This window comes from Sparus aurata, chromosome 24, assembly GCF_900880675.1.
Source record: "Sparus aurata chromosome 24, fSpaAur1.1, whole genome shotgun sequence".
NCBI lineage: Eukaryota > Metazoa > Chordata > Actinopteri > Spariformes > Sparidae > Sparus > Sparus aurata.
Genome location: NC_044210.1, coordinates 4548490 through 4670385, shown reverse-complemented (window position 1 = coordinate 4670385; position 121896 = coordinate 4548490). Strand labels below are relative to the sequence as shown.

At 41.2% G+C, this 121896-nt stretch overlaps 2 protein-coding genes and 1 long non-coding RNA gene across 11 annotated transcripts; 1 reads left to right on the top strand and 2 right to left on the bottom strand.

The window, feature by feature from the left end:
• Positions 1-1364: 1364 nt before the first annotated feature.
• tubgcp3 (tubulin gamma complex component 3) lies at positions 1365-19524 on the bottom strand. 2 transcript variants are annotated; one of them, XM_030410258.1, is made up of 23 exons: positions 19330-19524; positions 18113-18220; positions 17378-17445; positions 17161-17238; positions 16819-17027; positions 15098-15258; positions 14826-14938; positions 13371-13496; positions 13207-13275; positions 12625-12757; positions 11575-11741; positions 9305-9415; positions 8987-9095; positions 7740-7929; positions 7501-7636; positions 7328-7396; positions 7072-7207; positions 5893-5981; positions 5268-5399; positions 5016-5156; positions 4657-4773; positions 4475-4569; positions 1365-3651 (listed from the first exon to the last, which is right to left on the bottom strand). In XM_030410258.1, the coding sequence occupies exons 1-23, from the start codon at positions 19403-19405 to the stop codon at positions 3585-3587; spliced, it is 2700 nt and encodes an 899-aa protein (XP_030266118.1). In that variant the 5' UTR covers positions 19406-19524; the 3' UTR covers positions 1365-3584. The 2 variants fall into 2 exon arrangements, with proteins under 2 accessions (XP_030266118.1, XP_030266119.1); XM_030410259.1 differs by having other exon boundaries at positions 12625-12751.
• A 1562-nt stretch (positions 19525-21086) lies between these two features.
• atp11a (ATPase phospholipid transporting 11A) lies at positions 21087-78397 on the top strand. Of its 8 annotated transcripts, XM_030410041.1 has the most exons (33): positions 21087-21567; positions 50688-50810; positions 51480-51569; positions 51798-51878; positions 52037-52144; positions 52746-52874; positions 53679-53782; positions 53873-53920; positions 54182-54246; positions 54595-54676; positions 55968-56118; positions 56247-56444; positions 56612-56725; positions 57158-57217; positions 57306-57472; positions 57657-57728; positions 58171-58244; positions 58357-58460; positions 60045-60226; positions 60789-61040; positions 61208-61385; positions 61500-61602; positions 62564-62709; positions 63138-63197; positions 63291-63418; positions 64070-64205; positions 65320-65343; positions 68156-68221; positions 68396-68499; positions 68647-68812; positions 72701-72828; positions 73665-73744; positions 75914-78397. In XM_030410041.1, exons 1-32 carry the CDS (start codon positions 21523-21525, stop codon positions 73714-73716), a joined length of 3540 nt encoding a protein of 1179 aa, XP_030265901.1. In that variant the 5' UTR covers positions 21087-21522; the 3' UTR covers positions 73717-73744; positions 75914-78397. The 8 variants fall into 8 exon arrangements, with proteins under 8 accessions (XP_030265901.1, XP_030265900.1, XP_030265904.1 ...); XM_030410040.1 differs by having other exon boundaries at positions 73665-78397; XM_030410044.1 differs by lacking the exons at positions 73665-73744; positions 75914-78397 and adding an exon at positions 70426-70519 and having other exon boundaries at positions 72701-72829.
• On the bottom strand, positions 22108-45819 carry LOC115577165 (uncharacterized). Its single transcript, XR_003983037.1, has 3 exons — positions 45705-45819; positions 26252-26338; positions 22108-22449 (listed from the first exon to the last, which is right to left on the bottom strand). It is a non-coding gene; the product is annotated as an uncharacterized LOC115577165 (long non-coding RNA).
• Positions 78398-121896: the final 43499 nt, after the last annotated feature.

Sequence of the window (121896 nt, the reverse complement as noted above, 5' to 3'; positions counted from 1 at the left end):
CTATTAGTATTATTACTACTATAACTGTTATTTGTATCATTATTGTTATTATCAACATTATTATTGTTATTATTATTGCTACTGTTATTATTAGTATTATTGTTTTATTATTACTGTCATTATTATTGTTGTTATTATTACTATGACTTATTTGTATCATTGTTGTTATTATCGTTAGCATCATTATTGTCATAATTATTGCTATTATTGTTATTAATATTGTTGTTATTATCATTATCTTTGTTGTTATCATTGTAATTGTTACTATTGGTATTACTGTTTATTGTTAAGTTGCTGTTATTTTTGTTATTCGTGTTGTTATTGTCATTACTGTTGTTGTTGTTATTGTTTTATTATCATTACTATTGCTGTCGTAGTAGAGGTATTTTATTCATTATTTCTTGAATGCATACTTTTGCACAAATATGTTTTGTGAAGTATATTTACATAAAATAAGATTGACAGAATTAAAACCCAAACTCACTGACTTTCTTGATGATATTCAGCCATAACAACCCTAGATTACATTGTAAAATAAGAAATTAGCAAAGAAACAAACTACCTTCAAAAAAAAGAAAAAAAAAATCCTATACGATTACTGACCGAAGTCACTTGAGGTCATGCTTGTGCCAGGTCACATGATGACAAATAAGTAAGCCCCATTTGCTTTGGAATGATGCCAGATGCGTCTGAAAGCATCGTATTGTGTGAAACATGCTGTTACCTAAAGTCAAGAATAAAAAAATGACATGCCAGGCTTCATGGAAGCGTAACACAAAATCTCTGGAATGCATACTTTTGCACAAATATGTTTTGTGAAGTATATTTACATAAAATAAGATTGACAGAATTAAAACCCAAACTCACTGACTTTCTTGATGATATTCAGCCATAACAACCCTAGATTACATTGTAAAATAAGAAATTAGCAAAGAAACAAACTACCTTCAAAAAAAGAAAAAAAAAATCCTATACGATCACTGACTGAAATCACTTGAGGTCATGCTTGTGCCAGGTCACATGATGACAAATAAGTAAGCCCCATTTGCTTTGGAATGATGCCAGATGCGTTTGAAAGCATCGTATTGTGTGAAACATGCTGTTACCTAAAGTCAAGAATAAAAAAATGACATGCCAGGCTTCATGGAAGCGTAACACAAAATCTCTGGCGCAGCCCTTTAAGCAATCACATTGACTTTTGAATTCAGTAAATGTTCAGATTATACTTGCTTTTGGAACGTTTACTCTGAAATGATCAAACACCATCTCTGATGTCTCTGGCCTGTAGGTGGCAGTGAGTCCAAACATTTAACCCAGAGGCTGAGCTGATGGTAGAAAAGTTCACACAGGCACAAACACGCACAGTCGTTTATAAAAAAAACTTTATTATTAAAGAAGACGCGGGATGGATCGCTTTCCCTATATTCTATACATCATGTGTTATCCAATGTGGAGGACAAACAGAAACAGATGGTGTAGAACCAGGTTTAGTTTTGGTGTTTCATTTCAGTCCAATTCTTTTTTTTTCACATATGAACAAAGTAGTTGTCAGAGAGCGCTTCACCGGTCCAGCTTCCATACGAAGCAAAAAAAATAAACATATCACTGCAAGCATGTTTATGTGGACTTCACTTACTTATGCGCTCTTATACAATTAAACGCGACTTTGGGGAAGCCTGACAAACAGGTCGGAACGCAGGTTTAATTTTCAGCCGTGTGATATCTGTTCATTGTTTTGCCTTTTAGGGAACGTGCGCTCTCTGAGCCAGGATCAGCGCTCCTACAGGTCGAGGTCAATGCTCACAGCGGTTTATATATGAGAATTATTGTATAACCTGATGATTAAAAATCTACTTGACTTTTTCCATCTCAACAAAAAAACAACAACCTCTGACTGCGCACTACCAGGGCAATCCAGTAAAAGGTTACCTCCCACTGCAGCGGTGATGATTATCTTTTGAGCTCACTATTCAGGCGTGGGTTATAAAAAGGACTGATTCTAAGCGGATGTATCTAACCATACTGGAGCGGTGATTGTAAACGTACAGCTGAAAACACATGTAATGACACTTTACCAATACCACAATCTGAGTGATCCAGTAGCTGAGAAGTGAATAATCATTTAGGGAGCCGATCAACAGCAGCGGCGCTACAACACTGAACCAATTCCACGCCGACACCGCCAGCATCTTCATCTCATACGCGCGTGACACAAACCTCACTTTACGCCACGTCCGCTTTTCTTCTTTATATTGTCTCGTTTCAGAAAATACACTGCCCACATTCAAAAGGTAGAACCATTCAATTCTTCAAACACGGATTTTCATCCAGAAATATTTACATTTTTTTTTCTTCTTCCAAGAGACCGAAACGCCCTGGACATTTACAGACGCCGTTGTTGATGCGAGGTCGAGAAGTGAGGTCGCCGTGGTTGTCGAGAGGATCGTTTGTTGCCGCTCGCGCTGACGTGAAAAGCACGGGTTGTAAACTGAGCAAGGAAAACACACTTAAATAAAAACTCAAATTCTAATGACATTCAGTCGGTTGTCAGTCAAGGTGGAGAAAGATGCTTCCCCACCGATGTAATGAAGAACAGCCATAAAATAATAATAATAAAAAATGTCAGATTTCAAGAGGCGATAATGAAGCAGATTAGTTTTTTCCCCCCTTATGAGTCTTCCGGCCTTCACGTCACTGGAAGCAGAATTGTCTACGAGTGTATATGCGCGTCACTGAAAATCCTATGAATGATTGTGATTGGACAGCTGGTCTGTTACACTAAAAAAACCCCTGCATAAATATCAATTTTCCACACCTCGACGTGGAAATGCTTTTATACTGCACCTTAATGATAACACATGTCCAGCAGAAACACCGTCTCCTATGGAATAAGGGCACTAAAATGATCGGATAGAACCATTTTAATAACTGCCACCAATACAAAAAATTTGAACGATATCAATATCGGCCTCCCAGATCAGTTCAGCCCCCGTGAGGAGATGCGAAGCCACAGGTGCCGACGTGAAAAGATGAGTATATACACATACATACATTTTTGCATAAACTCTATGTACATACATTATGTGTGTGTTGGGACTAGATTTGGCAACCAGGCTGAGAAACAAGGTTTTGTTTTCTCTCAATAATAAGGCATGCCATGTAAGGTGGCCCTGTGTGACTCTCTCTGACAGTCAGCAGCTTTGATCATCGACCTCCTCGCACTCGGCTCCACTTTGATTTCCCAGATTGACCTCGAGTTTCGCTGAATTCTTGCGGAATTTTAAAGCAGTCTATTTAGGGTGATGCTCTGCATGTCACAAGTAGCTCCGAAAGTTTGATTTTACTGAACTGCGTTCCTTTGTGATCCCACGCGGCCGACTTCGCTGGAGCCATCCTGCTGTGATGTCATCACTTGGCAGCCGCCGCGTCTTCCACGCCGGAGCGCGTTTTTTTCGAAACAGCGCTGGATCGCTCCTCCAAGGCATGACATCATCTGGACATGGAGTGCGCCGGCTGGCTCCGTCTCGGTGATGTCATACCCCGTGCTCCAATGACCGGAAGCCGTCGATGCGGTCGTCGTCGTGTCAGATATTCGACAGTCGTCGCCCGCGGTTTGCGCCCAGCGAGGCGCGCAGCCTCGGCTCTCTTGCTCTGAGAAAAGAATGAATGAGAAAACATTCAATTACAAAATACAGAAGAAGAAACTGGTTGAATTAAACACAACCTACATTTATATAAAATAAATGTTATTACATTGTGCTAAAATATCTGTTATAGGCTATTCTAAGTCTATTGTTCACACTGGCTCACTCCTGCCAGTGTGTGCATGTTGCAAGTAGAGACATTACCGGTGACACTTTTCATTATTCGATTATTTAGACATATAATAATAAAAAAATATATAATATTAAATAAATCAGATACATAATAAGAATGTAACCCGTGTCTGTAGCCCTTTAGCTGGCTCTCCTCATCTCAACATCCTAACAAACACGTTTTACACACGCTTTACTGAAATTGCCTGATGCCGTTTCTGTTACCGCATCTTCTCTGTCCAACACTTGTTGAAATTCACACCTGTGACTGTTGCTGGATATCAAAATGCGTCATGCGCAGCCCACAGGAGGCACATCAAGCCACTCACAGGAACACGAGGTGCTTCGAAATGACTGAAAGCAAGCCGCACGATCTGGTCTGCGATACGTTTGTGCAAGATCTGTCATTTAATCGAGTATTAAACTGAAAGTAAAAAGCCTGTGTTTTTGAGCAAATAAGACATTTACACTGTAGGAGCTTAGATCATGTCGCTTAAGATTTCGAACCCAGGAGAGCCATGGAGAACATTCTTATAAATAGCCTTGTTTGGGATAAGACACAGAGGAGTATAATGAGATTATTTCTGAGTGACTGTTCAGGAAGGTGTTCTATTTGGTTGTTCTAGTTCCTGTGCTGACCTGCGCTCTGAAAGACAAACCTGTAGTGTTCATTGAAGTCCAGTCTGAAGCTGAGGAAGCGCAGGCTCTCGTCTGAACTGGTCATCAGCAAAACCAAGAACTGCTGGACGATGCTCTGAAAGAAGCAAAGGGAGTCGTGAGAAGGCCGAGTGGCTGTGAAACCCCTCGCGTGCCCAGTCTGGGAGGTGAACCGGGCTGCTACCTGGTAGAAGTGTGTGAGGATGCGGAGCTGGGAGCACATCTTTGGTATGGTGTCCTGGAACTCCTGAATCCTCCTCTTCTCCTCTGCTTCCTGTTCCTCTGTCACTGCCCACTGACCCTGAATCAAACAGGATATTATCACCGTGTGGCACGGCACATCACTCACTCATCACTCATTATCCAGTAGCCTTTTATAGCCCCTTAAAAAACACGTTTTTGCTCAAAGTTCCACGAACAAATCCATTTTTTTTTCCACGTGACTCCATGAGCAAAACCGCTGAAGCAACAAATAAACTGTTGGGCAACATATACGCCCCCCGTATCCCAAAGCGGTTCATCCGCAGGTCACTCTGGTCCTACCTCCTCATCTCTTTGTCGCTTCTTCTCTTCGTACTGCAGTCGGAGAGTGAGCTCCTCCAGTGCCGAGCGATACAGGGAGTCCTGGGCGCTCTGGAACTCGATGATCTGGTCGAAGATGGCCCTCAGCTGGTTCAAAAGAGACTGGACGGAACATACGGGAAAAGAGTTCAAGGAAGCGTGTGCAGAAATCTCACTTTTCCTAGAAGATTATCACTGTGTGTGTGTGTGTGTGTGTGTGTGTGTGTGTGTTACCCTGCTGTTGCTGTCTAGCAGACATCGGGAGATGATGGTGTCCAGGAAGACGTCGTGCGCAGCGATGATGTGGTCGAGGTCCTGGGCCTGCTGCACTTTGTTCCACAGCTCGTCCCAGGAGCACTCCAGCACCTGCGCGCACACACAGAACGCAGACGCACACTTTAGCAAAGCTCTGTGGGAATTACATTGTCCTTTTATGAAAAATCAGATAGTCACTGCGGCCCACGTCCGATAGAATGTCGGCGCCTCCCGGCCCACAGTCGATATGTTTCTCTTGTAATTCTTATCATTATTTCATCAGCTGTCTGAGCAGAGGAATCTGTTATTCACAGACTCTACTCAACACGCACACCTGCGGCTGAGAACTGCTGTCTCATCCAAAAACAACTCCATTAGTTTTGACTTTCCCTGGTTTGGACTTGAACCAGCAACCTTCTAAAATGGAGTTAACCTCACAAACTTTCGGGGGCTCCTGTTGATCCTGTAAATCAGAGTAATGCGGTGTTGCATTTCACCGACGCAGCAGAACGCCCCCCCCCCCCCCCCCCCCCGCAGTAATTACAACTGTTTTAAACTGTTGTTTTACAGCCTGTAAACGTAGCAGCGCCGCTAATGGACTGACCTCGAAGGTGATGTAGTACTGCATCTGGTGGATGAAATGGACCATCTCGGAGGCCAGGATGTGACACTGATGCAGAACGCCGGACAACTCTGAAGGGTAAAAAGCACAACGTCAGGTAAAAAAACTACATCAGGATAGATGTTACATCTTAGAAAAACACAGAGAAAGGCAATTTTGTCCTTAAATGAGGCACGGCTCGTACAGCTTTTTAAGAGAAAAACCCAAACACTTTGAAGCTTCTTCAGCTGAAGAACTGAACTGAACTGAAGAAGCCTCTTGGATGAGAGGTAAACATCTTCAAGAAAGGTCCAGTAGCCTGCGATACGGCACTTTGTAAAACATAAAGATATATACTGTTTATGAGCTTCCCTCTTCCAGCATGCAATGTCCCCACCAAGTGGTGGCTGTATTTCTATTTCCACTGGGAATTTTGAGTTTGAGTTATCATAGCTACATCCCATTTTAACTTTATAATCAAAGTTATAGACAACATAGTTTCGGCCTGCAGGTGGAAATTAGACTTTGACTGTGATTTTATTCAAGGGCTGATCTCTGAGAGAGGATTCAGGAATTGTAAAAAGAAGAATTATGATACCCGGGTGATAAATTATCACCCCCCCCCACCCGTCGTTAGTGGTGTTTTAATCACGTCATAAATAAACGCAACATTGTACTGTGAAAACTTTGAAAAATAATGTTCGAAAAAAACAAAAAAAAAAAAACCCCATATATTTCCAAGGTTAACTTTTTTTTTTTATTTGCCTAAAGCTATTTATGGCTTCACAGGGAGTGTCATTAATTGCCTTAATGTCCACTGAATCAGTGTTAGTTGGAGCTTAAGACTACAAATATGAAAATGAAAGGAATCTGGGGTCGTGGCATTAGAAATAAGTGACTTGACGTTTGTATCCCACTTATCTCAACTTCAGGCTAGCGGCTCGAGGCTACCTCAACTACTACTAGCATCACACACTCAAAATTAATAAAACTGTCAATGGTCAAGTTGTATTGTGGATAATGTAGTTTAAAAACTGTCCGTCACTGTCAAATAAATGCAATGCTTAAAAAAAATAAAATAAAAAAATAAATAAACGCAACAATAAACAAACACATCAGAACATTAATGAGAATAAAAGTGTGTGTGTGTGTGTGTGTGTGTGTGTGTGTGTGTGTATGTACCAGGCATGGTTTTGAGCAGTTTGGCATTACACATCTGTCCCTTCCAGATGTCAGTCAGTGTGTACTCCATCCTCTTGGCCCGCCACAGGAAATTAAACACCCGCAGGTAGTGGCCCATACACTCCCTTGTAAACACCTGAAGCACACACACACACACACACACACACACACAAGGGTATATTCATATATGAAAACAAAAGCAACTGTTAGAACATCCACACTGAAAATATACTAGACCCTAAATAGCGTGTGTTACCGTCGCAATGGGTCCATCAACGTGGTAGTCCAGACTGAAAACATCCCAGCCTGTGTCCCCAGGAGACACCTGGAGGCAAACAGAAGGTTTGGACAGGCTGAAGTCAGACCTGCAGCAAAGCAATCCCTCACTTACACACACACACACACACACACACACGTGCACATCACTACCTCTAGCAGGCGCACATCCAGCCTCTTGAGGATCTCTGCGTTGTCAAACTGGGCGTTTGTGGCTCTGACCGCCGTCTCTAAGATACCGGTCAGGTTGTGTTGGTACAAAGTGGTGGCGGGACGAGCCAACTCCGGTCTGGGACAAAATCATTGAGATAACATCAGTATTGTACTGCTATGATCCTGCTATAGAGATGTGTCATAAAAGAGAGAATGCATTCAAAGGGTGTGTTGCTAACTTCAGCAGGTCCATGAGGTGTCTGATGAAGTCTCCTTGGCCCAGCAGCAGGTATCTCCTCATGGCCTGCAGGTGCTCCAGCAGCAGGTAGTTGCGGTTGAGGACGTCCAACAGGTATTTGCTGGTGTCGAAGTAGGCGGCGTCGATCTTCTCCTGGAACGCCCCCTCCAGGTCGGACAGCAGCTCCGCAGCTAAGGGACGCAACAGTTATTAGTTTTCTGTTATAGCTCTTCAATAGATTCAACAATTATGATCCTTTTTTATAATCAGCTTTATTATTTTAAAATTTAACATGATAAAATCCATGTTTGCTTCATGGTTTTATGTAACTGAGCTTGCTTGTGTTGCCTGCTTTTGGTGGTGGAAGAGGAGGAGGAGGGAGATCAGTGACAGAATAGGTGTGTGTGTGTGTGTGTGTGTGTGTGTATTTGAATGTAATGCCTGGATGCCAAGTTCGTGGGATTTGGAGGTGAAGAGTATTTTGCACAATTGTATATATTTTTCCTTATGGAATATTTGGAACCTTTCAGCGCGTGCTTTTCCCACTTTTTTTCTTTTACATGTCACTTTGTCGCCTTGTGTCTTCAAAAATAAAAGTTCTCTAAAAACTTAGTCGCAGCTCTATTATAACACAACATTCTGTCATTTTTTTTATTAAAGATCAAGTCCTGCAAAATCTTTTTTAACTGCCGATTGATTAAAAAAAGAAGAGCAAGAAAGTGCCAAAAAAAAAAAAAAAAGAAAAGGAAATTGCCATCGAGCGCAACCACGCCATTCTCCCCTCCTGACCCAACCAGACCTCTTGCTGCTGGACGATAAGTGAAGAAGAGAGCGCGGTGCCCTTCGGCAGATACAGTAACAGCTACAGATCAAACTGGTCAGATGAAGTCCTGCAGACCGGATCGATAGAGCGCGGCTAAGTATACCTCTTTCCTCTTCACCGTCAAACGGAGAGGACGAGGCCAGTGAGCGGTAAGAGCATTGATCACTGCCAGCCCGCTAGCCTGCGTCAATATACCAATATCAATATGCTGAGGACGGAAACAAAAAGGAGGCGTCTTATTGGACAGTGATGTCATGAGTATGCCTGATTTAAAAACACTAAAAAAGAAAGGAGGACAAAACCGTTGACTTCTATTGCCTCTTCTGAAAATGATGTACACTTTTGACTGACCCAGAAACTAAGAAGACATATACGAGCTGTGAAATAGTTAGAGTGCACGAGAAGAACGAGAGAGAGAAACTCACCGTCTTTGGGCGTGTCCGCAGACTTGGACGCTGCCGTGATTTTGCCTGGCGGCGTTCTGTCATGACAGACCTGATGCAGGAAGTTGATGGACTTACCAATCAGCAGAACCTAAAACGGAGAAAAAAAAGAGAAAAAAAACAAAGCTAAACAGCAGCCTGGAGATAACAGCTGGACGTAATGACTGCGCTAAAAGACGTCTCTGTGTTCTACTGTTGTTAATGTGTGTGTCAACAGGCTGATAGCTGGCAAAAAGCCATTTGTATTGTAACAGATAAAGAGGTGTGTGTGTGTGTGTGTGTGTGTGGGTGTATCTTTACCTTGCGGGCCTGGTCCATGGTGATGAACGTGGGGATCATTGACTTCCTGAGGGAGTACTTGTCATGCCACAGGCGATCCGTCTTCACATTGGGGTCTGATGCTACGAAGAACTGCGCGCACAAACACACACAGACACACACAGACACACACTTTAATACCCTTTTGAACCTAAAGACCCAATGGACAGTCTGAATAAAACAAACAAACGAAACGTATCGCTAAAATTACACTATCACAGCCAGAAACTGTAAAAAAAAAAAAAAACGAAATTATTGGCAGATTTTCAAATTTCCAACAGACGTTGAACTCATCAACAAATCATACAAACGCTTCCGTCAAGAAAAAGAAGGAAATCGGTGCTTAATTATTAAGCTGGTCATTCCTCAAATTGTCTTTATCACCTCTGCCAAGGAGGTCGTGCTTTCATCCGAGTTGGTTTGTGGGTTTGTCAGCATGATTACACAAAAAAACCACTGAACCGATTTCCACAACACTTCAAATAGATGGAGGACGGGTCCAAAGCCCATTCAACGGAATCCAGAGAGTTCTCTGAAGTCTTTCAAATGTTACCGAGTTAAATACAACAAATGGGTTCACATACTTTTACGGCACTTTGTAATCACTCCTTCCCAAAACAATGACCCCCTGAGGTTTGAGTTGATCATGCCTTTCCTAGGACAGTGACCCACTCGTGTTTTATTAGGACAGTAAATGTCATCCTATCTACCTTCCTGTAAACACCTCAGGCAGAGAGAACTGCCCCTCATGTGACTTTCTGACCCCCTCCTCTCACATCCTGATATGGTCTTTACAGCACATTGATTCTGAATGGGGGGAAAACTATGTCATTTCTCACAGTGACACTTGTGGGCAGTCCTCAAATGCTGAGTATTGGAGAGAAACGCTGTGAGAGAGCAGGGACCATGTCCAATACTGGCCCCCAAAAAAATACCAATTAAAAGGAGCAGACTAAGGCAAAGCAACAGTTTGCTTCCATCAACCCAGCCTCGCCTACCAATTTCTGCCTTTCCACAACAGTTATGGCCGCCTCTATGACAACTAGATGGCTTGCGCCGACTGCGCCAATGATGTGTGGCTGGAACAGTCGGAGGCTAATAGAAAAGAAAAGAAGAAAAAAGCTGAGCCGGGATTTTTAAAGTTCCTAGAAAGATGAGTCAGCATCGATTAAACGTCTCTGGTCCCTTATTCATGCAGGGCAATGATGAGACGTACAGTGGGTTGACATCAATGAACCGCTGGCTGGCGCGACACTGTAGGGAGCGGGGGATACAGCTCTGCACATGGCCTGCTGAGAGCGGGACGGCATTCATCCTACGCCCGAGACGCTATTACATCTAGAAGGAAAGACAGGTTTGAACACCAGGGATGAAACCCTCAGCAGGTCGCAGCTGATTAGAGAGCCTGCTAGACTTACAGTTAATGCCGGTAACACAGGAAATAAGGCATGATATCCGGCTGATAGCTTTGTTTACAACACTGACGACCGTTTCCTTCCCTTGCCACTCTTTTTTTTTTATTATCAAATCATCCTCCCTTAATCATATAAATCACAATAAGTGAATTATCGACTCCAGCTTTGACGATGGGGAAACGTCTCAGCAAGCACCTTTATGGAGTCTTACAAAAACAAAACACCCAAGATGATTACTACTGCATCCCAAGGTCGACTAATGCACGGCAGAAGTTCAGACTACTACTAACTTTAGTTACTGCTGTATCTCGGTACAAGCCACACAACTACAGGTGTTGTTTACTGTGTATGTGTTTATGTGCGATCTCTCCGGGGGGTGATTCTCCTGCCGAAAGGTGCAATAACTTTGTCCCCACCGCTCTCAAACGCAGCACTTAAGACTGGAGTGCGGTGATGACGAATGGTTAATGCCGGACACATAAACAGCGTGTGTGTGTGTGTGTGTGTGTGTGTGAAAGGAAACGCAAAGAGAGAAAAAAAGGGGCAGGGAGAAGTAAAGGAGAAACATCCATCACCGGGCTCTCCATTACACTCCCCTCATCGGTCCTCGTTTAAAAAGCTGTCCCGCCTCTCTCTTTCTTTCTTTATTTCTCTCCTCTCTCAGTAACGTTCCCCTCTCATTGGGGTCAAACGTCAGAGCAGTGGGACGGAACAGTGTTCCAGAAATGTCCGGCGAGTTCCTGCTGGACCTCTGGGAGGCAGGGTGAAACTCTTTAATCCAACATCATTAAACGCGTTACACCATTATTAAAGGGCCGATCACAGATGTGTGTGTACCTCGTGGTAGGTATCCTCTAGCTCTCCGTCGTAGATCCACCTGTACAGGAAGTTGAGGATGGGGTGTGACACCAGGCTGAGGATGTGATGAACGAGCGCCCTCATCTGCGGGTCCCCAGTTTTCCCGTAAGAATGGACCGCTGAAGCCAACTCGCCTCCTTTGCGACCTGATAGCAAACAAACCAGAGTGAAACTGACGACCAGGGGACGTTCTTCTCAATGAAGACTACATAAAACGCAGCGTGTCGACTAGGGCGGAAGCGATACACTAATCTCACGATACGATACGATACACGATATTCAGCTCACGATATGATATATATCACGATATTCAGCCAACGATACGATTCGATACACTTACATCATTTTCTGAAAGATTTTAAAAGGGACAGTGTGATTTTGGTGACATCTTGTGAGTGAATACGACAATACAACCATTGAATTAATTGTCGGGCTGGGTATCACCAGGTACCTCGCGATACAATACCATCACAATATTTTGCCCTCGATAACGATAATATCACGATACAGCGATTCTGCGATAATCGACATATTGCAAGAAATTTCATCCACGATACATCACGATATCTGTGTCACTGAAGAAATTCAGAATATATTGACTGCACTGAATCCATTTCACAGGAATTTCAAAACATTGTCAATCAATTTCACATGAATGACAGCCAAGTAAACAAAGAGTATATTGCACAGTGTCTCTTCTTAACACACACACTAACTACAACTATCATTAAATATCTATATGTGTGGGTTTCAGAGCTATTTAAACCATTTTTTAAATTTTATTTGGTTGTATACCTATGTTTGAATAAAGATAAAGCTGTCCTCCAAAGAGGGGTGGTGGTGGTGGGCCAAAAAAAAAAAATAATTTATTTATTTTTTTCCTTTTTAAATAGTGATATTTGGCCCCAGTGTATCGATAACGTACCTCGAGACGAAATATCGCGATATATCGTAGTATCGATATTTTGGCACACCCCTAGTGTCGACCCACCTCTCCGAAAAACAGCACACGCATAACCTCCAACCCACCTTGGCAGAAGTCGACGAGAGCCGCCAGCGTTTTGAGTCGGACTTTGGGGTCGTACATCCAGACCAGAAGCCTCCTGAGGGTCAGGCTACCCTCTGTGCACACGTTCATACCCTGATCATCCTCCACCTGCAACTGTGACACACACGTGTATTAGTTCACCTGCAATGAGCCTATCACAATAATCACTTTTGTTCGAGAATATATTGCTCTAGAAATAAATAAGATAAACCATATTACTGTCATTTTAACACCATTGAACGCCATTGACATGACCATTATATTACATTTAAATTACGCAAGAGCACCTTTTCAGAGACTTAATCTTAATAAAATTAGAACACACAACCAAACAATAAATCAGATGAACTCTTGAAAACTTGTACATATATCAGTTAGCAGTGATGGAGTGTAACTTTTGGAGCCAATAATCTGCCTGCCTGATGATCCTACACGACTTCTCCTCAGGTCCTGCTTGTATGATGAGCGTTTTAATTATCCAGCTGCTTTTCTATTCTTTGAACATCTGAATGCTATTCATCTCTGTACCCATTCATCTTCCTGGCACCGTTTGCTCTGCCTACCTGGGAGTGGAGGACCGACAGTAGCCTGTAATACTCCTTCAGCTCCTGGTGGAGCGAGGCACAGAAGCTCTGATGGAGGACACAGAGGGGACAGTGTTGGGAGGGATTCAAGGCAGAACAAAACTTTGCAAGATAATGATTGCACATGGCGAACTCAGACACACCTGTCCGACCAGTCCGAAGGCTCGGTCGAGGCTCCTGGCGTCGGTGTACTTCCTGACTTTGTTGTGGAGCCAGCCGAGCTCGGCCAGTCTGCTGCTGGTGTCTCTCAGGGACTTGCACAGCACCACCTGGTGAGGCACGGCACGGCACACATTACATACAACACACACACATGACACATCACACATCAATCGGCCACAACGTTGAAACCACTGACAAGTGACGCGAGTTGACAGTGAGCTCCTCGTTACAATGCAACGTTCTGTTGGGGAACTCTTGGGTCCTGGCATTCATGTGGACGTCACTTGACGCGCAACACCTATCGCAGACCAAGAACTTGTACTGCCACACCACAAAAACTGCTCAGGAGTGGCTTGAGGAACACAACAAAGTGCTCAAGTCATTAACCTCTTCTCCAGAGTCCCCAGATCCTAATTTGATTGAGCATCTGTGGGACATGCCGGAACAAGTCTGGTCCAGTCACCCGCTAGGTCTTTGGGTTGCACAACAGGAAACCACACGATAATAAGCAGGTGGTTTTACTGTTGTGGCTGACCGGTGTACATCCACGCGGCTCTACTTCCTGCCTTTGTTTATTCATCTCAAGTTAATCTGGAAACGTATAAACTGTAATGACACGTAGCGGAAATGATGTTCATGATATTGAGTGTCCCGATCCAAGCGCATTAATATAATGTGTAATGTGTAATCCAACCGTTCTGAAAGCTCTGGAGGAGTTACTACATGCAGCCTCGCAGGAACAGATTTGATAGTTCACGTTTAATGATGCATTAAATTTATATCTGTTTAACGAAAACCTCTTATCCAGGGAGCTCTACACAGAGGAGCGAAGTGGCCGGAGACAAATTCAAAATGTCTCCATCCTTGACTCGTTTTTATCTCCGGCCTCGCCGGCTCCTTCTCCATCAAGACGGGGACAGCGGATTGACCACGAGGCTATGTTTAGCGCCACCGCGAGAATAAAAAAGGGACAGGTTAAATCTGAGGCCTTCCCGTCGATATTATGTGAGAGGGGGGAGGGGGAGGAGGACGAGCACGAAGGAGTAAAAAGGAATTCACAGAAAAGAGAAAAGAGAGAGGGAGGTCGATGTGGCTCGGAGCCAAAGAGCTTCGTATTGATCTGTTGAATCGTTCTTTTTAAGGCCAATCAACAACAATAGTCTCGATATCATATCATCCTCTCCGAAAATGTGGCGGCCATTACTTCAGCTGGGCCTAAAAGGGAAAATCGGTCGAACGCTGAACAGGCCCTTTCGAAAGAAGATGGTGAATGTCAGAAAAAGTGTGGTTCACACTCGAACCTGTGTGTTCACGTTTTAGCGGTTGTTCTGGCATGACGATGACGATGAGGATGACGATTCTTTGTAATGTGCGTGACCCGCTGAACCGATTAGTCTCTTAAAAAGCTTTAGAGGCGCAGAGGCAGGTTCAGGTACCTTGCTGTCTATTTTGTAACAGTTATCCGGGCCGCTCATCTTGATGAACTTGCCGTCGATTCCCTGAAAGACGTAGAGGATGTCCCGCACCAGCGCCGTCTCGCTCACCTCCCCTGCACCGACAGAGGACAAGAGACTTTACCGTGCATTCAAACAGTCAATACTCTCAGTTAGAAACATTGGATTTCAGATTAAAAAACCTTTTTGGAACTCAACTACCACTTAGACGAACAACGCAAAGTCATTCTGGGTCTATACGACGCGTCTCTCACCGTCTTTTCGAGGATGGACCACTCTGGTGGAGGGAGCCGGGGGTCCGAGCGGCCGAGCGTTGGGCAGGGCCAGAGTGGAGGGGGAGCAGCTGACCGGAAGAGTCCAAGCCAGCCGAGAGCCCAGAGACTGCCCGCCTCCTGCTGCGGACTGAGGGGGCTGACTAAAACACAGATAAAGTGTTGCTCTAAACCATACGAAAAAAAAAATAAATACATATAGCAAGTAGCAATTCAATATACTCGCCTAAAAACCAGCAATGCAACAACAAAGGGTGTGGGTGTGTGCGTGTGAAAGACTGGTCCCAAGGGTGAATCTACTTGGTGAACAGCCCGCTTTGTTTCCCCCACAACCCCCTGCAAGGTTTAGTTCCAATCCAGTCAACAACCACGAAAATACGAAAACTCAAAAAGGCCGCTCTGGTTTTTTACCGCGGATCCTCCAAAATGCTTCGGCTAAACTCCTCGGTAAAGCCAAAATTGGAAAAACACACATCGAGTGCTTTAAGCGGCACAACTTGAAAATGTAATTTGCACTTTTCTCGCACTTCTCACAAGCCGCTGACCTCTTTTCTGCCCTCTCCGTATCAGGTTCTCTGGGAGATTTAATAAACTGCGCTGCCTGGGGATGTGACGTGATGCTTCCATTTCTGTTCTCGCCTGGCTGCTCTTCTCTGTTTCTCCCCTCAGTCTGTCGCTTCGCTTGTGTGACACGCTTAAAAGCACGCCGGCGGGGGTTGGACTGGCCGTTGGACAGTCCGACAGCCCGGGGCCTGGCTGCTCTGTGGACTATTTACGTCGCTGGGAGCAACCGCTGCCCCGGCATGCAAACATGTGAATAAAGAGAGTGACAGCACTTTGTTTTTCCCAGCGTCTGCTCAAATGCCCCAAATGCAAATGTAAATGTCAGCGATACTGGTGAGGTGTCTGCAAAGCCCAAAAGACACTAAAACGTAACATCCATGTGTAGCTTCAGGATTTGCAACAGAAATGCGCTTAAACCTTAAAATCACCCGGCACAGAAAATAAACCCATTCGAAAACAAGTCGAACGAACGTCTCTGCTTAATCAGAGTGCCACTGCTGTAAGGTTTCTAGAGGGTACATTTGAACGCAGCCGTGAGATCTTTTGTTACGTTTGGACCGGAGTGAAGGATTCGCACCTTTCACAACTAAAAGGAGAGCCCAGACGGCTCGGTGGTCACTCGTATCTGAAGGACTCTTGCATTATTAATGCGGATAAATGGAATTAAATGGCCTTCTGATGCCTCATAAAACTGATTTAGAAGAGGTCAGACTGAGAGCTGGTTTTCTGGTGCTAATTGATGCTCCCTTTATCGGCCTCCGAGTGTTCTTACAGGACGGGCGTCAGATAAATAACCCCGCTCTCCCCGGAGCCTGGCGCTGCTTAAACACAGCCGACAGCTGGGACTCGCTCATGAAAATGGACGCAGGTTCTCGTCTCATGTATGGTGTAAACTGATGACTTCATTTTGACTACACTGGCATCAATCGCGTCATGTCGGCTTGTAGTGGACGGTGGAGTCAAAACATTTGTAGCTGAAGGAATTTATCCATTAAGACGCATTAAAAAATGCATTAAGATAGTGATGCACATTATCCACCTTACGTCGGCCGCACCGACAGACGACCGTACAAACATAAAAAATAAATGAGGTCAAAACTGTTTCTTCGGCTGGTTCGTTTTTTTGGCGTCATGCTCACCCGGCCAGCAGCGACTGCGGCGTGGGCGTGGGTCCGTTCAGGGTGTAGACTCCCAGGCTGGAGATGCCGCTGGTCCCCACGCTGGCTGACAGAGCTGCACCCCTCTCGCTGTAGCCCAGGGCCAGGCTCTGGGGCCGGGTGCAGTAGAACGGGGTGGAGTGGGCGTCCCTGGGGAGCGCCTGGGCAAAAAGTGCCCCATAGTTTCCAACCTGGTAAGGACATGGACACGGTGAAGACGGGAGGGGATGGAGTCGGTATTCAACACATACTTACACCTTTTATGAATGAGTCGACTAAAGTGTAGAGAGGGAGTGTGTGTGCGTGCGTGCGTGTGCCCCTCACTCTGCTGGACGGTTTGCGGGGGTCTTCAGAGAGGCTGAGCAGCAAGTAGAGAACGGACCAGCGATGCTTCAGCACGCTCTGTCAAGACAGGAAACACGACATCAGCCGAACACAGTCGCAGCAGATTACTTTGAAATTAATAATGAATTTAATGAAGAATTAAAAATGTGATCAGTCCGGGTGTTTTCTGCTCTGGTGAGAAAACCCAAACACCAACCTGCGTCTGAAGTTTTCTGTGAAGCTCCGAGAACAGAGCGGCGTCTGCTTCTCTCCTCTGCTTCAGCACTGCAAGAAACAGCAAGACAAAATCAATGGCAAAAGCACGCCAGTCTCCTACGATATTCATAACTAATTTAACAGACGAACACACACGCCGAGGCTGATAACGCCCGTCAGTCACTGCAGACAGATTCCTTTCCACAAACAAAACTTAGGCTGCAAAGGAAGAGGAGGATAAATGAACTACTGAACATCGCGAGGTCCGTCTATGCATAGTAAAGCAGACAGGTTGCGCGCTGCTCTGCTCGTTCTGTTCCGCAGCACAAAGAAACCTGTCACTGCGCCACGAATAAGAAAGAAGGAAAAAAAAAGCGACTACAGAAATCTGCATTTCAAAAGGGGGAAGGTGAGAGATGAGAAGAGGAGAAGAGAGACAGCAGTTCTGGTGAGACGTGCCACAGTTGGTAGCAAAAGGCTGCAACAAATGGTATCACTGTAGCTTGTAGTGTCGTTTACTTTATATGAGTGAACTTGTGTGATTCACGTTGTGATCATCTGAATATCTGAAAGGTGGAAGCTCGTATACAAAACCACCTGACAGCGACGGAGATGGGTGGATTTTGGCTGATGGGCTGGGGACAGTGCCACAGAGATAGACGACAGAGCAGTTCTGATTGGATGTCACAGTAGCCCAGCATCCCGCAGTATGAACGTGTTGTCGGATAGCACTTACATTCCTTCTTGATCTTCTCTGACACCAGGAACTCGTCGCGTTCGATGGTGGGAGCGTAGTTACTGCCAATGACTCGCACTGCATACTGAAACTGGTGGGCAACTTCAGCTGGAGGGTGAAAAAAAAACAAAACAAGCGATCACTGAAGCTCAGTGCATGTAAGAAGTACTTTAAAGTCATGTCACAAGCAGGAGAGTTTTTCCTGCGCTTTTGCATCTTTTACCCTACATTTCCCCCCATTTATTTTGCTTTAAACTTTTAACTTAGACACTTTGGAAAGGGATGCAGTGATGGAACAGAATGGATGTGGCTTTGGATGGGAAAAAAAAATGAGAGAACTTTCACAACTGGAAAGCTTTGGTGTCTCTGATTACAGGGTTTAAGTATCAATCACGTCGAAAAGAACTGCATCGCAGTGATTGTTCCCTCCTGTTTCTGATCAAACCGTGCTAACCTTACTGAGAGATGTCTGCAGCCAACAGGGGCCTGCAGCAGCTAGCAAGACACGAGCGCATCCTGTAACCATGCAAACATTTTACCGGTCAGTTAGAGAGCTAACTGGCTAACAAGCTCATGGATAGATACCTGGAGTGAACCGCCAGCCAGCTGCTTTAATCAGAATTAACAGTGTATCACGGTGACAGCTGTAAATGCCACGACGCTGTTAAGAGGGATATGCAGTATATAACTTAGCCGAACCCACTGGCTGACAGCTAACGTTAACTACGTTGAACGGACAGAGCCCCGCTACGTCCCGTTCTCAAACGTTGCTTAAGTAATACAAAACCCATTTTGTCTCTCTATTCTTTCTCGGTCAGATATTTATGTGTGCGCTTGCAGCAATGCGGTAGAGAGAATTCGGCATATGTCCAAAAGACCAGCAGTTTCATTTTAGCCTAAAAATCCATATTTTCTTCAACCTTCCGTTACAAAAACATACCGGGGTTAGCCGGCGAATGGAATGTAAAAACGTGTGTTATTATCAAAATGTGTCCTTCTTGTTATGACAATGATAGGCCGAACTGGCCAGTAGACGATAAAGATTCGGCCAATGACTTTATGTCATGTGTAAAATTATATACGATAAGGAATAGGAAAAGCCACGACAAAGTGCCGCTTTTTTTGAATTGGGTTAGCTTTGACGTTTCCTGAATAACTAGAGCATTGCACGTATCTACACAAGCGCGGACCATGCTAGCGCTGAATGATGTAGCTACCTTCGCTTTTCCCCGTGATCCTGCAGCATAAACTCTGGAGAAGCACATTGGGTGATTTCTGGTCCAGGGTCGCCATACTGCAGTGGCTAACTCTGTGTGTTTTGTCCGGTATGTGAATAAAAACCGATGTATAATATGAACTAACTCCAGTCTCCTCTTACGAGCAACGCCATTTTGACAAATTGAGTCAAGCGAGCACGGCGCAGAGGGGAATATGACCGCAGCCTGCGCCATAAGCCTTTCAAAGTAAGAGCATAGAATGAGTGAACGACATCTACAATGAATGAGAGAATGCTATAAAAAAAGTGGCAGATAAGACTACACTGTAACATAAAGAGGAATTGAATGGAGGATGGGCCACTGTAAAAGAATACGATTTTATAATATAGCCTATTTAGGCACATAAATGCAGTTATAAATTGAATTTTAAAAATAAAATGAACCTGCCTACTGAGGGATTGTACAGCCTTTAGATTTATGTCTGATCTAGGCCTATAAAATCAGTTTTTTCTTTCTTTCTTTCTTTCTTTCTTTCTTTCTTTCTATTCTAAATACTGCTACTGATCTAATAATTTGTATGTATATATAGATGTTGTTGGGAAGGCAGAAAATGTATAACTGTACTAAGTTACAGTATGACCAACTTAAATAGTTAAGAAATTATTCCAAAAATTACAATAATGCCAATATGCCAATAAGAATAGTATCAATGTTTTGAAAAAACAAAAGGCAAAATGACTGAAAGGCAATCCATTCTCCATTACCTTAAACTGCACGTGTTGGGATCTAGACGAGACCAATTTTAGCAGTGTTATTATTGTGAAGGCTACAACCGGATACGGTGGCTGTTATTGCAGTATATTTGACACTGGTGCTCCAACAGAACCCGCCGAAAACCGAACAGCGTATCCAGGAAACAGAGGACGGACGAATGAATGAAAACACTTCCCTCCGGAAACAACGCACACTGAACTGTAGTTCTCACCCCGCTGACCTCGCCTAAACAGTCAACACTTAGAAACTGATGGCTTCATGATACATTCATTTCACTTTCATTTAAAGGGACATTATGCAGTTTGGGAGGAGAAATCGAAACTCAGAATATTAATATTTACACTTTGAATGAGGTAATAAAAGGCTACAAACTCAGAAATTCGTTTTTTTCTCCATTAGTAAATAATCATGCTGCTCTCAGGGTAAAATAAGGTCCCCAAAGGTGGCAGGATCCACCAAAAACAAAGTAAAAAAGTAAAAAATCGTGTCATCCTTTGTCAGTTTGTTTATTCAGGACTACCCCACTACTACATAGTGCAGCTTTAATGTATACAGCAACAATTAATGAAGTATGTCAAGAATGAAGAACATAATTTAGTTGTCAGTTGCATGTAAGGTGAATCCTGTGATTTTTATTCTTTGTTTTTGTTGTTTATGTTCTTAAATGAAGAGTAGGACGATGCGAAGTATTTATGGAACTTTTTTAAAAAAAAAAATCGTATTAAATTTTAGACTTTTATTATTATTAAATATTTTAAAGATTTCAGGACCGAGTGGGTGGACAGCGCCACTTAGGTGTCCCAAACTGACCCCCCACCACCACCACCACAACCATAACACACACACACACACACACGCACGCACGCACTGGCACGCACCACCAGACAAATCAATCTCCTAATTAACTGCAGCGTCTAATCAATCACAAGCCAAAGGGAAAAAAAATACCAGAGTGCGCATGCGCCACCACCTGGCTCCTCGTGACGTAGATGAAACGAAAGCTCCTTTAGCCGCGGCGCGAGACAAGAAGATTACTATTACACGCTCAGAGGGGGGGAGAGAGAGAGCGCGCGAGGGAGCCGCAGGGACTTGACGCTGGGCTCGCAGGAGGGGCGCCGCACTTGTCTGTGCCTGTACGAACTGTAGAGAGGGCGGCACGGACACACAGCCGCTCCTCCTGCCTCTACAGCCTGTTACACACTCCCGTAGGTGAGTTCAGGTTGTCGGACCGAGGCATTTTTCTCCTTTTTTTTTTTTTTTTAAACTCAGGAAGAAGAAGAACTGGAGTGAAAGTCATGGACCGAGGAGGAGATATCAAAAGAAGAACATAACCTGTGGAACGACGGCTCGGAAAGAAGAGGAAGGAGAGGAAGACGAAGAAGAAAACGAAGGAGAAGTGCCCGGGGAAGGAGGAACAGGATGGGGATGGATTTCAGCACTCTTCGGACCCTCATCAGCAGATATGTAAGTTTTAAAGCTCTTCGTGTATATTCTACTTTATGAAGTCCCGGTCGCTGCAGACCGAGGCACTCTCTGTTTTCTTTTCACACATTTCACGAAGAAAAGCCGAAAACGCGTGTGCGCTTTTCGTCACTATTGCTATCGAATTCCGCCGAAGCGGCTCATCCGGGATTAAGTTTCGCTTGAGAAAGGGAGAGGAACGAGGGGCTCTTCGGGAGAACTGCCTGACGCTAAACAGCCCATCAGCTATGATTCATTCCGCAGTTCCCGTCACAGTTTACTCTTTCAATCCTAAAACAATGGCAGTGTGAGGTTAACAGTTCGGCTCACATGACAATAGTTGATGAGTGATGAATTTAGCCCACCTACCTGTCACCATAATACTAGATCTAAACACGCACCGAAGTGGGTTGCAAAAACTACTTGTTTTTATCCAAGAACATTAAATACAGACCAACAAGTTCACATTAACAGACACAACACAGCACACAGTGTAGAGGTATGCTAACAAAAAGGAGTCTAAGTATGAGTGTTTTGGCCAATTTATTTCTTTACATTTTCAATGGAAGTCATACGATTTCAATTGTGTAACTTTAAAAGTATGACAGGAGGGCAATCTTTAAGAAGCCATTTCCTTTTTTTAATGAATGTATTATTATGCTGATATAGTAACAAAGTTAATTCTGTGCATTTCATCTGGGGAGGAATCGGACTCAAAGGTTGTAAAACCACCAGCTGTTGTTTTTGCATTTGCATTGCAAGCACATGTTGTTCAAGCGTGTTCACCCTCCACCTGCAAATCAGGCTGGGACTTCATTAAGTCAAAGGTGGAGTCCCGTTTCATCATCAGTTGTAATGCAGACTTCTGGAGGGCAGGCTACATATCTGGTCGTGACGGGACATGCCAGGAGAGACAGACAACAGCTGTTATTCACTTTGACAATACTGACACACTTGTCTTGCATATGGGAAAAGGTCAAATCAGTGCTCCACAGTCAGCTAACATGACTTTGGTGGATGTTTTCTCTGTGTGCGGGTTACTGTTGAACTAATGTTTGCGCTTTTCACTCACTAATTTGTAATGCTCCTTCTCCCAGTTGAACAAGACTACAAATGGACTAGTCAGTCATGAATTATGTAATCCACTTGTTTTCTCCCTGGTAGTCAAATCGATGGGCAGCGTCGGAGCAGCCGACCTGTATGGCTGCGAGCTGCATTAGGCTCCACGGTAATGTGTTTGACAAGAATCCAGACGGAGCAAGCCCTGCTCACATGAGAGCCAGCGAGGTTTATACCCTGTCTCCATGCTCAGCTGAGGCTTAGACAGCGGCCTCCCGAATGGCTGATTAAATACAATCCCCACTCTGTGGAGGGCGAAATGGAAATAAGAAACACGCGGAGACAAGCCGGTGACTGGTAGGATGTGGGATGCTGACGAGGTCTGCTGCTGTAATTGATCTGAATAACTGCTTTAGACAAATGGGTTAGGGTTAAATTGATAGCACAAAAACCTGGATGCAGAGAGACGGCGAAATGCTTAAGATTAGGGCAAGAAACACAATCATCAGGTTGTCAACATAAGGCCTTTATGAAATATCAGTCAGTACACGGAGCCAACTGTAAAGGAGGATCCTCTCTCTGACCACATCTGTAAACTGAAACCAATTATAAATTCAGTCTTTAATGTGTGAAATCTGTCCATTTGCAAGGCTCTAAAGCATGCTCAGGCACATTTGAAATGAGTAAAAAAATGCATGTGTCGCAAGAATATATTTCATGCCAATTTTCCATGTGCCTTTGGTTGCTTTAGTTTTACATCTTTCCCCCTCAATGCGGTATTTGTTGCCTTTATAACTATGTAAGAAAGAATTGTGCAGAATATCAAAAGGAATGTATTCTTGTTAAAGAGCCATTTTTCATTGTTTTCATTCATGTAATAGGCTTTTTGTTATAGATTTGTAATGTAAAACGTATCCAAAACTAAAGTGTTGCAGTATCTTTATATGGACCAGAACATCACCTGGTATTTATGATGATGTTCTTGTTTTCCGTGAAAACTCCGATACTATAATCAAACAGCCGGCTTCACAGCACAGAGGTTCCACAGAGCCCCTTTGAAATTAAATGAATGCTTTTTGGCAAACACATAGTCATAGTTACTGGTAATGACTTATTCAGCTTAGTAATAAGTAAACAGTATAAGTAAAAGAGAAGTAGTGCACAGTGGTGTCACTGTCCAAGATGCGATGAAAGGATACAAAAGGGCTGAACATTCCCTTGTCAAACTTCTCACACGAGAAGTTTTGGTGCATTTCTCTTTCTTTTGTGATAGTAAACTCAATATCTTTGTGGATTGTTTCGATTGTCATCAACATGGATTTTTGATGGGTGGATATCATATATTTTCAGACACTCTGTAGACCAAACAATTAATATCTGTAGATCAATCAGTGATAAAAGATAATTTGTTAGTCGCGTCCCCAGACCCCTACCTTTAACATACACACAATACTATGATTTAAGATATCTTTTAGCAGTCAAGAAAACATGCTGTCACTATTCCCCTAATGGGATTATGTCAGTACTCTGACGAAAATGTGGGTGAAATAAACAAATTAGTCTAATTGAGTTTAGCTGAGGACACATCACCACTTGGATACCAGTTGTACTGTTGCAGGGTCATTTGGTCAATCTCTTTAGTTGCTGCTATCTCTGATGGGGTAAAGTGGCAGAGGATGTTATGCAAGCCTATTGCTATCTTTTAGTTTAACATGTCGAGTTGTAATCTTAGTGGCTGTCACTCCTGTCCAGGCCGAATGAGAACAAAATGTAATCACAGTGACATGTAGGAGCGCTGCGGTCCAGTGTACTTGTACTGTATTCACTTCGCTGCCTTCTTTTGTTCTCTTCTCGGGGTAATTTAAGGCTAAAGATCTAAAAGCACCATTTATTGATTTAAATGACAGACTCCCCGCTGTCTTCAGTGCAGTACTGCATTGGCAAAATTAGAATTTTTTTTCACAATTTGTTTCATGTTCATCTCTGCGTCCTGTTTTATAAACTAAACACTGTTTGACATCAAAGTCCTTTAACAGTTAAGTTGCTTTTTGTTTTTGAAATAGCTCTTTTGTGTCTTCTTTGTTTTATTTTTTGAAAATAATTTTTTTTGTTTTAGAAAATTTGATTTAAATTTTCCAATTCTTTGTTACCCGGTTTCTTTATTTTAATGTGTCCTCTCTTCTGACTGATCCTCTCATTTTCTTGTTGTTTTTTCCTTTTACCAGTTCAGTATTATAGACCTATAAGATCTTAAAACTTATGGACTTGCTACCTTCGTTCCCAATTTTTTGTTGACAGATTCATAACACTTACACACATACTGGTTGTTACTTATTGTAGAAGTGCAGCAGAGATGAGCTGTTTCTGGTTTCCTGATGTGTGTCATGAGTAAAACCAGCCCTTGGTTATAACTCATGTGTTGATATGGCATTTAAGTCATAGCGTAAAGCATGTGTAACACTGTTCTAAAGGTATCACCAGAATCCCCATAGACTCATCAAACCGTCAACATGTAAAATATCATGTTTGCTGCGGCTGCTGGCTGCTGTGATTCTTTCTTCCTTGCTCGTTTTGTTTTGTAGTACAAAATAAAAATAAAAAAAGGTTAATTTTTCTGGGAAAATATAAAAGAGATTTGGATATCGTTATATTGTGATGTAAATGCTGTCTTTTCCTTTCCCTTTCCTACATTACAGTAAAGTGATTTCAAGTCATTTTCTGAACTTGGAGACTGTTATACTTGTTTTGATACTTTACCCATGTAGTCTTAATATCCACATCACTGATGATCATTGACCAGCAGGCATCCCTGCAATATTGTTGCAGTATCTATGTTGAGCTATTTGGTCAAAAATAATGATATTTGATTTTATCGCTCAATCCTAGCATTTATGATGTATATTGTGTATCGCGATAGAGCCTAAAAATATCGGCATATTATTTTAAGCCCTGCCCAGATGGTTAGACTCTTAAGGATTCTGGAAATACCTGTAAGTATTGTTTAACTACCTTTTGTTTGTTTTTTAAGACAGTCTTACTTACTTTTTTCTATACCTACCTTCCATGAGTAGATGCACACTTCCTTCTGTGTGGTGATACGTGTGTGTGTGTGTGTGTGTGTGTATGTGTGTGCGCGCGGAGTTGTCTTAAAAGCAGCTGGGCAGCATTCCTGTACTGCTGGCTAATCTGGATTCCAGGACAGGAAGTGCCTCCCTTCTCGCTCTGTCTGGCTTCCTGCCTTCACGTAGTGGATTAAGGGGTTACTGGTGTTCACTATACCTTCACCCACCTAATCCATTTTACAGCTATACTTTAGATCTAAGCCAATCACTGATCTCCAACTGCGTATTTCCCACCTGCTGACTGGGACATATGTTACTCCTTCAGTAGCAGGCTGTAATGTGATGCATGTTAACTGATCTTTGCATATGAGGCAAGAATAATTGTTTGATGAAGTGAATAGTGGCTGGTGATCATATTGTTGCGTCTGCAGTGTTACGGTCATTGAGTGGGGAGGTGGAATACTGTAGTAGCCATGTGACGCAGAGGTCAGCGGATCACATGAACATCTTGGCTTTGTCTAGTTGTCAATAATTCATAAGCAGACCGGCTGACAGTGTGGACTGACGTTTGTGTAGCTTGCTATGGAGTCTTCCACTGCAGGGCTGCTCAATGTGGGGTCCAGGGACACCAAGGGATGCTAGAGAGGACTTCCCTGCAAAATGAGTAAAAGATAAACGTCATTAACATATACTTACGTTGAAATGATGATTTTGTTTAACTCCTAACCAGTCAAAGACAGTGTAAGTGTAGACTATTCTTACAAAAATTGACAATGAAAGTGATAACATCATATCGTGATATATATAGCATCAGTACCGTCTTTTCCCAGTTTTAAGGCTGTATTACAGTAAAGTGATGTAAATGTTTTAAGCTACCCGGCTTTACTACTTGTTCTTATTTTTGCCATTACCCACTTTAATTATTAGTAATGTAGATATGATGACGGTCATCAAAAATCTCACTGTGTTCGTATTCTGTGAAACAAAAAACAAAACTAATCATCACAGACACTAAAATGACTACTACTGTGTCAGAATAACTTTTCACAACAAAATGTGTCTTTCTCCTACTAATACTCTAACTGTAAATTGCAACAGTGATGGTAAATGTTGATATATACCATAGCATGTATTGGGAGAGGTCTTGGCTCAAGAGATTAAAATGGTCCTCCACTACACAAATGGGCAGTAGTTCGATATCCCTGTCAAAGTGTCAACGGGATAGTCACCCCAATTCACTCCTGATGGCTGTTCAGCTGGTGTGTGAGTGTGTGTTAATGGTTAACCATTGAAATATCATGGGGCACTTTGGATAGGAAGCACATGACAGCCTCTGCCATCACTGAAAGAATGTGTGTGTTTGAATGGTTAAACGCATTTAACACATTTAATCAGAAGATTAGACAAGCGCTACATAAATGCATGTAGTTTACAATCTACCATATGCATGACTTGATGTGTGTATACCAAAAGTTGGTAAATTGAGGACCTAGGAAAGGTAGTCTTTTATTATGACATACAGCTGCAGGGCCCCCTAACAGTTCATCTTGTAGAGCGGGTGGGCCATTTATAGAGGAGGTACAACTAATATCTGTTTTACTTGTCCTTTTTTTCCTCCCCTGATTAGACGTTTGGTCTATAAAATGTCAGAAAATGGTGTAAAATGATGACTAGTTTTTCGCAAAGCTCAAGGTGACGCCCTGAGAAGTTTTTGTTTTGTCCACAACCCAAGATATTCAGTGTACTGTCATAGACAAGTCAAGACACAAGAAAATACTCACATTTAAGAAGGTGGAATCAGAGATTTATGACCTTTTTTCCCTTAACAATTTACCCAAATCTATTAATTGGCTGTTAATTTAATAGCTGACACCTAATTAATTGATTGTTTTAGCTCTAGAGGACAGCCATGTTGTTGTGAAACTGTACCGTGGCTTCAGAAGCATGCTAATGTACATGCCAACAGCAGCAGGTTTCTTCTTAGCCTCATGCTAATCATTTAACACCCGCTCGTCCATACTGTCCACAATCCACAAAGTGCACCAGGGTTAACCTCTTTACCTGAAGGATTTACGGCCTCTTACTAAGCCACTCGTCTCTGGATTGTTTTGTAGCTTCACTGGCTACTGCTTCTGATGAAAACACAGTCTTGCCAACAGAGTAAAATCAAAGACTGATACTGAATGAAGTAAAAAGTAAGAAATGAAGTAAATCTAAATATAAAAACCGGGGGGTCGATGTCGATAATCCTTGACAGTGAGCCAGCTGTATATCTAGAGGGTCCGTCTGAATGCTGTTTCTAATTTAGGGGTGAAAATGATAGTATTCATAATTCTTAATAGTTTTGTTTTTGGTCTTGATTAAGTTATTTATAAAAGTCTGCAATATTTTGTAGAACTTACCCCCTTGTCCTTTTTAATGAGAATTTGCTGCTTCCCCTTTTAATCCCATTCCGCAGCACCCTGTATTTGTTTACATGATGATGCAATATGATTTGAATAACATTTAACCAAATCAAAGAAATAATACAGTGCATAAAAAAAGCAGTATTAACACTGACAACGTTGAATAAGCATCTATGTGGGTGCCACTGAACATACACCACCTATCCAAACACAGTTGCGGGCAGTGCAGACGGTGTATCTTCTCACGGCAACGGCGCCCCGATGACAGTGGCCCCCTCAGCAGGACAGTGCACCCTGCCACACCACAAAAGCTGCTCAGGAAGGGCTTGAGGACATGAGAGCTCAAGGTGTTGGCCCGGCCTCCAAATTCCCCAGATCCCAATTTGCGTCAGCATCTGTGGATGTTCCGGAGCACGTTTGATCCACGGAGGCCCCACCCCCCCCACATAAATTACCTAAAGGATCCACCACAAACTTCTTAGTGCCAGGACGTGCCTAGTAGTTTTAAGACCATGCAGGTGGTTCGGAGCTGTTTTGCTTGTGGGCGCCAGCAGAATATTAAGCAGGTGGTTTTAATCTTTTGACTGATTGGTGTACATGCATACTTGCACAGAGACAATTTCTTTGCAATTTGCAGTGTTCTGGTGTCTCAATGGATAGAGAACCATTATTATACGAGTTCATATGCACATCTTATACTCCTTTTCAAATTTCCGCTGATACACAAAACACAAAAACATCATTGCTTTATAAAAGTTTATCTCCTCACATTCCCCATACAGTACCTGCTGAGTGTGAGCTCCATTAAGGGGTTGTATCAGTGTCGTTGCCGTAACATTAACAGTGTTTTACAGCCCAATGCATAAGGAGACAGATGATGGATGGCTCGGGGTTAATGGTGCGTTGAGGCCTCTATCCAAAGAGAGACTGATACAGAGAGAGGGAATGAGAGATGTTGTTTGAAGTTCATCATTGTAACATTGCTCCGAGGTGCCAGTGAAAATGCTGAGGGGGGCAGGTACACCTTAATGTTCTCCCTATCTGAGGCAGTGGAAGCTGAACACACCATTCCCCACGGCCCTCGTGTCAGACAGAAAAGTGAAGGAAGAGTGCACACCCCCTCTTCCTACATGGAGATGCTGACACTGCGCTCGCCAGACATCACTCCCTTCTCCTCTGCCCCCCCCCAGCCCCCCTCTTCCTCTCCGCCTAAAGGTCTCCTCCTTTTTCTTCCTCTTTGCTTTGTTTGCCTTAGACATTAGCAGGACATCATTATGGAACAACTGATTATTAAGAAATCCACTATAAGCTGACTTCAGTTTTAATATTAAGACAAGATAGCTATTGGTGCCATCTCTGTTTTTATTTCAGAATAATGCAGACATTTAAGCGTTTTGTTTTACAGACACACACATTACAGAAGTTGGAGCCCCTGCAGTTTCTCCTTAGACAGATTTAAAAGCATTTCAGTGAAATCCAACGGGAGCACATGTGAAGCCACTGTTGCAACCCAAAGCTCTCTTACAAGGTGTAGTACAACATCTTTAAAAAGTGCCCTTTGCCTATTCCTGAAGGTGCATTTGTTGCCAAGCCAAGCAACAAATGCAAACCGTTATTATTGTACATATATACATACTATATATATTTATGCATTCCTACATATATATAGTAGGAAGCTGAAATTGCTGAGCGCTCAAGTGAGTTCCTAAACCGACCAACTTGTGCACATGGAACAGCATTGATTATTCTACAACAATATCGATGCACTTTCGCAGTAGATGACTGTGATCCTCTCTAACCACTCTGACTGTCAGGCTGCCAGTCTGCTAAAGCGGAGCAACACCAAGTGATATAATACTGAGCATACACATTACTGCACTCAAAAATGTCTCTGATAGAATTGAGATAACATGTTGTGACATTAGAGCCACAATTATGTTAAAGATATATTTTTGGTTTCCACATGACTAGACTACGACACGCTACATTAATTCAGTTTCAACTTTGCTGAGGAAGTTTGCTCATATGAGTCGTTATTTTTTTTTTAGAATATCTAAGAACATGTAGTATTGAACACTAAATCTGAGAAAAGAGGCTCCTCTGATTTAAGACAGACAATAATTTGAAGCTACAAATGCAATAAAAGGTGCAGCACATGACTATACTCACACTGGGAGAAGTGTAACGCAGAAGAACAATATAAATAATGGCATTACGGTCACATAAATATATTCCTCTTGGTGCATCATTCATCAGGGTAAACCTGGATGACAACATCAAATCCTTTTTAAATGTGCACGTAGCATTTTAACATTAATAAATAATCAGCACATTAATATTTGAGTGTAATTGCCACAAACAAAAGAGGCCACCACTAAATTTGCAACCCAGCTGTATTTTTTACATCATGTGCTATCAGGTTGGATTAGGTACTAAATCTGCAGGATTGATTTATTGCACAAAGTATGGCTGCAGCTGTTGATCATTGATAGTCAGCTTTTCTTTTACTGGTTATTCCAACAATTTATTGAGTGATTGGGTAGAAATACTTTTGCTTTATTGAAGAGTGTCTCTCGAAAATAAACAAATAATTGTTCAAGAGTTCACCTAACTCCATTAGTAAATGCACATTTATTTACTATGTTGACTATATTGTTCCCCTACACCTGCCGACTCTACTCACTGCAATCAGACTAAACTGAATATACATGCTGTATTGGATCGGTGAATTTTATACTCCTTTACTATACACCTAAGGAAGCTCAGGCTTTCACAACCTGCCCGCAGCGTTTTCATTTTTTCGTTTTTTTGGCAAAACGTAAGGGCTTTTCACATTCCATAGTATCAGGCTAGGGCTAAGGCCTAGGCAAGGTGTTAGTCCTGAGATAATTTAGCCCCTTTTCACAAACAGGTCTAGATAGCCCTAGGGTAGTGTCTGGGTTTGGCCACTTTGAAATGTGAGCATTGTGTCATCATCTTTCTTATCCAAATGGCTCCCTTAGCTTGTACTATGCAAAATATTTAAGCTAACTGAGTCACATGATAACTAGCAGCCATAATGATTTGCGATTGTTTTGTTCTCAAGAGTGTCTCTAGGCTCTTTTAGGTGGAGCAAGCAAGCCTGCTGTCTGCCAGGCTGTCCTGTCACCAGGCTGTCCTGTCACCAGGCTGTCCTGTCACTGCTCTGCCACCTGTTGTGTGCACTGCAGTTTTTACAAAGCTACAGCAAGAAAAACTCAACTTTATTAACATCCAACAGCTACTGAACATATAGTTAGGAAAACATTACTTATGAGTTAGGCTGACAGATCTTTTGTGGCCCTGGTCATCTACTGGACAACAATGGGTATGGAGATTGGAGGGACCCACTGCACTGGTAGTCCCGCTGTACAACCAGATAGATGGAGGGATTGCTATTGGCTGCTGGTGACTAATACACATCACGTCTATTAATAAAGGACATTGTTAGAGTCATTCATTTCAGTAGTAATAGTAGTTAAAAGATTCACATCAAGTAATTGCATGTTTCAAAGTAATTAAGGCTAGTGCTGGTGGTAGGAGTGGAGTAGATGGAGGGTTCACTTGGACTGGCTTTCCCAGTTGTGGTGTGCGTGTGTATATTTTAAGTGCATTCAGTTCAGTGAGTAATTTCACTTTGTTTTGTGATGAATTATTTTGTCTTGCAGCTGCAGCCACATAAAAGCACTGAGTGCATTTTAATAGATAGAATTACTTTAATGATCCCAGACTGGGAAATTATTTAATATTAATATTATAAAAATATATATATATATATATATATATATATATATATATATATATATATATATATATATATATATATATATATATATATATATATATATATATATATATATATATATATATATATATAAAATATAATAATATTTAATGGAAGAGTAAATAAAATCCTTAAGTTGTTGAAGATACCACTTCTCAGAGCTGTAGCTCAGGAGGTGGAGTGGATCCTCCAGTAATCAGAAAGTTGCTGGTTTGATTCCTGGGTTCTCCTGGCTGCACACTGAAATATCCTTGAGCAATATGCTAAACCCCAAATTGCTCCTGTTGAGCAGGCCAGCACCTTGCTTGGCAGTTTCTGCCATCAGTGTGTGCATGTGTGTGTGAATGTGAAAAGTGTTGAAAAGCCCTTTGAGCTGCCAACAGAGTGGAAAAGAGCCGTAGAAGTCCAGTCCATTCAGCAACTGTAATTGTGACTATGCATGACAGCACTGCCACACTTTACTTATTTTATATTTAACTGCTGACAGTGTAGCGATGTTACTAAGATCACAGATTCTAGGAATCCATTTCCAACATGGTATTCAGCCCCGGTCATGTGACTGGTCTCATGAGTGCCATGTGATGCTGTTAGCCACCCCTCAACCCTCCGATTTGTCCTGTGATTTTTACTGAGATGTGATAATCACACTTGTGGGGAATTTCAGGAATGCGGGATTAAAAAAAAAAATGTTTTTGTTGCATAAAATAGCAATCACAATGGCAATCTCAATGTGCCTCATACACTCTGACAGTATCACACTGTAACATATATCAGTCAGATAAAAAGAAAACGTTTGGATGATGGATGAGAGACAAACGTTAACGAAGTGACAGAAGATTCAGACAGTCAGATAATGGTCAGTGGTAGAAGTGAGCACAGAGAAAGAGGACGTTTTGTCTGGCTTTTCAAATATATAATGAAGATAAAACTGACCATATAGTCTTTTTCTCCCTTCTTTCCCATCTCACACTCACATTGAGTGTGTGTCTTTGTCTTCCTGGGTGACATGAAAGGGCAGCAGGATTCATGGGGCCATGTAATAATGAATCACCATGGATAGGACACAACAGAACTGGGAGCAGTGATGCTCAACTGAAGAGAAATGACAAAACGGTATCAAGCAGAAAACAAATTGGTGTAATAATCTAATAAACAATTACACAATTAGGATTTGTCTGCAGTTCTTCATCAGTTGATCAACATAACAGACTCACCTAACACAGCAGATCTCAGGGGGCTCTCAGCGCCTTATTCATCTTATATCCCATTGGCTGGCGGGAGCTACTTGTCTCACCAATCCTCACGCCTGCATTCAAGGATTACATCCAGTCATGTATGCACATAGATCGTGTTATTGTAGGTAAGTTTTGTCTGGTTTTCCCTGCAAGTGCAGATTTGGTAGAGGCATCAACTCATGAAAAAGAATGTGTTTATGTAAGAATATAGCATATACGTAGCTTGAGTGGTATACTGTGAAGTGATTTTCACATCGCTACAACACTACAGGAGAATGTGAGGGAAAAGAGGGATTTTAATCCAACATTTTAGATTATATATCACTAAACTGCTGGAATATTCTCACAAACATTTAGACTTGTAGCCTTCAGAACCAATTCCTCCTGGCTCACAGTATGCACCATAACGAGGCAAGGACTTCTCAGCTAGTCTACTTTACAGTGATAGTCTGTGCAGCGGCTGGATTTGTGTTTCTGAAGTAAATGGACAATTCGTTTTCTATACCGCTCAGGCTTTATGATGTATATTTACATGAACAGAGTTTCTTTATGAGTTGGAGCCTCGGGCATTTAGAGGGAAACAGACTTCCCTACTGATAGCAGGATCTGTGTGCAGACATGACCTGATGCAATCCGGGAAATGCAGCTGTGACGATGCAGCCTACCCCTCTCAGGTAACCCAAAAGAAGGATGGAAATCAAAACAATTCTCTATTTTTTAAATTTATACATTTATCCGTTAAACATTCTACAAATAGAGAATTATAAAAATGACTGCAACATGTTTAATTTTACACCAAATATTAAATCACATTTTTCAATTTTCTATTCTTCATCTGGTATATGGAAAAGTTAACTGATTAACATTACATGGACCCAGGAGAGTTGGATTAGGTTTTATTTCCAATGAATTCTTCATGTTTTAGAACAAGTCCACAGCTACCTGCAATGCTATTGGCTGTGAAGCTCCAGAAATGTGTTGTGGACTTCAACTACATTTTCATTTCAGGCGAATTTTTCTTTTAAGGAAAAGGTATCAGTCATGATGAAATTGATTAAATGTTTAGATTATTGAGGGGAAATTGATTGGTGACCGTTCTAAAATTTTACAAATTCTTTCCTTCACTTTTTAAGCAAAAATAACATTGTCTAGTTTAAGCTTCTTAATTGTGCAGATCAGATGCTTTCCCTTTTCATATATGATGATAAAACTTGAATTGAGGATTGTTGGTTGAATAAAAATAAACATGTAATCTAAAGCTGCAATTATAATTGGTTAATCAATAAGGCGTCAATTATTAAGTGTCATCGACTATGATTTTATAGTTTTGAGTGATTTGGCACCTTACATGTGAATATTTTGTGTTCTTGTGTGCGTGTGTGCACATGTGTAGCCTGACAATGGTTACCGGCAGCACAAACAGTCTAATGAACACCATTAAGCAGTAGTGTCCCTACAGGACCAACATTAGGGAAGAACGAAAAGTGCTGCCATTAACGAGTAGAGGAGACAAAGAGAGAACGAGAAGTTGGGAAATAAACCCATTGAATGTAGATAAAAAGTATTAAAAGCATTTTAGTACTTTTCTCTGAGCTCTTGGGAGACACGTAGACAGCATTAGTTTACAGCAGGAAGCGAAAGCACTAACAGTGTGGGGTAAAACACAAACGCACAAGACCAACAGTTAATGGCACTGTGACCCTCAGGAAAATAAAAATGGCTGACGAACAGAACTGACTCATAACGAAACACCACAGGAATGTGGGTTGGTACATATAATATAAATAGATCATGGCTCCACCGCTCCACAAAAGATATTTATTAAAGCTGCAAGGAGTGTTGAGCAGGCCCTCGCACCCCATGCGTTTCATGGTGTGCAGCATCCCCTGCCTTGAAGGCCATAAATGTCAATTCCTGTGTCCACTAACAGTAACTTTAATGAAACAATTTAATGTTTACATACAGCAAGTGGCCTAGTAAAGTGACAATAGCTTCTTATCAAGCCACAAGAACAGCAACAAACACTGAATACATGTCAAATGTACAGTAAAGGTACAGAAAACAAATTGTTTATTGTTTATAGCTTTTATATGCTACATTTTTGTGCAAATAATTCAGTGAAAAATGGAGACGTTTCTTTGAGACAACAAATGTAGATAAGATTTACATTTACAGCCTGATCATTCCAAATATTAAGTGTTATCATCCTCAGCCATATGTATGCCTAGGTATTTAATGGTTGATTTATTTAACAGGGATGATGTGAAGAGGGGAGTTGTTAAGTGGTAGTAACTCACAGTTCTGTACAAACATTAGCTTGTGTTCAATTGTATCAAAAGCTTTGAAGGAATCTAGACTTTCAATTAAGCCTTCATATTCAATAAAATAATTGTAATCAAGTAAGTCAAGCACAAGGCATATATTGTTATTAATTGATCATCCTGCTTCTGTGCCTAAAACAATTTGTGTGATACTGTTTTATGATTTGTTGGCATAAATATGGGTTAAAGTTGTATCTGTCTGTACTTCATGGTGCATTTAGGTGCATGTCTTAAACTCTGAAACCAACATTGCTTTATGGTAAAGGACATGTGCATCATGGTGCGTTCAAATACAACTCATGAAAAATCTCAATGGCAATAGAAGTATTTTATGCTCACAAAAAAATTATCGTATTTAGCTGATATAGTATTATATATACATACATACATATACATATATATAATGATTAATAATCATACATTTGATGTCTATTTAACATGTAAAACCTCTGGGCTCGCTGCCTTTCAGAGGCATTGTTGGAGTTATTTAAAGCGAGCTGTGTGTCGACAGATCAATGCAGGCACTTAGTGTGACCAGGGTACTTACACATGCTCACACAAACACCGACATGTCTAACCGAAGAGTTTGCTGAGGGAAGTAGAACAGTCACTTTGGCTACGTTTAGACTGCAAGCAAATCTTTCTCCTCCAATTATTCAATTATCCTTGAATTTGTGTGTGTGTCTGTGTGAGTGTTCCTTTTTATTTTGTTTTTTCTTGTAGTCCGTTTACCGGATGTGCCAGTCTACCAGCTCTAGATAGAGAAAGAAATTGTCAAGCTTAAATTACTTTTAAATCAATGCAACAAAGTTGACTGCTACTCCAGCAGACTTCTGTCTGGTCATTTTTGGACAGTTGGAGTGAGTTGTCCCAGACGCAGGAACATATTTTTGACAGCCTGACACTGAGTCATACTGGTCATGTTTTCTATGTGAAGTTTATGAGCTGAGGTGTAGCCGTGGATCATTACCATTTTGTAATCTACTAACTGCTGAATAGTGAGAGTTAGTGACAAAGGTGAATTTTTTTGTTTTTTTTGTGTTTATTAACAATCTAAGGTTAGCTGATAATTAACGTTTAATTAACTTTGGATTTACCAATTTCTAAGGATGGCTATTATATAGTGCTACCAAGTAAAATTTTGACAGAAATTTAAAAGAAGCTTTATAACAGGTGCTACAGCAGAACTTACTGACAACAGTAGCCTCAGTGCTGAAAGCTTCCAAGTTGTTACTCAACCATCAGGCCTTTGTAACACTTATTTCCATGTGACCTGTATGCGGCATTAGGTCAAGTCATGGGGGATCATGTGCCCATCAGCAGCACTCCCTTCCAGTTCCACTAGCTGGTCAGTGAAGCAAGGAGGAGTTTGTGTAAATGTATTCCTCTTGACATCCAAAGAATGACTGTGCATATCCACAGTAAATCTACAGCAATAGTCTTCTATCCACCTCTGGGTAGAGTCACAGTGGCTTATTAATCTACCTCCTGCCTTGCATATATCATAGGCCTGGGAAATATGGCTGAAAAGTCTATCACTGGTATGAAGTTTCATATTGGTCATTATCACCCACTTTTTTGATCATTCTTAATGACCTGTTCTATTTTTATCATTTTAAAAGACCAGGTGAAAAATGTCAGGGTTTCCACACATCCCAGAAAACCTGGAACCTGGAACCCATTTTCCAGTCATGGTAAATACATGAAAAAGCAAATGTGTCTAGATTTTAAATTAAGTCTTTTGTTGTCCTGGAATATTACATAAACATTTTCCTATCAGAGCATCTGTCAATTGAAACGGCTTAGGGATGTTGTTGACAATGTTAGTGTTCCAATGGTAATGTAATGTTATGGTTATGGCTGTGAACATACCCCAAGTCACATCATACAGTAGCATCTGCAGGAAGGTTTGAGCTTCTTGTTAGAGACAAATGGAAAGATATTAACAAGCCAACGGCCGTAAGGCCTTGAAGGCCAATAGCAATACCGTCTTTTAGTAATCAAGGAGACCAATGATTGATAAATTGTACCACATTTGTAGTACAAATAAAAATATTTGTGTAAAAGTTGAAAATAACCAGTGATGGAATCTAACTAAAATTTACTGTACTTGAGTACAATTTTGAGGTGCTAGTATTTCCATTTTCTGCTACTTTATACTTACACTAGAGTCAAAGAAATGCAATTTTAAATCAATCTATTTTATCAGTAAAATGCTGAATATCTGCCCTGATATTGGCCTGGCCGATATTCGGTGTACCCCTCATAATTTACCTGTGACTACCGCAGGGTCAGTTGACCCGGGAGTATATCCTGATTGAATACATTCACACTGCACAAAAAACCTAGATGTTAGTGAAACTACAGATGGGAAACTATTGATGACATGTATATTGTAATGTGGCCAGTGAAGGGGAAGGATATGGTCCGCTTTCAGTGGCGGTAGCTCCGGTTAGCTCAAACGACACGGCAGGCAACATGTGGGATTTCCGCACATACTTTTATTCCACTGTAACTTACAGACCATACCAGGCCAGGTCGCTACGGCACTAGTTATCACATGCATACATGCCTTGACACACATAGGCCGAGGATCCTACACCTATACATCACAATATAAAATAAAATAAAAGGGTGGTCTTCACTCCGCTGGCGGCATTGCTACGCATGGTGGAGCGGAAGCACATCAACTCTTCTTCTAGTTACAGGTTACACTATCCACTTAACAAAAGGAGGCGCCACCTAGTGACGCTACATTCAATAACTCCGACTGTTACAATATCCTCTATACATATTGCCGTCTTTTTATCTCACCGAGGGCAATAACTGCTTCCAGCAGTTTATAAGAAGCAATGCCCTTAGAATAGCTTTCAGAAAAGTGCTGCTTCAGAGGTTCCTCAAATCTGACATAAATTAAATACCGTGGGAAAACACTGAATATTTGTAATTTTGGGTCATTAATGTTATATTTTTTTGAAAATCTAGAACCAGAAGAACATTGTGGTAAAGCAGGTATATTATCCCAGTTCTCTACTGAGATCTGCTCTGTGAAATCCAGGTTAATGAATTTCTCTGTATAGCATACAGAAGCACTGAGGTTCATATCATCTCTCCTGTCCCATTTCTTTCCCACTCCTAGTCATTTATCATACAGGGGAGCAGTGATTCAGCAGGACGGGTTGGTCTTGTGGGAGTGGTGTGTGTTAGTGTGCTAAGATAAACTACCTCTGTGACATGATATGTAATTATGTAAAATTAATATAAAATTAAACTGTATTCATTCTTTAAAAAAAATACTATCATCGCACCAGCTAATTATAAACATAAACACTGCGGTAACCTTGTGTTATGTATTTAAACTCAATTAGAGCTCAACTACATTAAAAGTACTCGCTGTCATAAATAATAGTTTTATAAGGCCTTTAAAAAACAGGTCGCACAGCGCTTCTGATCTTCAAACCACAAAACAAACCATCACACACACTCGCACACTCAGCCGTACAGTGGTCTGCTGACCCACATTGGTAAAGGAAGTTGATTAATGTCAATTTCAGCTCATTTCGACTCAGTGACAGACGATCTCAGCTCCACAGACCTGCTGTTTGACATTTTCAAAATAAGGTTTCAAATCTTTGCAGTATTATAATGAATAACTGTTGTACAGCTGCAGAGATGTCATGGCCCTCAAATCCTGTTCTCCAGATAGGAGAAAATGTGTTCAGTACAGACCCCAGCAAGCGTCAACGTTGTGACATGTGAAAGTGTAAATTGTGATGCAAAATAATGATTCCCTCTAATTACGAATACTATTGGAATTGTAATATCTGTCAAGAGATATGATTTTTAGGAATCATACTGTGCAGCACTATTTGTACGTTTGATATAAAAAGTAAGCATGTATATTCTGAGTGCATTTTGATGAAGACCAAGATTTGGTCATAGCTCAGTCAAAGATCTATCATGTGCAAAAATTTCACTCATACTTTTCCTCCATCTTGGCTGATCAGGTGGCTGTCAGTGATTTTTCTAGATTTGTGGAAGACTTTCATGCACGTATTTCACAGGAAATCTTACCTCTGAAAAATATGTAGTTTGGGTAGTACTATAGCAAGTTGTAACCGTAGCCTAAAACCAAATCTAGCAGTTGTACTACTGAATGATAAGCTAATGAGCTGAATTTGAATCTTACAATTCATTATGCTTGAATGTCTGGTCATAGAGCACTGACTAACGACTTTATGGAAATCTGTCATCAAACTTGCTCTTTGTATCTTCCTGTGTTTTTCCTCCTCTGACTCTTTTTGTGAGGATGTGCAGGTGTAGAGATTTGACAATATCACTTGGTGTTTCGCACACACAGGTACAGTCAGACCAGTATAGATGCTGAGTCTTAAAGTTCACTGACTCTGATTAATACCAGCAGTGCTGGCATTAATGTGGTATGTGTTTGTGTGTGTGTGTGTGTGTGTGTGTGTGTGTGTGTGTTTGTGTTTATGTGTCTGTGGTTACAAAGCAGGATGGACTGCAGGGGTAAGGGCACTAAATCCCCAGGAGACGAACACACACACACACACACACACACACACACACACACACACACACACACACACACACACACACACACACAGACAGTTTGCTTTATAGACTGGCATGGTTTTGGCTATTCTTTCCTCCTATCTCTGGTAATGCCAGAGTGACTTGCTGTTTAACCTCCACACACACAACAGGAGCACAATTACAGAATTTATATTAAACAACAACTTTGTAATTTCTCTGGACTTCTAAAGCTCAAACCAGACTGTGTTGCCTATAAAAAAAAAGACAACACTGTCTAGAAGTGCTCTGACTCACTGTAAATCATTTAAATTTGTGATTAAACATGGCTATGTTTGCTTGAAAACACAGGGTCAGATAAGGGTCACTGCATACCAACTCTTCAAGGTCCTCCTAAATCATGTATTTAATAGGGATGTCCCGATCAGGTTTTTTTTCCCCGATCCCGATCCGAGTCCTTTAATATTTAGTATATGCCGATACCGAGTCCCGATCCGATACTTAGCCTGAACTAATATTTTCCTGGATGATACAGCTGCATTAAGAAGAAAAGTACCTGCATCCAAGCTGTTCCTTAATAGGTTTTTTTTATTTTGTTAAAACAAAGTATATACTTTCATATGGCTGCATATGCTATTGCAACATTGGTCTCCACCTTCCTTGTGTTAGCAGGTGAGTGTGTGACGCTGCACTGTGACAGCAGACCCTTGTGTACAGCCAGCTGAAGTGTGTGAGACGCAGCCCACTCTTGGTACCTCCATATCATCCACAGTTTTTTTCATATTCCTTACGTTGTCACGTAAAATGACGTGGACGCGTTGCTCGTCTATTTCACACGTGTTCAACATCTCCTCCATCGTCTGTTTTACATGCTTCTCTGTATGAGACCCACGAAACTAGTGCGCATTCCGGCACGTCGTAACTCTAAAGTGGAGTCAATATAATGTAAGACCAGGTTACGAAGAAAACCCTGATCCTCTACCATGGAGATGAGCTGGTTATCCAGAGCGATTAATTTGATCACCTTCTCTGTAATATTTGTTGCTGTTTCGAGGATATTTCTCTGTCCTTTTGAAAGTATCCGCGAGTGTTTGTTGCTTCGGTGTCTTTGCCTGTATTGTTTTAGTGAACTCGTTGTATTCTTTGAGTGTCTGTTTTTATATGCCGTATCAAATGAATAGCATTAAATGCAGCTCCGCGAAACAATGGTATTGCAGATGTTCCATGTCGCCGTTGGACTGCTTTCGCGTTCTAATTTAAGTTATTTCCACACTGCAGACATTTTATCCACAGATTTGCCAGAGTAACGTTAAGTGCGCGTCTGCGTTCTGCCACAAATTGTGCTCTGACATAAAGAAAAAAAAAAAAAAAAAAAAAAGGGCTTGGGTCCACGTTCAAAACTGCCGATTCCGATCAGTGGAAAAATGCCCAGATCGGCCCCGATCCCGATCCTACAGATCGGTTCGGGACATCCCTAGTATTTAATTAATTGGAAATTGTAAAACAACAGCAAATCTTTTACCCAAATGAAGAATCATTCGTTTTCAAAAATGTATATATCAATCTTTCCACTTGGAACCAAATTTTGATTTTGTGTAGTAAAAAAATTCCGTTCTGTCAGATCTAGATGCTTTTTTGGTCCTGCAAAAAAAATTTAGTTTTTAAAATCTTTAAGATGATTTGACTTTATGTTTTTCCAAGAAGGATTAGTTTAATTTCCTTTAAACGTTATTACAGACGTACACAAAATTAAAGATGATATATTATTATTTTTTTAAAAGAGTACATTTTCATAGTTATATCACTGACTGTAATTTCATATTCAGCTGTTGTATTTCATAGGTACATATTTGTACTGTGTTGACCTCAAGGTTTTCTTTCATGTTTTTCACTGGGTTCAAAATATTTGCAGTACAGCTTGTAATGGCGTGGTTTGTTGCATAATGGATGATTTGAAGTAATATCCAAAGGTCCTACTAGATTTTTCAGGCATATCCCATGGTCTTCATCGGCATATGGAGCTCAGCTGACATTTCTGTCATAAAAGTTGGAACCCCCGACCCCCAGAAGAAATGCTGTTCAAGACAGATCTACATCCAGAACTGTTGTGACTGATTTCTAAGAAAATCATGAGTTTGTGGAAGCAAGGAAAATGTAAATCAGACACTTCAGCATTGATTTTTTTGTACAAGCTAAGTTAAAAATATAAATTACTTGGACTCACAGAGCTGTGATTGGCTGCTGACAGCTATAAAAAGCTGCTTTGTGGGCAACTTTTTTCAGCCTGACAGCTTTTTGAGCCCAATTTCTCTTTTGACGTTACTCACCACTCATTTTTCAACACGTACTCTGTGGACTGTTTCCTTCAGTGTGAACTCCGTCATGGTTAAAGGTGAAAGGGTTGTGTTTGAAGCTGGAGGAGGATTTATCATTATCTTATTTGGGCCGGCTTGTTGGCCGCGGTGAGGTTGACAGGTGACAGATGGAGAGCACAGCTGGTATTTAATCTGCAACTCAGGTACAGTTACACACACCCAGACAGCTACACACAGATATCAGGACATTCATCAGGCTATCACATATACACATATAAAGATAACAATATATCTCTCACAGCGCAGGCAGGTTGAATCTTTTATCCACCGCATCACTTGTGTTCTTTTTTTTTTTCTCTTTGCAGCATGCATGAAGTACATGAAGTACTGCATTAGTTAGCCACTGTATTGCCCCACAAACTTAACAGCTAACATACAGAACAAGATCTTACAGGTGCATACAAAAGACTGTATGTGTTCGCTGCTATATTTAACCTGCTCCAGTGCCTTTTTAAAAATGTTGAGTCCATCGGGAGCAGATATGAAAAAAAAATGGTGACTCTGCTAAAGCACTCTGTACTCTGAGAATCTTCACCAATCTCTACATCACTGCATTTATAAAGCTTAATCAGCCTCTGAGCCACCACATTTTCAACATAATCTCAAGTGGAGTAGTCAACACACTGTATGTCTGTATTTAATGCCTAGTGAAGGGGACAGGATTTTTCTTATCAGAAGAAAGAGCTCAGTTGCTGCCGAGTGATAACACACTCGCGCAGGATGTGTGGTCAATCATGTTTGCACATGCAAACCTAGTTTATAACACAGAATTCAGATGTGTGTAAAGTAGATGTGCTGTGACGGTATCGCAGTGAGCAGGTCGTCCCAGCTTTTGATGAGACCTGTTTTCACTGCTGCCTGTTGCAGTGGGAGATAAGATGCTTTTGGTATTGGTCATCAGTGGAACAACAGCTCAGCCTCTAAAGCTGCAGACAATCGTTTTTTTGTGTGTGGCAGTGATTTTTGCAGTGTCCTGTAACTGTTATCTTGACTTGCCAGGCATCATACAGCACTACGTACAGTGTTACTGCGAAGAGGGAATACCATTCGGATTCTGTCATCTGAAATTCATACAGCAAGCTTCGTACAGTGTGTTAGTGAATACCCCTGAGTACACACTAAGCCAAATTTGAAAATACATTTATTCCTCACTGTTTTCCTCTGCTAGGTTGTGTCAGTTTCATGATACAGCTTTTAATCACACATTTACAATGTAAATTCCTTCTGAATTTGTTAGCATTTAAATTGCATGAAACATTTAAAGTGCATTTCCATACAGTGAAAAGTGTGTGTCCTGGCTCAAAGCACTGTATACAGTCACTATTACACAGTTACACAGTGTTTAAGTATAAATAATAGAAGAAATAATCTGAAAAAATAACAATGTTGGCTGTGTAGTAGACATTTGTTCTTGCGATCTGATGAAGACAGAGAGATTTTTCCATTTTCCATGTTGGTGTTTAGGCAGAGATCTTCATTAAAATGACCTGAAAACACAAGTGTGGATGCACATTTTTGAATGCTTACAGCGTTTAACGTTGGAACTGACTTACTCACTGTAACTTGATTAAGTTACTGTTACATTAAACCTTCTATTTGAATAGCCAATTCAGGAAAAAAAGCAAAAAGAACGACTGAAACTTTGCCAAAAAGAAAGTACTCAAGTAGTATGGTAGATGTATTATTAATAATCATTAATATTCATTCAAAAGTCATTATTTTTGTTATGTCTCTCATTATCAGTCCACACCAATGAGCTTTACTCATGTTAGTCAGTAAATGCATGTTAGCACAACACGAGCTTTACATTTCCATCACTGCAGAAAGCAGGAGGAGCGCGCGTTTTAAAGCTCATACTTCTTACACACACACTTTCTGCTATCCGTCATTTCAGTGTCAGCATGATTCCCTGATATAGTGTCAGTAAATATGAGCTGCTAGTGCTATCCCTCCTGTGGCTTCAGCAATTATGCTGCTTGGAAAAGCTCATGTGGAGGCGTGGCTGTGGTAGGGTGAGAATGCCAGCAGACCTGAGACCAGCTGGACATTTACAGACTGGCACATTGGCAAGATGTCACGAATATAAGATGGAGCAAGAGTATGACTGGCTTTAGAAGTTATCAATAAAAGTCAGTGGAGTGCAGGTGCATTTTGTACTAGCTGTCAATGGTGTAGACCAGTGATTCCCAACCAGGAGGACTTGTAACCCAAGGGGTACTACTGCTTTTTCCACTGGGATTGGGAAATATTGTATACTAACTCATTTGAAAAAATCTTTTATTTGATTTAACATGTATCCACATATCAGCTACAACAATTAATTTAGGTGTTTAAGGTGTATTAATTGCAATTAAAAGCATGTGAAATCTATTTGGCAAGTGAGCAGGAGAGATGGAACAACTAATTAAAAGTAATGAATAAATAATTGCAAAGGTTAGCTAAAATTCACGGATTAATAATTTAAAAGGTTGGCTAAGAGGAAGGCCCAGCGCATACTTAAAGACAACACCTAGCCCAGCCACAGTCTGTTCATCCTGCTGCCATCTGGCAAAAGATACAGAAGTATCCACATGTTCTGTATTGGTGTTTTGTTCATGTGTGTGTAAGTCATGTTAGAGTCATGTGCTGTGTAATCATGGATGTTTTATGGATTCATCTGCGCCTGGCTGTGGAAATTAATTCCCTCTCTAAGGAAAAACATTGAAGTCTGTCTGATCTAATTGAAATGGGAATTTTAGATGAGAGGACGTCTTCTAAGTTTTCTTTGATCACAATCACCTCTGTTCCCTCTGCTGCTGGTAGTACTGTAAGGCACATACTGTAACATAACTGAAATTATATAATTGCTGTTTTTCTTTCATGGTTGCCTAACCCACACAACACACCTTGAATGCTCCGCATCAAATATTGTTCTCTTTTCCTTTCTGAATATTTCCTCTGTGTCTCTGGTGGTCTGGGGTGGGGGAGGGTGGTCGCTTGTTTCAGGAAGTGTGTGTCAAATGTGCGAGTGGGTGGGTCCGGCTCTTCCTGTTTACAATATGGTCCTCTGTTCCTGATCACAGTGGGACTTCAGTTTGTGGCTCTGTAATGCTATGTCCCGATCCTGTGGGAATGATCTGTGCGATTTTCAAAGCACTAACATGTTGGCACAGTTAAGTAATGATTTGAGTCACTGAGATGTGGCGGTTGAAGGTAGAACCTGTGTGATGTGTTTCATTGGATGTGCAGCTTTAATTTCTGTTATTTTAAGTTGAACGGAGAAACTGAAATGCAAAACAGGAACAAACACCGGCACAGTTTATCACACCAGGATTTAAGTGTTGTTACCTGATATTGAAGACAAAAAGAAACGTTTCTCCCCCCCTGGAGTGGTCTGATTGGTCAGGCTGGATGGTCAGAAGGTGCCGTGGGTAGTTTTTTTTTTTTTTTTTTTGGTTTAGTGCGTTTATTTCGGTCTTGTAAGAAAAAAGACAAATACAATAGACAAATATAAAAGTATAAATACAAAACAAAACAAAACATAACAAAACAAAAACAAAATAAATCAATAACAAAAACAAATCAAAACAAAAAACACAACAAGCAATACAATACACTTAGTAGTGATCATCTCAAAATTCCACTTCTCTTTATCAAGAACCTTTCTTCTCCAAATTTAATTGATGTGTTTCTATCATAGGTAATACGTGTTTCAGCAATTACGCTGAAAGATTGCTTAAAAAGACAGAAATATAGCTACATTTGAAGGAGCTACTGTCCACTGCATCTCTATACAAAAAATGAAAAAAAAAAAAAAAAAAGAAAAAAAAAGATTATCGATGTGAGTTTTGACAGAGAAAACCAGCTGTTGTTGGCTCACCAAAAAGTAAAAGCTATTTTAAAATAGGGTTTACAGTCTTAGTTTCACTTCTTGAAAACACAAAGCTGCTCTTTTCATATTGGGTTTGGTTCAGGCTCTAACCTTTAAATCCTTTAAGCATAATCCAACATGATCACAGTTGTATTCTCCTCAATTTGAATGAGTTACCTCATCTTTCTGTCTAAGTGAAGACATAAACACACACACACACACACACATTCGCTCCACAACTGACAGGAAGAAAAGGAGAGCTGAGGTTTGTCATTCATCTATACCGTATCCTGTTGACCAGTGAAAACACAGATCACATTATGTATCATGGTTAGTGTATGCCTGCTCTCATACATGCTTGATGTCACAGGGATGTGTTTGCCTGTGTTTGTGTGTGTGTGTGTGTGTGTGTGTGCTCCCTGTGCTTTCTACCAACACAGCTATAAGGAAAGTGGATGTGGGTGCTGAGTGAGACAGACAGAAACAAAGCTCGTGAGCTCTCTCCATCTCTCTCTCCCGACCACAAATGTTTCCCTTCCAACTATAAATAAACCCCCGAAACCTGCCGCATCCTGTAACATGAAACGCAGCTAAAAGTAATTATCAAGGTCCAGAATAGCCCAAAGTCTCCGATTACATCCAAAGGCTAAAGGCCCAAGCTAATATAGGGGAGATTTATTTTATAAGGCCAGCTTTTATTTTGTGAAGATGCTATTTTATTTGATTAAACACAGACAGGCTTTCATGTAAAAAGCTTGAATCCGGATGAAAGCTAAACATAATCGATAGGAGAGAGATCGTCTGCTTAGAGGCCACCCAGGTTGTGATGAGGGATGGAGAGGGAAGAGGTGAGAAAACCGATAAAGCTGCATTACGGACAAAGTGGAAAAGATGACAGGAAGAGAGGAGGCCAGTCAGTGCCATCTGTCTCAGTTCAGTGTCTGATCAACACTGATTAATCATAGTTACTTAACTGCTATTGATGTGACACAGTAGTGATTCCTATTCCTATTCCAGTTTGATTATCATTATAATGCAAATGGCTTATGTGACAAAGGGTAAGGTGTATGCACTGTTCAGATCATGGTCAAATGACCATAAAAAGAACAGGTCAACTGTTTCTATAAGACTCTCAAAATACATGGTCAAAATTCAAATGGTATTTTCTTTTCTGTTTTAGTGTAGACGTGTCAATTCATTAAGAATCAGTTCTATGATTGATAGCTGTCATCTAAACACTTAGAGGACACCAAGCCCACAGCATTTAAAAGTCAGATGGCAATGATAGTCAAGATTTCAGTCCTGTATTTCACATGTATTTACTGGTTTACCAGCCGATGGGATTTAGAACTACAGGTCCCATAATTCTGGGGGTAGAAAAACAAACATGTCGTTTAAATAACTTCCATCATTCTGTGAGCAACCATGATTTGATTTTAATGTTGCACATAGAATGCAAACAGCTGGGCACAGGAAAAATAAGATGCTGACCTCGCAGTGAAGTTGGAGATGTGCAGGCTGTGGCCTGCTGCCTGTCATCTCACTGCTTAGTGCAGCTGCACTGCTTGTTCCATTGCTCTGTGCAATATTTCAAACTGACCCAATGTCAACAAAAGCAGAAAATGACAGTTGTAGATGCGTTTTTGAGGAATGATTGTGGTAAAAGCTCATTTGACTGAGAGATGCGTTGCATTTCACATGTTTACTCGTGATTCACCAGTTAAATGCTTTAAAGTTTCAGGTGCAACTGTCACAAATGCAGTCGCAGTAAATGAATGCAGTTTTTTTATTGGAATGTCACCATAGACACCCAATTCTATTACTGCAAATATTCAACATGTTGCATTACTTTCATGAGTGGGCTGTAGGCGCACTAACCATTGTGATAACTCATTCGATGATAGATGGCTTCATATCCCAAAGATAAAACATTTACAGAGACATAAAAAAGAAAAAGGCAGCAAATTAATTGAAGAGAGGGTGGAAACACCAAATATCAAGCAAATGGGATGAATTGCTCAACTTCATGTATTCTATCAATTTACAGTACAGCAGCTACTGTGCCCGTGTGTTCATTTGTATGTATGGCTCATTTCCTTATGAAGGGTGTTAGAAATGTGTTAGGTGAAGCCAGCAGAGTTGGCAGGTGGGAGAGATGAAGAGGAACAGAGACAGTGTGTGGGCGACAGTTCGCAAGCTGTCGATGCTGTCTGCTTTTTATCTCCTGCTTCACTGCAAATCAGATGTCACTTATTATGGTCAAGTGTCAATACTGTCATTCAAAAAGGTAAAGAACAGGTTGTTGAAGACAGGGAGGTGGGGATAATATACTGAATGTGTGTCGTAAAGATATTCAGTCTTATGTCCCTTGCTTTCAATGTTTCATTCCTCGCTCTCCCATTGAGAGTTGGAGGTCACAGGATATAAATAGCCCTCCATCTTAAACGGGTAATCTTAGAGGAGTGAGTTAACTGGTTACCATTTGTGAGTGAGAGAGAGAGTATAGAGAATCTGGGCCATGCAGCGCCTTGAAACTCTATCTCATTCACTGGCCACAGATTACTGTCGCCTCTTGTTAGCCTTTTTGTGAGTGTTTGTGTGTGCGCATAGGCAGACCATTTAGTGATAAATTGAACGGCTAATGTCAGGTTTCTATGTTGTGAGTGACAGCTGTCATTGGACTTTTTGTTCAAATAGCTGTGAGAATATTTTCTCTGTTGAGATTGATAGTTGTGAAAAGGTAATGGAACATTTTTGGGACTTGTGGAGCTACTTAAACGGCAGAAGAAGATGTAAAAAGTAGGGCCGGGACTTTAACGCGTTAATTACGATTAATTAATTACACAAAAATGAACGCGTTAAAAAAATTAACGCATTTTAATCGCACTTATTTTTGCACCGCGGAACGTTTCTCACTGGAAGAGTTTCAGGGGTACCGATTATACTGGAGCACCAACTAACGTTCATGACTTCAGACAACAACAATGAACGAAGAAGCAGATGAGACTGCTTTGGTTGGCCCCGTGGATGGGAAATTTTGTTTTCAAAAGCGGACGGATGGCAGCGTAGATAAGAGCACGGTATTGCTGCACTTTATGTCAAAAATTGCACTGGTCGGGGCAGCGTTTAGCTCAGTGGGTAGAGCGCGCGTCCCATGTGCCGAGGCTCTGCAGCGGACCCAGGTTCGACTCCCGGCCTGGGTCCGTTTGCTGCATGTCACTCCCCCTCTCTCTCTCCCTGTTTCCTGTCATATCTTCAGCTGTTCTGTCAATAAAGCCATAAAAGGCCAAAAAAAATATTCAAAAAATGCACTGGTCTGTTGGTCTTGAAAAAACAAAAACAATGTTTTGTTGCTTAAGCTTCTGTATTCAGTCATTATTCAATGGTATACTAAAAGCCATGTGAAAAAAATTGCTCCTCACTGTTCTCAGGTCAGATATTTATATGCGATTAAAATGCGATTAATTTCGATTAATTAATTACAAAGCCTGTGATTAATTCGATTAATTTTTTTAATCGGGTCCCGGCCCTAGTAAAAAGTAAAACTTACATGTCTGTTCACTGCAGAGTTTAGAGCTTGGTCATGGCAACTGAAGTGCTGAAGGGCTTTGAAAATGACTTGACCTCTCCAAGTCATGACTAATTCATACAAAGTCATCTTTAGAGCACTTTTTGTACCTGAAATATTATTTATTTTCTTAAATAAATAGCATGGGCGGCTGTAGCTCAAAAGGTAGGGCAGGTTTGTCTAGTCTAGTGCATGTTGAAGTGTCCTTGAGCAAGATACTATATACAAATATAGTATATATAAATACAATTGTACATATACAAATGAAAAAAAACCCTTTTTTAATTGAATTTGATATGGAAGTCAAACATTTCTCCGAATTAAAAATGTCACGTTTGTATTAAAAAACAATGATGAGGAAAAACAAAAGATGTCAGAAGAGCAAAAGCCCTCAGGTGTCTTATAAGTCTTTGTGTGCATGGGAGTGTGTGGGAGTGTGTGCAAGTGTGCGCATGTGTGTGTATTCTGCATTCCAGTCTAAGTCACATGCAGGTCTGTGTGTCTGTGGTAACAAAAGCTCTCATTCATGGAGGAGAAATTACCCATGCATTCTAACTCTCTGTAAACGTCTGCAAGTCTGTTTCTGTGTGTCGCACAGTATTCTGTTATTAGTGTGTAGGAGTGTTTTGATTGGGTATGTGTAAACGTATGAGATCAGCGTACGTACATTTTCTCATCACCAGCGATAACCTGGATAGTCGAGGTGCATTTGGCTTTCCAGATGTTTCATTCAGAATATAAATTCAGAGCTGGCGGTGTCGATACAAAACTTCACACTCTGAACCACTCGCACACCACCCACTAAATACCACTCAAAATGGAAACTGACATCATATGAAACACACAAACATGTGTATGTTACTCAAAATTGTTTGTGTGTTTGTCTGTGCAGTGTGTTGGTGAGGAGAACTGGGTGGACAGCAGGACGGTTTACATAGGGCAGAAGGAGCCTCCTCCAGGAACAGAGGCTTTTATACAGCAACGATTCCCTGACAACAGAATAACCTCCTCCAAGGTCAGTGAAAACACCCACACATAAACACAAACATCAAAACACACTTTATTAAGAACAGTTTTTAATAAAGCACGTTTTACGTCTGTTCTTTCGTGAGTGAGTTGTTCTTTAGAGCCAGTGTTGAAAAGGCCACACAGTGGAATCATTTGTAAAGCTTGCATACTCACAAAAAAAGTGTTTGAAATGTGCTTACACCACTTTCTAAGCATACATGTGGTTTATAAAAAATTGCGGAAATGTATGTACATTTACAGAAACTTCAACAATGCGTACACACATTTTGGAAAGGTAAATTGGTGACGCGGATGATGAGGTGGTGATTAGAAGACTTAAGATGTTATAGATCTATGTTATAAAAAAACAGTTGTTGGTAATTGCTTTTGAAGTTAAGTATGCGTATTCCATAAACACCTTTCAGTTGTAACAGATAAAGCCAACTCAAATCAAATCTCAGAGGAGAGAGCTGGACTGTTTGGTGACCAACTGTTGAAATGATCACGTCCTGCCCCGTCATCCTCACTTCATGTAATATTAATAAAAAGCCTCTGTGTCATCTACTTCTGCTTTCATCTTCATGTTAAGTCTGTTTGGAAATTCGTGTTGCCACTTGATACATCTACCATTTAAACACTGACATTCCATAAAATGTTAACTGTCTCATGTTTACAGTACACGTTTTGGAACTTCATCCCCAAGAATATGTTTGAGCAGTTCAGGAGAGTGGCTAACTTCTACTTCCTCATCATATTTCTGGTTCAGGTAAAAAGCTTTTTCCATTTACTTTTACGCGATTTACAGAATTTTTAGATAATATTTTTTTCTGCTATTGTTTCTGTAAAAGAGCCATTACTTGTTTGTAAAGAGGAGATTTACTCCATCAGTATCTTTGTACTTGATATTAGCTCCATGTAGAGACCTGTAAAGGTTAGATTATTTAGTGCTCTGTCTGTCTGTCATTTAATTCTCTGTTTCTTTGATGTACTTCAGTTGATTATTGACACTCCCACCAGTCCGATTACCAGTGGACTGCCGCTCTTCTTTGTCATCACAGTCACTGCCATTAAACAGGTGAGACCTGCACGTTTTCATGACCAGTTTACTTTCACTTCACTTAGCTGTATTGGCAGTGACATTAAACACTATACCTCTGGCAAAACCTACACACACACACACACGCACACACACTCATACACATTCACATCTCTGCTTCTTTTTCTCTTTGTCAGGGTTATGAGGACTGGCTGAGACACAAAGCAGACAACTCTGTCAACCAGTGTCCTGTCCACGTGGTGCAACATGGGAAGGTGGTCCGCAAACAAAGTCGCAAGCTCAGGGTATGTGATGGTGTGAGTTTGTGTCTATGTGTGTGTGTAAATGGGAAAACTCATTCTCACCCCATATAACATGAACAGAACACTGGTGCATTTGTTTTATGGGCTCATGCCAAGGGATTTTCCAGAGACCAAACTGTGTCTGTAAGTGTGTGTTTATTTGTGTGTGTATTGAATGCAGTTTAGCTTTTAGCGGTAACAATAATATATGTTATGTAATATACTGAGAGAGTGAAATAGCAGCTAGAATATCTGACAGAGGATCTGTTACAGCATCAGCAGTCCTGTGAGAGAGCAAATATTTGTGACTGTTAGCTGATCTTGAGTGGTTCTTTAAAGGCGAGAAGGTTAGCTTGGCGAACAGCATCGCTAAGTTGTTTTCTACTAATGCAAACATGATGAGTGACATGATACCCTAAAAGACTGTACATCTACAGTAGGGTTGTTGTTTTTCGTCCAGGCCCCATTGGACACTGAGTAGCTGTGATGCATTAATGTATCCAATCTTTTATCCCTCGTTAAATCATTTAGTAATCTCAACTAAAGAAATGCGAAGGGTGCACACACATTTGACGCTATGCTGCCTCCTCTCTCTGTGTCTCAGGTTGGAGATGTTGTCCTGGTGAAAGAAGATGAGAGTTTCCCGTGCGACCTCATTCTTCTGTCCTCGTCTCGAGACGATGGGACCTGCTTCGTCACTACAGCCAGTCTGGACGGAGAGAGCAGCCACAAGGTGCGTATGTGTTTAATAACGTACAGGATAGTTGGTTCACTTTATCCAACCTGGCAGTTTTTTACTTTTTATGGCTGTCAGATTTCATTACAAAGGTCTTAATTCTTCATGGTACATTTAACGTTTCTCAGATTTGATATGGGTAAAAGCGGCAAACATAACGGTATATGTCTGTTCCCATTTTGAGCTGTAACTGTAATGTTTAAGAGTGACACCACTGGATACCATGGGACAATTTCCAGACATTTTTTTTGGCCAAAACTTCCTAATTCCAACCAAGTGCTTTTTGTGTCTAAACCTAGCTGGAGCACAGCGTTGTGGTAACAGAACTTAAACAAACTCTTAGTTTAAACTTGTTTGTAGTTTTGCGGAAAGATACTTTGCCAACATTATGTCTGATGATTCGGTGGTGAATGAGATTGTACACAAAAGCCACATGACACAGGGGTTTTGTTCACGGAAGTTATTGTAAACAAACACTGATTGGTTATATATGAATATGCATTGTATTTAAACTAGATTATATACTCTCTGTGTCTGTGATTCTCTCGCCCACCTCTGTTTCTCCATCCACTCCTTTTTCACGCTCCTATTCCCATTCACACTCCCTACATCCCTCCCTCAATCAACACCACACCACCATTCCTTCCTCCCATCTCCCCAAATCCTCTTTCATTTTCTCCTTTTTTTGCTTTTGCCTTTTTGCTTTTGTGTCTTGTCTGCCCTTCCCTCCCTCTTCCTCTCCTTTATTTACTCATCCATTTTCTGCTTCCTCTCCATTCATCTTCCCTCCTCCCCTCCTAGACATACTACGCAGTTCAGGACACCAAAGCTTACAATACAGAACAGGAAATTGACTCCATCCACGCTACAATAGAATGTGAACAACCACAGCCGGACCTGTACAAGTCAGTACAACACACATACACATGCACAAAACTAGAAAACACACTCAGATACATGTCTCACTTCTTTCCTGTTACCTCCCTCTTACACAGGTTTGTTGGCCGCATCAACTTTTACATGGACAGCGAGCCAGTCGCCAGGTAACCTGAAGCCCTAACATATCACAGGAATATGATCACCTTTGAGGATCAGGGAATCAACTAATCAATCAACTAAATCTGAGTTACAGAGTTTACTCAGAATCAGTCCAGAAATTGGTTTCCATCATGTATACTAAAATAGGAATGGTTGTTCAGTTCAATGACTGTTCATAGCCAGGACTTGAAAAAGAATACGGCAAGAACACCTACACAATCAGAGTGATGACACAGTCTGAATAATGACTTGATGCATGTTTGCAGGCCTTTAGGATCAGAGAACTTGCTGCTCCGAGGAGCCACACTCAAGAACACAGAGTTCATTTATGGTAACGTCACGTCAAATATGCTAATATAATTGAAGTCTAAAAAAAAAAAAAGGTCTGTTTACAGGGATTTCCTGGAGCTTTCAGCTGCCTCTCACTATCTTCCTCAGTGAATGAGTTGCTCAGTTGTCATCAGTTGATCCAAGTATGAAAGTTTGGGTTATGTGATAACAAGTGCTTGTACATAGTTACATACTGTAGATCTCCATGAAAACTAAAAAAAAAATACCATTCGGTGACAAAGACTGAGAGATGTGATTGAACGCTCTGGAAAAGCTAGTAAATGGACCGTGAGCTAAGTTTGTTTTGTGAAACTACTGGTCAAGTATTAACGCTCTCCCCTCCCTTTAGCGGTTGCCATCTACACTGGCATGGAAACCAAGATGGCTCTCAACTACCAGTCGAAGTCTCAGAAACGATCTGCAGTGGAAAAGTAAGTTCATCTCTCTCGTTCATTTTAATTTAGAAATTATAAACCAGCCAGTAGGAGAACACGCATTAACTGACATCCCTGTGCATGTTACACAGTCTTTGGCAGCATCCCTTTTTTCACTGACAGCCAGCTTAAATAATTAGTATTTTTTCATCCATCCCTTCATTCATCTCTGCATTTCTTCATTATTTACTGACTGAGAGTCCTTGTGTCTTTGGCTTACTGTGCTTACTGGATCACTTTCTTTCCATCTGGCGTTGACATGTGTCTTATATCCAGATGGCCTGTAGATCTGACTGACTGTAGGTGGATTACATTTACACTTGGTACATTTTTTTTTTAGTGTTAATCAGAATCAAAATCAGAAATACTTCATTGATCCTCAAGGGGAGATTGGTATGTTTCAGAAGCCATTTCCAGAATTGGAAAAATAAAACATTTTGTTCTGGTTTGCCTCAATGATGTGTGAATTTTCCTGATGAGGTATGAAGTGTGGCTGTACTGGGCTTCAATGAACACACCATCGTCAGAACCGGAGACAAACTATGAGACTAACTGCGGCCAGTTTGTAAACCACCTCAGAAGTGAATTCTTTGCTCTCAGACTTTATGAGCTGGTAGGCAGTTACCGCTTGCTCATTTAGTCATGTAGCTAGCATTAGCAGTCCTATGAGATAACCAATAACAGGGTTGCTGGAAGCCATACATGGAAAGAAAACCACCTCGGTACTGTATTCCGTTCTTCAAGCCCTCTAATCACTCAATCGACCCTGTCCACTGGGAACTCATGGTCGGGCAGGTTGGCTACTGTCAATATCCCTGACAAGTGCATCCCTACCTGACTCTTTTTACAGGAAACGACACAATGGGTTTGCAGTAGTACTTACGAGCAGAGACTGACTCACAGTTTGTACAGCTACGGAAAGCCCCAAGGTGAAAATTATTCTCAGGCACAAGCCACGTTTCTTAAATCTCCAAGTGAATTTGTACCGGTCTTGAAGGGCATAATGCTTTCATCTCAATCATTGACAATTTGGGATCTTAGGTATCCAGGGGCTTGGAAAACTCTCTATGAAACTATTTTCAAATGTATATATGTTTGCGGTTATCAACTTTCAATGGTTATGTGGACGAGTAGATAATGATTGAATTTTTATTTTTGAGCGAACTGTTTCTTTAAATAATAATAGATTGTCACACATTGATATTTTTTGTTCACAGTTCTGCTGTCTAATGTAGTAGTCCACATTGACACCAGTATTTAGTATATTTCTTGCTGTCTCCCCTTGTAGGTCAATGAATGCCTATCTGGTGGTCTACCTGTGCATCCTCATCAGTAAGGCCATCGTCAACACGGTGATGAAGTATGTGTGGCAGGCCGACCCTAACAGAGATGAGCCCTGGTACAACGAAAGGACTGAAACAGAGAGACAGAGACATATCGTGAGTCTACTCATTACAGTCCCTCACTCTGGAAAGAGGTCATCTTCATCCATGCTTTGCCTTCTCATACATTCTCATTTTGCCTTTCTCCTCCTCCTCCTCCTCCTCCTCCTCCTCCTCTTCCCCAGGTGATCAGGGCGTTCACAGACTTCCTGGCCTTCATGGTTCTTTTCAACTACATCATTCCCGTCTCCATGTATGTCACGGTGGAGATGCAAAAGTTCCTGGGCTCCTATTTTATCATGTGGGATGATGAGATGTTTGACGAGGAGTTGGGAGAGAGAGCTATGGTCAACACGTCAGACCTGAACGAGGAACTGGGACAGGTAGCAACGAGCACTATTTACATTACTGTGCTGTACAGTGAAGTCAGTTAGAAATGAAAAATAAGAACTGCTATGAATGGACTCGGAAAACATTCAATTAGATGTAAATTGTGAGATAAACACACACACATTATCCTGCGGCAAAGCTAATCATACTCTATTTCCAGGTGGAGTATGTGTTTACAGACAAGACAGGCACTCTGACAGAGAACAACATGGAGTTCATAGAGTGCTGCGTGGATGGACACGTTTATGTACCTCATGTCATCTGTAACGGACAGGTAACTGAAGAATGAATGGATTTATATACAGTGGATTTTGCTGACGTTAAGCAGAACAGACCACGAATGTTGTATAAATATATATATTTCCAATTCAATTCTCCATAGAATTATTTTTAAATTCCATTCCATTTTTTTTTTTTTTTTCTCCAAAGTGTACTTTTTGTTCAGCAGGATTTTTTAAATAATCAAATACTAAAGTCATACCAAAGATATATACATTCACAATCTTTCCATCTGAGCCACACTGGCCGTTGAGTCCTAAAGTTAATATCGGACACTGTTCCATTCATTTTTGTTTGTTCCCACCCAGTAAATATACTGTATATTTTATGCTCTTTTTTTTTTGTATATTCTATATGTTGGAATTGTGAATGAATCATGTTTTATATCTCTATCGTATTTAATGTACTTAAATTGTGTTGTTGCTAGGTGATGCCTGGTGCAGCCAGTATGGACATGATCGACACATCACCAGGTCCTGATGCCAGGGTGAGTTTAGCCTCTTTGTGTGTGTGTGTGTGTGTGTGTGTGTGCGCGCGCATGTATTATAGTAACAGTATTTTGCCGTCCACCACAGGAGCACGAGGAGCTGTTTTTCCGGGCGCTGTGTTTGTGCCACACGGTGCAGGTGAAGGAGGAGGAGACGGTCGATGGCATCAAGCATGGCATCCACCAGGGAAAGTCCACTTCCTTTTACATCTCCTCATCTCCAGACGAGGTGGCACTGGTGGAGGGCATGAAGAGGTGGAGCATGCACACACAGACATACACTGACAATCCGACTGTTGAATTTGTGAATGAAGCTACCTGCACTCACACACCGTTTAAAAAGATTTAGGTTGTGTCTCTTTTTTCACTCATACAACAGACGCAGTCAGTCAGGTCATTCACTTCATATCCAATAATGGCACTTTGTCCTGTGCCGTAGGCTCGGTTTTACCTATCTGAGGCTCAAGGACAGTCACATGGAGATCTTAAATAGAGAGGATGAGATTGAGAGGTGAGTGTGTCCCTTTTAAACAATATTGCTTTTCTTTCTACCCCCCCTGCAGCATTTTTCCTATCAACTTTTTATTCATTTAAGAAGTTATTTCTAGCAGATATAATACTGTGTTTATAAGTTAATACTTATTTTTGTGCTTTTTTTTATTTAACACACACCTCTAATGACATTATGTATCTTTGTGGCCAGTCTATGAATTTAGAGCAGTGTTTGGGGTTGATCTGCGCTGCATGTGTACGTGTATTACTATTATATTAGGTCACTGCTGCAGCAAGTAGGAGTAGCCTAGTTACTGGCTGTAAGTTTAAATACAGAACAGTGATGAACAGAGATGAGAGTTGTTGTGATCATCACTGACCATCTATATTTTGATTAGAGAGTCGGATCCTTTGTTTACTGAACTCTGCTGTGTTGGGTCTGTGTTTTGTTAATATATCAGGTTCGAGCTGCTGGAGGTTTTGACATTCGACTCAGTCAGACGGAGGATGAGTGTCATTGTCAGATCCAGCAGTGGTAATACACGCCAAATTGTTACAATGCATTCATATGATTACGTTTGTATGTATGGTTTTCCTCTTATACACTTTCCCCATCTTCTTTTTTTGCTGTGTGTGTGTGTGAGAAGGAAGGCTCTATCTGTTCTGTAAAGGTGCAGACTCCGCCATCTTCCCCAGGGTTATATCAGGCAAAGTGGATCAAATTAAAGCACGGGTGGAGCACAATGCAGTGGTGAGCGCAAGCACGCGCGCACACACGGACGCACACGCACGATTCTCATGAATAGAAAACACAGAAAGTATGTCACCCGCGGAACATTTGTCCCATGATTCAGAGTTTCAGATCGTGTGATTTCATTGGTTTCCAAAGATACACCACATTGTCACCGCGGTGTCCATGGTTACCACATGGCCCTTTTCCATCAAACTGTTGTTCTGTGCTTTTCCATAAAGGGTCCAGTGTGGCTCCTAACAAACCAAATGGCCCCGTCTGTTTTCCCTGTTATATGAGAGACACTGTAGTTGATTAGCATGCAGTCATTATTCTCATCCCTTCAGTCCTGCTGTCTGTTGGGACAACATCTGTGAAAGAACAATCCACACCAAAGAAAGAATCCACCGTAAAACACTTAAGTGGTTTAGGAGTGGTAAGCAGTTTTGACCATGGTGATTGGACTAAGAAGCGTTTGTCTCCCACGTGACCGCCCACAGATTTTCTCTGCCGTTCAGTCACCCAGGTTCACTGTGTTGAACTTCTGGGTGTAGCCGCCTGGCATTGGCTAATCAAAAACAACATGGAAATAGCCAACATCAGCTGCTGCTTTTTAGAATGCTTTGCTTTGCAGGTAGATGGTTGTCAGGGAGGTGTGAAAAACCCCTTTAGATTTTTCAGTAGCGTGGGAATTTAAATGTGTTTGAAATGTAGGAAATAACCAACTGACGTAGAAGTAGGCAGGCTGAGAGGAAATAGACATAATAACCGCATAACAAAAGTGAATATGCAAAACTGCAGAACTGAATATCACAGGCTGATAAAGCTGTTAAAGGATAAAGCTTCTACTGCAGTTTACCCATAAAGAAAATACTCAATGAAGTGGGTTGAACTGGCAGTGGAAACCAGCTCAGTAAAACCTCACCCGTTGTGGTTGCAGCTGTTGATAAATCGTAGCTTTCAGTGTACACAGAGATCTGTGGTGGGTGTTGTACTGTGAGAATCTAAAAGACAGAGCAGTTGCTGCCCTCACACAACACTTACATTCAAGCCCCAGGGTCTAAATAAATATCTCTATTTTGCTGTTTATTCAGAAAAGTATAATTCTTTCATGTGATATTTAGTTGAGAATCCAAAATTGGAAAAGGACATTATTTGTTATTTCTTTAATGTTTATGAATGTCATACAAAAACCAAATAACGCTTTGTTTTTTTGACTTTTGAGTTTATGCTCAGATCAAAATTAGAACATTAAAAAAGACAGGCCATTGGCAGAATTTGATTTTGATATTTGATTTCTCTGACTTGTGTGACCCAGAAGTTATTTGTTATGGCATTACTGACACACACAGTAGGTCTGGCTCATACACTGCTCTGTTGATGGCAGTAAATGAGCTGTATGTTAGGTATGTTTACTATTAAACTACTAATAAAAGAACGAAAAAACTAAGGATTTTTATAGCACATTCATAAACAAATAATAAAATGATTAATCTTTTTTTTCATTTTCTTATTTGAACAAATGGTATACCAACCAAAAAAAGCTCTCTTCTCTATCGATTCTCTCTTGATATACCAGTTTAACCTGTTTGAATCTCATGCCAGGAGGGTCTGAGGACACTTTGTGTTGCCTATCGGCCTCTGAGTCAAGAACAGTACCAGGAGGTTTGCCAGCTGCTGAATGGAGCCAAGTTGGCATTACAGGACCGAGACAAACGACTGGCTGAGGCCTATGACCTCATCGAGAAAGACCTGATACTGCTGGGAGCCACTGCTGTGGAGGACAGGTGAATGATCTCTTAAAGGACATTTTTCCTTCTCATCATATAGACATCTAGTCTTTTTGGTCTATTATTATGTTTACACTTTTTGGATCAAAGCGTGTTTTCACATAAAGTCCTTTTTAAGTGAACTGCAGTCAGTTCTCCTAAAGTGGACTGACAGGAAAGAGACTATTTTTCTGTTCACATTCTCAGTTTGTTTGAGAGAGGACTTGACTACATATGAACAGAAAATTGGAGGAAAATCTAAAATCTTGTTCTTCTGTGCCTTATAGACAGATGCCGTTAATGTGTTCTTCACTGCATATCTAGTTATATGCAATTTCCTCCTCACAGAGGATGAAGTAAACCTGGAGCGCTTTGTGTATGGTTCACCTCAGAGGGATCTGAGTTCTCTTCACATATACGCAAAAGATGCAGAGTGATCAATCTGAGTCCGCTTTGGGGACTGAAAGGCACCAAGTGTGAAAACACCCTAAATGTCCATGCTTCCCCCCAGTACATATTTACAGAACACTAAAATGTGCTTCTTTCTTTGTCTGTGTTTCCCTTCACTTACACATGACAGGCTACAGGAAAAGGCAGCAGACACCATTGAGTCTCTCCACAAGGCAGGTATGAAGGTTTGGGTGCTGACTGGTGACAAGATGGAGACGGCGGCCGCAACTTGCTATGCCAGCAAGCTGTTTCACCGCAACACCCAGATCCTGGAGCTGACTACCAAACGCACTGAGGAGCAGAGCCTTCACGATGTCCTGTTTGACCTGAGTAGGACTGTCCTGAGGCAGCACGGAGGCATGACCAGGGACACCTTCTCTGGGTGTGTGTGTGTTTTTGTGAGAGATAGTCATAGATTACTAGCATGTCAACCTTGACGCGGACTTCTAAGATTTTATGTGACTCCTGGATTGAGCAATATATGTACTTATTGAACCATAAGGAAGTTGCTGTACAGACTAGTATTTAAAAGGTTTTTTGTTTGTCCAGTTTATCAGGTGACTGCACTGATTATGGTCTAATCATTGATGGAGCTACCCTCTCTGCTGTGCTGAGGCCCTCTCACGAGGATTCAAACTCAGGGAACTACAAAGAGATCTTCCTGGAAATTTGCCGCAACTGCAGCGCTGTGCTCTGCTGTCGAATGGCGCCACTCCAGAAGGCTCAGGTACAACAGATGACAGCCGGCATCTGTGATCTCTTTTAACTTGCAGGACAGGAGTGCGTGAAAGAAATAGACGACAATCAGAGTGAGTGATTGTTTTTTTTTTTGTATTTCTAGATCGTGAAACTGATCAAAGCCTCCAAGGAGCACCCGATCACGCTAGCTATTGGAGATGGAGCTAATGATGTCAGCATGATCCTGGAGGCCCACGTTGGCATCGGTTAGTAGTCTGACAAGTTTTTACATCCTGCACCTTGACACTCACATGCTACATGCTAAAATGACCTCAATTTCCTCAACTTACTCAGCCTTAATTCACATCATCACTGGGTTGCACCAGTGCGTCGAACATTTAAATAATAATATGGTACCATTATATAACCCTATGTTGTGGTTGACAGTTTCACCAATCGGTGTCACTGTTATTTTGCACTAGCTGCACCGTAATGTTGTATACCCATAATAATCACCTAATCATTATGCTTTGTCCTTGTTTAAGTATCTTTTTGTTGTTGTTTGGTGATTAAAGTTAGCCATTTTTAGCAATTAGCCTCTTTGTTATTGGAGAGTGTTGAAATTTAGCATGGGAGACAACACGGTAAAAACAGACATACAAAATAGTGTTTTTATTGATTGGCCAAAGGAAGTGAAAATGTCCTTTTATGCAACAATATTTTGGTAAATTCAGAATTTACACAAGAGTAGTTCAGATTAACTAAAGGTCTCTGGTGCTACCAAACATTAACACAGCATTAGTATCAAACTATGTCCGTTAATATATCGTTAAGTGACGACTTTGAAATGCTGCCCTAAATAAGAGAGAAATTGCATATAGCTGGTGCAATGAACCAAAGCTGCCCAATGAAAGAATTGCAGCCCTTTTTATACACAGTACCCCATGTTAAGGAGATATACAGTTTTTCAAAAAGTCACTATTTGTTTGCAATAACTTCAGTCTGGTTTGAAAGAGGTTAAGTAACACCAAGGGAAAATCAAGAATAATGATTGCTTGGCTATTAAAATGACTTGGTTTTGTGTTTAGGATCTTTGTCTTCTTAAGTTGTTGTGTTAAAGCATCAAAAGGACCACATTTAAAGCTGAATGTCAACACTTTCTCCTCACACACTGTTAAAATGCTGTTCATGTATTAGATTATGTCCAACCTTTTTCTGTCCATGCAGGTATTATGGGTAAGGAAGGTCGTCAGGCAGCGAGAAACAGTGACTATGCCATCCCGAAGTTCAAACACCTCAAGAAAATGCTGCTCGTCCACGGACACTATTACTACATACGCATCTCTGAACTCGTGCAATACTTCTTCTACAAGGTAATCTGTCCATTTATTTCATGCACAGTATTTGACTTTATTTAATTTTCATTTGTATTAATACGAGCAGTATGTTTCTTCTGGCTGTAAATAAGTTACAATCATGTCACTTTACATTTGCTTAGTTTGTTGTGGTAATTTTTATATTTTTAGATACTTTTACAAAAATTTGGATTTTGATTTTGTACCTACACATTTTTGAGTCGTAATACAACAGCCATTATTAAACATCCAATGTTAACAGTCAAATTTGTAAGCTTACCTAAATGCCTCTCAAATTTCTTTTTTGTCTTGTATAGATTCAGAAGGGAACATTTTTTTTTTTACTCAGCAAGCTTTTGAAAGAATTTGCAACAAAAAAACATTTGATTCACTTTTACAACCACTTACCTGCCGCCTCCTCTCATGCCTTTCCCTTCTCTTCCCAGAATGTCTGTTTCATCTTCCCCCAGTTCCTCTACCAGTTCTTCTGTGGGTTCTCACAACAGGTAGGTACACAAACACACAATTACTGACACAAAGTAGACCATATTCCTGAGAAAAACGTCAAGGAAATGAATCAAACGCTCCTTTCTCTCCAGCCGCTGTACGATACAGCCTACTTGACTCTGTACAACATCAGCTTCACCTCGCTGCCCATCCTGCTCTACAGTCTCATAGAGCAGCATATTAACATGGACATCCTGAAGAAGGACCCATCTCTCTATAGGTTAGTGCTGTGTATGCGTGATGTACAACCTGCTGATGTTGTCGCCTGCAAACTGTTTCAGTATTTGAGACGTCCTCAGTCATAATGCCCTCTATTGGATTGTTTACGTACTAACAGCAGATGATTAAGTATTACAAAAAGCAAAAGAGTACACTAAATCAATTTGACTAATAAACTGCAGGCATAAACAATTTCTCATTGATTTTACATCCATGCGAAGGAGACGTTTGCTGGATACATTCAGGTCAGGCCTCGGAGAGCAGGAACCTCCCACTTTAACTTGATTGGATTGGGCTTAGTTTGGTCAAAGCTCAAATATTTCCAAATTGAAAACTCATGGTTTCACATGACAAGATGAAGCATTCTAATTCTACTTCTCCCTTTGCAATCTTATGACCCTCAAAAATCACACTGGACGTATCGACACAAATGTTCTCAGGTTATTTAGTATTTTAGTGTTTATAAGGCACCTGTATCTGTGATATGTTCATGAAGTATTCCAAATTAGATTTATGAGTAATCAAATTATCTCATTAGAGTCCATTCTTGTTAAGGTCCTCTCAAAGTGTATTATTGATCAGAAAAATGTTAAATAAGAGTGTGGTCAACGTGAGTCAGACATGTTGTCTGTGATGTTGTTTGTCTTCATAGAGACATTGCTAAGAACTCTTTGCTGCGGTGGCCCATCTTCATATATTGGACTCTCCTGGGTGTGTATGATGCCATCGTGATGTTCTTTGGGGCATACTTCCTGTTTGACAACACCACCTTCACCAGCAATGGACAGGTAACATCCATGTGTCTGTGGTAGACCCTTTTATTCAGTCAAAAGGAATTTTCTGAATTATTGACATTTTTGTCTATTTCCAATATTGTGCAAATGTGTCATGGAGTATTGATATTCAAATGCGCAGTAAACTGTAGGCTGCACACTTCAGTGCACACTGTACATTTTTTCAGCAGGTTCATGCCCTTCATGATTCAGTTGTCAACAAAATGCATAAAAAATCAGCTGCTTTTCATTGGATTTTTTAACAGCTTTTCACATTTAAGTGTTTTTATATGTCTCGGGAGTCCTTTTGCATTCGTAGAAAAAGTAGTTTAAAGTCTTTTGTGGCTCCAAAGAAGGAAGGAAGCTATATACAATCGGATAAATTGCCTCCAGTGATGTCGCTCAGTGGCTGCAAGTTGCATTTTGGGCAATGTAGGCGACAGGTTTTGAAAAGCAGTCCACTGTTCTAGCATTGAATTCCTATAACAGTGTTACAGCAGAACCAGCAGTATCAACTTTTGTCATTTGATGTGTAAAATTGGTGAAGTAACCCTTTAATACACATTAAACCTGATCTGGTAGGGGATTTCTTAACTTGACAGATCTCAGACAGGCTTTTAGTTTTTTGTTATTATTGTATTGTAACTCAAGACTGAAGGTAGTCTTACTTGTAGTTTTGGAAAATGAAAAAAAATCTACTGTTTGATTTCCATTAAAAATAGAATTTTTCAGTCCAGACTTTCTAGATACTGACTGGAGCAGTTGTGTCTCAGGAGGGAGAGTGGTTTGTTCCCCCTGCAGTCTACATGTCTAAAAGCTGATATTCTCCCATACGCATCCAAGCCACGACAGCATGGCGGGTTTTCTACCATCTTCCTCTGTGATTCTCTATTTGTTCCCTCTCATTTTCAAGCGGCGTTATTCTCCCAGAAAAACCTCTTGGACTGCTTTAAGTTGCTTGATTTTACTTTTATTCCTTCATGCATTGACTTTTTATTCTTCTCCAGCCACAAAACTGTTGTGTTTTTTCTTTTATTTTGATTTTCTTCTTCTCGCCATCTCCTCTTCTTCTTCCTCTTCTCTTACCTTTGTGTTGCTTTTTCTTTTTGCTTCTCTTTCCTCCTCCCAGCTAATGACAACCAACACACAGATGGTAAGCCTGTCCCTGTCTCTCTGTCACCTCTCCTTAGTTTCAGTTTCCAGTTTGGTCCCGTCACACAGCCTGATACCAAACCACCCACCACCCATTGCTGTTCATCTCATGTGTAGCCCTCAGTGCTTGCTGTAGACACACCAACTGTAGGCTTTCGTGTCGTGACCTGCCTCATGTAGTCATCAAACTCCTTAACCATACATTCTGTGATCATTTTGTGTGCGTGTGCGCGCACGTGTGCGTTCCAACATTAGCTAAAAGCACCGGATTATTAAAAAGTAGTTGCACTCCTTCCATTACATGACATTTGAGACACTTAGCCATTTTTCTGATCTAATTTTCCTCAGTTGATGGTGCTCCTTTTAGAGCAGAAGAACATTGTCACATTTGTGGTCACTCTCTAAACCATTGGGGACTATTTACAGGTTTGTTTGAAAAGAAAAAAATAGAGTCCAAATGGGATGCCATGTAGTTGGGCATGATATTTGCATCCAACAGGAAGCAAAACTGAAGCTCCTGGTATGTTTACAGAAAGGAAAAAGTGAACTACTGTAAGTGCATTTGCATATGAGAGCGTCGGACAAATTTAAACAGTACTTTTGAATTCTAACGATGGCCATTTTTCAAGTGTAACTATTTACTACTACTACGTTTTTTAAGTAATTGCCACTAGTCTGTATATTACCTGCAGTTGATGACTGGAGACAGTGCCAGCAGCAATATGTATTTTAGCACCAGCTAATTATACACACATTTCTCCGTTTAAGTGTATGCTATATTTTGAAACTATAGCTTAACATTGCTTTCAGATGGATGCTGAAAGTCCAACCAGAACAGGTGATCAGCAGCGTGCTACAGTGCGTGACAGGCACAGCTGCGCTTGTGTGTAGGAATAAGGAAGTTGTACGATTGATGGAATGTAGTGCCAGAGGAAAGGGCTGTCTGACAGGAATGTAAAGCGTGAAACATTTTTAAATGTAGGGTACACCTAAACAATGTTTGTTTTTTTTAATTTATTTTTTATTAGGTGTGCCTTCTTGTAGGTGGCTAATATACATATGCCAGTATTGACCAATCAACAAACAGTATTACCTTGGCGAACGTATATCCTCTGTGGCAGAGCCAGCTAGAAAATAAGATCAGACTTATCTAAATATCCAACTCTGTGTTAAGATCCTGTCTCATTTCTGATTAATGTACTTTCTAGGTGACTGTGATTTATCATACAGTAAAATAAGCTTTGTTTACTGGATTCTCTGATTTGACACTCTTGCTAGCAAAACACTGGCATTGCCTTGGCACTTATAACTTACAATGTTATCCACAAGACCACAGTCCAGGCATGTGATAACTCATTTCTTCCATCATCTCATTTGTCATGATCACTTCAACACGAAAAACATCACATATTCAGGTGGAAAAGCTTCATTTTTATCTTTCCAGACTTGTCTTTATCTTCGTTTGTACTTTATTTGCTCATTAATCGCAGCTTTCATTCTTTCTCCTGCATATATTGTAATGTTTTCTGGAATAGTAGGAAAGAGTACAGGCTAAAACCTCTTGATATGTGTATTGTGTTGAATATACTAATTGAATTATTCTACATAATACATGTATATTCTTTATGTAGCTTTTAATATGACATCTTGGTATAGATAGGAAAGGCAAGGAATGTTTCTTCTAAAGCACTATAAGGCAAGTGAAAGTGATTTACTAGGGGACATTTACTGTAGAGATGGCTGCAGCCAATAGGATCTTGCTTACAGTATCTCAGTACCACTGTGACATTATATTTTAAAATTAAGACCACATTTCACTCCATCAACCGTAGAGCCTCCAGTCACAAAGAGCAAAGAGCCTTTTAAATAATTTTTCTCCACAGACAAAATAGATTTTGTTGTTCAGGTTAAGTTACAATAAGAGCACAGCAACACAAAAAATGTTCCTTGCTAAGCCTAATGACACGATATAAATTGCAGTGGGGAGGTTGCCCTGCGTCATGTTGGCATTTAAATGACTTATTATTTTTTGTTCATTAATGAACGACACACGGTAGCACGTTTAATGTGAAAATGTTTTCCTATCAGGTTGACATGCACATCAATTTTTCTGTTTTTTTTTTTTTTAAAACACCTCATCTCACCTGTTGACCATCCATCAGCCATGTGACAAGCTATTCTTCACCTGAATGTTGCTGTCTGAGCACCCTGCCATCTGTTTGATTGATTGGTTCCTTGGATATATTCTCTCAAGTTTATCTCTGTGTATCATGTTGACACGAGGCCTGCAGAGTGATCTCACATGACCTTAGTGCATTTGAAATGTACCTGATTACAGTCAGTTCACCTGTAATCTATGTTAACGCCAGGTGGACTGACTGGATTTAAAGGAAGAGTTCACCCAAGAATCAAAATGGTCAATTGTCATTATCTACTCACACCCAAAGCTAAAGTCTTCAGGCTACTTTAGTTACAATGCTGTTTTGCTGTGAAGCTCCAAAGAAATGGTTTGACTATTAAACCTCACTTTTTATCTGCATGGGGGGGGACTAGATAATGACTCTTTTATCTTTTATGGTAAACTCTTTCTTTAAGCATTTAGTAAACATTATTTTCTAACACAGACAAGTATTAAATTAGGCAGAATCTGTTTCATTTCCATCTGATTGGACATTGACGTGACATTGCAGAATGAGCTGCAAAACTGTATGTACACACTGATTGGCGCTTAAACTAAACAAAAGAACATAATTCAACTTTTTTATGTGAAAAATGTTTCACTAACAGCATCTGTTGTCCCTTTGCCTCTGCAGATGTTTGGAAACTGGACATTTGGGACGCTGGTCTTCACTGTTCTAGTCTTCACTGTTACATTCAAGGTATCCATACTGAGACATAGACATACTGAAGCAACACGTGCAGACTTTAAAGTGTCTGCACTCACAGAAGCACCCGAGCAGGGCTGGATTAAGCCTCAGTGGAATCATTAAAGCAAGCAATGAAATGTGACAGTTGGAAGGTTTCCTGTCTCATCTCTCACCTCTCTCTTTTAGTTGGCGCTAGATACTCATTACTGGACTTGGATCAATCATTTTGTCATCTGGGGCTCACTGATTTTCTTTGTGGTCTTCTCTTTGCTGTGGGGCGGAATCATCTGGTAAAAACAAAATGTTTTTTGGATTTTATTTGATTTGGATCTCTAGAGTTGCCATAGGCTGAATTTAAAAATTTTCTCTTCTGTTCTCTGCCGTTCTCCTCTGTTCTTTTCTGTTCTCTCTTCTCCTATCCTCCCCCTCTCCACCAGGCCCTTCCTCAACTATCAGAGGATGTACTACGTGTTCATGCAGATGTTATCCAGCGGTCCAGCCTGGCTCAGCATAATCCTGCTAATTGCAGCAAGTCTGCTGCCAGATGTGGTGAAAAAGGTCATCTGGAGGGCACTGTGGCCCACAACTACTGAACGCATACAGGTGAGTGCATACACACATATACTGTTAAGTGTCTGTTAAGTATTCGGAATTACTAAGAAATTACTAAGAAAAGTGTGCTGTGTAGGATTTTTTTCACCAATACCACCATATCTATATCTATATCTATATCTATTCAAAAATATCTAATTATGCTTTATATCAGACACAGTCACCTAGAAAGTAAAATTTCAGGGAGGTAAATCGGAATTCCTTTTAGACCGTTCATTTACATTCATTGGTATATATATATATTTTTTTTTTTCTTTCTTAATTTGTACTGAACATTTATAAACATGTTAGCAATTCTGTATTGTTTTTATTGTCATCAAATCTCCTACAAAAAAAAGAATTCTTCTGACTACAAATATTTTTTTTTTAATCAAATTTAGCTACACATATTGGTCTAAATTAAGCTTTATATATTTTAGTGTGTTTTAAAGGGGGTCTATGTAATTAATTGTAGCAATTTCAATTGTTGGGAATTTGTGAGCAGATTATAACATGACGTAAAATGTAAACATGATGTAAAATGAGACCTTCCCTTCTCTGTTGCTATACGTACTGATTCTTTCTTTGTGAAGGACTCTGGTTAGATTTTCCACGACGGTCTGAAGGATTTAACTTGTCGGTGCCTCTCTCCGCTCCACTAATGGAGAGCAGCAGTAGCTAACATTAGTTGAGAAACGGAGTCCACTAACATAAACAAACGGCTGTATTCCAGAATAACACAAGTTCCACAGAGCCGCTTTTACTGTGATAATATAGTGTGTCTAATGTCTAACCGGTGACTGTGGGTCAGCAGATGTACGTTGGCTTTGGTTACCTCCCTGCTCTGCTGGATGTAAGTCAGTAAGCCTCTCTCTGTCTGTGTGCTGTGCCTTTTCATTTCCAAAAAACAAAGAATAGAGAGATGGTGAATGCATTTTTTATCAAAAAACACTCACAATATTTTATTAATGGAGAGTTACAAATGCAGCCATCGTAGATGTTATTTTGCTCCTCAACAGAGGCTGGGAGTGGCTCTTCTGTTCTGAAAAATATGTTCTTTTATTAATGACATAACATTGAGTGTTGGCAGTTGTATAAGAAAAGCTAACAAAATCATGAGGGGGAAAAAAAAAAATCACTTGCCCCTGGCTCTGGTATCTCGGAAAAAAAGCACTGTTGTATAGGTGCCGGCGCAGTACATGGATAACTGGGGATATTCCACCAAACCTGTTTTATTACACTGTATTAAATGGTTGGATCGGTTGCTGTTCTGTGTGGTATTGAGAAAATCTGTCACAAAAGTATCTGTGTGCCTGTTAAATGTGCTTGTTTTCAAACTGTTTGTGGTGATGTTTGAACTTTACCTCCTAACAACCTGAACAGCCTTCTGTATAACTTCCTACCTGCCCTGATAGTTCCCTTAACCTTCCATACTGTATAACTGTGGTTGTGGATAGCTAATAACCAACTTCCTGAAAACCTTCCAGGTCTTTCCGACCCTCTGAAATGAACTTCTCATGTCTTTTGTTCTTGTGGCATTTTGACAATGTTCACAGTTTTAAGTCTTCCCTCTCTGTGTACTCCCTTTTTACCCCTTCACCCTCCCTCTATCTTCTCTGTGGCAGACTAAGCGTCGGTGCCTTGTCTCCGAGCCCTCTACCATCTTTATGCTGTCTCAGACTTCCAGCAGACTTAGTTTCTAATCCAACCCTCCTAGAGGTGACCCTCTGCCTTTCCTCCAGTCTCTCACTTGTATAGAATCCTTTTTTTTTTGTTTTAAATCTTGCTACATTTTCCTTACCACTGTTTTGCATGGGGTGAGTCTTTGTCGAACAGTCTAATGTGCATGCTAGTGCATCCATGTCTGGGTTTACACAGGCCAAGTGACAACAACAAAACTCATTGTGTTCCTCTGCCTGTAATGTAAATTCAGACTTCTTTCTTTTGTGACATCAGCGTTACACTATGTGTGTTTCAATGTATGTGGTAGATCCTTAATGTGTTTGTCTGTGAATGAATGTGCGCGTGTGTGTGTGTGTGTGTGTCCACAGCATGTGAGAGATAATAGAGAGTTTGAGCGGGCCATGGCCTACCACAGTTCTGACTCCTTACTAGATGGAGTCGCTGTCACAGAAACCTAAAGGGCTTCAGCACGGTAAAAAACACACCCTGCCACTGTGTGTGTGTGTGTGTGTGTGAGAGAGAGCGGGAGAGGGAGAGTGAGGGGGTGCAATGGTTGGGCTGAAAATGGTGGGAGATGTTAACACCATGCTTTTCTTTGCCGTGGTGTGTGTTTTCACAGATTTCACATTTATGAGTTGAACCTGACTAACACGTGGGCTGTAGTGTGTTTATGGGTTTGTGTGTGTGTGTGTGAGGGTTTTAAAAGTGGAATGTTCCAAACGTTCTACAGGTGTTGTATAAAGCGCTTGCTTTTGGTGGTTCTTTTCATTGAGCTCTGGTGCCCTCTAGTGACCGATGTTGTAAAAAGTACCCAAAAGCCACACTTCAGGAAAGTGAAAGATTTTGTGTTTAAAATGTTACTTTGGTTAAAACTATATATAAATGTTACTTGAGGAAAAGTCTTATATAATTTAGTATTAGGTAAAAAGTAAAAGTAACTTATTTATATACTGTATTTACATGTATGTACATATATACTGTATTCGACCAATATTCCTAATTTTTCTAATTATTGCAATCATTGATAAAATAAATGTATTTAAAAAAATGTGATGCTTTGGCTTTGATGCAGTGTGTAATCTGCAAAGTAACAAATAATTAAATGTATCATATAAATATAGTGAAGTCTAAAGTAGCAGAAAATGGAAATACAAATACCGCATTTTGTACTTAAAATGGCAACAGACAATTTTTTCCCCCTTAATGTTTCCAAGTGGTTTTATTGTTGGCAGAGATATCTTTGCTGTTGCAAAGATACTGGATTGTTTTTGTTTTCCTCAGAGTCACAAATAACAACAAAAGGCAAGTTTCATAATGAAAGGCTGAAGCAGAAAACCTGTCTGTTGCCATTTTAAGTCCAGTGCATGAGTAAATGTACTTAGTTACATTCCTCCACTGCTAGTGACACATTTCCCGCTGCTCCAGGGCCAGACAACTTGGCTCACATCGGGACTGAACATTCTTGCATGTTTATCGGTCATTTGTTTTCATTGGCATGGTTTGGTTTGGTTTGGTTTGGTTCTTTTTATGGTGTTTGTGGCATTACAGTTTGTATTTCTTTACAAATTCTCTATGCTCGTCATGCTGCATTGCTTGTGTCTGAACGGGTTGGACAGGACATCGTCATCACAGCCGGCCAATTAGATTACAGGAAATGCGATACTTTATTAATGAGATTATAGAAACAATTGATTTGTCTGCTAAGGCAGAATTGTCTCCAGGATCAAGTTACTGACAGAGGACAGTGTTTTATAATCTAAGTCTGGTGCAGTAGCTCAGTTTGCCCATCAGAAACAAATATTTTGGATCCCACGTATTAACAGAGAATTTGTACCTCACAAAATAAAACATCAGATAATATTCTACTTTTTTTGTTTGTTGTTTAAAGCTCAATGCATCTAGCAGATCAAATTGGACCTTATGTTTTTGATGACGCTCATTCTCTAATCTCTACTTTTAGAGAATGACCTGAGCTACAGCATTAGAAGAATTTAGCACCCAACAGTCCCTGTGGTGTTTACTGTTCCACTGATGTCATTTTAAACCAAGAAGTTTGTTTGGCATATTACTATAGCATCTTTTGTCAGATATAGCCGTGGCCAGCTGGGATATCAATGTCTTCTCCATGTCTCGCCTCCAGCCGATCTCTGAGAGCTTTCTACAGTTCTCCACAAGTAACACGTTCCCTTCTGTTTTTTTCACTCTACCCTCGTACAGAATGCTGATAAACTCTACAAGGGCCATCTGTCTGAGTTCACCCCCCTGGCGTCTCTCCACGCCCCGTCTAAGGCTGGCCACCACCGGCGAGGCTCGGGCACCCAAAGGAACGCCCCAAACCCTCGAAGGTCTGAAGCCTTTACCAAGAAAATCATGTTCACACGCTGGCAAAAAACGCCAGACTACTGCACCTTCACTCCCCTGCTCCGATTTGCTGATGGCACCCGCCACACAAAGCAGGGAAGCGGCTACAATGGGGCAGGGCCAGAGACCTCAGTCTGATTTATCTTGTTGGCATTTCTCTTTTCTTATGATCTGATATCATATACACGGATCCCAACAGAATTGTAATTCCAATTTATCGGTCCAGATGTTGACTAGGTCACAAGCTAGCAGAGTTGGAGAGAAAAGTTACCCAAACTGAAACTCATTTATTTATGTTACCTAGCTGGAATTAACAAGCAGATATGTTTAATACATCTGTAACGGATTACAATGAAAGTGACCTTCACAACTGTCCCCAAGTCAGCAGCCAAGTATGGCATGAGCACTATGGGACGGCTCTGGAAAGAACTCCACCTACAGGGCCTCGCTCGCCGCCGCGACATGCAAAGGGCTCAGCGTGTTGAAGTCACAAAAACTAACAAACAGACTCGAGAGCTTCGATTTCTTTTTGTGTCGCTGAAAATATGTGCACTTGCCCTTTACGTCTGCCTGTCCTAGCCGGCAGCTGAAGTGTACTTTATCCCAATTATTGAGGATTCATATGACTTTTTACGAAACGGTTATGTTGATTATCGTGATGTGATCGAGAGGTTGCTGCTTTTGTTGCTACCGTTGCTGCTGCTGCTGCTGACAATGAAAAGCAGCGGGACCTTCTCTGACCAAACGTTTTCTCTTCTTCCATCTTACCACCCCCTTTTTTCTGTCTTTTCTCTCTGCCTGTCTGCTCTGCCTCTTTCAGGACTAACTGGTGTTGCCTATGTGCAAACCTATTATCTCGAAACACCCCCTAGGACTCTGGGGATCAGATGCTGCAGCACTGTAAGGAAGATGTAGTGATGCATAGGTGTTGGAGAAGTGGATCTGAGTTAGTCTTTACCTGTTCAAGTAGTCATTCTCTATTAGGTATTTAAAGAAAAAAATAGACCGACTTAAGCCCCACATCCAACACTTAAGCTTCAAACTAACATGTAGGTAGTGTAGAGTGTTTGATGGGATAGACGCGTGTGTATAATTGTGCTGATAGCTGGCAGTTGGTTTAGCGCGTGTGTTCTGTTCATCACTGCAGGATCTCCTTCTGTCTTATTGTCTCAAAGCACTTTAACCGTAGACCTTCGTCTTAAATCAATCTATATGATATATATATATATATATATACAGAGACTTTACAGAGATTTTTTTATGGCTTTTTATTTTAGCGATAGAATCCAGTAGAAACGGCTATGTTGACCATTTCCTAGCTGTGCCTTAATGCTTTGTGAATACCACCTTACCTTGCACACAGACCATAAACCAAAGAAACAGAAAGACAACGTGGCGTCCTTCATAAGCAAATTGTCAGACTGCAATGCCAGATAGTAAGAGTGTGATCTATAGAAGATCTGTAAAACATCTGGTGTTTTTACAAACAATGAGACAATACGGCATTAAGTGGATGTCATTATGCTCCCTATCTATTAAACAATAATCTCTTTTATTGAGATTTTAAAAAAAAAGTTTTTTTCAAAGTTGGGAAGACATAATCCACGTGCAATAAAGTATACACCAAAGTAGTTTCACGTTCAAAGAATTAAAACAATGACAATAATGATGCTAATAAAGTGAGATGTTCCCACCCTCAATTAATCACATACTGGTTTTTTTAGCTTAGTACAAAAGTATTCTATCGAGCACCCCAAAATACTACACGCCTTAAATGAAAGCACAGTCTAATAAGACTTTATACGCCGACACATTTATTAAGGAGAACACAGAAACGTGTCCACCAAGGTTTATCAGGAAATCATGACTCATCGTTCAGTGAAGCTTAAGTAACAAATACACACACAAAAAAAAACTACAACAGCAACAAAAATGGACAAATTCAATCCAACATTAAACCTGGACATGCAGAAACAAAAAACATTGAATGGAACAAATTGCATTGAACACAAACAAGGTATCATGCACCGCATTGAAGCATGACACAAAATAAAAACACTGAAATTCATATAATAATAAATAATAATATATTGAATGGTGATATACTTTAATAATATAAATCATCAGAAGTCATCCTGACGATTATCACATCATTTTTAGTTGAAAGGTCCATGGAAACAGTGAAGGCAGCATCTTCTTCTCCCCTGATACACACAGAAAACATCACTCTGTTTGAAAACAGGGAACAGCTTTAAAGTACAGTTTTCTTGTGATGGCTAACTGAAGTTTTTAGCCTCAGACTTGCCACAAAGGCAATTTGGCACTAATTTTCTCAGTTTCGGCCTACGTAGTGTGCACTGGTTCTTCGCTGTCTTGCCGTGACTTCAGTGAAAAGCTAGATACCACTCATTGTCTGGGGCAGTCAGTGTGTAGCTGGAGCTAGCAGCTGGTTTGTTTAGCATACAGACTGGAATCAGGTGGTAACAGCTAGCTCCAGGACACTCGCATGTTTATAAGTAACTGATTTATCAAAGTTATTAACGTGCTGTATAGAGGGTGATGCCACTCTTTATTTTGCTGCGCGAGTTAGAAAATGATTGATCACTTACCTGACCAGTAAATTAAAGCGATAGCTCAGGTCTTTTGATGTGTTAGTGTATGACCTGCAGTAGATGACTGTCAGCTGTTCAAAGTATAGCGCACATTTAAAAGGAAATCTTTTTTCTTTTTTTTTTAGGTGGCTAAAATATGTCTTGCTGCCGATACCATTAACAGCAGTGCAGTGCTCTGCTTCTCCACACAGGGGAGAGCTGACGGTCATTTACTGCTGGTAAAATACTGAGTAGGGTTAAGCACGTCATACGAACCAAAATCAAAGACCCGAGCTATCCCTTTAAGCGGGAGATTCTGCCAGAAACTTGTATCAAGGTCTTTTTCACGTGATCCCTGGTCTGCATGGTGAAATGAAGCTGTTGTCAGTGAACCCTACTTGCCCTGAGTCAAGTTTAATGATCGGCCGAAGTTTTGACAACATGTGTTTCGACAATTCTCCTCTCTCTTTCTTCCTAGCTATCTCTCTGTATTTGTCTTTGTCTCATCCTTCCCCCCGGTGAAGTGATGCGGACGTGGATGTTTTCCTACCTCTGTGACAGACACCTCCATCCACCTGTCTGATGACCACCCTCTGTCCCTTTCTGCATCTTCTCCGCTATCCATCCATCACTCCATCCACCATTGGGAGACAAGAGTAGAAAAGCTGTTTTGTACTCTACTTTCAACAGTACTTCTATGAACCAAAGCCTTGCTGCTGCTGCTAGAGATACTTTTAGCTGCTTTACATTAGGTGCCTTGTGGTAGATTCTCTGTCTCTGCTCAGCCGTTTGCTTTCTTTCTTTCTTGATGCTGCAGCGTTATGTTTCTTTAGGTCCACTTTTCTATTTTGTGTTGTTACATTGCTGTGCTTACAGTCTGTTTTTAGGTCTTGTCGTAAAAACCACTTTGGTAAGGTAAAGGAAAAGATCATGTTTCGGCTTACCTGGTTCTGTCGCCGCTAACACGGCTGAACATTGTCCCGACGAATCTTTAAGAATATCCAGTGCTTTCATGCTTACAAATGTTAGATGAAAACGATACAGCACGAAATATTACAACTGACAAGTACTCGATGAACAAAATTCTTTACTTCTTGCACCGAAAACATTCAAAGACTTATGTTTAATATCTGTTTTTTTTATTGTTTTGAGTCCAAATGTTTTATAAATGTCCAGAAGGGCTTATGTCTGTGAAATGTTATATTACCTTTTTTGTTTTTTTTTTACAACGTGTAATGTATAAAGTTCCCTTTTACTGAGTGAGTGAAGGTCTCACTCGGTGGTCGGAGCACACTGGAAAGATATCAGTCCGATGTGATGTTGTGTTTAAACTATGTTTGAATGAGGTGGAAAACTTGAAGACCTCCAGCTCTGTTCCATAGATCCACAGCAGTCCATCAATATGGCAAACCGGCATGTATTGTAATATTTTGTGTGTGTTTGCTTTTATTTCAACACGTCAGATTTGATTCTCGAAAAATCAAGTTGCGTACATTTTTACATAAAATTAACAGTAAAGCCGATGGGTCGTTATTTTTGTTGGATCCTGCGGTTTAAACCAAACAGTTTTATCTCTGATCTACATTTTCCAAGGGAGAGGCTTTGATGACAAACTCCACGTGCCAGTACTGAAATTGACCAATGTTTCTCATCTCATAAAAAAACTAGTTGTGGTAATTGTTTACTGAAATGCTCCCGGAGAGGAAGAGGTGGCTAACGCGTCATATCTCTTCATTGAGCCAGTATACATGATTTCATACAGTATGAGCACAGGGCTGATATGATCACAGGAGTAACATGGTGATTAATATGTGATCAAACTAAAGTGGAAGTATTGCCTTGAATGTAAATGACTCCCCTAGCGACAAATGTGGCCTCAGAGCACAAGCCATACAGCCGTCCTCGTCTTTCACCCGCATCTCATCTATAATCCAAACAAGCTCTTTGCTGTGGGACACGGCAGAGTGAGCTCTGGTTATCGGACCATGTCCAGCAGCTTTGGATGTGGGATTGGCACAATGAAGACGTTCTCAGAAGGGGGAACACACACGCTTTCATTCTTCATTTTTTTCGTTCTTAGGCATCTAAATCAAACCTGACAGAAAATGTTGGCACTTAAAGGCATCTTTTGTAGAATTATCCGAATGTCCTAATTATTGCCATAACTCCTCTTTTCTCTGTGTGAGGTCATCTGTCCAGGAGATAGTCTGGTCCTTCACGTCTTTTGAAGAGTTATTAGAAGACTGTGGGATCTACATCCATTTAATGAATAAATCACAAATAACCACAGTTAAATAAGTGCTTTTTCTATGTATGTCAGAGACCGTTTTTTTTTTTTCTTTTTTTCTTACTCTCTAGAGACGGTATTTTATGTGTCTTATTTATGTAGACGAGTAATCGGACCAACCGAAACGGAGTTGTGACTGAAACGACACTGGACCAGTACGTATGCGTAGTTTTAAAGATTTTAAAAAAAATAAGAGATTACTGTGGCGTTCGCTCAGCTACACCCCCCGTTACTGAACTGTCTCGTCTGATGGTCGACACTGACGCTGTAGAAACTTTCCATGCCATTAATGACGCATTCAAGGTCACGCCGTAAACCAATCGCTCTCGTCCCAACTGTCCCGATCTTTCAAGTCCACCGCAACAGACAGCCTTGAAACAGAATGTTCTCCTCCTCTTTTAAAATGTGTAATTGTTTAGTGTTCTCTATTTCTCATTACCAACAGTATCTATTCACGGCTGTACACTCAGTAATGCAGTATATACCATATATAAGTGTAGTTATGTTGATGGATGTACAGTTTTGGGGTCTTTTTATATACAGTTTTTAACAAGAGTCATCAGGATGTACTTGGTTTTTTTTTTGTTTTGTTTTTGCCAACATTTCTGTAGCTGTCGACGGCAAACACCTGTACATTTGCTTGAAAATAAAAGCCAGAAGTGGAAAATATAAAAACATGAAATAATGTGATTTTTCTTCCCCCCCCCTCCCCCTTTATGACCTACAGTTAAGTGTCATCAGTATATTCAAAGCTGCGCTTCACGTATCAGCCACAGGGATGCAGCAGAGTACTTCAGACGTGTTTGCACCTTCCCTTTGAAAGATCTGAGTTGATAAATCAAACGCACCTGAAGAGTTTGTCAGTAGCCGATCTACAGAGTGACATTTAATGAGTAGAGCTGTGAGAGTTTGCATCTCACAAACCCGCGCTCGTTTATTCCCCATCCACCCAAACGACACGTGTTGAATAGACTTTTGGGAAATGGCTGAAAAAGAAAAAAAAAAAAAAAAAAGAAGGAGAATTTTTAGATTTAATGTGTTCCCAAAAAGTTGCTTCGGGGCTGCCGTCTGCGCCATCCGAGGACGTCAACAAGATTAGGATGAAGGTTTCGGATCGATTGGATCCTCTTCATCCTTTTCACTTCTCGTCTGCGCTGATCTCCACGTCCTCCCCTCCACCGCTGGCAGCCGATGAGACCTGCGAGTGTGTCTGACAAGGATGGAGAAATATCTAGGGCAAGACTGTCAGAGGTGAAATCTGGGGAAGGGAAGAAAAAAAAAAAAAAAAAAAAGAAAAGTAGATGGTGGAACTGTGGCTTTTCATTGTGGTTTGCGCGATCACCCCCCCTCTTTACCTTCGCCAGCTTGGCTTTTTTTTTTTTTTTTGACTCATTCAATCGCTTTAAAAACTGAGAGCAGAACGACAAAAGTCTCAGTGTTTTACCACCTATTTCATCAACTCCTAACACCATTAGAAACTTCTATAAATATCCAGTGTGTCTGCCTTAAATTGAATTTTTATTTCGCACTCCTCAGTATAGATTCTTATATACAGAGAGTGAGTGGGTCGGGGGCTGGTTTTAAGGTGTAACCGAGTCCTTTACAACCTCTTCACCACCAATTTAGGCCTCCCTTATCTTGAATTGCTTAAGATTGGAATCACAATAATAAGACATGATAACACACTTTTGGAGGAAGGTGTTTTGTGTGCATTTCTAACGGCTGTAACAAAGACTGCGAGCGACCGAAGATGGATTCACACCCCCCAATCATGTGAAAAATGCTCAACGTAACTGCTCCATATAATGAAGCCGAGACGGAAATGGAACTGGCAGAGGGGGAGAAAAAAAAAAAAAAGTCTGAGTGGAACCAAGAGAGTCAAAGGCGTTGAGTATCCATCATCCTTCATCGTGTTAAGAGTCAGACTTAACCTATGGAGAGCCGCAGTAAGCGGCGGATGAACGAGATTTTGACAGTAATCTCGTCGAGAGCCAAAAATCATCTTCCAGTGTGAGGTGAGGGTTTGAGGGAAGAGTTTCATTTTCAGGGGAAATGTTCGCCGCTTTCTTATTACGAGTGAAATGAAAAGATTGATGCCGCTGTGCCCTCTGTGACGGGCATCGATCTCCTCACCCAGCGCAGGGCCAGAAAGTGAATACGCGTTTCTGTTGAACTATCCCTTTAAAGGTAAAGGGAGAGGAGCTCCAGCATCTCTGGTGTTTGTCCAGTCTCACAGCAGAGTGCAGAGTAGACCCAACCAATCCACTAGAGGGCGGTGCGTGAGCATGACGGTTTGGATTGCGTGGCTAGTACACGTGTGAAGATGCGGCTCCAGCAGGGGGCGACGATGGCGGGAGCTTTTGACCAATGTAGAGGAAAGAGCGTTCGACGGGAGGAGGGTTGGCGACGGTCGGATGGTTCAATGCTAGGAACTTCACCGAGCAGTGGCGGTTCTAGACCAGTTTTAATAGGGGGGCCAGGTTGGGGCCGGCTTGTTTGTTAGGGGGCACATACAACGCGGAAAAAAGGATAAATCCCTCATTCAGAAAAAACAGTGTTTACAATTTCAGCAATTTTGATATGATAGTAAACTGCTGAGACACTTTATTTCTGCCTTTCCCTTCAGTACAAAATCATTGCAAGAAATCTGTCATTGTATTATTGATGCAGACTCCCTGTCAGGGGGGCCACAGGGGGGTCCAGACTCAGAGTTACGGGGGCACTGGCCCCTGTTGGCCCCCCCCCTAGAACCGCCCCTGTCACCGAGGGGTGGCCAAGTGAAGTAAAGAGCGACTAGGCTTGATTTTGTCCCACCCAAACATTGCAAATTCGCTCGCCATTCCCTCAACTTTAAACCCGAAATACTGCCAAACTGGCGCACACGACAGCAAATATCGAGCTTAAAAAGCAGCTGCTGGGAGAGCAGGTTTTTTTTTAAGCAGGACCCTGAAGTTGTTTTCACGGGTAAAGGAGGCCGAGCACGACTGCCGTTAATGATTTAATCTGTTAAGAATTCAACTGATAAAAAATGTCTGAATCATCAACGGAGACGGGCACAAATGTATCTTACAATCACCGAATGCTTTTCAAATACAGTACGTCAGAACAAAATACAAAACACTGGCATAAGAGAATGCATTTGATTAAAATGAAAGTAGTTTGCAATTTAAAAGCCACACAAAGACAATACATGCAAACTGATATTATTCCATTTTAGCCATTTAGTGGCCTCAGTACAGGCAGAAACATGTCATAGTTTGTGTTATTTATAGGATATAAATTTTTGCATGGCATCAGCTCTAATCTAAAGTCATTGCAACACCTGTAGTAACACACAAAGATAGTGTGTGTGTGTGTGTGTGTGTGTGTGTGTGTCTGCACATTTTTGTTCCCAGCAGGTCTGACACTCAAACTAGGCTTAAATCATTAAACCTAGGACCTCTGCTTACCACACACACACACACACACACGCGCGCGCACAGACAAACTTCAGTGTGTGCTGAAGCTTGTCATCGCGGTTGTAATGTCAGCATGTGTCTCTATTCACAGAATTAAATGGAGGGAGGTGATGGAGGCATCCACACGTGAAATCTCCGAGTTAGCTCTGAAATTGCTGTTATTTGCCGCCGATTGTTCGTGACTCGGTACACATTTTGTTTGTGTAGTTTTTTTTTTTTTTCCCCCCTCTTCCTTTTGTTTACCTCTCTTCACCACTCAAAGGCCTCTCTCGTTATCAGGGTATGACTTTTAAAGGGGCACCCTCGCCGACAGGGAGGCTAATTCATTATAGTGTTTAGAGAGCATTAACACAAACACGTTAAGGATTAAAACACTTTTTTTTTTAAATGTTTCATTTTAAATATACCGTATTTTCTGTAGCTTCAGAAAATGAGACGGTAAACACCTTCTCTTTGCTCCGTTTCTCATTTTTTCTTGCGCATCCAGTCAGCGTCGCCTCCAAATGAGGGAAATTGTGCAGAAACTTTATTCCATCTGTCCTCCGGCCCGCTCCCGTCATTTCTTTGTCACTCTCGTCAATGTCTCGACACACGACGGAACCAAATACGACGGAGTGCACAAGAGCGGCATACTGTACGCACACGCAGTCATCTCTGTTCATTCGAGGCACGAGGGCTGAAGGTGATTATGAGAACGATTTCGCAGGGGAAGCATCTTGAGAATTAGGAGACATTCAACAGCAAATATTTGAAAATACAACAAAAATGCATGATTCAACGTGACATGATTTTCACATATCACTGGCAATCTAATCTAATGTATTCTGATATTTTTCTGTTTTGTAATTAAGCACGCCCGTGTCTGGCAAGGACTTTTACTTGGACAACGAGCGCAAAATCTTTTGGTCACCCAGTTTATTTTCTGTCGGATGCAACTTCTTGTTCGGAAAAACATCCCGTGTTTTAAGACCACTTGTGGCTCATAAATGTACAAATGATGGTACTGTATTGGATTTATGTTGGAACGGTCCACTAATTTATCCATGTTGGTTAAGGATTATTTTCTTTTTTTCCCCCGGGACGGAGACTTGGCTCTCTGTCGACGCTCAGTAAATCTCTCAACACACATTCAGACAGCTCTGACAATGGGCACGGTATTAGCAAAAAACCAAAAAAAACACACATTATCAACGACAGTCGAACGTGCCTTAGAAAATGACTGCGTGACCTGATTTCGGCGCTACACATGGAGAAACTGCGCATTGGCGAGTTGAAATGTCAACGTTAACGGGAAGAGTCCTGGTCCCATGTTGAGACGTTTGGACACGGTCACACGGGACGACATGTACAGAACTGCTAAGTCGGGTTCTGTGTGGTTTGTATCACTGTGAATACATTTTCTTTCTTTTTTTTTCCCCCTTCTTTTTAATCTCATTAAAACACAGTGAATTTCCATGACAAAAGAAACGTTTTTACGCGAGATCCTGTTCACGTCTCGGCCTCTAAATGTTTCATTAAGGACGTTCGCGCATATTAAACGATGAAATTACCTCGGAAGATCGTTCGACTCTGTTACAGTACGAACAAACTCGAAAAAAATGAGCGCTGTCATCAGTTGCCGGGAAAATCTGTTCATTAGAAATCCAAAAATATTTGTAGGGAAACGAGAAGAATGTATTTTAAAATAAGACATAAACATCCATATACACTTGTTAATATTGTGTGGTCTTTGCTGAGCCGTGTGTTTCATTAGTGAGAGTAGCAGTACAATGTGTGTTGCTAATATTCAGTGTTATGTAATATTATACTCACTTGAATTAAAGGTCTGTGGATCAACGGTTTCACATATAGTGAATCGAGAATACATCAATAAAAGTCTTGTTGAATTCAATACATGAGAGCTCAGTAATGGAGTTGACCGTTTAGTCTTACATAGCAGTGATTCGAAACTTGTATAATCATTAGTTGATGTGAGTTATTCGTTAAAAAGATCCTTAAAAACCAAAGCCAAGGCCGGTATGGAGCACTGATTAAAGGATTTTGCATTTGAGAGGACTACAGCTCAGAAAAAATAGGCTGACTTCCAAATGTCTTTGCCAGGTTTCAGTGAGAAACAAGAAGTCTAGATAGGTTAAAATAAAGTCATTTAAAATAAAAGTCTCGTCCGAGGTCGATCTGATGTTTTCGGGCGCAATTTTAGCGACGGGTGCTGGTTGGGGAGTGGGAGAATTCGCTTCCCTGCGATGTGTTGAAAAAGCAGTCAGATTACACGCGTTGGAAGGGCGAGCGCTGTTAAATTTGTGGGAGGATGACGTGTTCTTATTTCTAGAAGTTAAACATACCGGTGTGCTGGTGAGTATATCAGAAACGGTACTTCAGAACTGTTAGGGTTAGGGTTCACTTTTATGCAGACGATACACAGTTATACTTATCGATTTAACGAGATGACACTAATCAGTTAGTTCGACTTCAGGCATGTATTAAAGGACATAAAAACACGGATGTCCTGCAATTTGATTCTGCTGAACTCAGACATAACATAAGTTTTTGCCTTAACATCTTAGGCACACATTATCTAATGATATAGCTCCTCTGACGGCATTACCCTTCAGTCAGGATACGGCCTTATCTCACACATAAAACTAATATCAAAGACTGCATTCTGCCATTCACAGAACACTGCAAATGCTCTGCAAAACAAAGTACTTTGACTTTGAATACTACATTTTTAAAAGCAGGACTTTTCCTGGAGTGTTTTTACATTGCGGTTATTATTTTTTAAGTGTGTAATCTGAGTACTTCCACTTTACTGATTTTTTTTCATATTCAGAACTCTTTGCGATCATACATTTCCTCCCCCCGCTGTGTTCTCGCCTCCTCCCCTCGTTTCTCGTCTACCAATCGGGTCGATTGATTTTATGCCTTTTCTTATCGAGCGGAGCAGCCGCCGTCGATAAATGCTGCCCCGTCCAACGTCCCCGCATGAGGGCTTCGCGCTCGCGGCAGACTTCAGCCTTTGTGCCTCTGACCCCACTCTGAGGCCCGAATGATTTCCTTTTGGCGACGTGTCTTCGGTCACGTTAACTAAAAATGTTTCTCGGATTCTCGTGAAACAAGTGTGAAATTAATAATCTGGAGACATTTGCAAGCGGCTTCGTGTGGTAGAGATTTTGATTCGATTTTAAATATTGCTGGTGAAATTGTTATTATTGCGTCAGCCCTGATTTAAATCACTGTTTAGACTGCCCGTTGGAAGACAGTCGGAAGATCATTCAAGATTTTGGCTACATAACACATATTGTCACCGAGGATCACAGGAGTTATTGTTCGTGTTTGCCTTTGCTCTTTGACGCAACTGCTTAACAAACTTCATTTGCTCGTTTTTAAGTGCAGCATCACCGCACAGTTACTGTCAAATGATAAATAGAGCAAGACGCTGGAGCAAGTAATCGAAGACACGCCGTCGTCTCATCCTGGAGCGCTCTTGCCAGTCTCCCCCTGATGTCTCTGTCTGTGAGTGTGTGTGTGTGTGTGTGTGTGTGTTTAAGTGTAGCTGCTATCGATCTCACGTAATTGCTCTGACCTGCGACATTGTTCAAAGGTCTGAGCTGTCAGAGGATTGCTGATGGACGTGTGTGTTCTCTGGTAAAAAAAAACAAAAAACGAATGGAATGTAATACAATGTGCCGTGTGTTTGACGGTTATGTTCCTTTGCTTTCTCTTAATTAATCGGCGCGAGATCCAGATGGAGAGCGACACACTCGAGCTCTCACAAAGGCCAACATACAAATGAAGAGTAGGAGGCTCGGAGATCCACAGGTCACTCTACAGAGGAGCTGAAAAAGATGACGAGGGATCTCTGCACCGTCTCGCTTGGCCTGCTACCTTGGAGACCTGAACCATGATAATCATTGGATGGATGGATGGTGAACTGAAATATTTCAATTAATGGCTGTTTGTGCCAGTGAGACAATGAAACCGGATCTAGGAAGTCATGTTTCTGAGGAATGGAACGGTCAGTCGCAACGGTTTTCTTTCATCGGAGCGGTATGTATGGCGTTCGCGTGACAAAGTGAATCTAGCAGGAATGTGAGCTAGCCCATGTACGATTTGCGACCACTCAGACTCGTGGTGTGACCTCGCATTCCGCTGACAGCAATTCCAATAATATCAACAAGGGCCGCGTTCATCTCACAAATGGCTGTCGGTATGTCTGAATGCGCTGAAATGTCGTCGATCAGTTCGTACTTGGTCTTCAGTTGTTGCTACAGTGTGACGCTGCGGCCCATTTAAATGCTACACAGGCGGTCCGTTATTCCTGTCCATGGATGGACCTCCTTTTTACATAAATTCTCATGTAAATCAGCTTCAAATCAGTTTATGGTTGCTTATAAATCAATGAGCAGACACGTTCCTCTCAGCCGATATTGATAAACCGAAACACTGACGGTCAAACACAGAGGGAAGAAGACAGTTTTGACTCAAAAAGACTGAAAAAAGTGTGAAAGCGAATTATCTGTATTAAAAGTTATCATTTATGATTTTGCAAACTGAAGTCAAGGCCTAAAACGAAAGTTGATTATTATTGCTTTTTTGAATTCAAGTTGAACAAAAAAATGTAAAAATAGTTTCCGAAAAATCAGTGTTACATGACAAGGAAGGAAGTCTTTTTTCCCCTAAAATATCATTTTCCAGACCAGAAAAGTGCAAGTGACCTTAGACTGTGATCACACGATCATGCAAATCCATTTTGTCAGGCTTCGAGAACAGAATGGGACTGAAGGCATTTCCTTCGCGCCTCTTCCAGTGTAAGAGACTTCCAATAGACATGATGGTTCATCCAATCACCTGCCAGTAGATTTTCACAGCGCCGCCGTTTCAGATTGTTCCTTTGTAAGAATCCGTCTGGCGCTCTAAATATTTAGGGAATCTTACTCTCCCTTTGGGCCTTCTGCAGTCTACCAAGTGGCTGGACTGAACAAGTTTAAACTGTGATTTGTCAACCCACGGTGTGTCCAGCTGATGCTCAGCGATCCGGTTCCAGTAGTCTGACCTTCAACACGCCTGTTAGTTCCAGTGTGTTATAACAATGATCGTGCGCCTGACACTAAAAAAGAACTTGTTCCGTTTTAAATCTGCACTGATATTGATGCTAAGCATTTAAATTCTACCACCGACTGATCATGTCGCGTATTCTGACTTAACTAATGCTCAGTTGTATCTCTGTCTCTGTCTGCCCTTTCAGTTGTAAGTCTGGTTAAATCATTTCACAGTGTTTTCGGCCCCCGTACATTACTATCATGCAGACCTTTCATATTTTCTATTTCTCAGAGGACTTTCTATACAACCTTATTGTATGAAAGGCTGTTCAAAGTCTGACTGCTTTGGTGGTGGGCGACTCCATGCCTTTGAATTATCATATCTACCTTGCGTTGGGAGTCAAATTTTTTGAACAAACGGCAGAACCACCTCCTCCGCGAAGGTCATTACGTCAATGCATGAAACAAATTGAAAAATACATATTCTCAGGGAGACAAAGTTTCTGAGGTCGATGTTTGTGCATCGTATCTCACTGGTTTGAAGGTACGGGGAATGAGACTCAACTATTAAATATCCTTCAGCTTTGACAAAATTCGACTGATTCTACCTTCAAAGTCTCTGAATTATATTAATATGAGATGAGGTTCAGCTAGCTATGAGCAGAAGTGGCTGGTAGAAAATGTTCTTTTCTGAATGGCCTTTTCGCGATTTACTGGAGAAACACCGTCAATTCAGGAAAGACTTCGCTGCGTATGAAATAAGTGATGCACACATTAGCCTGTTTTGGTCGTACTGTACCGTAGCCATCCATTCTGCGATCCTCTGTTCCCATGGCCCCGCTGTTTCCACGCTGTGAATGCGAGGCGAGGTCAGGTCTAATTAGCAGGTGAAATCCGTTCCCTTCCATCGCTTCTTTCAACAGGAGGCTCTCTGCTATTCTTCGGGAATGGGAAGGCCCAGCTTATGTGTGTGTGTGTGTGTGTGTGTGTGTAGGAGACGGGGGTAGATCCCCTTTCCCCACAGGGTTATATCATTACATGGATAATTAGGCCAGGTCAACCTGAGAAAGAAGAAAGCAAGAAGGCAATTCAAAAGGACCTGCGTCTGATTCATACTTGTTTAATGTACACTGCGGTGCGCACACACACACATGCACACGCACACACACACACACACACACAGAGAATAAGTGAAAGAGATGAAGTGCCCAAAGCAAACAATAAACGTCCTCTCCATTTATCGCGTCCATTCACGAGGAATAGCAACTGGAAGAACACACAGTTCCTGCACGATCAAAAGTTTTATCCGTCCATTGTACTGTATACGCCGTGTGCAAAAAGCACTTGAATAGACAGAAGGGCTTGAGTTGCGTTTGTGGTGTTCAAAAAGCAGAACAAGTATTTCTATTTGAATAGCTAGAATGTTTTTAAAAGTACGTATGCATCCAGCGTTTGTTATAAATATACACCTTGACTGCAAGGTTAATTCGTAGAAATGAGGATATAGATTGTTTGACTGCGCAATTATTGTAAAACTTTAGTAATCAGATGTAATAAAACATGTCTGTCTGCTACAGACCCCGGGAAAAAGCTGTGAGGACCATTCCCGCTCACTGGGGTTCGTCATCAGTCGTCTAAGTCTAAGGTGTTTATGTGAACAAACATCCCCGTAATATCGCAGTGCAATTCCGGGACGTCAAATGCCATCGAAGGGAAGTCAACGCAACATTAAAATACGCCAAAATGCGAGACCGTCGTGCACGAATAGGCGATAAAATACGTAACGTTAGCGAGTCCCAGATAGGGACCATAACTCATCGGACCGCTTTTGGGAGGCCATGGAGCCGGAACACTTCATCCCAACACAACCTTTATTCTGAGCCAAGCGTAGTCTTCTGCCTCTCTTATTTAGCATGGGACAGATGTGAGTGAGGAAGTTTTTTTTTTTTTTTTTTTTTTTACTCATTTAAAGATTGTAAACGCCTGAACGGTAATGAAAGTCCTGTGGCTTTTCATCGGTCAAGCTCATGTGACTGAACCTGCACGTCTGACCCTGGTGGATAAGAGCCTGACGTAGTTCTTAAAGAGCCCGGAAAGGAAAGAGTCAGGGGGCTTAAAGGTCAAGTTCCCGGGGCTGTCGTGGACCACAAAGGCGCCGAATTGATCGATAGAATAATTTTCGCGAACTCCCTTTTTAAGGGACTTCAAAAGAGAGGACGATCCAGTGAATACCAGACTGAGAAATGAAAAAATTAATGATGCCGCGCAACAGATTGAGAAGACTTAGAGAAGCAAGGACACACAAACAGACAATGGAGGAGCTTGATATCGTTGTTGTCTTGTCCGCCCGTCTGGCTATCATGGGCACTATCTTACTGTCAAAGCCAGCTAACCTTGCATGTCATCAATTGGTTTGGACCGAGGATTCATGTTTCTCCTTGTCCATCCATTTAACTGGGTTCACTCGGAGACAAAGACCCCGCTGACTGAATTCAAACTCCTACACGCCGACACATTCAACCGAGCTCCGTCCACACACACACACGCACACACACACACAGACACACACACACACACACACGCCATCGACCATGTTTACCTCTCTTCACAGCCCTCAGTCGACGCTGAATTGATCCAATCTGAGCAGCCTTGGGAAACTGTATACACTTTTGTTGGCATTCATCCGCGTGTTTCTTCCTCATCTGTCTCTTTTTCTCCGCTCTCTGCCTCTCCAGATTTTTTTTCTTTTCTTTTTTTTTCTCTCTCTCTTCAACCTTGGACGCCTCTAAGAGCCCGCTATTCTCAAGGTGGAGCCGCTGACAATAGGACATGTCTGGGAGGCTGTGGTACTTGGTGAAGTTTTCTAACCTTCCGGGAGTTTTCAAGGACTGTCGAGCTGAATACGGCATCAGCACAGATTGGGCCGATACTTAGAGCCAGTTGGTGTCAAACACTTCTTCCTTGAAAAGCTTTTTTTCCCCTGACCAAAGCAGTAGAATATGTGTACTATTACCGAACATATAATCAACATATATAACCCGCCATTAAACTGTGGATATGTGCTAATGCCTTGAAGGATGAAATCAGAATCAGAATCAGAATCAGAATCGGAAATACTTTATTGATCCCCGAGGGGAGATTGCTTGAAAAATATACCCCTCAAAACATCCAACTCCATCCACCGTGGCTAAAAATGGACAGCGCAATACTCTACTTAAGGAAAAGTAAATATAATGTTACATAATATAAAGACGTTTACTTTTAAATTCCAGGTCAACTAAATGCACGAGGTGGTTAGCAAAATAATCGTCCTCGTCTCGTCCCCTCACCTCTGCTCCTCGGCTTTTTTTACACACACACACACACACACACACACACACACACACACACACACACACACACACAGACAGGTTCTGATTGATAGGCCCCTTATTATCGGCACAATAAAGGTGAATGATTACGGCATTAAACTCAGGACATTAATAAGGCCCCACACCCTACAAACACACACACACACCACAGGTTGGGAGATCAGGTTAAGGACCATCCTTCAGTCTGTCTTCGGACCGACACTGTGCTGTTTGTGGCATTATTCCAGTGGTACGAGCTGTATGCACGCTACGTCTAAAACAACAGGGAGAAACACAGGGTTCCTATAAAACCCTACTCTGATTCCTCGTTTTTTTTTTTTTTTCATGCTGCTAAAGAAGTCACACTGCTGCGACGGCAATCAGTTACTTTATGTATGTAAATGCACTGAGAGGTCGTACCTATTGTCGCCCCTGGTATACTGTCTCTTTCTCAGATAGAAGAGATTGGAAATAACACTTTCCAAAATGCCCCATCTGACTGTTTTGAAAGTGACTCGTGAGCTTTTTGTGATCTACCATCTGATCTATGTCGTCTAACAAGTACAGGTGCAGTTGATTTTTTTCTTCCTCCGATAGCTTTCATTGAGTGATATGACTGATTGAAAGCAGTCGCTTCCTTGTGTCGCTCCTTGTGTGTATGTTTTACATGGTGGATACTCTAAGATGGTTGTTAAAGGATTAGGGGGGGGTTCATGTGTTCCCATGGTTTCTGTCCGCAGACAACAAGGCCTATACCAAACACACACACCAACACACACACACTTGCCGGTTTTATCAGCCCATCGACTTCTAGTCAACCTGAGCTGCTTGAAGTCAGAGCTTAGGAGTGTTTCTGGTTGATTCCACACACACACACACACACACACGCACACGCACACATTTACTCGCACCAGACACATACATACACGGATCCAAAAGGAGACTGAACTCGATCCCTGGCTCAACCGGCTTGTCAATCGCTTGTGGGATTGGCTTACGGAAAATTGAACAGTTGCTGGAGCCGGGCCCACTGGCAGGTAAAGAACGCTGGAAGGGCCCGACAGGTGAGGGCGTGGGTGGGTGTATTTGTGTGGACAGGTGAGGCCTGGGTACCGTGTTATCAGACAACTGGAAAGTTGGTCTCAGAGGTTTAGAGTGTGATGAAGTATGAAGTGCTGTCAAATCTGCGGTAATCATTATGTCTACTAAAAGCTGGCACAGTTCAACATTGTATGAAATAAGCTATGTTAATTCACAGTTTAAAAAAGAAGAAGAAGCTAAATGTGAAGCTAGAGCCAGTAGATGGTTAGTGCAGTGAAGCGTAAAGACTCGAAGCGGGATTGAACAGCTAGCATTGCTCTGTTTAAGGTAAAGGGGCTATTGGAGAGACAAAATAACCTCAGTCACGGGTTATTGACCGCTCTACAACAGTCAGTACGCTTCAATGCTAACTTAAGTTGTGCGACGGTCAGAGTAGGCCGTTTAATTGGACGGCCGCCATTGTCCCAGCACACAAGCACCAGGGGAGAATCCATTTACTGACGGAAGTATGTCCGACTTGTGGCGATACGCAACGTTTCAGCTAGCTGCTACTGGGCCTTCTTCGGTGTACGTATTACATCACATACCAAACAAGTTGAGAAGCGCCAGACAGGCTGCACAGTGAGGTGAAAACATGGACTTTTTGGCGCTGTACATTACGTGATACATATTGTATTAATACCTTCGTCGCCTTTTTTTGTTTTGTTTTTCCAGGCTTCTTGCTATGGATTCACGCCATGGGCGACTTCCGGGTCAATGCCTGGTGCCGGAACTGTGGTGCAAAGGCCGAGGCCAGCTCAGGTCCGACTAAGGCGTATGCGTGAAAAGTAAATCAAAATCAAATTCCAACTGTATTATCTGGGTGTGTTTGTCCGAGTTTTGAGATTTCAGTCAGACTAACATGTTGACGTGGACGGTTTAAGTAGGACTAACACACTAGTCCGGCTTTTTCAGAGCTATTTAACACCTATTTTATGTAAATTATTACTTATAACTTTACAAGAGTATACAAGAGTTGAAATCTGCAGTGGATACTTTCGCTGCCACGTTATGCTTGTCGTCCAGCTTTTAAACTGAGTAGTATAGAAACACCGTGGGCCTGTTCTGTCACAACACCGTCCAGTAAATCAGCTCCAGAAAAGTCCTGTGATAACATAGTACAGCCCGGCGTCCCAAAACAAAAGCCTCAACTCTCACGCTGACAGATAAGCAGCATAAATGAAAACCCGTCATTCAGGACGATCTTTTCATTTCCTGAGTGTCAGGTAGCTCTCCCAGGCATTTGGACATCGAGTTCACTACCTTCCAAATAAGTTGTACGTTGCATGATTGGTAAAAATGAATCAAAGACTTTCAAGGCCATCTATTCCTTTATAAAAATGCTCTTATTCTATTCTTTTTTGAACCTATAAGCCCTCAAGGCTTTTTCGAAAGGGATTGGAAATAATACTTAACATCTGAAGTGGTAATCGTTTTTGACCAGGTCACTCTTATGATGACAGTTCAAATATATGTTATATATGATCTTTTGTGCTTGGGTTCAGAGGTTAGTGAAACATTTTTAAATGTCAGCTTCTACTCTTTTTTTTTTTTTACTATTTTTTATTCCATTTTCTCTCAGTTTGTCCTGACCTATTCCCTTTGCCTATTCTCCCTCACCTTTGACCTGTGGCAGATATAGACAGGCACAGGCCTCCTAAAACCCATGAGTCTCACAGTATTTACGTGTTTACAGCAATCAGACTGACTGCTTCACTTGCCAAAATGATCACGACAATCATTGGTATTCCCCACCACGGTATATCATTTAAAAAAATAGAAGGTTGGTACATGAACTTTATTTATCCATTCATCCATTTATGTTTGTTACGGTGAACTCATCATGACGAGGTTAGGGAGGTTGTGTGAGAGCTCTCGCCGCCTCTATTTCTAGACGTTGTCACTTAAAGCAATCCCTATGTGAAGGTGGTGAAGATGCAATGGATGAGGGAACTAGAGATGTCTGTGTGGAGAGTGTCTCCAGCTCTATGGGCTCAAGGGCACAGTCTAATTACTGCTGCGATTTTATACAGAAACCTGAAAATCTATCATTGTTAAGTTATAATTAGTTGGATATTGAGCGAAATGAGATGTATGACTGGCATTATTTTGCAATCTGGCTTCCAATTTTCAAAGCCACACGAGTTTCTTTAAAAAAAAAAAAAAGTCTGTAAAAGTTTCTTTTTTTTTTAAATAAATCCCAATGTATGATTAGAAAGTGGCATATTTACATTTTAGGGCATTTAGCAGGCGCTTTTGTCCAAAGTGATTTACAGTAATCCATACACTGATGGCGGTGGTTGCTACGCAAGGGGCCGACCAGCACACCAGGAGCCGTTTGGGGTTCAGTATCTTCTCCAAGGACACTTCAAAATGCAGACCAGGGGAACTGAACCAGCGACCTTCAGATAACAAGATGCTGCCTCTATCCTAGAGCCACAGCCACCCGCATATGCACATTCCAAGCCCTTTTTTATGCACAGCAAGGGCTATACATGAAACCACAGAATTCTAGGGCTGGGTAGGCTGTCACTACTCACTGCATGAGAAGACGTGACGTGAAAGAGAAAGACGTGATGACAATAAAGTTCAGTTTAACATAGTATAGTTGAATGTTTAATTTTAGAGGTATTCATCAGAGAATGTGCACAAGTGAAGTTATTTAACCGAGAAACTAATCCCCAAAACAGGAAACAACTAGTAATGGTTCACTCATCCAACCACCCCGTTAATGGCTGAGCTTGAGAAGTGGTGCAGAGAAGTTGGAGTAGATCCAGTTAATGCACCTACGGTATTTTAGCACATGCCCACTTATTGACTGCAGCTGTGATAATAAGCTTTACTCCTATTTCCAGGCAGCTGCCACCAGCCTTGATACACGTGGGAGCTGCTGCTTGCCTTTGTATGCACTGATGAGGATGGTGAGCTGAAACACGTAGTCGCTAGGCTTTTTATTTATTTAAGAAAAAATGAAGAAGATTGCTTTGGAATTGTTTTGATCACAAGTCCAAGTCCAAGTCTAACCTCTGTTTCCTGGTTTCATAGCTCAAGTAAATGCTGTTGCCTTACTTGTGTACCTGCAGATACCAGCACAGAGGACACTGGCAAGACTGTTGGAGCTGTTGGAGTGCTGCAACCCAGCTGACCCAACTAGAGTTGGCCCTGAAATTATTCCACCTAATAGTGAATGTTCATGAGAGTTGACTTAGCTCACAGGTGCACCTGCGACACCCTATGAATTCTCACTCAAGTTGCTTTTCCTGTTGGAAAGCGTGTCCAAATCACTTGATGACCTTCAACCTTTATGTGCTCAGAGTAAAGCCTGGTTTATGCTTCTGCGTCGCGGCGACGGCGTAGCTACGTCGTCGACCCTACGCCGTCATTGAGCATTCGTAGTTCTGCGTCGAGGGAACGCGTTGCTCCGCCAAGTGGCTAGGGGGGTGTGGCTGTGTCTTTGTTTGGTTTCGGGGGGTTCATATCGGATTCCTTGGTTTTCTTCCGGTCAGACAGTATACAATGGCAACTGAGATGGAGCGGGTGTTTTTGGAGATGGAGCTCGTGGATACTGAACAACAAATGCGGTGGCGGTGTTGTTATACTGTTGAGCGGAAAAGCAACTGCCGGAAATCACGTTCTGAGCGGACCAATCACAGTCCTTGCCGTTCGCGTCTCGACGCGTCGACGTGACGCGTAGTCAGGATTTTTTGGAGGCGCACGTCAGGCTACGGCGTAGGGTCCGCGTAGGGGTCTGCGTCGACGACGTAGCTACGCCGTCGCCGCGACGCAGAAGCATAAATCAGGCTTAAGACCACACAGCAAAATCTTACATTCTAGGGTCTGGCGATGTCTGCTGAATCGGGATATGACGAGGTCTACAGTGAAACATTGTGATGGACGGTGACATTGTTGTTTATTAATTTGAGGCAGGGTGACCCCTTTGAGTCCAAAGGGACTAGGAAATGGGCTGGATGGGTCCTGGTACTTCGTCCAAGACTTTACCAAATGTGTTTTTCAGTGTAGGCTGGAGTCAAGGAATAGGCTCCAAGAAGACCACCAGAGAGGTGCAGAGTCTGGCACAATTGGCGATTTTAACATTCACATTGATAAGGTCAGCTGCAACATGGCTGCCAACCTCCTGGCCATAACTAACTCTTTCAACTTCACCCAGCATGTCTCTGGACCCACACACACCAAGGGCCACACCATGGACCTTGTCTTCTCCCTTGGTTTAAACATTGCTAATGTGTGTGTAGAGGATGTGTGTGTTAGCGATCACACTTGTGTTTTCTTTGACCTCACCTTTCCCTTGGATCCTCCTCCTCCGAAAACGAGGGCAGAAAGGCGGTTTATAAATGAGGATGCTGTTCGGAAGTTCTCTGTCTCGTTCGACCCATACTCCCTGGTGGGATACAGTGATGCAGATGCTTTAATAGGGGCTTTTAACAGCCATTGCTTGGACATTATAGACAAAGTGGCACCTTTGAAATTAAGCAATGTCTCACATAAAAATCATTGTCCGTGGATTGATGAACCTATTAAGAATCTCCAGAGAAACTGTCGAAAGGTAGAGTGCCTATGGAAATCAACAAATCTTGAAGTTCACAGGATTCACCTGAAGGATTTGAGAGCCTCCTTAAATGAAATCTTAAGAAATGCCAGAACCCTATACTTCTCTCAGCTGATATCTTTGAATAAGAAAACCCCCAAAATCCTGTTTGACACCATACACTCCATAGTCTGCCCTACCTTCAAATTCCCGTGTTTTTCCAAGTAGACAGTAATGCACTCCTCACTTTCTTTGTTGAAATGATCAGAGATATCAGGGTAAACACCTTACCACCACCTTGTTATGGGTCTGTCCCATTAACCTGTACTTGGTCCTCATTTAACCCTGTGACATTACATGATGTCTCTACCCTACTTGATAAAATGAAACCCTCCTCCTGCCCAACAGATGTCCTCCCTACAGCGCCGTTCAAAAAGTCTTTTAAGTCTATTGGCTCTTGTATTGTTGATGCGTTTAATTTATCTCTTTCAACTGGAGTTGTTCCCTGTGTCTTTAAACATGCAGTTGTCGAACCAATATTGAAAAAACCCAGTCTGGATCCATCACACCCTAAAAAATTATAGGCCAATTTCTAAACTCCCGTTTGTGTCAAAAATCTTAGAAAAAGTGGTGGCAGAACAGCTCACTGTACATTTAGAAAACCATGAGATCTTCAACAAATTCCAGTCCAGATTCCGTAAAAAGGCATTCTACTGAAACTACACTACTTAAAGTTTCAAGTGACATTCTGATGTCAGCCGACTCAGGGGGAATACACTGTCCTGGTGTTATTAGACCTGTCATCTGCCTTTGATACTGTTGATCATAATACTCTGATCAAAAGACTCCATGATCTGGTTGGGATGTCTGGTTCAGTTTTACAGTGGTTCTCATCATATCTGTCAGGTAGAACCTTTAGTGTTTGTGTCTCTCATGTGGGGTTCCCCAGGGCTCGGTCTTGGGACCAATCTTATTCCTCTTGCACGTACTCCCACTAGGAACAATAATCAGGTCTTATAACAATGTATCATACCATTTTTATGCTGATGACATTCAGCTGTATTGTAAGTTTAAACCTTCTGAGCTCCATATGTCTTCCTTAACTGACTGCCTGACCAACATCAAAAAATGGTTAAACGACAACTACCCGAAGCTTAATTCTGATAAAACAGAAACATTGATTATTGCGCCGGATGACAAAATCCCTCAGATCAGGCAGTACATTGGTGATGTTTAAGGCTCATCTGTTCAGTCAAGCCTCAGAAACTTGGGAGTCATTTTTGATTCTGCAATGTCGCTAGAGCAGCACTCCAGACAATTATTCAGAAACTGCTTTTTCCACCTGAAGAACATAGCAAAATTGAGTGATATGGTGTCAAAAGCTGAACTTGAGATGGTTATTCACGCCTTTATCTCTCCTCGTCTAGACTACTGTAACAGCCTTTTTACCTGCCTATACAAGAAAGAACTTAACCGTCTCCAGACTGTACAGAATGCAGCTGCACGGCTTTTAACTCACACTCTTCTGCTTCTGCTTCCCTGCATTGGTTACCAGTCCATTTTAGAATCAATTTGAAACTTTTAGAGCCCTTCATTGTCAAGCACCCCCTTACATCTCTGACCTGAGTAAACTTCATGTACCTGCCCGTACTATGAGGTCGTCAGGTCAGAGATTGTTGGTGGTCCCTTACACCCACTTTAAGACCAGTGGTGACCGGTCCTTGCACCCAAACTTTGGAATGCCCTGCCTCTCTCTCTAAGATGGTCCGAGTCTGTGGACTCTTTTAGGAAACAGCTGAAAACTTTCTTATTTAAGCAGGCTTCTAGTTAATATCTTAAATAGTTTTATTCATTGTATTTTTATGTTTTTACTGTTGTATTTTATTTTATTGTGAAGCACTTTGTGATTTTTATCTGTGAAAAGTGCTATATAAATAAAATGTACTTACTTACTTACTTTTTTTTTTCTATTGGGTTCTGCAAGGCAACAACACCAACAAACAGGGAATTAATTCCCAGGAGTGAATAAAAGGTCTGGTCAATATATGATTTAACTCTTAGCCCCCTGAAGTAGTGAACATTTTGCAAATGTAAAGTACTGGCAAAATACTCTAATGGGGCGTTCAGACCAAACGCGACAGACGCGAATACAATCGCTTCAGACGCTTAATTCGCGCCGCGCCAGACGCTCCATTCGCGCCGCGTGATCATTTTGGACTATTCGCTTCATTCGCGTCATTCGCGCTTGCCCGCTCATTTTTGAACCGGTATTTCTCAACCCGCTGTCTTTCCACGTCTATTATGGCTGATATCACCACCGTTGCTGCACTGTACCTGCTGTCCCAGAAACTCCGGAAAACCACCCGCCGTCGTGTCTGGATTCATGAAGTCCTCCGGAGACACACGGAGCTGGGGGAATGTCACTGTCTCCTCCAGGAGCTCCGTCTGGATGACGACCGGTTCCATCGGTACCTCAGGCTGACCGGAGCCCAGTTCGAGGACCTGTTAGCTCGGGTCGATGCCAGGATCTCCCGCCTGGACACCAACTACAGGCACTCCATCTCAGCTGCGGAGCGCCTGTCCATCTGTCTGAGGTGAGTTGCGGTGTCGTACAGCACCGGGTGCCCACACACAGCTACAACTAGCTTCTCCTCCATCGTTGCTCTGAGCAACCGTAAACAACCGTACGTGATGGAAGTGACGTCGTCGGCTTGAACTCGTCTCTGATTGGATGTCGCGGCGCAATGCCGCTTGAAAAGTTGAATATTTTCAACTTTATTCGCGCCGCGCCAGACGCTCCATTCGCGCCGCCGTCGCCTGAATCGTGTGTCATCGCGCCATTTACATTGATTTTCAATGTAGAGTTGCCGCTCCATTCGCGTCTATCGCGTTCGGTCTGAACGCCCCTTTAGACTACCATTTTGCATGACCATCTATTAATGCACCATCCTTTTGAGCATGCTACGCTTACACTGAGACAAGCGGCCCCCTCAACTGCTACGGGAAAAGCCCCACCAGCCCAAAATCCTTGGTGCTTTTGCCAAATACTAAATAGCAGGACAGTCAGCAATTCCCATTAGCATTAACGTACCTAATTATTGTTTGTATGTGTGTGTTTGTTTAAAGAATTGTGCAACTCACTGGGAAACGAAACAGCGAATGGTGCAGCGAGTCCTTGAAGGCGAGCCGACGAATCCAGGTTTGAGGCCAGCCACGGATTTTACAGACATTTTGTCAGGGGAAATCACTTCAATCTTGTAGCTTGCATCCTTCCTCATTCCGAAGCTCCAACAGGACAAGGTCAATCAAAGAGGAGGTTTTGCCGCAGCTGGATACAAAATATGACAATGACCAAACCATGCAACCGATGCACCCTTGTTACAAGGAGACCATGGAGCCTAACCCCTGCCGAGCTTGACTTCATTAAAACTAAAATCCAGTTGGACGATGAGCATGAGGAAGGAGAGGAGAACCCCAACAGCCAGTGAAGAAGGCCAAATCACTGGGTGGCCTCTTAGGCAGTGTGAAGCCTGTGATTAGCTGAACACCAGAGCAGAGGGCCCAGACAGAGATGGGCAGTTATCTCAGTGAAGGGGTCACTGATGGGGACAAAGACCCACTAAACACCGAGATCACACCACCCCAGTCCTGGCGAAATACACTGCCAATCCATTAGAGAAATCAATCGAAAAATTTACTGATAACTTTAAAACCCTAAATAGTCTTGCTCCACTTTACATTTCCAAACTACTCGCCCTTTATTCCGCTCCAAGACTCCTCAGATCAGACAACCAAATCTTGTTAACAGTGCCACGGTCCAGACTGAACATTGTACATGACTACGTGTGTCGCCATGATTAGATCAATTTCGGTGAAAAAGAAAATCAGCTAGATAGGCGAAGAAGTGCAGGTGACAGGTATTTTTTTGCATTTGGGCGAACCTTAAAACCTTCAAATGCGATCGCAGTAAGCACTATCCTTTGCCACGTTTATGCCACGTTGTCGCCTTTGCCAATATTATGGCTTCTGGCAATGTCTGCTCCAATGTGGAATCCATCTGTTTCTCAAAGAAATGGACATTTGACAGTAAATGCAGGAGGATCAGTGGTTCTTCAGCGAATATCCCTTTTTAATAGACCACATGCCAGTTTATTCACCGCATCATTAACAGTTCAGAGCAATGAAACAGCTCCTTGGCAGGCAGTTGTTGACTTAGATTTCACCTGAACCAACGATATGCAAGGGAAGAATCAGCGAGAGACGCGAATAGTTTACGCTGATAATAAAACAGACAATGAGCTGGAAATAAAGGAAGTAACAGTTGCCATGTTGAACTGGACAGACAGTAGGGCTGGGCAGGTCGTTGAGCGTTAGGGGTGGATAGATCGGTCAAAACTCAGAAGAACGCTGTTAGTGTCTAACTTATGTGACAGAATGTACATAAATGAACCCTAATAATCATCTGGCCCTCCATACACACCAAGCTTGAGGGTTGCTCGGTTTCAGCAAGGCGTCTGTGATGGTATGAGCATAAAGAAACCTTTCTCCACCTTATAGAACCTGCGCCGTCTTTCTCGCCCCTAAACGTTGCCCTTCTCTGTTCATCTTTCCTTAATCTCGCTTCTTTCACTCTTGTCAGTCTGCCTCCTTCTCACTCCGCCGTCTCTCCCTCTTGTCCTCCTTCAGTGACAGTAAACAGCCCTCCTGCTGTGTGTCTCCTATTACAGCCTCCACCCTGATTTCCCTCTTTTTTCCTGTCCCTTCTCCTTTTTTTTTTTGTATCCCCTTTTCTCTCTTAACCATCAGACGCTCGGCCTAAAAGCTAAATGCCCTCTCTAGACACAGGCTAAAAGATACAAGAGGTCCAGAACAGTGAGAGGCCCCCAAAGAGGAAAGTGAGGATGAGGTCAGAGCGATGAAGGGGGACGGCACAGCGGTGATGGTGACGACGCCGCCGATGAAGATGCTGGTGATCACAATGGTGGCAGGGATGAAAAAAAAAAAAAAAAACTAAAAGAAGAAAAGAAACTCTAATGATGATTTTTAACATGACAAATACAACAGTAATACAATCAGCGAGACAATGACACTCATTTAGTAATCAAGTTATACTGATGATGCTGATTTTTTTTTTTGTCATAGACCAAAAAACAGGAAGTTAATAAAGTGCTCACTGCGCGTTCCAAAATCAGAAACAAGGTATTTATTTGAAAAGATTGGTAAATACCACTCCGACAAATGATTGCTGTTTTACTGTTACTTCTGTCATCTTTTCCACAACATGTCCTAAAATAAATAATCCTATTTATACAAAAGATCCTATTAGTACTTAAGATGTGTAAAAGAAATACGGCGAGGCTGTCCTTTGTACTAAACAAGTGTGATACTGGCAGACTACAGAACTAAGCAAAACAGACCTACAACATTTCATGTAGAACCATAATTTATAATAATAATGATAATAATAATATAATATATAATATAAGATGTCCCAGTGAGCCATCTTTTGTAACTTTTGGGAAGAAAAGAACCAAATTAAATAAATGGCGGATAGCCTAATCCTATATATATATATATACTGTATATATATATATATATATATATATATATATATATATATATATATATATATATATATATATATATATACACACACATATATATATATATATATATGTATATATATATATATATATATATATATATATATATATATATGTATATATATATATATATATATATATATATATATATATATATATATATATATATATACACACACACATATATATATATATATATACATATATATATACATATATATGTATATATATATATATATATGTAATAAAATTTACATTAACATGAATAGTTCTCTGACTTTCGCTTAGCCTAAGGCAAAATATAAATAGATTAAACAGTAGGTTGTAATTTAAAACAAACTGAGATATTAATGTACGACCAGGGAAAGTGGCATCCATAGTTACTAGTTTGGTAGCCATGCTAGAGGTTCATTCAATTTTAACTCAGATAATGAATAATAAGGATCATAACCAAGATAGGGCCAGTGAAGAAGAATGTCCGGCCGGTGCAAGCAAAAGCAGCCAGTGCAGCACTGGGTCGTTTTCTCATAATCTTCAACTGCCTTTTGAAACCAGTTGAGTTGCTCCCTTCTGGCTATTAGAAAGAATGCAGTTTTAAAGCAGTTCCAGATTTGCTTCACTTCTCAGACCTGAAAGCTCGGTGTATATTCATACAGTCTATGTATTATTCTTAAAATGGGGGGGAAAAAAAACAACCATCAAACCTGGACCATGACTCTTCCTTCAGTGAAACCAAATGCATCCACAAGCCATGTCACCTGTGGGGAAATGTGAAATGTGAAAAAATCTGCATATGGATGTGTCGCACTGTCTCCAGCGAGCGTATGAACAGATCCACCGTTAGCCCGTGGCGATTGGTTTGTAGGGATATGCCAACATCTCCTGGCTGTAGCATTTAGATTAGGCGGCCTGTAATTGGTACTGCCTTCGAAATTTATGACAGCAAATCAAGTCCTTCGCAGAGTTGTTACATCATTCTTCATGACATCTTAATCAGTCGTCTGTAGAACTGCACACCCAGGGATCATGGCACCATGACTTGCACATCAAATCCTGTGTATTAGTAAATGATTGATAGCGACGCACCCCATTCATGCGCACCGACTGGGTTTATCCTGGTGCTGAAACTGGAATTTTGGCAAAGGAGGAAATGTTTTCTGCGGTCTGCACAAACCGGCACAAAGATAAGTTGACCCGGATGAACCTCACACGCTTTTCATCCGCTGCGTGTGAGATTGTGTGCGCGTTTCACTCCTTTCAATCGCGGCTATCGAATGCAGAATCTCGGAGGTCGTTGTCGCCGCTTTGAATCCGACAGCTGCTGTTCCTCCCCCCCCGAGCTGCTTCCCAGCTGCGACGACCGCTCGGCACACAGTTGTACTGTAAAATTTGATGTTTTTATTGTACATAAAGCATGGTTCATTCTTAAATACATTCAATATTTAATTTCATCTACTTTGACAGGATTGAATATCGGGCGCGTTTATGTGTGTTTATGAGCATATTGGAGTGTGTCCACTCGAAATGTCAAACGTGCGACGCCGGTCCTCAGTGGGGGGAAAAGTCAAGACTCTGTGAGGACAAAAATTACTCTTAATTCTCCTCCTCTCACACTCTGTGGGGCTTGAAAACGTCCTGCAGGGCTCATGAACGCGCTTGCACACACACAACGCGCTAGGTCGACGCTCCGCTGCTTCCCAGGCAACTTGGAGGGCCAGAATAATGACTTCCATAATGTCTCCCTACAGCGAAGGAGAGAGCAAGTCAGAGTTGCTGAGGAAGAAAGTAAGAGAGAGAGGGAGTGAGGGAGAGCACTTTCCTTCCCTTGGCTGTAGGAGTCCTATTGTTGCGAGCCCTGCGGGAGCTTTTAGTCCTCGGCTCCAACTCATCGGCTGTCCAACCATGTGGGTTTGGGTGGCTGAGAGGGCGAGGGGGTGGCGATGGGGTGGGGTAGGCAATTAATATAGTAAAATGCCTTGGCCGTGGAGGGGTGGGATGCTTTTTTTTTTTTTTTTAGAGGGAGGGGGGGCTTTGTGTGCGCCGAGAGGTCAAAGTTACAGTCGATTGGCCTCCCTCTCTCCTTCTCTCTTTATTTTCATTCTTTTTTTTTCTCTCTCGCCCATGATTGATCTATTTTCCAGTTCCCTTGCTGTTGCATGTTTACTGTAGTTCAATATGTGACTTTTAATATCATAGGCAGCTGCCAATTCAGCATTTATGGCGGGGAGACACGAACATGCACCTCTTTTAAATGAAATTATATAGGCTTCCAATGGGCCACTGAAATACATTTTCATTTATTTTTAATTGCATTGTAAGGATATAACTCTGAATTAACAATCATTTTATGGAGGATGTGGGGGGGGGGGGGGGGGGGGGGTTAAGTTAAACTGCAATCAGTCCAACTCTTCCTCTTTGTACATGACTTTTAAAATTTTTTTTACATTTTTTAGATTTTGCTTTTTATTGGCTGTACATGACTTTTACACGCCATGCTATCCTCCAGCTCATTGTGTCAATATTGTGTTAAAGTACCAATGGTCATCCCCACAATGTGGTTGCAATATTGATATCCAAGTAGGGCCTTCTTGATCACACATAGATATGTTTGGTTTTGTGGCCCAGCCCTAACATTTATCAAGTGCTTTTGAGATGATTTCAAAACATCCAGGTATGTATATATATATATATATATATATCGCAATATGGCCTAAAAATATTGTGATATTATTTTAAGGCCATGCCGCCCTGCCATAGCTTCTAGATTCAAGACAGCAAGCCTGTATCTTTGACTTGGTTGATGGCTCCAACCGCTCGGCATACTGGGTTGTGTCGATGTTTGAAAGCTTTAGTCGCCAAAATCCTTTTGACGTTTCATAATCTTTGTGTGGGAGGGCGGTCTCCTGTAATAATACAATTTGACACCCGACTTGCCTGACCTGGATCTTTTTGTCTTTTGACAGGCCTGTGGAGTCCTCTCACATTAAATCTTGCATATTGAGTGATCCCAGTACTTTTATGGATATGCATTGAGATAGAAAAGAGGAAGATAAGTTGTTGCTACTGACGTCGTAGTCCATGTTATGCACCTGTTTAATTAAGGTTCTTAGCTCTCCCAGTGATCATACCATGTTGAGGTTTTCTTTTAAGCATATTCCCACATTTCTCAACAAAAAAAATCACAAAGCACCCTTGCCATTTCATAAATTTCATTTATAAAGTTTGTTTTTTAGAATTTTGAATAGCAGGAGGCGACATTTACCCATGATTCTCAACCATCACTACTCAACCAGTCTTTTTTAGCCTTTTTCTGTTATCCAACTATAATTTATTTCAAACTGATTTTATTTATGAAATCGAGTTAGGATGATTCCATTAATGTGGCCCTATATGCAACAAAGGATGCCAAATCAAAGGACCAGTGTGTTTTTTTTTTTTTTTTTAATAATAGGTTGTGTCATAAGCTATGTCTTAAAGGAATATGGTACAAACAAAGAGTTAGAAACAAAATCAAACAATTAAAGGTAATTAATTCCATGATAGACATTATGCTAAAAAAGAAAAAAGAAAACATTCAAATTAAGGTGAGAACATTTTGGGAGATGGTCCAATAGATTAACTCTCATGTCCATGGTTATGTGCGATGAATGGTTATCTGCTCTAAAGGAAATGACTGCTATGGGGACTTACATCACTGCACATGAATACAATTGGGCTAATTGATTGCACCGTAGTTTTAGCTTTCCAGTTTTATCCAATTTATACTTAGAAAACATGTTTCTGTATGTTACATTTCACCACCCAGTTGGTTCAGCCACAAGGATGTTTGATTATTGACTTTTCTGCTTGGAATCATACTCTTTCAAAAGAGCTGTGATTGAATCTGACTGAATGATGAATATAAGAATCAATGACCCCTAAAACCAATTACAATACAATTATCAGTTGCGAAGAAAAATAGTCCATGATTTCATAAATTATACTTGAATGTAGCCTGCAAATGATCAATGTTAATAATAATAATCACATTATGATATAAACTGGAAGGCTTGACTTGCTTGAGTTCTACTTGAAACCAGTGAAAACCTTCACTCTCGCCCTGTACTGTTGAGGTTTTCAAATACATTATGGTCTCTGGACATGTTTTTTTTTTTTTTTTTTCCTGAAGCCCCATAACACTCAAGCCCTTCTTTATGGGATCGATTATAATATAAATTACAGTGTTGGTTCAGGCTAATGAAGGAAACATGACAACCAGTTTTAATTGTGCAGCCCACTGATTTTTAATTGTGGACAATCACAGAGCTTTTAATAGGCTAGATAACACACATCAGGCTTTTGGCTACACTGGACACATCCTTTGACCAACTCGTTTTTGGTTCCGGTCTTAGAAGAATATAGAATGTTAGCACCTTGTCCTCTCAGTGGTTGTGGTCAAGGTTAGGCGAGGTCAGGAAGATGAATGTCAGTCACTGCAAAACACATAAGGGTCGAACAAGTGTCAGCGCATTTGTGTTTGCGTCCCGTCTGCGCACATACGTCGTATGCAAAGAAGCTTACAAGCGTGTCATTTATATGAATGTGTGTGTGTGTGTGTGTGTGTGTGTGTCTGCGCGTGCATGTGTTTGTGCGCGCCTGATTAGATGATTATTTCTAGACGAGATAAGTGGGTGAAATAGAGACTGTTGTTCAGGTAATCAACACACACACACACACACACACACGCACACACACACACACACACACACACACACACACCGACTCACAGGCCATGGCAGATTGCATTACCTGTCCCTTTTCATAGACACATAATGAGATCATGGAAACCCTAAACGGATGGATAGAGGGAGAAAGAAAGAAAGACAGAGTGACAGTGAGGGACAGATACAGAGAGAGAGAGAGAGAGAGAGAGAGAAAGATGAGAAATGACTGAACAATAATCAAGGTTTCGGAAATATTGATGTTGCTGAATCAAAAAGAAAAATAGGGAACAGTCACTTTTTCTTTCAATCTCTTGAGAGAAAGAAAGGTTGAACTAAATGATTAAAAAAAAACACATTTGGTTTATGATTATTTGTACATGAGAATATTCATATTTCTGTTCTATTTAACTTTCTATTCATAAGGTTATTTCATTCTAAATGCAGTGAGACAGAGAGAAAGTGAGTGATAGGTAGACAGAAAAAGAGAATGCAATGGAGATAAACAGAAAGTTAAAAAATCTGGCTGCCCGTGAGCTTGGTTCACTGTGTCAATTTGTCCAAACAGAGGAGGCTCGGGTTGCAGTGGAGGGCCAGGTAACAGGAGATCTAACAGACCACACCTATGTAACAGTTATAAGCCTTATCCCCCCTGCTGCTGAGGGTATGGACATTGGCTATTTCTCCTTGCTCTCTAAGAGCAACGCAGTGTACAGTCTTTGTTCATTTCAATCAATTTATTTCAGAGAAATGAATACAAAGGGTGTTTGAAAATGCTCTTTTAACAGAGACGAACATGCATTTGTCTGATAAATACTGACCTTGGACTGATTCAGCCTTATTGGACAGTGGATGAAAAGTGGTCTTGGATTGGATTTGGCCTGTATAAATACAATAAATAAATGTATTAATGCATCAATGCAAGTTCACTTACCCATTTCCACATAACTAATTAAATGTGTTCATGTCTTTTGTCTGCCCTAAAAACCTGTGTAGACCTGCTAATTGTGGTATAAAAGTGGCATTTCATGCTTCGGCTCTATACCGATTTAGTATTACGTTTCTCTTCAATTGCAAAGATGCACTGGTCAATAATGAAGGCAATTTTTTCAAAAATCTAGTATAGGCAGCATTACCAAGAAGATAAGTTTAATTTTTTTTGTACATTAGCATTCCCTTATATAACGTAAATGTAAATCTGCACTAATTAGACATGGCATCAATCAAATTTGTTAGCTGGATCATATGTGGCATTGGAAATGAGGCAAAAAACAAAATTGCAATTGGATATGTCTAGTACAAGAAACCTAGTACAAGTCACCTCAATTTCCTATAGTTGCTATCCCAACTATAACTCAAGACACACAGCCATTAATAAATAGATCAAGGACTACATACACTGTTAGACTTTGGTCATCCAAATCAGACTACAGCCATGGCAATATCTGGAGGTTAAACCGCCAGGTCAGGAAAGCATATTTGCATTTTCCCACATTCATCTCTCATCTTCCAGATTTTACTATTTCATAACCAGTAATTCCCTCCACTGATATTTCAGAAAACTCAGATTCATTCTAGCACTTTTAAGAGGACGTGCCTCAGTTTCATTCAAGCTCAAAAGGAATTCTTACTAAAATTCAACCACCATCCCTGCTAAAGGACCTAGATTTTGGCATTTACTTCAAGTGAAAGCGAACGTCCTTCGTGGAAATAAATGACTTTCTGAGCACATCAGCAGCACGAGGCCATCACACCGACTATGAGGCTTGGTGTGGAAAGCTCTCGGCTAAAACATGGTTACAACGTTAGACAAATGACGATAAGCTCTTACTTGAATAAAAGGTGTATCATTTAAAAACAAAACCGCGTTGTGACGTGTTGGGTTGCAAACCACCCACCTCCGGACTGGCAAGCAGTCACTCTACCTGTTGCACCACCAGTTAGACATATTACAAGTGGAAAGAATTGCATCTATTTTGTTGGCTTGTGTGTTTTGATCCACAGGTTTTGGTTCTGGTTCTCATTGTTGGGCATGTGCATAACAGGAATTAGCATAAATTCTTATTTGACAGTGATCTGAATGACGAGGAAGCTTCTTGTTAGCAGCTCACAGTCCATTGGGTAACTACTCAGTGTGATGTTTCACTTTACTCAAGGGAACATAAAAGGAATTACGAACAATTCGATAATTTGGATTTTATGATCTAATCATTACCTACTAATTAATTAACCTATTATCTCCCAGTCTGTTCTCCAGTAACTCAAACACATTTCATTAACGTTCAAGTCTTTTGTGATTCATTCATAACTCGTTCCTCGTTCACTCAGCGATCATATTAATGCTTATTTTCATTGTGCCTGTATTTAAAAAAAATGTATTTATTTAAATTAAGTGGTGATATAGACTTTCTCCAATCACAATTTTTTAAAATATATGCATTTCAGGTTACTCCTGTGAATCCGAGCCAAATGTACTGGCTCGGAGTTCCTGCTCTCCTGTGGGAACTCCATACTGGACGGAACAACATGGCATGCACCTGGAACACTGTTAGGTACATTACATACCTCAGCAAGTGCATGACCTTTGTAACCTTCTCAGTACAATCAATTAAGCCTTCTGACAAGTGGTTAGACGCCGTGCACTTATGCTGTATGAATCTTGAACCTTGTGTGATCATGTGGGATTCAATGATAAACCGACCAACAAAAAGCCCCAGGTGACTACGGACGTCAAGGGAGCGCTGGACAGGAAGAAGGCTGCCTTCAGGTGAGGAGACAAGGGTGAGATGAAAAAAAAAAAAACGCGGATAGAACAGAGGGAAAAGATCACAGGAGTGTTCGGATGCTGGAGAGCAAACTCAATCGAAAACGACATGAGGTAGGCGTGGAGTGGTACGAGAATGTCACTGGCCATGGAGGAAAGAAAGACCAGGGGATTGAAGGAGACTTGCACGAGGACGGTGAGTTAAATCCTCTCTATCACAGTTCAAATATCTCACCAAATCACCAACTCCAGCGGTGCTCCATCACCCCGCTCACCAATTAGGAACATTGCTCGACTTCTGGATTCAAATCTGTAAAAATAACTTTGAGTGCATAAAACCCAAGCGTTTAACTCATACTCATACTCATTCATTCATATAATTTTCCACATGGGTGGGAAATTGTGGCTCAGACAGGTGCACATAATGTTCATTGGACACAGCAGACAGTCCCCTGTGATTTAGCACTGCACTCCAATCAGTCTCTTCTGGACCCAAGTCACAGATCAATTATCCCACCTACTGGACTAGCAAATCGCTTTAGCCCTTGAGATCTGCATTTCAGGCGACCCTTCGGGACTACTTTCTTCCAGTTACGCTAACAGCCCGAACCATTGCCACTATTGTAACTTTAACCTACATTTCCACCATATCAGACGCCATCTGTCAACTGAAGCAGCAAAGTTGTACTACGATGCCGTGCTTCGACACTCAAACATGTACAGTCCACCGGGCTAATAAGGCGCTTAACAGGAAACAAAACATCCATCGCCATTGTCGCTGCCTAAGAAATCTAAATTTACTGAGCTGGGACAAACCTTATCAAATTTACAGATGCTTGTCTGGTCAACAAGATTCTGCATGACTTGGCTGCTGCCCCGAGCCACTCTGGTTTGATTTTCCATCAGCCCGAGCCACTCTGATTTGACTCTGAAGATGCAGTGGGAGAATCTTTTAGTCGATCATATATCTCTGGAAAAATGTCTGTCTCTGTCAACCATGAAAGAGCTGAGTTCAACAAAACCTGGCTCACAGTCATCACTGAATTAACCTCGGTAACAGATTCACGTGCCACTAAGAAACACTGACTACATAATCACACTGAATACATGCACATACGTTGATACATTTAATAATTCATTGATTAATTAATAAACAGTAGACATCTCTGCCATGTAATACATGATATGTGGTTACCAATGGAACTGTTTAACAGTTATTTTCATAAAAAATAGATCACTTACAGCAGCTTTCAATCACATTTTAACCAAAACTATAAATAATAATATATAGTAAAGGTGTTTCCCTCACCTTAATTATGTACCTACTATTTAAGGTACTATTTTCTATCCTTAAAGAAGTCATCGTTGTGCGGAAACTAGCCAAACATAAAGGGGAAATCCAACGGCTTTACAGTCCTGCTGCATATGTGCAAAAAATGTCAGTAAAAGCCTAAAGTTTTTCCAGAAACTTTCCAGACTTGCAGGCTTTTAAACTCTGTGTGGGAGACGTGTCCTTACAGAGTCATTAAGGACACCTGTGAGCTCTGAGTTTCAGAGTCGTTAACTAAATAACGGATTTGAAAAAAAAAAATCTGGCCCCCGACACTGCTGATAAAGCAGGCATGAGGATTTGACAAGGAAAAAAACAATGTATGGAATAAAAAAGATGTTATCCCTGCATGCTGGATTAATTTTGATCATTTAAAGCTGTCCATCTTGAGTCCAGTCATTATGTAGGAATGCAACACCAAATCTGTACCAGAAAACACTTGTCATTCTTGAGGGCAATCACGGACGTACATTTTGTTGTTTCATTTCGCGACCTTGTTGGAACGAACCCCTCAGCGTGAGCAGAGATCGCTGAACGAACCCATCGTCGCACCCGCCCACGCCACTTGATTGACAGGTGACCTCTAGGAAATTCAGCGCGGTGACATCACACCAAAAAAAGACACCAGGATCTCAAAGATTAGCCGCTTGATCTGCCTGTGCGTATTTAATCTTCAGTGTTACGCGAGCCAGATTGCCAAACCTGCCAGACTGCTGTGACGTTCGGAAAAAAAATAAAAAAAAATAAAAATAAAAAATCCAATCGGAGGGATACAAGGTAGCTTCCTGGACACATTTTCACAGCTGCCTCCACGCTTCATTATGCAGCTTATTCCCATCATATTGCCCTCAGTTAACAGGATGATGCAACAGTCAGCAAGCTCACTCCTCGGCCCCCCCTCATCTTCCTCCTCTCTTCCCACTATCTCCTCTCTTCCCTCCTCCTCTTTCCTCCCCTCTTCTCCTCCCATCTCCTAACCTCTTTTGTCCCATCTTCCATTCTCCTCCATTTCATCCCCCCCCCCTTTTTCCTCTCTATCGCTCCCCGATCCTTCCCTCTCTTCCCTACAAATCAAGCCCTTGCTTTCACTCAGTCCTCTTACTTTTTTATTGTGTTGGTTTCTTTTCGCACACTCCACTTTGCCCCGTTTTTTTTCTCCTCCTTTTCTTCCCTCCTCCCTCCCTTCCTTTTCCATCCCTCTTTCCTCTTTCTTGCTCTCTTTCTTTAATTCTTGCTCACTATCTCTCTGTTCCTCTCTGTAGTTTTTTTTTTTTTTTCTGTTATGGAATGTCTGATGAGCCTCCAGCTAATCCCATCCCTAAAGCACCTTAGCAACGCTCGCTAAGGGAATTTGGAGGAAGCTAAAAAAAAAAAAAAAAAAGAAAAAAAAAAAGTCATACGCACATACACATATATACACAGAGACATGCACAAAGCCCAGTGAACAGCCCCCTATTGGCAGCAAGTGGATTCAGGGATGCACTAATACATCTTCAAATGTGCTTTTTAAAGCGCTTGGAAAGGCTCTGTCGTCGGGCGATAACTCCCCACTGGTTAAAGGATGGATGCTCCCGTTGTGTTTCAGCACTGCTCTACCCTCCCTCTGTTTTTTCTCATCCTTCAACATCCCTCGACGTCGCTCGCTCCTTCCACGTTTCCTCTCCGCCGACCAAATTGTTGACTTCTTAAAAAAAAAAAAAACAAGACAAAGTTTGTGTCTAAACAGCGTCTGCATTGTGTAAAGTTTCATCCTGAGGATGCTTAGCACTAGTTTAGAGCCTGAAAGCTGTTTCACTTGCCATGTCTGTGCCGGGCATTTAAATTCTGTTTTTTTTTTTGTTTTTTTTCTTTTATGTGAATATATTGTTCTCCTACTGAGAATTTGTTTTGAGTTTAAACCATTCCTTGAGTAAAAAGTTTGATACTTCAACATTCAGCATCTTTAATCTCAGTGTTTTGGCACACAATGCACGTGTAATGTTTAGTATACTGTGCTACCTGCCCAACACCAAATGGCACGCTGACAAAGTTCGACACCAGCTGCTGAACACAGAGGAAGAATTCAGCAATTGCAGAGCTTTGTAGAAGTTGATAAAAAAAACAAAAAACAAGAAAGAATTTTCGTCAAGTAGTTTGAGACACCACTCCAAATGAAAAGTGTTGCTCTGTATCTGCTGGGTGGGAAAATCAGCAAATCTTGCCATCATGCTCTCCATATCAACTTCAGAAGCTGGTTTATTTGAACGCAGGTCTTGATGGAACACAATGGCAGGGCAACCTCTACAACGGTGTTTTGTCCATGAGTGAGTAAGGAACAGAGTTTTGCCATTGGTCCGGCAAGTTGAGTCTTAGCATAGAATTGGCTTATGCCCTTTCCACAGATTTCACAGCAGTGTGTCCTCACAGTGACTATGTGCTGTGCTATATGGTGAGTTTATAGCCCAAATTCAGTCTGAAATTGTTTTCAGAAATTCACAGTTCCAGTTTAGGAGCACATACTTTCAATTCAAAGTCCAAACATTTACTCTCTCTCTCTGCCCATGCATTTGACTCAGCCGCACTTTCACTGCATACATTTTTTAAGTGAGCTTAGTTCTGTGTATAGGTTAATTACACGTGGCTTACCTTGCCTGCATAACGGTCTCTCAGAATCTATAGCGCTTCCCGTCCATTGTCCTGAATACTATAGGCCCTAGAGGTTGCTGCCTAATAAGAAGCTTCACCTACTTCCTGAGTGTCTGTATTTGCTAAATTTGCCACGCACGATAATCACAGAGAACACAAAAACTATAATCAGTGTTCAGGGGTGAGGTGAAAGAGGAAGAAAACAATAAAGTCTCATTTAAAAGATGAATTAAGCCTCGAAATAAGCGAGTAGATTTTCTAATTGAATTGAATTCACGATCAAAATAAAAATAAAAATGAAGAGGCATACAGCATCTTTACTGACTCATTTATTCATCGCCTATACCTGCTATTCTCGTTCGGCGCCGTGGAGCGCAAGGAGCACATCCCAGGATGCACTGCACAGAACCCAGTTATCACCTGCTATTATTGTGTTTTTACCATCTGAATTTAGCGTTCCGCACTGTCACGTACCACTTCCAGCAGAGAGACCAGGCTAAAAAAAAAAAAAAGTAAAAATGTGTTACATTTACATTTGGTCTAATCACAGTAAATAGATTAAGCTATATAGGTGATATGATTAGCCTCTGTGCACGCGCTCGCATTCCGAGGCTATAATGACAATCTGTAAATACCCTCAGACTGAATCCATCTCCATGTTTAATCTGAGTCCACAACTGCTGGCTGCCAACACAGATCATCCTCCTGTATACACACACACACACACACACGCACACACACACAGGCATGCATAGACACACAAATACACACGCAGACAAACCAAACGCAGACCCCAATATTCAATATGCATCATCCGCAAGTGACACAAAAACAGGAAGAGCATGTATAGATAAAACCATATATTCCTACAGATCCTACTCTCTTGCACACACTCTCAACTCAATTCAATTCTCTCTCTCTCTCTCTTTCTCTCTGTCTCTCTCTCTCACGCACACACACTTAGAAGGTCTGTGGAAGGGGATCAGAGAGGTGGGTGTGTGTAGGAATCTTCAGCCAGGCTATCGCTAACAAGCATGCTCCTCTCTCCTCTTTATACAGCAAATCCCCCTACTCCACGCCAGAGATTAGCATATTGTTTTACCAAAACCACACAAGGGCGCATGCACACACACACACACACACACACACACACACACACACACACACACGCAAACGCGCACACACACGCACAACCATCTCAAACACACACACACCTACTCAAACACACATGCACACACACACATACACACACATATGCGTTTTACCAAAAAGGAAATACTCGCTGCATGGCCCAGTTGAAGAGCTGGAGTCAGTATGGTCACTGGCGGGAAAATATATTTTACTCTTACTCACGATCAATTAAAACTTGTAATAGATCCCCAACGGCAGAAAATGTATGCGTTTGAGCTACTACATTTTTGTCTTTGTTTAAAGAACATCACACTCTGCTTAACACACATGAGGCGGCTGATTCACCGACTTTACGCGAGAATTTAAAGATATGCCCGTCTCGCTGCCATTTGGGCTCGCCAACGAGTGAAACGGAGAAACTTGTGTGCAAGGTGATTCGGTTTATTTTACAACTAGCAAGAACTCTGACGGCACTTAACTTATGGCTGCATTCCATTGTACTCAGAATTCAGAATAAATGACCTCCAGTGCAGAAAAGTGCAAAGGACCGATCATCCAAGTAATTGCACACTACATAACGACGACCACCAGTAACTGGAGGTGTCAACAAATCAACCACAACTTATAACCTTTTAGAATCCATAATAAAAGCAGTACTTTTTCAGATTCATTGTGGCTGAAGCGAGATGATCGTCAGCGAATGAATGGAAACTAATGGCTCTACTGTATGTACTGAACACAATGTACAAAATGGGCTAAAATAAAAGGATGGTGAGTTAAGAATCAGGTGTCATCAATGTCCACAACTGGTTTCACCACTGCGATGGACGCAGTCGAGATTGGATTGCCTCTGCTCGTTCATCCGTTGCGTGGTTACACTCGTCTGGATTTCAAAGGAGGTTCTTCTAAATGTTGAAATGTCGGAGGAACGCTCAACACAATCCAGTTGTTAGTGTTAACATGTTAAAAGTGATTCAAAGGCCTCTTGAATTGTGGCTTTCTGTAGTTCGACCTAAGATGTGTGCACTTGCTGTGCTAAACCAAGACCTGTAAATGTAAACACACACACACATGCACACACACAGGTCTCCCGATGTCAAACACCACTAAATAATTACGGCGCCATCGCTGATGATTGGCACTAATTGACCAGTTTTTTTGGCGGACAGGCTGGTGGGAGGTTGGACAGACGTGAACCAGATCTCACCTGCAATTTGCAAACGGCAGAGTTTCCCTCTGCAGAGGTGAAAAGGAGAGAGCGGTTCGTTGGCCTCTGGGCTGGCAGGAGACCTTTTAACTCTGGTGATTACCTGAGCCTGAGCTACAGTTGTAATCATGTTAGTGTTTCCTGTTCTCTTCCATTTCTTCCTCTTCACCCTGTCTCTCTCTCTCTCTCTCTCTCTCTCTCTTTCTTTCCTTTTTCTTTCTTTCTTTCTTTCTTTCTTCTCCAAAGTGACTAAACCCTCTATGAAAAGTACTGTGGTGTTGGAGGTAATTTGTGTGAGGGGACCGCACTTATGCTATTGAAATTATGATTGGTTTTCAAAAGGGGAAATACTGAAGCTTTCCTTACGTTCCACTATCAGATTTTCTTGCCGGTAGAACATAAATGGCTTGAAACAGCCAGTCATACACAATTTTTTAATCAATATTCAATAACGCTATTGCAATTTTCTTTGGAATGAAGACATATAATTGTCTTTATTATGTATTTGTTTTAAATTTGTCATAAACATACATGTGTTATTGTCTTTATTTGTTGGTGTTGGTGTTAGAAAAATACAATATAATGGGACATGAAATCATTCTGTGGTGCTGGATTTAAAAATGTTAATATTAGGTCTGGGACTTTTTTTGAAAATGAGTGGCAATGTAAATGAAAATTGCAATTTTGAAAGCATGGTTGAGGTAAGGGCGAATGGCATTCTGTGAGATCCAAGCGATCATGAAGTAGCGGAATTATAGAACTTGTAACATTCATTGCTGTTTGTCTCACAGAAACAATTCAACTGACTACAACAGCTAAAACATCTCAATGATCAGCACTAAAGCATGGATTGACGGGTACGGGAAAATCCTGGCTTATAACAACTGGGATCTGTTAATGTTATCATAGTTTTGGTAGTTGGTTATTGTCACGATCTGGGAACCCAGCAACACCTTCATGACAAAGGGTTCTGTTCACATGTATGCAGTTATTTCCCTTAATCGTGTTGACTTTCTTACCAACGTAACTGCGTTTTAGATCGCTGAAAATGGACCTTATGGGAAACTCCTTCCATGATGATGATATTCAGAAACTGTGTTATTATTAGTGTATGTAGCATCAATTGCAATTTCATGTGAACTTCGTGATATTGGAGTATTTGAGTTTGTACGTTGACTTAATGGATGTTAGTATGGTTTATGTTTAGAAAGACACCAGTGGAAACTCATAATGCAATGATGGAAAAGATAATGTTTAGAATCATGTGACTGCCTGGTTCATCATGTTTTCTGTAGCTAAGCAACTGACCAGAATACATGATATGCTTCATGTGTACAACATCAGTGTGTATGAATGGTAATGGGATATGTGTTTTCAGGTGTTAGTATGGCCGGAGATTATTTTCAAAACGATACCAAAATGCTTGTTTGGACCATTTGCAAAATCTTAAGGCCCTTCTCCAGGTCTTCTGCTGCTCATCGTCATCCACCGAAGATGCTCTTCGCTGCAACTGGAGTGTCTCTGGGCTCACTTGAGACCCGCAGAAGAGACAAGAATTACCTATCTAACATGCTATTTCCTAACTGTATGTTCAGCGACTGTCTTGTGCTAATGCTTGTGTTTTTTTCTTGCTAGTGAATTGGCTGTCGCAGCTGCACTGTCTCTGGGATTGTTAGGAAGAGCAGAGTGTGTCTTAACAGCGAGAAAAACGCAAATTCATTGTGGTCTACTGAGTCCCTCCCCCTGGTCGTCCAGCGGGACCACCTGGGCATCCAGCAGATTGTTGTAGCTGCTGCTGTCTGTCTCTTGGATTGAGTAAGGGACGTCTTACCGAACTCTAACCGAACCGTTTAAACTTGGCAGTGCTAACAGACTTAAGACCAAGCATTATGTTACTACACTGCCTAATTCTGCCTAAAATGCTTTCAGAAACATCTTTTCAAGGTAGAACTACTGAACTGACCTTTATATTTCATATCAGTGGAGGTCCCCTAATATGGTTGCTGGGGGTGGGGGGGTCTTGGCTAATTTCAACTCCTTCATATACTGTTGGGTAGCTTAATCTGCGATGATCAATCTAATTTTTTTATGTATAATCTGTATCCGTGAAGAAGCCAGCTCCATTAGAGCAATCAAGTGAATGTAGTGGAGTAACAAGTAAAGCAATAAGTGAATATAACCAAGCATAAACTTTAAGCATTCAATAAAGTACAACTGTGACGTAAATGGGCTCATTTTCCACCATTTCGGCTTATCTTACTTTGGATGCAACCTACAGTAAAGGGATCATTAGTAACCTAAATCTTCCAGCATAAGATAAAAAGAAGACGAAAAAGCAGGAGCAGTGGTTTTATTCAGCAATACTTGAGAAAATCATAACTTATCATAAACAAAACAGGCAGTGAATCCTTCCTGGTGAAACCCCACGAATGCAGAAAAATGGAGAGAGGTCCAGCTTAATGGGTGGAATCTACATTTAACACACAGCAAAGGAGGACAAAAAGAACATCATCTGAAGTTAAGTACCTTGAAAGAAACCAAAAACTGTCTCCTCATGGTTTCCAGTGGCCCCTCTTTTGCATTGAAGCGTCCTTGTTACTGGTGGGCGGGGCTCCCCAGTGCCTGTATGAGCAGACGGTGTGTGATGATTAGAGGCCCCCGGGGAGATCCAGGGGGTACTCCCTAATTGATTGTCATGAAAGGCCCTAATTGAATTGAGCAGCATGGTGGAACAACACACCACGCAGTCCGTTTGATGCCTGGTGATTCTGTCAGAAAAACCTCAGGGCTAGTGGCTGCAGTGTAAAGTGTACATTGTGATTCATACAGGAAGAAATGTAAGTTTTTTCATCAGCTGCAACTAAAGCAGAGCCATCTTTGGCTTATGTTGGCTGGGACCTCAGTGGAACTCCATCAGAAATGAACAGTGAAAAGCTGCTACATCCAATGAAATTCTACTATCTTGTCTGCTTGAGCAGCTAGAAACCAGAGTAATAGGGCACTATAGTCATTACTTTCTGCAGCAGAGTGAAAATATTACACAATATACCTTGCACTCAGATGTCTAGTAGTTTATCTCTGGCCATAACCACTAAAGAAAAGGAGGAGAGCAAAAAGTTTATATACTACATGTAATATAATGTACTTGAGCAGCAAAGGATGCTGTTTTGCACAGATGATCTGGTAATGTGAGGGATTTACAGATCCACTCCAAAGCCTCCTGAACGGCTTTCGGACTCATCGGGGCTTTCCGATAATATCAAGCATGTTTGATCTTGAGCTTGAAAGAACATAAGTGGGATCCATAATAGCGCAGTGCTGCTGTAGTTTCTTCTTCTTTGGTTTTCTAACAGGCTAGCGCATTGCTCCAAGGTAAAGGTTTTCTCTTAATGATATCCTCAACATTGTGTCCTTGCTGATTCAGCAAGGCAATATGTTTAAGTCAACGGTTTTCATAATTTCTACTTTGATTCTGAAAAATAAAGGTTCTGGATGGCAGGAGACTAAAAGTACTCATGATTCTCAATTACCGTTCCAATCAAGTCCTTTATTATGCCTTTTTCTGTTGCAAAACTGTTATCTATTTCAGACTGATATAAACTAAATGAGTATGAATCTGTTTATGTGGTACAACATATGATGCAGATTGGGTTGAGGGAGCAGTGTGTCATGCTCTCATTCCACTCCTGTTTCAGCTTGTTTTGCCGTGGGTGGGCTTTCAAAAAGCGACCTGTTGGAATTATCCAAACATAACTGTCTCTGTTGTTTAAAGGCAATTTGAAGCATGTGGTTGTTAAATGGGAGTTACTCATGCTGTAGGTATTTTTTCATATTCATATGAGCTTTAATATGCATGACAGATCAGAAATCCATGCCTTTCCAAAGGAGTATTTTTAGGAATTATGATAGGAATAGGAATTATGATGAATGTTATATATATATGTTATATATATGTTATGATATAAATATAGATATATAGGATAATATATTATATATATATATCTAATACATATATATATAGTATATACATATATATATGTATTTAGATATAGATATATATATATATATATACATATATATATATACTATATATATATATATATCTATTATCATTATATATTAAATATCTATATATCTATGATATATATTCTTTATTCTATCTAAATACAATATATATTCTGTTATATCTATCTATTATGTCTCTTATTTCTCATATTTACCATCTATATTATTATATATATATCTTATATATATTATATATATATATATATATAATTTGCAAATGTCAACAAGCATATGAAATAAAATGATACAGATATAAAAACGTATTAAATAACAATTGCACCCAATTCAAAATTTGCGAGGAAGAATGAATCCAGCGGATAGAAAAACAAAGGCAGCTGTGATAATTATACAGACGACAACGGTCAACATATTTGCAGCTAACACTGCACACTGACAGCAGGTAGGAGGCCTGAGAGCCTTTTGTCTTTTCCCCCAAACACAACACCTCTTGTTTGGAATGGTTTATTTTTTTAAACTGAAGGAAATGACATCCATCTCTCTAACGTAGAGGGGGGCATTAACATGTTGGACTGAGGAATATCACCATGAATATTTTGTTTAAAAAAGGGTGTGGTCTGAAGTTTGTTTCATTAATGGGCCCTGTTGATATCATTAAACTGGCTATCAAACTCCTGGAAGCTATGCGTGGGGATAGGAAATGAGGAAATATATGTTTGAGGAAGAAATGAGAAGTCACAGCTCTCTTAAAGAAAAGCACTTTATTACCTGCGCCGCCAGCAGCAGAAACCATAGAAGCGTGTCTCTCTGTTAATGAGATGTATTATTTCACCCATCGGCTGCCCATCTGATTTAAATCACAATGTTTACTTTCATGACCTGGAACGCCCAATTCACGGATTTTCCCGTGGTGCCCGTTGGATAGGCTTTAACTGTGATCCGCGCATCACTCCTTTGGTAATAACAAACGTGTGTCTTTGTTTGCAGACAGCATAATCAGCAAGGACAATTACGTGATTAAAGTTGCAAGGAATTTATATTTAGATCTACACTTGGAAAATTAGACTGTAATTAACTTGATTTATGCGTGGGTCAAAATAAAGATATTGTTCCTTTTGCAGTTACCCGGTGACTCCGCATTATTTCACATTCTGTCTGAGCCCAACAATAAAACCAAGCCTGTGCAATTTAATATCACTATCTTTAAAGCAGATGGAAAACAGTTTGCCAGATGACGACGACGATCAACATCTGTTTTACTGACTGGTTTTGCAGCGTGTGTGAGCTCACTCATTGGACACATAAGTCAGGATATGATGCACCTGCTGACATCCTGATTCTTCTAGTTTCTTTTTCGTGAACCCTAACCTCAAAGTCCAAACTGCACCTTGCGTGTTTGCTGAGAGGAATTATGAGGTCGGCAATAGAGAGTTGCTGGCCATCGTCCTAGCCCTGCAGGAATGGAAGCATTGTTTCGGCGGGAGCTTCCCATCCCTTTTCTGGTCTGGATGGATCACAAAATTCTCTCCTGTCTGCATTCTCCCACGCATCTTACTACACCCCCACCAACCTGCCCCGGCTCCAGAAATACCAAGCACGACTCCCTCTCCTGTCATTTCACCCTCTCTGAGGGCTAGACCCCGGGGGAGCCCATCAACTCTCAGGTACACCTAACAATATGTCCCAGACAGGCACAGTTTTGGTGCCCCTGCCGGATTGCTCCAACCCTTGCCTATGCCCCACTGACCTTGGTCTCAAATCTCCTTAGATTTTGTCCCGGGAATGCCTCTTTCTGAAGGTAACACCACCATACCTATCATTGTTGACAGATTCTCCAAGGCTGTATATTTTGTTCCCACACCTAAACTTCCATCTGTGTTGGAAACCGCCACCCTTCTAGTCCTCCATGTGTTAAAGCTCCCCATGGACATAGTTTCAGGCTAGGGTCCCCATTTCACCTCCCAATCGTGGAAAGCATCCTGCAGGGCATTGGGTGCATCAATGGTGACTCTCTCCTTGGGCTACCATCCACAGACTAACGGGCAGACGGAGCAGGCAAACCAGAGTGTTACCACCAGACACCCAGCCTCCTGGTCCGCTCATCTTCCCCAGATAGAGTATGCTCATAACTCCCTGGTCAGCTGTGCCACAGGTATGCCACCTATTATGGTATCTATTTCTATTGTTTATCATTTCATTGACACCTGGAAATCCTCCCTGTTGCAGACCAGACCACTCTGCCAGAGAAAAGGGCTCATGGTATGTTTGAAGGTGTCAGTATTCTAAAATGATGTGTATACCCATTTAATTCCAATTTACAAATGCTGATAAGCCCTAAACTTATCTATATAAACTTAACTGGTTTGAGTTAACAATTTTTGTATAAATCTATTGGAGCATCTACCAAGAAGTGTCCAACATTACCTCAGTTCAACCTTATTTTATTTTATTTTGCATATTTATATCACGGAATTAAATACCTTGTTTCTCTGCTGTTATAACTCTGTACTGTATGGTGCTATATTCCCTTTGAGAAAAAGCGACTTAAAAAAACAAACACACATCCACCCCCTTCACCAAAGCTGCAGTGTATGTTGTACCATATGGCCGAAAAAATAGAATCATGCTCATTTATTTTCATTATATACAAGATCATTCATTTTGAAATTAAAAAAAAGGGCCTGCTTAGTAACTGTGGTTGAGAATCATGGCTGACAGAATACCCATTATTTATCAAAATTGAAGCAGAAATCATAAAAACTGGTGGCCACGACATTGTTTCGTTGAATTAGTGAGGACACTACTATTGAGGACGTCGCTAAAAGAAAACTTTAACCTGGCTGCAATGCGCTCGCCTGTTGGAAAACCAAAGAAGAGAATATACGTCATCACTGGGAGAGTTAAGCCAGCCTGCCAGACTTTTGGCCTTATTTAAGATCTTAATCTTTGTTTTTAATTGAAAGAGCATTATCAAACTGATACATAACAGAACACATGACATAAAAGCTCAGAAAAACCTGACAATGATTCAAATGTGAGAATGTTGCATTTTTTAAATTTTTTTTTATAATTTTCTGGCAAAACTTCATAAAGTTTGGATATGGATAAATCTTCATAATTACTAACCAACAACAACAATCATACACATTCACTGAAATAGTTTTTGAAATGTAAACACACTTTTCTCACAAAAAATAATATCAAAACATATTTTAATGCAATAAAAATCTTATTGACACAATATTCTCCACTGATGATCCGAGAAACACGTCGCCATTTTTCGATGCAGCCTCTCCTGAACAACCTGCTGCTGCTCTT

What these genes read in the sequence shown, in the direction of transcription:
- tubgcp3 (XM_030410258.1), bottom strand. Translation starts at nt 19,405, where the DNA reads ATGGCGACCCTGGACCAGAAATCACCCAATGTGCTTCTCCAGAGTTTA. An exon ending in GTTACAAAATAGACAGCAAG is followed by an intron (nt 13,497 to 14,825) that starts GTACCTGAACCT and finishes GTGCCTCACCAG; the next exon opens with GTGGTGCTGTGCAAGTCCCT. An exon ending in CCATGGACCAGGCCCGCAAG is followed by an intron (nt 9,096 to 9,304) that starts GTAAAGATACAC and finishes TCTCCGTTTTAG; the next exon opens with GTTCTGCTGATTGGTAAGTC.
- atp11a (XM_030410038.1), top strand. Translation starts at nt 21,523, where the DNA reads ATGGGGATGGATTTCAGCACTCTTCGGACCCTCATCAGCAGATAT. An exon ending in ACAGAATAACCTCCTCCAAG is followed by an intron (nt 50,811 to 51,479) that starts GTCAGTGAAAAC and finishes TCATGTTTACAG; the next exon opens with TACACGTTTTGGAACTTCAT. An exon ending in ATGTCATCTGTAACGGACAG is followed by an intron (nt 56,726 to 57,157) that starts GTAACTGAAGAA and finishes TGTTGTTGCTAG; the next exon opens with GTGATGCCTGGTGCAGCCAG.